A 144,179-nucleotide genomic window follows, 5' to 3' on the forward strand; every position below is an offset into this window, starting at 1 on the left:
TTACTTGGTCTCATCTATTTGCAAAAAAACCAAAAAACAAAACGAAACAAAAAACAAAAACAAAAAACCCCAAAACAAACAACAAAAAAACCCCACAAAATAAGGGTTTTTTTGGTACTTATAAACCTTAATTAAATCTGAGGCTACTGAAAAGGGGACAGATTACTTTTGAAAGTGCTTTTAAATTTATTTTCTCAAAATTGTTGGTATAAAATTGTTTCTATACTATGTCTGACCACAGTCACATACAATTCAAAGGTTTCCTGTTGAAGCGAGATCTGCTCTTCTTGACTTATTTTCACTGAACTTCTTTTATTGTCAATGCAGTTAGATACAAAGTGTAAAGTAATTCAGTTGCCTTATCATTGAGGAGAGCCTGCAAAGCCTAGTGGGAAAAGAGTTTAACAACCACAATACTCATTGATTTTTAAATTGTAAATACTTCTGTGAACCTTAAACATACAATTCTTTAACTTTGGAGAGATATTTTATTAACTAGTACTAAATTCAAAATTAATAATGTTCATCATGGTCCTATTTAATTTGCATCTAAATCATGAAAGAAACTATATGTTGTACTCTCTTGAGAAATGAAGGACAAACAATAACTGGATCTTGGTTCAATGTAGTATCTATTCTAGTCTGCAACTATTCTGTATTCTATAATAATATTCTCAGTACCATTTCAGATCTAAGTTCAGGGTGCTTTTACTGCTGTTCCCATATCTGTTCAGTGAATGTGTAAAGGGATGAAGTCTGCTAGGAAAGCAAGAGGGTGGTGATACAACAGGCTATCACAAGACAAACTGAGTTGCAGATCTACACTGTTTATATTGCTGAAGTGTACGGGCTCACCACAGCTTAGATATGGGATAATATGAAGTTATCTATTCCTCAGTGAAACCTGTATATCATAGAATGGTTTGGGTTGGAAGGGACTTTAAAGATCATCTCGTTTAAAGATCATGCCCAGAGCTCCATCCAACCTGCTCTTGAACACTACCATGGCTGGGGCAACCACAGCTTCTTTGGGAAACCTGTTCCAGTGCCTCACCACCCTCACAGGGGAGTATTTCTTCCTAATATCTCATCTAGACCTACTCTCTTTCAGTTTGTATCCACTCCCCCTTGCCCTATGCAAAAAGTTCACATGCCCTTGAAAAAAGTCCTATCCTTCTTGTAGATTCCCTTCAGTTACTGGAAAGCCTCAATTAAGTCACCCTGAAACTTATTTATACTTCCTTGTGTTTGTGACATCATGACAACACACATGGTTAATAAGTGGAATGGGTGTTGTGCATATCTAATAAGTGATGCATCTAATAAGTGATTCCCATAGCTGTACCTGTACTCTGAAGGCATCCTTACCGTGAGGAATCTACTCCAAAGACCTTCAATGTTTAATTTTGTTTCTAAGACAGCATAACCTCAAAATGTTTCCATCACTTTCCAAATGAATTATGATTTGTAGCATGACCAGTAGCTGTATTTTATAAATTTCCTTCTTAATAATGACTGTCAGTGTGGGAGATGTCTTCAGGAAGAATGCATTTTGCTGACTTTTGTCCCTGAACAAAACGCATTCCCCAAACATGGCTCAATCCGTATGAGAGGGGGCCATCTTGTGGTGTAATTTATACTGTCCTGAGAAACGACGCTGCTTTTGTCCCAATAAAACAAGAAATGGGTGGGGAGGGACAGCTGGTTCGTATATAACGCAATGAAGTATGATTGCAGCTTTTAAAAGCTTCCAATAACCTCCTACTTTAAATATGTTAATCCTAATTCGAGCAACGTGTCGATTTATTCTGATCTCTACATGGGGTTTACTCCTACTTCATACGGAATCACAGAATGGGTCAGGTTGGAGGGTACCACAGCAGCTCATCTAGTCCAATCTCTCTGCTTAAACAGGGTCATCCTAGAGCACAGGATTTTGTCCAGACACTTCTTTAATATCTCCATGAAGGAGACTCCACAACCTGTCTGGAAAATCTGTTACAGTGCACACTCACCCACAAAATAAAGATCTTCGTCATATTCAGGTGGAAAACTACCTGTATCATGTGCTTTTAAAAACAACTGCTTCATGTCTTCTGTACCTACTCAACATGCTTAATGAGAATAACTAAACACATCCAAAGTAACACTGAGAAGTTTTCAAGGCAGGTCAGTATGTTATTTGGCTAGTTAAGAAAGGAAATAAAACATGAGTGGGTTTGAGGCTGAACCCAATACCTCAGTAGAGGTTTTAAATGCAGATTACTCACACAGGGACTAATATTACAAGCAAAGTATTTTCAGCCTTGTGAGGGAAAGTGCAAAGCCCTGCACCTTGGGAGCAACAACCCCCATGTGGCAGTGTGTGCTGGGGGCTCAGCATCTGGAAAGGGGGTGTTCAGAACAGGACCTGGGGGTCCTGTGGGCCTCAGGCTGAACACGAGCCAGAAACAGGCCCTTGTGGCAAGGACGGCTAGTGCTGGGCTTGGCTGCATTAACAGTGTTGCCAGCATGTTGAGGGAGATGATTGCTCCCTTCCACTCTCCACTGGAGTGGGAGTCCAGCCACACCTGGACTACTGTGTCCAGTTTGGGGGATTTCATCAACTTGTGTAAAAATTTGTGTGAAGTATGTAAGGAAGATGGAGTCAGGCTCTTCTAAACAGTGCTCAGTGGCAAGATTGGAGGCAATGGGCACAAACCAAAACACAGGATGTTCCCTTTGAATATCGGGAAACACTTTTTATTCTGAGGGGGACTGAGCACTGGCACAGGTTGCCTACAGAGGCTGTGGAGTCTTCCTCCTTGGAGATACTCAAAAGCCATCTGAACATGGCCCTGGGCAACTGGCTGTAAGTGGCCCTTCTTGAGCAGGGGGTTTGCGCAAGGGGACTACCAGAGTCCCCTTCCAACCTCAGCCACTCTGTGACTTTGTAACTCTGTGAAATGAAATGAACATGGAAATGTTTAAATATTTCATTTTTTTTTAAATGAGAAAATATTCTATATAAAATATATACTTGTTTATTAAATGTTTGGAAGTATTATTAAATTTTTTGAGAAAGCATGATTCATTTCCAAAATGAAAATTGCTCTGTAATTCTAGGTCTGTGACTTTTGAGGATTGTTGTCCTGGATTTTAAATTCACATGCTCGTGTTTTATTCAGAAAAAAAAAAAAAAAGAATGTTCTCAGATCCTGATAGTGTATAGATAGTAAAAAATAAAATCCACTGTATGGGCTATGTGAAATTAAACATTTATAAAATTTTTTAAAATAGCTAGGTATTTTTAAAACTATTAGGTTAAAATTATTATTATTATATGCAGTCATGAAAAAGAGGATATTTGATATCTGATATTTGATACTTGTTTTTCCAGAACTTTGTTTTGAAAGGGTCATGTACTTTATGCCATAAATCCCACATGAATCTCTTTAAGATCTGTTACTTCTTTTCCCTATGATCCTCAGGTCACGTTACCTGGCTGTTACTTTCTTTTTTAGTTGCTTACTGCACACCTGGTACAGTGCATTTGCAGTTGTCGTGCTCTGGGAACTGTGCACCTCATCATGAAAATGTTTGTTACTGCAGTAGTTTCGTGACATGGTTGCTTGTGAATATGTCTGAACAAGGGCAGAGGTACCACCTATGCTTTGCTTTTATTAGGGAAGACAATACAGTATAGATCTGCTGGAGGAACAGCTATCACAAATAGCAAAGATCTGAGAGTTCTGCAGGCTCTGTGAAGGCTCACTCAAGATTTCTGCTAAGGCTTCTCTGGTGCTCTTGTTTCATTTGACTGTTCCTTTGAGAAATTTCCATTTTATAAAGCTCCAAGCTACAGGTTTGCTGAACTGAATTACTTGCAACTGATAATGGAAATACTTCATTTGTGATTATGTCAAAATTGTTGTTTTGGGTCCCATCTATATGATAAGCAAACTGGGAGGAGTGAACTGATGTTGCCTTTTGTCACATGTGGGCAGGGAGTGACAAAGCACTGTGCTGTCTCCTACAGATGTGGCTGTTACTGAGATGTCCATTCTCTGTGCTCTTTATAGGAGCATTAACACTGCTGTAACCAGATTAGAAGAACTCAGACTGTTCTCAAATGTCTTCTTATCTGCCAACTTCAAGCATTTTCTATCAAGGAGTACAAAGGAGATGCTCAGAGATCTACAGAATTTTCATAAGGCTATTTTGCTGCAAGTGAAACTCTTTGCCTTTTTGATAAGATCAGCAGGACTATTTTGGAGTGGCTGATCTTATTTCAATAGGAATTTATCAAGATAACTTTCCCTGAGTTTTCAGAACAAGGGTTTTTTTTGGAGCTGGAACCCATATAACAATCAAAGACACTCTATTCCTTCTCTCTCTTGCTTTCACTCCTGAAATACTTAATAGTAGTGCACAGTAACTACTCTTGGGGTTTCCTTCTTCTTTCCCATGGTGTTGATAGTCCCTTTTTTGACTTTAAATTCATTGCCTTAAATATCATAAAAATAATTCCACAGTTTCTGAAAAAAGATAAGTTTATTTTTCATTGAACAAAATATCTACAATGACATGGTTGACACCATAAATTTCACATTTTTAACACTTCTGACTGCAGAGAATGTCAGTTTAAGTGCAATATGATACTGTAATACAATGAAAAGGAATCTAATCAAATCCATGCACAACACATTTATAGATTTTTACGAAAAAAAGGAAGTACTTTGAGATGAAATTGTTGTCAGAGAGAACTCACAGGAGAATATTTTGAAAACTCACAGACAAATTATTAATACACTACCATATCACTTTTTTTTCTGTTTTTCTTGCTGTAGCCTTTAAAAAGCCAGGATCACTAACACACAAAATACTCTATACTATGTTAAACCTTTATGTCAAAAGCTTATGGCACAATTTCTTCTTATACAGCTCACAATTCCACATTCATGGAAAATCAGTAGCTACTTTAGTCCGTTTCATCTGTTAGTATCACTCTGTCATACATTAAAATACAAACATGAGAAATGTTTCTTGCATATTTCACAAAGATGAAAGTGAAGAAGTGCAGTAATATTCAAGAATGTCAAGAAGACAGGATGAGCCAACACTTTTTCTGGCATTAATCCACTGCTTCTAGCAATCTAACCTGCTTCCACAAGCCTTCCAAACTGATAGTACTTCAGTAATTACTGGAGGTGATTGTTGCCTGAAGACACGTTTTCTGTAACCACTCCAAAACAGAACAACCATTTTATTACTAACAAGTAGTCTGGTTTGAGATTTATATTATTCTTAGTTGTCTCAAAAAGGAAAAAAGCTGTGAAATCTGATATAGTACTCATCTAATCATATGATTGTGCAGTAAGATGTGGATAAAGTTATTTTACTACCTCACAGGGTATGTGTTACTAGCTCATTCAGCAATTTCACATTTTAAAACCAAATTATATTCTGTTGGATTAGATTAATTCCCATTATAGCTCAAACAAGAGCAGAAGTTGCACAAAAAGTGTATCTTTTGCAACCAATCATGTCAGCTTGGGCTGGGAATGGTATAAATAAATTAATTTCCTTCTACTATAAAATTATTGCTGAAAATAATACTTTTTTTTTTTTCTAAGGTTAAGGAAGACTTTTTATCTTTCCCTACTGTTAAAAAATATAAGGTTTTGTACAGTTTATTATATTCTATCTTTATCTACATTATCATTCTACAGTTCTGTAAAGGATTATACACAAAATGGAAGCAATACCTCACTTCTTATATGTAAAGTGCACATTTAATCACCTAGATTATTTCTGTCTAGTGAGTAAACAGAACCATCTCTCACACATCACAAATGATCCTTTATAAAGCAGATTTTGGAATGAACTATAAGAAAAGGAATCTAAAGAAAACTAATGTATGATTGAGCTGAAAAAATAATTAGATTTTAAGTAAATGCTCTGTTCTTCCTGAATTATACTAACCCGTTTAAATAATACTGCTTGCTGTCAAAACTCCTTGAAAGTAAAATGTACTTTATGTGTTAAAATAGCTGAATTCTAAGTAGTAAAATACTAGTATTCCTTATTCCCTTTCATCTTCAAGTCTCCCGTGGTCTATCAGCATTATAGAGAAAAAAACCATCCCTCTAACCCTGGAAGCCTATTGTGTTGATATTTGTATATAGTTTTAAAAATAAAATGCATTTTGCTGTTTGGAATTTAAACAGGAGTTTGGTATGGTAGTAGTTGAGTATTTCTACTGCACCTCTAAGAGGCTTTTCTTCTCTCTCAAGGTACTGAAGTTTTTGCCTTATGAGGGGTGACATGGATTTGGCCACATCTCTCTTTAGTGCAGAATGAAAAGACAGTCATGTGAGAGGTTCCAGGCACTGCTTTGGGGTTTCTCTCTCCCTACAGCCCCTGTTCTGCTATGCCCAGCCCAGACTTTTAACCCTGTATCTTCCTGTTCTGCTTCTCTTTCCATCAAGAAAGAGGATGGTGGGGAAGTCAATCTGCACAGGTAGAAACTACTGTCACAAAACAATATAAACTTTGCAGCAGATGATATAAACTGTTTCCCCCTGTAGCTACTGCTTCCACCTGAACAAGTGCACCTATGGAGACACTGAGGGATTGGGAAAAATACTAAGGGTGCCTCATCCTTTCTTTTCCCCTTTATGGTGACTGTGTCAGCTCCTCAGTAGCTGTTTTACTGGGACGTTCTCCCAGATCCTACTGTGTCTCCCTCTGTTCTCATTGTGTTACAATGTCCTTCTAGTGCCAGTATTTAATTTTTGACGTATAGGGCTGGTCTACAGAAATCACAAAAACATGACCTGAGAAGTACAGGGTCTGCACCTACGGTGAATGATGACTTGGGACAAAGCTGCATTAGCCTGTCACACAGCGTTTGTGCTTATGAGAAGCCTTCTGGTGTGGCTTTGCCAAGGACTTGTCCTCTGCAGAGCCCAGGTCCAGTGACAGTGACGTGAGATAGCTAACTACTTCTGCCTAATGAATGGGGTCTTTTTTATAGGCAAGAGAAACCCTGCTAGATACCGTTTGCCTCAAGCATTATTTCCTTGATTTTTTTCTGCATTTCCACTGCCTCTTTCATGGAAGTGTAGCATAAATACTGCAGTCTGATAAATACTGTGGAGTACCTTTCAATTCTTGTATCTTAACATCATTTCCTGCTGCTTCACTATACAAGTGCAAAAAAATCATCTCTTACACTAATCTTAGCTGGTGTTGGTAACTGTTGATTCCAGCTTTACTGGCAGTTTTGGACTATTCCCACTGTCAGTGGTGAATAGCAGGCATTTTTGCCTTGAAGCTTCTTATCATCTTAAATGACATTTTTCTCTTTCTCTACTATGTGACTTTATATTAAGTAATTTAGGAATAATCTAAATGAACTTAACTTTAAAGTTATGATTTCTTCTGAAAGACACATTATTAGTGGACTACAGAGGCTTCTGTTACCTTGGCAAATGTTATGGTTCCATTAAAAAAGTCCACAAAACCATCAGCTCCAGAGAGATCTTGGTTCCATTGTATCAAAATAGAATCACATGCCAAATGTTATATGCATTTGAAAACAGCCCTTAAACTAAGTACAGTTGATTTTGCTGACAACAGAAACAAGTTAACATCCCTTCCCATACAATAAAACTAACCCTAACTTTGAGAGAGCATACACAGTATCAGAAAAAAAAAAGCCAAAGAGTGAATTGAATCAATTTTAGATACAAATGGAGAAAAACTATAAAAGAATAATAGTTTTAAAAGGATTATACATGATTCTTCTGACGCAGTTTAACAAAATGTGAGAGCTACTATTAGAGAAACTCTCTAACTAATCCTTGGAGGAAAACAATAACAAATGAAACCAAACCCAAGGTTGCTATGTTACAATCCCTAGTGCAAAGTTCCACTGCTTCTGTTACTTCATATGCACCATGCCTTTGGCAGTGCACCAGATGTTTGCCTCCAGCTGATTCTGCTTTTCTACACACATTCTGATCATCAACAAAGCACACATTTTAAATATGTTCAAAATAAAAATATTTTGCAATGAGAATTGGCCTCACCTACTGGGCTTAGAGTATCTAATAATTCTAAATGCTATATTTCCACATCTTATCAAGGTTTTGTTTTGCCAAGAGATTGACAAAATTAATTACTCTTGCCTAGACACTATGCCATAAATGTGATCTATGGTGTTACAATTCAAAGAAGTAACTAATATGACTTACTTAAACCTAAACAGGGAAGATCTTTCTAAGAGTTTTAATAGTTGTTCTGCTATTTATTAATGTAAAATACAGTAAATGTAAAAAACTATCCAGGTATTTTTTAATGTTTTAGAACAGCTGCATGTTTTTCTGAAGTTGTGAAGTGCTTCTTAACCAGTATCTAAGTCACATTAATAAACTTCAAAGAATGAGTCAGAAAATTTGACACATTCATAAATTAAACTTCCTGTAATTATGCAATGTATAGGAGATGAATGTGCATAAACATAACTGTATTCATCCTCCAAATGCTTCAGTGAAGCAGTTGACTCTTTGCTTTCAGTTTTGGTCCAAGATCTCTTTGCATTGAATCAAAATGAAGCATTGCAAAATTTTGATGTAATTTGTCTATTTCACAAGCTATATGAGTTTTATGAATTGAGAAAGAAACCACTTAAAAATATAAAAAAATATTAAAAAATATGTTTAAATTATCAAAGTATAAGTAATTAAAAGAAAAAATCATTTACAGGAATTAATATTTTACAAATTTTAATATGTTTCTCATATGATATGAAGACTGTTAGGCTGTTTACTTTGTGCTGTATGAGGTTATTTCAACATACACCCTCCAGGGAAACAGTAATTTGAAGTACATTGAATAAATTATATGACTAAAATGCGTTAAATATGTTCATTGCAAAACTACCAGTACTGTCCTTAAGACTAGATCAAGTCCTTTACACTGTTGTGTCCAATCAGAAATTTCTCATTATATTGTAAAATTAAAATAAAACTTAAAAACACTAATCTGTTCTGTAATTCTGTGGGATTTACCTAGGGTATCCTGGAAACATTTTTAAAATTAAAAATACACCAGAATTTAAAAAATTTAAGGACCATCAAAGAATACTGTACATTTATACCACTATGTAACAGTATGTATAAATACTTGGCAGTAAAGCTTCAGTAGAGAGTGAATTTCAATGAAAAAGTTATTAATATTTAGTTTGACAAGGAAAGTTTGCAATAGCAGATGTATCTTCTCTGGGTGTCATTCTTCCATCCCACTGTAGCTGGTCATTGCAGACTGTGCAGGATCCTTTTTCTCCCCCTCAGTTTAGCTCTTCTGATCAGTCCCCTGATGTGCATTTCTAACAAGAAGCCTCCTGTTGAGTGTGACAGCCAGATCTTTATGTACTGCAAGCCTTAATCTTGTTATTGGTGAATGTCCTCATGCCTGATGATTTTGTAGATTACCCAATAAAAAATGTTGAAAATCAGAAAGGCTAATGGGAAACAAGCTCTGGATATTGTGTCTATCTTCTTGGCCCGGTCAATGAATACCTTTCTCATCTCATCAGGGCTTTTTGGTACAGCTTGAACAGGATTATTTGGCCCCTTTTGTGTCATTCCGTCTTTTGCTGGCACACATGGGCCCACTCCATATGCTGTAATGCTAAACTGACTATCACGTGTATCATCATCCTGTTGGGGAAAAAAAAAAGAAAAGAAAGAAGAGCAAGAAGTTTTTTATTTAAATTATTATTTACAGAAACCTTACCTGCTTCTAAATAGCAGTTGCACCATTACCTCATCGACTTCTTGAATCCACAGCTTATCTTAACCTGTTGAAATTTCATCCCTATCAGAGTCTGTTAAAAATATTGCTGGATCCTTAACAGGCACAGAATTTTCTATTTGTTTATAGAGTCTGTAATTCATTTAGTGAAATGAGAAAGCTTAGTAAACTAGTGGTAATTGGGCACCCAATTCAGTTTAAGTTTCTCCATTTACAGTAAATATGTGAAGTCTTCAAATGGACAAACTTCACACTGGTCTTTTAGAAAACAGCTATTAAGTCTGTAGATTGCCTTACAACCTGGGATCCTGGCCTCTGGAGATACTCCTCATAAAATCACTAATGATATGCACATTAATTATATTTGTGAGAATTCTGCCTATCTGGCCATTGTATATTTAATCAATCTTATCTACATGCCTAATTTCTGCTGTTCCCTGTGAATACATCAGATAAAGAGAATAGTACATAAAATGTCTTAGTTTAAAATAAAATAAATGGAAGCTAAAGGCCTGATTTTTCTTCTGACTTATTCTTCTGTCAGTTCAGGGCAAAACTAGCAAAGACATTCAGGATTAAGGAACTACAAAAGAAAGTGATTCTTAATCACATGGCACAGAAACAGAAGTGGATGTTCTGAAGATATACATATTTTCATAACATACAAATAAACAATGTTGCTTGTGTCTGGAGACATGTTTTTTACTCCTCTTTACCTGGTTATAGGTATCCTCAAGTAATAAAAAAGGCACCTATGCAGACAAATAAATGATACATAATCTGTGAAGTCAGGACTAAATTTGGTTCCAGCGTACTCCTTCATTAATTAGGTTACCCAAGAATAGTCATGTGATTTTGATGGCATTCACCATTTTTTCAATGCAAATTTTAAATTCAGGAATGTCTATTTTTCATGTCTAATTTAGCTTAGTTGCTTTAGGATTCTACAGTTTTATGAAATATAGAAATTACTATGTTAATTCTTAAGGATTTTGAAAAATAATTTCTGTAAGTATTATAAAAAGAGTTGAGCAGCTGTTAATTTTTTTTTTTTTTGGTAGGAGAATTTTTGATATTTTAAAAGTCTTCCTAGTTTAAATTAAAGTAAAAAAACTAAAAAATATTTATTTGGCAAAGCAAGTCAAATAATTCTGTTTCAATTCAATAGTTTGAAGTATTTTTTTTACTTTATCCTCTTACTTTATATGAATGCAATTTCTCAATAGCACAACTTAAATCCAAAGTTCCAAACTTTTCATTTTGAAAATGTCTGTGACATTTTGAAAATCTGAAAACATTTTTCAGTGAAGAATTAATTTTAAACATATTTAAAGCTTCCATCAAATAACTGCTAATTACTTTGTTTAAAAAAATTCCAACAAGTTTTATTATCAATATTGGTTGAATATGTTATCTACAAAAGAATGCAGATAAATTACTAAGTTTGAAGTGAACTATTTGGCCATCAGCTTGACCATCCAGCAGAGCTGTAGTTATCATCCAGCTGAAATACTTCTTCATATACATAAATTGAATAAACATAGAGACTGATATAGTTTACTGACACTACTATATCTCAACTCTGTATTAGAATTTGCCTTTAAAAACTAAAAAGAAAGAAAAATTAACGTGAAAGAAAAGGAGGAAAAATCACTGACTGACTTTACTATGGAAATGAAAAACAGAAATACAAAATGATAGGATCATTATTTGATGACGTGATAAAACAGAGATTTAATTACTGCAATAGTGTTCCTCTCCTGTCAGATAAGAATGGGAAATAATACCTTTAATGTAGTTGTATTCTAGACTAGTTGTAGTCTTGTGTTCCAGTTAAGAGAAGTATTACGTTATAAATGCATGTACTGTGAGAATTTACCATAAGCTTGCCATTTAAACACCTTCACATGTACATTTCAGGGTTTTGTCTTTTCATGTTTCTTCAGAAAATAATGCTTATGACTGCACAGGCTGAGAAAGATAATAAAATTTTCTTCTGAGTAGATTTCAGCTATGCAGGTTTTCAGGATCAGGTACTATATACTAAGACTTTACTGTCTCTGTTTTAGGTTTACCTGAATGGAATGGTCCCCTAGAATGTTTTAAAAGTCAGGTCTCTCCTTATTTTTGTGCTTGCAGACATCCTGTTTTTCATCTGCAAGCAGACTGCTTGGAAATGCTCTCTGTTGTTGAATTGATGTGAAGCTCCTTGTAGGAATCCAGCATTTCTGCCCAGTGTCTGTTGGATGGTGTCTCCATGAGGGCAGGCAGGATGGCTGGAGCCAGCCAAGCCACACCATGGTGTTAGGGCTGGTGGATATGCAGGAAAGGGCATCTTCTGGAACATACCAAGAGCCTCCATAATTCTTTTCAGTGGCCACAGCTTGAATAATCAAAATGTGGTTCTGCAAGTTTTCCAGCAGTTCATAATGCAGAGAAATCACTAGGTTGGCCTCAGATTCATACCTTGTGCACAGCAAGAAAGACGCAGTTACTGCTATTATCAATACTAGCTTTGAGTGGTTTTTTGAGGGCATTTATGTCAGTGAAACCCCTTTTGTTTTTTTCTATTGATTGACTTGGCTGAAGTCCCTTTTTTTGACTAGAAATACGTCTCAGAATGCATGTGTCTGAGGCTACAGACGTAGAAATCATCTAAAGGACAATACCCTATATGACCCAGTTGACAGTATTTACTGTGGATCTTTCTGAAAAATCCTGCATATTGGCAGAATTAATAGAATTATTTTTTTAAAGTGATAAGCTTTCGTTTCTTTTGTGTACTTTTTAGTGTATCATCACTAAAGAAAAGAAAACTATTTCTTATAGATTTTTCATAAAACATTAAAAATCTTATGATGAATGAACTTTAGTAAGAGTTTGATTTGAATGCACTTTTCACACATTCAGATTTAGAATTAACAGCTTGAAAGCTGTTCTGCATACAGTTACATTTAAATATTTTATAATTTCTATTAAAATTACTATAATTAAGGAATGAAAAAAATGTAGATAAAAGGTTTTATTTGGAAAGTTAGAATTCTTTAATGGTCTGAAGGAAATAATTTCAATTCATTTATTTCTGTATCAGTGTTGTTCTACAAAATACTTAGCTATAAATTAATAGAAAACTGTGAGTTTTGTGGTCTTGTGACAATGGTGTTTTCTGTCCATGTGCCTAGTAATACATTGATCTTGAGAAATAACATGCATAGGGGCTGAAAATAACTCCATAGCCATAGATTGGCTATGGCTTACATAGATTGTAAGGTGTGATAACAACTTGAAAACTTATTTGAAGCCTTGACTTTGGTAATTTGAACACTATCTTTTTTACTGTTCAATTTTGAGAAGGAAAGCAGTAGTGAGTTGTTTTGCACTACAAACAGTGCAAAATTTTAGTACCATGTTTTAATCCAGATTTAAACATATCAAAAGGGATTATAAAATTAACAAGACGGTACCTTTACTAACATTTCACGTCATCACATACAGGTAGCAACGAAGGCATATGAAGTTCACATGGGAAGACATTATTTCAGACAAAAGGACAGGGCCTCTGTTAATGGTTGGATATCACATTATGACAAATGGGACATCTTCTTCATAGTTTACCCTTAAATTTGTACTGTAGATTTGAGGCAAAGTCCCGTCTATACGTCCTGTACATCTCAAGCCATTGCTATGCTGCAATGATTCACTGATTTCATTTCCATCAAGAACTCCCTCAAAATACTTTCATCAAAACGGATGGTTGACCAAAAAGAAAACAAAAGAAAAAAAGGTGTGATTACCATTAAAGACAATCTAGTTTGCATGTCTATTTTCCTCTCTAAAGATATGGTGATCTTTAGATTTTGAAAATAGAACTAAAAGACTGAATATCCCCAAAACCTAAATATATTAACAGCTAACCTAAAACCAAATTGTTGTTATTCAGTATATGTACCCAGTTAATATTATTCCCATGGAATGTAAATGCAACTAAGAAAAAGCGCTGATCATAGGTGTGTTTCAGTATCCCTGTATGACTTCTGCTGTTTTTGTCCTTTTGTCTTTTAAGAAGGAAATGAATCATTAACACTCATTCTGAAGGAATGGTAACATAATATTTCTGAATAGCTCTTTTCCCTGGCCAGGTTTCCTTTTTTGTCAAAGAACTGTGGTTCATATACTAAGTATCAAATGAAGTCTCAAATTGGGAACCAAAATTCCCCTGTTCTCAGGATTCATTATGCCACTTGTGTATTAGACCCTTTCAAAAAAATCTCCTATACCTACTGTGATGCTTATTGGGAAACGGCATTGAGTAGGTTGCACATTATGTTGCAACAACAGCTTTTATTTATAAATGAATTTATAAAACAATCCCAGGCACTTCAAAATTTTTGCTAGTTCTGTACAAACTGGGTTGGGCCTCTGAAAAGAAATTTTCCTTTCAGTAATTTGGAACCACTGGGTGAACTCCATACTTACAATCATAAAAATGGTGGCCAGAGGGTGCAGTTATACTTAAGAATTGCCTTTGATGCTGCTCTGTTTTCTGGGAAATGAGGCTGCAAATGAACTAGATGGTGTGAGAAAGAGGCAGTGACTATAGGTGGAAAAAGCATAAAGAAAATGGCAGGGATAGATGAGGTTTGGATGCCAAAATGTCTTGTTGCAGCTCTGTACATAATTGCAATTTGTATAACCATAGAATTACTGCAGGGGTCTTATTCGAGTTCAAACATATCCTTCTTAAGAGAGATATTCCAGTTCCTCTGTGTTTTCAATCAACATTGAGAAGGTATAACCTCTAGTTTTAATAAATTTAAAAAATACTCCAACCTATGAAAACCTGCAAATTTGTTTGAGGATCTGTTTAGAAATAAAATGGAATTCAATGATTTGAACAAAGCATCTGAAAAATACAGAAGAGTCAGTAAGTATGACATTTAGCCAGAAATAAACAACTTTGCATTAGATGGAAAGCCAATGGCTCTGCAGTAGTTCTGGGAAAAGACCTGGAAGAAATGGAAGATCACAATCTTGATATGGGTCAATAACACGATGTTGTTTAAAAGGAAAATGGTAGACTGGTTTGAATAAACAAGTGTATTACTTGCATCATTTGATCCTTTGGCTGCTTTCAATTGTTACTGTGTAGGTTTCATGTTGTTCATGTTGCAAACACAGTTTTGTGGAATTATATGGACTTATTAGGAGAATTTCCAGGGAAGGTGGATGAGAAAAAAGCAAACCACAACAAAATCCCCAAAACCCAAACCAAACCAAATTCAAAAACTGTATCCACTGGGAATGTTTATAGAAAAGACTGAATGGAAATGTGCAAATGGTGACATGAAGGAACAAAGTAGTCTGGTTTCTGTATCCTTTCTAGACAAGACATGACAGGACAGAAAATGCATTAGTAAAACAACCTTTTTAAACAATTGGAATAGATTTCAGGGGAGCTTGTGGAATTTTCATGACTGGGATGAATTAGGTATGAATGATCTTAAGTCAGGAAAATGGATCCACTTACCTCCCAAAGACACTGAAATTCAATCATAGGACTATTGCTTTGGTTACTTGGTAAAAGTAAATATTTCTTGCAACAGGCATATCTTTCTAATTACAAGGAAAATAGACTTTGGAAATCCTTCACCTGTCCTACTGCAATTACCTATTATTCATAAATGATGTCTCCTTTCAACAGATACCTGAAATGAAACATTTCCAAGCTGACCTATTTTTGTACTTTTGCAACACAGTCAAATCCCTAGAAGTTTTGCTGTACCCTTGTAGATAAAATTCCAGTGGCAAAAAATTTCTGTATTCAACAATTAGAATTCACCTGGTAGAAAAACCTGATCTTAGTAAAACGTCCCAAGATGGTAAGCATACAGAATGAAAAACTCTGATAAGTTATCCTATCTGCCTTATTTCTCTAATAGTTTTGGACATAAATACTGAAAAGAATACTGTTTTTCTCTTTGCCAAAGAAGAAAATGTAATGTTCAAGGAAGCCCCTGAAGTTTATTTTAAATGCAGCCTTTTTACATAACTTATTTTCACCTCTTGACTTTATGGTCAAATGAATATTTCTTAATACATGGTAGTTTGAAAAGTCAGTGCAATCTGCTCCCTGACAGCCAGTGGCTGTTTGACCTAGTCCAAAGGAAAAACAAACATACAAAACTTTATAATCGTGAGCTATAGTAACTGACTTTGAAAAGACAAAAGAAGAAGGAAAACCAAGGTACTCTGAGTTATGATCCTAGGGCCTGCATTTCATGTTATAAATTGTGGTGAATAAGTAATAACATTTGTGGTAAGGAAGGCTAGTTACTAACTGCAGTTTTTAATCTGTAAGACGTCATTTATTATTTGTATAACAGTGGGTTTAGAATGTGATCCAAATTTCTTTCTGAGAGATAAAATCTCCATGCTGTAATGTTTCAAGTCCTGTATACTTGTTGGGCAAGGAAAGGTTTAATAAAACATTGAGAAAGAGAGGAGCAATTGGTTGACCTGTGCCTAGAGCTTGAGGTGTATTCTCAGAGGTTAACTCTGTCCAGGAGCTCTAGCTCTACATGGAATTGGAGTGAGTTTAAAACCATTTATTTAAAATAATCGTTTCTGAAAAACTACTAGTTTTCTAAAATCATAACCTTGCATAGGAACAAAGCATTTTTTGGTAAATTTAGACTGAGAAGCTTGCCTCATGATGAAACATATAGGTACAGGGAAGAAAGGAAAGCATATGCCCCTGAACATATCTAATAGCCTCATCTGAAGTGTGTTATAAAGAAAAACATTGAAATGCATGTCTCCAGAATCAGAGCAGAATAATTGGTACCTTATTGTACACTCTAAAGTCTCTAATTCTAATCCCTTAATTTTATGAGAATTTAGCAGGCAACCTACCTGAAGCTAAGGACTCTCTCATGAAGTGTAGCATTAGAATAAGGACTTTTAAGTGTCATTTCAAAAATACTATGATCCAGAAAAATAATGTCTACGCAGTTAGTTATTCATGCACAAACTTTTTTTTCTTTAAAAGGTCTTCTCTTAGCAGTCCTTTTTATATTGTGGTTCCTTCCTCACATACCTCTAAGCCAAAATTTAATTGATTGTTATTGCTGAATGGGTGTCTGGTGAGTTTGAAGTCTTGCTAACAGGGAGCTGAAAAGAGATTTGGTTTGATTCTGAGGAAGGAAGATACTACCTGCCAGTTCCTAATCCTGTGGTCATAATAATTGACCTGCATTTAAGAAAGATGTCAATTAAATTGAATATGGTAAATTTGCTTGAGATCCAGAAGAAACAATAATACATGGTGAGAAAGATTAATGGACTAAAAGTATAGTGACATAATATATCACTTATCACAGCTGTTTGTATTTGATACATGATTCAGTTTTTGTGACTTACCTCCCCTCTTTCCAGTAATCCATGTCTGCCCCACCCCATTCTTCCCATTCCAAACCTTTAAGCAGCTTTCAGAGAGCTGCCATATTTCAAGAACAAACACCTTGTCACAAAGCTGCTCTTTTTGCTGCTACTGTCAGCAGGAAGAAAGAAGCACATTTTTCACAGGGTCAAATGTTGAACGCAGGTACTTGCAGTCTGAATCATCCTCTAGTCTACAGTACCTGGGATTCTCTGTACAGCTGAAGCTGAAGAAGTCTGGGACTCAACACAGAGGAACAGGCAGATGTATGAAAATGTCATTTTCACCTGACTGTCTGGCCTGCCTTTTAACATGGAGTCTCACCAACAGAGACTGCTTAGGTAGGCTTTACAACAGTGCAGATTTTCAGCATCTTCTAAGCGAGAGGGAAACTTGTAAAATATGTTCTCCTGGTGATGTAAGCAGTAGACTGAGGTAAGTCCTCAATGAAAGATGATTGAACTGAGTCATGTTGCTATGGTCAGACTTTCATCCACTAGTAATATTCTAGATACTGATAGTGACAGGCTCTGCATGACATCAGTGATGTATCATTTAATATCATTTAGTTAGTATCATTTAATAAGTAGGCTGGAAACCTATTTACACTTTGTAAAATCTGAAGTAGGAGTTACATATTGTTGTAAGAAATTTTCCTTATTTGTTGATTTAACTACAGATTTCAGAGTTCAAACTTGTAGCCTTAGCTGTTTGGCTTTGCACGCTGGTAGTGAGTTATTTTACTGGTAGTCTGGATAGCTCCAGCTATAATATAAATGGTAATAACCATGACTATAATTAAGTTTCTTACTAGTAATATGAACAAAATTAACAGGACAGAAGAAAACCCTGCAAACTTACCAGCCTTTTAAAGTAAAATGTTTGTTCTTCTACCAATAGTGTTATTTGAAAAAGTACTTTGTGTATTAAAAAATATTTGCATGAAACACAGCTGTTAAGGCTTTGAATTGAGTATTAGAATGAAATTAGGAAACAAAATTTGTTGAATCTCAATGTAGTAAAAACTGCTGCAAATACCAGTAACATTCATTCACTGAAGTATAATCTAACTCTTGTAACAGAGTGAAATTCATGCTTGTGCAGATGGCTCCCACATGGCCCATGCCTCATTTAAATCCCTCTTAATCCCTCTTTCGAGAATTCAAGTTGGATTTATTCAATTCATAGTCCTTGTAGTGACCCTCTGCCGATAGTGAATTTAGTGCTGCGCTGCCATTTTATTTATATTGCCACTTCAAGGTGTGGTATATTTACCAAATTAACCCTGTATCCCTGCATAATTCAGCCAGACTCTTCCAAAGCTGTGAACACTGTTACTTTTACCTTGCTCTTCTTCCTTTTGCGTCGGAATCTCAGAAGTTCTTTATGCTGCCTTGACACAAAGTTTACAGCTGCATACTCCAAAAGTGCAGAAAATACAAAGAGCAGACACACGGCCATCCAGATGTCAATGGCTTTGACATATGACACCTATGAGAAGAGACAGGAGAAGCCTGAGCATGTTAAAACCACAGATGCAAAGTTTAGTATTTCATGTCAGGAGGAAGTGCATTATTGACACACCCCAACAGTACTTTTATGGAACAAAACTTAGCATGAAAGTTAGGTAATAATAAGAACAACAATTCAACCTATCAATGTTAAGTTTTTGTTTAAAAAATTTGCTCTTTTACAATATGTGTTTAAAGCATTAAGCGTTCCTTATAGTGCACTGTTTATTACATCACAAACCAAATAATCCTCAAAAAACACATGCTCTTCCTTCATTTGTTCCACTGAGATCTGTGAATGACACTAAGGAAGCAAAATATAGCTTGTAGTGGGACCAGTGGGAAGTCCTGTATTAAAATGGATGTGGCCAAAAGTTCCTGGAATAAAAATTAGATAGAAGAAAGGAGATAGGTGTAGAGGTCTGATGTGTTCATTCTCTGCTAATAGAGGCACAGTAAATCAAATGTATAGTTTCAAATTAGTCCTGTATCTTTGACACAGTGAAGGCACTGTTAAGAGCTGTTAACGTTCACATTTCTCTACATTTTAATGTAGGTGTGTTTGTAACTAGTGAGCTAATTAATAATTTAGGCAGCTTTGAGAAAGGAATATAATTGAGAATCTATGGTTAGAATCTATGGCCTTTAGAATTTCAGTCATATCTGCTAGCATGTCATCAGATACTGGGATGTGAAAAAGGATGAGCCAGTCAATTGTTCAGCAGGGTTTATGTAGTACTGAATAACATTGTTTTCACTGCCTGTTAAGGTTTATGGAATTAACTAGATATGGGGCTGGCTAAATAGTTGAGAGAGGGAAGAATTAGAATATATTTGGCTGGAGAATCAAAAATCCTCTCAATATTTCAAAATTATTTATCTGTTTAGAAAATGATTGGACACCAATAATTAAAACACAAGGTTGACTGAAATGGTTTGTCACATAACATTATGATTGATATAGTACAAACAAAGGAAATTTTGCCTACCTTTGGAAGAGATGCTCGTGAACCTGAGCTTTGTGTTGTCATGGTCAGTACAGTTGTTATGCCTAAAGCCACTCTGGCTGGAGCTGCATCCATATTGATCCAAAATGACACCCAGGAGAGAATCACGATCAAGAGGCTCGGTATGTACATCTGGATGAGATAGTAACCCATCTGCCTCTCAAGGTGAAATCGGACTTCGATACACGTAAACTTTCCTTTTTACAACAAAGAAGAAATATTCAAGAGAAATAGAATGTTTTTACTGTCAACATCTAGTGCACAGTCCTAAAGAATGTATGCTATGTCAAATGTATTTGTTCCCAAGAAAAAGATTTATGTTTTGAATTCTCTACAGTGATTTTTAATAAACACAGTCCCCATCATAAAAAGACTATTTATTGGAAAAAAAAAGGGCAGAAAACCTGAAAAATTAAGAATCTGATAAGCTTTGAAATTCTTATTTTCTTACAAAAAACAAACCATAATTCATTATGACAATAGGAAATTTCCTCTGTGAGATCACATTTTTTGCCACTTATGATTTGGAAATGCTTCTGTGTACAAAGAAAATGCTTGCTTCCCCAATGTATAATATTTCCTTTATGTTTTGGTTCAATTTTAAGCTTAATCTTATTTTTATTAAACTAAAAATTGGGAAAATCATAGTGAGATCAGTATGGGCATTAGGTTATCAATAGGAAAGTCTGCTAAATCTCTCCCTGTGTCCCCATTCAAACTGTTCCAGCTCATAAGTGAAATGACCAAGTTCCAAACACAGATTGAAGACTAAAAAAGACCAGAGCTTAGGAAACTTTAGGAAGGTAACTAAATGACCTAGTTTTATCTAGGTACTGAACATAAAGCAACTTCTACTGACTTAATCAAACCAGAACAACAATGAAAAAATCTATTGTTAGCTCATATAAATTCCATAAACCCATAATTTTATATTATTCAGATTGTTGTGGGGTTGGATTTTTTTTCCCACCCTGTAATCTGTAGATTATTTCGCAGATCTTGACCTGGCCTCATTAGATTTTCTAATTCTGCTCAATGGTCATATTAGTCACATAAGAATGGTGCTGAAGGCAATGTTGTTACTGTGTGTGTATATATGAAGCAGTTTCTCACATCAACAAATAAACAGTTTTCTTCCTCATTTTGAGAGAAAATATTTCCTAATTCTAAATTTACCAAGGAAGGTTATACAGTTATTTATTTCTTAAGTGGTATGAAGCTCTTTGGTTATGTTTTCCACTAAGTTTTGATACCTATTTTCCTATTCAAGTTTTACTTGCCAAAATGACATTTTATACAGAATTTTTCCACATTAAAAAAAAAAAAAAAATAGCAACTAATAGCAATTTGATATTTATCAGATTTAAAAAATTATGTAATGGATTTGTGAGTTTATCCTATACTAATATATTGGTTTATGCTGTGACAATAGTGCTAGGCATACAGAAATGAACTTAGATAAAGTCAAACTGAAATATTTTTTTTCTAGGGATATTAAGTGCTTCTGAACTTCATTATTTTCATAACATTTCTTTTTACAGGCCACTAGTTTTTCCATGATATCATAATGAATGTAATTTTATGATATTTTTATTCAGCTGAGGCAGTAAAAAAAATTTAGAAAGATGTTTGTTATGATGTTCAATTTTAATATTACATTCTGCATCGCAGGAGTTTTATATCTGCAAGCTCAATTATTAGTTCCATTCCTAATTGCCAGTGTTTTCTGAATCCTATCTACACTCCCAAAATCCGTGTCCCAGATCGTGGCTCAACCATCTGCTGTCCAAGCTTCAGGACTGATTTCTGCCTCAATCACGGGATGAAATCCTGGTTTAAAAAAGTGAATGGGAATTTTGGTGTTTACTTCAGAAAAGGTCAGGATATTCCCCTACAATTCTCTTCCATGGTCTTCAAAAGGATACCTATGCAATTTAGTTTTTCACTTAGCAATTCAGTACACCCCACATAATCAGAAGTTCTGCACTGACTGGCCTTTGTTGGAATCATATTCTTCAAACTGGTTCTTACCCTGAAGATTTCTATTTTTTTTTTGTGACATTCATTCTGTTAATTCAGCCACCTTGGACAGCAGCAGTCCACAGTAAATCGTGCTGGTAAGGAGTGACAGAAATGCATCAGCCCAATCTAGGTCTAAGCAAAGCCATTTTATTGGGCATCATATAGTAAGAATTGTTCAGCATGCAACATTTTTTTCTTATAGGGTATTATATTCTCCTTTCAAAACAAATTAGGAAGGAAAACTAAGGAGCATCAGTTCGTAATATATGCATACGCATATATGAAGTGTCAATAAACATTAATTATTGTTTGTATGTTGGTTTTTTCATCCAGAGAAATGTGGGATAAAAGATCTGAATTTCTTTCATGAGGACTCCAGTGGACTTGAACTATTACAGACCACTCAGCAAAAAAATTCTGTGGTCCTAAACAGTGAACAGTAAATAATACCGTAGCTCTGATATGGATTATTTTATGTGGTTGCAAATTTGACAGATCTAACTGAACTAAGCAGAAAGAGAAGAATGGTTGTGAGCAACAGAATCCTAACAAAATTCTAAATGAAAGAAGTGCAAATGGAATGTATCATAACCACAGGGAAGGAGAGAAAAAAGCAGAGATAATGAAGAGGCCAGAGCTAGGACTGAATGATGTGTCAGAAGAATTATACAGAACCTTTTTTTTGCTTGGTTCAGAAATTTTGTAAATATCTTTGGTCAAGGAAAAAAGAAAAGCTGAAAACCTATTACACCAGGACCAAACAAAAAATTGGAAAAAAAAAAAAAAAGAAAGTGGAATGTTTCTCAAAGTAGAAAAATGTCTTTGCTTAGCTCCACAACGTGTGCCACTTAGAGTGCTGCCTTTGTCTTAGACCCAGCAAGTTTACAGGCTTGCCAGGTACATATCCAGTGCTTCCTAGACAAGACTACTCTTGTGTTGCTCTCTTGCAGCACAGCACTGAAAAATTAATATACAGCAGCTCCCCCAGGAAGATGGGTGGCTACCCCGTTAGACACTCTTCTCTGCTGCTCCACTACTGAGTATTGGAGAAAGGCAGCAGATGGAGTGAGTCTCAGCACTGCAGTTGCAGCAGTTGCTGGTCTAAGTGTGAAAGAGTTGATGTTAGCTTTTGCCTTTCCTGACTGAAATCAGAACCACCTGCATAAACCTGGCTAATGAAGCTGAGTGGAAAAAGAAAACACTTGCACTAGCAGATGTGCGCTTCAGCTAGGAGGCAGCCAGCAGAAGCTGTGGTGTTGTTTCCCACCTGAAGCAGCATTCAGCTGTGGGCCTCCTTTCTCTTCCTGTATTCCATTTCAAATTCAAAGCCAGGTTAGCTGTGGTTTAATCTATTTGACTGGGAGCTTGAATGGATCAGAAGAGACATACCCATAAAGTCATCTCAGCTGGGGAATGAGATAGACAAGCAACTAAGAGCACTGCTCTAATAATTCATTTGAAGTATGTGAAAGGTAAACTCCAGTTCATTTTGATATGCATTGTGAATGTCACAGAGAGTGCCTAGTAGGAGGATAGGAATCCCTTGAGGTATTGTGGTTTTGCTGAACTGTGCAACAAACTACCTGATGGTAGTTTCAGATTAAAACTAAATATAACTGTGCACACAATCCATAAAATGGATTTTTGTAATGCAAAAGAAAGAAAAACTATTGAGGGCTTCCTAAATGAAATATTTTTTTCCTGAATTGAGGTAGCATTTTTCGTGTTCATAAGTCTAGTCTAACCAGGGATTTAAGTGTGCGAAAGGCGCAAAAGTGCTGACTTGATGAATGCTGTACCTACGTGTGGGAACGCACTGGTGTATAAGCATGAGATGGTGCATTTTTCTCTCTTATCCATATTCTTTGGTAACAACACTGTTAGAGCTGCTGGACTGGCATGATTTCCATGAAATGTCGAAATGTCCATGCTGAAACCATTAGCATAGTGAAAAAAAATGTATTGTAGTCAGTCTATATGATTTTTCTTTTCCCCAGAAAGCATAAATTGCTTTTCTTTGGAGTCAGTATCTAGATTGATTTACCAAAATATGAATATGAATCCAATATCGATATCCAACTGAGACAGACAAAGACTCTCTAACAGTTTAGAGTTAGAAAGCGCATGTTTTATTTGGCGCCAGGCTCTATGTGGGATAGCTCCCTAAGACGCAGGCCCTGATACAAGCAAACATGATACCTTTTATTTCCAAATATTATGAATATTCAAAATACAAATGCATGTTCATAACATTAACACCTCCCATTCTCCGCTTCGTATGGAAATGAGCTTAAATGTCATTAAGCATGCGCAGTGTGTGTCCTGAATTGAGTTGGTGGTCTTGAATTGGGTCAGTGGTCCCAAAAAAGATGAAGTAACTCATCTTCCTCATTTTGACCTTTTTGCTTCTCTGAACTTTAACAATCCTAGTTACTTTAGTGACCTGTAAGTTTCTTCTTGTGTGACTTTTGGATGGGTTCCCACCAAGGGAGGAAATTGGTGATTGTCCTTGTTGCCTACACCAACTCATCAATGTTTCTACTCCTCATTCTAAGCACAGCTAAGCAAACATGCAAATGACAGATCATCAGTTATTTGGTAATCAGTTACTAACATCTTAAAACCCATTTCAGGTCCAGCTCTCCTAACTATCTTAATTAACTCTCACTGGGCCCAAGTTCTTTCCTATTCCAACTAATCTCAACAAAGCTAGCCTATAACTAAAATTTTTATGTTTCTTCTAAATCTATGTTTCAAGATCACGTCCTTTTTTTGCTGTTGTTTCTTCCATGGCCAGCTGTGAGTAACCCAAAAAGAGCATTTTTCTACTTCAGGTCATCTTCACACTACACAGCCTCCTCTGATTGTGGCACGTGCTGTTCAGCAAATGGGCTATGCAGGCAGCAGTATGCTTGTGTCATTAAAAGGTACTGTCAGTAGTGTGGGATGTGCCAGGGAAATCAAGCATAAGTAGTAAATTCAGGCCATAAAGAGTCCTCTTTTATAGTTTCATCTGTCTCAAACTGTCCCAGAGGTAAGAGTTTACTTAAAAATATTTGTCTCCTTTTAGCAGTCCTTAAGATGTCTTTTGGGGAAAGCTTTCCTTACTGTACCCCTACGGCTTCATAAACATGTTACGATTCCCAGCAGGGCTGAGTAGCTGTTTCTGAAGCTATACAGAAAGTTTTAATAAGGGAGAATTACTTCAGGATTCTGAGTCAAGGAAATAGTGTGCCTGAGAAATAATTACAAAGGGAGTGATAATTATTAAACTACTATTAAATTAAAAATTAATAGCATAATAAATAATGAAATGAATAAGTATTAAGAAACAATAAAAGAACTAAGCATGCAGAGTTCAACTGTTAATCCATGCAGAATGAAGGATCTGCTGAAGGATCTTGATACAACTTTAGATAGTAGTAAAATATAGTCTGACCTTGTAAGTCATTGATAATTCTAATAATTGATTTACTGTGAAGGATTTTATGGATGTAGAGAGGACTGTGGCTTAAAAATGATATACCTTAATGAAATTCCAAGAATCTATTTGTTTTACTTAAAATAAGAATCTTATACTTGATGAATAGAGATGATTTAAAGCTTAGCAAAATTGAACTAAGTTAAGAAAATCTGAATAAACCTTTATGGACCTCTGTGGAATATGTGTCTTGGATCAGGGGTGCAGATATTTCATATTCTGATTCCAACACATCTGTCAATATGGATGTAGACTACACAATTCGGATTTTACCAGTGTCTGATAGCCAACAAGCAGTCAGTCTAGCAGCCAAACTATTGCTAGCTATGGAGATTTGCTAACAGAATCCTGGGGCAATTGGACTGTGATGATGTTCCTCTACTACAACACTTCATTTTCCCCCTTGAAAAACAGCTAGAGACAAAGACTTAGCATGAAATTAGGTACTGAGAGACAGCAGGAAAGGAGAAAAGGAGAGTGAGACTACTTCAGTGGCTAGGATATGCTCAACCTAATGGCTGACTTAGATTTAGATCTCTTAATACAATAGAGAGCTTCTCCCACTTGTCTGTGTTCTGGAAAGTAATTTCTTAAGCATCTCAATTCCTCTACTCTCCATATCCCCATAGAGATCCTAAGTTCAAAATGAGTTTGAAGATTGCATTAGACAGAGTATTTACCTCTCTGTGTTATTCTAAATCTCTGCTGTGTTTTACATTTTTAGACTTGTAAAAACCAGAATTTGTCATCTTATATGGAAAAGATAACATATTGCAAAAGCCAGCTGACATGCTTTTTTCTATAGAGCTAAAAGTAATGACAGTTCTTTCTTCTCAAGACAAAAGTTAAAGGCTCTTCTTCCAAAATGAAGCAATAGGTGGACTCAAGAAACAGACTTTGTATGGACTAATGTAAATGGCTATTGCACCTTATACCTTCGACTGTTTTCTAATGTTTAATACCTTGGATTCACTGGTTCTTACTAAGTGGTTGTCACTGCAATGAGTATTCCTATCTACTCTCTGTACAAGGACAAATATTTACTCAAAACAAATGACTGTTGCAGGACAACTCACACTGAGAATAGTTCATGACATGTAATACATATTGTGAATATGATCTTACTGCAGGCCATCACAGACCTTCCCTTTGCTGTACTTTTCCAGCCCTTCTGTAATGCTGGTTCTGGCACTTGTCTCATCCTGAGTTGGGAAACTTCAGTGCACTAGGTAGCAGAAAGCTAGTCCTTTAAATACCTGTGTGTAAAAGCCCCAGACAGATGAAGTTGGATCAGTATTGTCCTGAGACAAAATCACTGATCATGTAATTAATTAAGGCTTTTATTACGGGTCCTGCATACATAAACCCTAATGTTTTATCTAGTACACAGGGTGGGATCGCCCTGGCAAAGGTTATTGCCTCAGTGAGAGTGTGGCCATTGACTCCAAGGATCTTCAGACAAAATAGATTGGTGAAAAAGAAGAAAGCCCCCCCAAAAAAAGACTTTTTATTTTTAGAGTTATTAATGCTTAAAGGAAATCTTCTGAGGACAATTTTATCTTCTAACTGAAAAAACTGCTTAGGTGAAAATAGACAGTCTCAGGAGGAAATAAAACTGTACTGCCATAAGAGGGATCACATAGACCACCAGCACTTTCCTTTTGCCTTTTGTTGTGTGCTTTCTTTTTTCTCTGCATCTGCTAAAATAAGATTGCAATTAACATCTCTTGGCAACAGTGTGTTACGTATAACACTGCAATCAGAGTAGCGGATGATTTTCACAGAGAGGATGAAGGAGGATGAAATATATAAACTGAGTTTTCCATGAGGTAATAATATTCCTTTTACTTTCTCTCCTGTTTGAGTCATTATCAGAATCACCACAAGAAAAGCAGTCTACTTGATTTTACCTTGTTAAGTAAAGACATTTCCTTTTTATTCTTCCAAGAATGTGACATTGTCATCTCTGCTTTACTTATTACTTAAATACTGCTAAATGCTTTTTTTTATTTGCCTTCCAGTGATAAAATTTTTTAAACAAAAAATAAAATTCATAAATTATGTGTATGCAAATTTCATTGTTTAAAGACTGTACCCATAAAACTGATTATATATATATAAATTTATCTGAAATTATTTTCATACCTTTCTAAGAAGAAGTCAAGATAATAAAAAAGCACTTGGTAAGTGCAGTCCCCAGAAACTTTCCAGTTTGCACTTTAGTATAAATTGCAATTTGAATGTATTTTGCTGATAAAAGCTGCTTATAAAACTACTTGTTTTTCCCATCATAAAATAGATGAAACACTGTATCTACACAGCCTGAATAGAAATTATGATTTTCCAGCATCTAGCATATAGAACTAGACAAGTTCTCATGTGTATGGCACTTGTCTATGTATCTAAAGCCAAGATTCACTAAATGACTCTAGGAATGTACTACCATTCAGCTTTTCTTTCAAGTCACATTCTGTGGATATCAGCAGCATATTGGGGGAAATAAAGTGCTGATGCCATCACCTGTCTTTGACTACATAAATTCCTGGACAGGAAGGAAGTGTCTTTATGTAGCTTTTTTTGAAAAAAGTACTGAGGCAGGTGGTAAACTTAACATTAGTGTAAGACTAATAATGACTGTGGTAAAAGACAGTTGAAAATAAATATGGAAAAGAGAAACTATTTCCTCTTCAGCTTGACAGATTTGCACATGCAGTTCCCATGTCCCTCAGAATGGAGAACTGAGCTGCATTGGGCAGGGCCTTTGTAGGCTGGAGAACCCAGCACAACGTCACGGCAAAGAGAAATGCACAGATCCGTGATGAGGATGGAGTAACCCCCTGCACTGATACAGGCTGGGGGTGGACTGGGTAGGCAGCAGCTCTCCCAGGCCAGGGAGCCTGGGAGATCTCAAATTGAACATAAGTCTTGTGATGTGAAAGACTTGTCACGTGCTGTACTGCGTTAGCAGGGGCAGAGAGGGGAGAAGTATAAACTAAAGAGACATCTAGATGTAACATTTCCACTTCCAGGAGAGGTGATGAATTTTTATTCAATGAATCTTTAAGGTAAAATGCTCAAATTTTGATCAGTGCAGGGGTAACAATTCCAGCCTCTTTGTCCTTGAGAAAAATGCCTTGTTGGAGTCAGACAATGCCATTTCATGCATCTAGGAGCGGTCACATCCTCAGCCTGCCATAGACTCTGTTCTCCAAAGTGTTTACAATTTCTGCTTTTTCAGTGAAGGAATGAGCAGCTTCAGAGATTTCACACCCGTAGAGTACCTCCTGGATAAAATGTACAAGCTTCCTTTTTGGAGAAATGCTCAATGAAAAAAACAGAGGTACTTAAAAGGTCACGTCTTAAAAATCGCTTCTATAGTCTCAAAAAGAGTGGTTTAGGTGCTTCTCAACACAAGTAAGGGTTTGTGGTGTTGTTGGCAGAGTAAGGCATCAAAGTTATGTCTCCTTTAATCATTGTCATTATCATGCTGGCAGCAAAATGGCTGAATATAAGGCACTAGGTCAGGTGAAGGTGAGACTTAGAAGGGCCACAATCTACAGGTTGTTAAGCAGCTTTTTTGACTATGGGGGAACAAATGGGAAAAATTGTGTTTGGGATGTGCATATTAGGAAGTCAGATGGGGAGTGTGGAGTTTAGGAAAAATGCTGTTCATCAAGATTGCAATTATCAGAAATGGTCGCATACAGAATCTACCAGTTCTGGTGGTGAGTGTAGCAATCATAGCTCCACTGTTTCCTTCCAGGACCACTACATCCAATTCTTTGGTCCAAAAGGCATTATTAGACCTAAGAGAGTTCTGAGCAGCATCACTCAAGTGCAGGTGTAAAGCATTTTGCATGATGCAGGAATAAAGCCAAGATTCATTTGTGCCTATTAGTTTGCTATTATATATAAATTCATGCTACTGTATATTGGGCTTTTTGCAGCTGTGATTGAAATTATCTGTGATTGAAATAAAATTTAGGTGTTGCACAACGGCCCAGGGAAGCCATTAATGTTACATGGGAATGGGGCAAAGCAAGACCATCCCTGTAACATAAATGGTTCATATGTGATTTTTCTGGTTGTTATGATTCTACTTCACTTCCCAAATTGGTCACTGTGGATATGCCTGTGCATGCAAAACATGAAAATTATCAGAAATGTTGTTGTGTCACTTCAGAACACAAGATTTGATGAGCCATTTTGCTGTACTGTTGCTGAAGCTGTTATGTCTCTATATTTAGACACAGTTTATTTTTTGAGCTCTGGTTACAGTGAACCATTTTCCATTGGGCATGAAACACTGATGACACATGTACTGATGAGTTTCCACACACTGTGCTGAAGCTTCATGTTAATTTGCTTCACGGGGAGAATTTTGAGATTTTTTTTTCTGTTTTACAAGATGTCTCAGAAGAGCTTTCCATCCTGTGTTATAAATAAATTTAATTTGAAAACTCTTCTTTGGTCACTTATTGCATACCAGCTGCAGTTGCTTAGCATTACTTTAAGAATTCATTTTATCTAATCTGTCATAGGCCAGAGAAATAGACTTCACATCAAGTTTTGAAAACTGCTTTTTTAAAATTTTGGTTCTTGTGGAGTGTCCTAAAGGCATATCTGCCTGCAGTATCTCATAGAAACCAAACCCTTCTAATCTGATTAAATTTGCTTCATAATGAAGATTTGAATTAAAAAGATAATAATTTGGAGAAAATACTGTTATCTCGAGGAGGAGAGTATCACAATAAATATACTCCTTAATGGGTAAGACCACCTTTTCTTTCTGATTTGCCCTGACAAAGTTCTAGATCTGTACCTGTAATTTTGGTGCTGTAACTCAGAGCAGGCCACTCAGTTGCTTCCTCTGGTGAGGACATACCCTTCCACCTGCTGCTCAGCATCAGCATCCTATTTTTCCTCTCTGCCCATCACAGGCAAATCCCACAGCTGTGCAATTGCTTTGTCTTTTGCTGACATCTTTTAATGTCCCTACCCCCTACGCCATGCTTCTAAGGTTTCTGTGTTATCAAATGCCTTGACTTTTTTGTGGACAAATTAAATGGTCCAATTACTTTTTTAGTACAGGCATGAGCTTCATCTTTCCAGGGCTGTGGATTGCACTCACATCTTAGAGCATGTTTTGCCACAGAAATGCAGTTTGGCCAAAGCAATACAGAATACGACAGGCTGGTGATTGGCCACACTGTCCTCTGGACTTATTACAGTAATACCCTCCTCTCACCTAAATTCTACAGAATTGCATGGAGACAAGCACACTTGTAGCCACATCTTGAGAACCATGAGGCTTCACATGCAGTTAACAGCATCTGTTTCTCCTGCTTCTCCACTCAGGGCCACAGTGAAAAACCAGTACAGATAAGTTGACCCCATGCAACCTGGTATAGTGTGCCTAGGTGTAGCATATTTTCCTGTTTTTGCTTAGATGAAAATTAATACCAAGGTAAATAGGCTTGAAACATAGGTTGTGAGGAAAAATGTAGTGCCTTTAAAATATTGAAAAAATGAAGTTTAGTCAAAATCACGAGGTTTGAACTCTGACGATTATAATGTAAGTTCTCAGACAAATGAGTAAGAGTGTAACTCAGCTTTGGATGGAGTGCTTGGAAATCACTGGAAATCCTGAAATTTTAAACCAGGTTTCCGTTCAGTATCAGATGAAGCATCACAGTAATGTCTTGATTTCTCAGAGATTTTTGATGCATCATGTTATGTAAATACACTTTAGTAAAATGAGAAGAATGCCCTATGCCATTAGTTCTCATTAGTTAATATCATACATGGGGTATGGAATACAATTACAGACACTCATTAAAATGGCACAAAACCAGGAGAATTGTAAAAAGAAAGGGTAAGTTGCTTGTATATCTCAAAGGAGAAAGTGGAAAATAATGAAAATAAAATTTTCTTATTTGTTATAAGGATTATGGTAGAAAGGAAAAAAAGGAATTTCTACCTTATCATTAAAAAAGAAATGTCTGAGTGAAAAAAAATTACTCTATTATAGGATATTTATCACAAATTTTAGAAGGTTTTTAAGGATTATCCAGATATTAGTATTTGTACAATAAAAGTGCAGGCTAAGTATTTCCAATTTTAGGGAGCACTTTAAAATATCTCTATCAATATCTTCCTACGCTAAATGGAAATTATGAGAGAACCTTCCTGTCTCTTAGGGCACCACTGCAGTTGTGATAAAACTCAGTGTTGAAAAGCACTCCTTAATTTTGATTGTAACAGGACACTCCTTACAAACATCACCTTTTTAATTTTCTCTCCCTGACATTTAAGCAGAATCCAAATTAATCACTCTAATCTGAAATTTTAAGACATGTTTAATCATATTTGAGAGCAAAAATTAAAAAATATATGGATTAGAATGGAAGAGTTTTAGCTTTTTTTTTTCCTCAAGAGAATATATAAACGATGCATTTTTAGGCTTTGCTTTTCAGGATTATTGTGCTTGTGATTGTTCAGTTATTGATGTTGTTTTTCACAATTAAAAATGAAAATATACTTAATTATACTATTAATGTTAATCCCCTCCTTTTTCAAATAGTCCCAGAGATGAGCTAAATATCTCAGTTCAACAAAGGCTTAAATTCAGTATCATAGAACCATAGAATTAGAGAATTATAGCATGGCTTGAGTTGTAAGAGACCCTAAAGATCACCTAGTTCCAGGCGACCAGGTTGTTCAGAGCCCCATCCAACCTGGCCTTGAACACTTCCAGGGATGGGGCATCCACAACTTCTCTGGGCAACCTCTTCCTGTGCCTCACTGCCCTCACAATAAAGAATTTCTTCCTGATATCTACACCTGTGCTCTTTCAGTTTGGATCCATTCCCCCTTGTCCTGTCACTGCATGCTCACATCTAGTTTGCACACCTGGCCATTGGATGCTAAGAATCCTTTCAGCTCGCTCACGTTGCCCCCTTGCTGGATGAACTCAGGCAGGGATAACTTGGCTTGGCAACCCTGGGTCCCTTTTTCCAGACTGAGCCAGGCTATGATTAGTGCACAGCATACAGACCTTTGGATTTCAGTAGTGCTTCAGATTGCACACTGTAAATGTGGTCATGGCACCTGCTGAATTAGTAAAACCCCTGACTGAACAGTTTCTGAATTATTTCAACACTATATTTTCTTAAGGTATCTAAAATTGAAGTTTGTTCAGTCTTTAGGCAGTTTTGGTTTGTTTGCCAGTTATTTAAGACTGCATTATCTTGCACAATGCACTTGTATGTTTTAACCCTCTTCTGAATTCAGTGAGAACATTTAAAAAATACCCCAACTGTGACATTTATTATATCAATAAATGTTAAATGTCTTTTCAGTTGTAATCACTTTCCTACCTGTATTGTAATGCTTGGTGCAGTAACATAAATCCTTTTCTTCTTTCAACAGAAACTGTGGCAGAGTGAGACCTTCTGCAACTTGAACCGCTCCCTTTTCTTGCCACTCAAAAATGAGATCATTCATTGTGTATCCAACTAAAACAAAGAAAAAACCCAAATAAACTCTAAATCAGCTCCAAACTTTGAAAAGCAGTAACGTATCAAATTACAATATTTTAAGTAACTGTTAGAAAAAGGAGGTAATACAGAGGGTCTGCTTGTACCAGTTAATCACAAATTTTTATCTGCCATTATATACCATACTGAATTAGAAGAGAAAAAAGGGCTGTCTTATGAAACTCTTTTTAAATCTTAATACTTAGATGGTCTATTAATGGATTCAACAAAACCATCTAAATTACCTAAACATCCAGATCTCTTGGGTGCTTGGGAACATCTTTCCCTCCCTAACCCATGAAGGATAAAATAGGCCCTTTACACTCAGGCCTCTTCCTCCTTTCACTTGAGGTGAAATGTGGATTGTCAAAGTTATGTTTATGGATTTATGTCAGTTTGAATGGTTAGGTGCAAATTTTTCAAAGACAGCAATGAATTGAAAATTCTGCAGTTCAAAAAACTGCTTTTCTCTGAAACTTGAACAACACATGGGAAAGCAATTGGTTTTAGTCTTCTCATATTAACTGACTGTGACATATAAGGATATTAAAAAGCCCTCAGCTTTAATATTCAGACTCTGCACTTATCCATACCTCATGCATGTGTATAAGATTAGATATAACAGCAAAAGACATACTAATCAAGGCCCAGACTTTGCAAAGGACAAGTACTTTTTCCTTCTATTTCCCTCTCTCACATGAATATTTGCATGGATATCATTGGGGAAAATATCCCAGTTTCTTCTGAATATGTGATCTGTTATCTTTCCCAGGCATTTTATTCTAATTTTCTTTCTGAATAAATTTTATCTGGTTATTACAACTGGAAAAAAAATAAAAGGCTTCATATTCTCATTCAAATTTGAGCCACATATACCACAAGGAACCAGAAGGTAAAAGGAGAAATTTTCATCTAATTTACATAGCTTTCAGCTTCTTTGTAATATTTCTGTTCTGCTTTAGGCTAATGCTAATGAGCTGTTGAAAATAACCTGTTGAGAACCGGAAATTCTTTTAACCTTTCAGTAACACGTTACTGTTTATAGTATATTGATTAGAACCTTCTAAAAGTCTGCTCAAAATTGCTGAAATTTTGAGTTTCAGTGAAAAAACGTAACCTCTTTGCTGGGTGGGCATAAATCTTACCTCTGTTATATTCAGTGACTTCATTACTCTTTTAATACACCTATAAATGGCATTCAGTGATCTGATCTGCTGACCTGAAAACTGAGATAAACTTTATCTTTTCTGATCTACGTTGAATGAACCTAGGAGCTAAGAATTAGTGTTTATGAATGTAAAATTGTTTTTGACACTTCCTCCTTCTAAATTCTTGATGTTTCTTTTTGGGAAAACCTGTATACAAGGTATTCACAGGAACTCAGGCTGATTGTTGGTTTACTTGGTATTTTTTTTAAGGCTGGATGAATATGATAAAAATGAGACCATATGCTTTTAAATGAGTATTTAATTAAGATCAGACATTACCCAAGTCACTACAAGCATATCTAAAATGTGCAAGGAGACACTAGTTTTTCTTATTGATTACATGATATTCCATAAACACAATCTTAAAATTCACTATAAAGTGCCATAAACTGTGAAAAATCAGAGGTATATATCTTATCAAACTTTGCATGAATTCAGACAAAAAGCTGTTTTGTGTAAAGCAGATTGCCATTTGAACCATGTAGACTACGGCCAGAAGTGATATTCCCTGAGCAAAACTCATTGAACTGGCAAGAAACAACTGCTGTGTCAAAATGCATTTCACTAAATCAGATTCATTCATCTCTAATGGATGCTTTTAATTTTGATTATCTACCCTGCCCACTAATTCTTCTATAATGTAATATATTAAAAATAACAGCAGTGTATTCAAAATGTTGGTGTAGTAATTAATTTTTGTCATGTTTACATTTTAAATGTTCAATTATAGCTTTAGCATTCAAAATTGTAACTTCAGTTTTGTAAGTCAAGGTCGTAGTCATAAATTAAAGGTTTCTTAAAATATAGAGAACTTAATGGAGATGTGAGTTTATGTTATACCAAATAAATTTAAAATAGTATAATTTTTCCACTACTATGTTAAATTAAATCAGCTTAAATTAAATCAAAAGAAAATATGATTTTTCAATTAATTTTATGAAGAGTACCTGCTGATTAGCACCGTGCCTAACACTCAGAATGCTTATTGTACTGTGTGCATTGTGCATAAGGGGAAAAAGGCATTTCTACAGAAAATACTCTTAAAACAATCCATGGTTACCATACTGGAGTAAATGTACTATTACAGTTTAGGTGTGTGGTGTTCTACATGCAATGAGCCTAAAATACAGTCCCCTGGCACACTAATTTTGGGACCTCTGCTGATTATTTGCAATAACTGTCCATGTCCTCTTCTAAAAATACAAAACCTGAAGTCCACTCGAGCTTTTGGTTCGTGGCTACTTGCTACCTGATTAACAAATGTGCATTATCTTTAAAGGAACTACAAAAAACTCATTCAGTAAATTCATAAATGTAACTAAAAGTCTAAATGCCTGTTGCTGATATTGGTGTGCTTTTGAAGATTAGAACTGCACTGTCTGTATTTTCCAAATGGTCTATGAGATAAAAGATCTGAGAAGTTGTGTTCCATTACATGGTTCTCACTGTGTGAATGGAGCAGTAAAGTGTGGTTCTGAGATGTGAAGGCTTTATTCTGAATGGATGTGTGGTTACCAGTACAAACTTGTGCTATATGTGTTAGTTACATTGTTAGACATATTCTGTGACTTGTAAGAACTGAACTGCAATATGTAGTAATAAAGAAAAAGACATTTCTCTTTAGGGCCCATAAGGGGTTAGGAAGATAATGGTGTCTTTATTGTGGTGTTAGGTCCATAAATTCTAAACACACAGAAACTATTAAGGAGGAGAATTGGCACAATCTAGGACCCTGAATTTGAGGAAGTAGAGAAACCAGTTTGCAGTAATGACATTGAATGAGGAATCCTATTCCTTGCAGTATTTCAAGTCGAGATTCACACCTACAGAAGCCCTACTTTCGTGATGGTACCTGTTTCTGGATTCTCCTCCTTACATTTGTTATGCCATAGAAGCCCATGACAAAAGTTAATGCAGTGATGAGTTTTGCAGTTTAGTTACATATGTTTAAATTAGCAAAAAATATTAAAGACGATACTTCATTGTTTTCTATGCAGCTAACATTTCCATCAGGAGAACATTTTGTTTTGTTTTTCTATGGAAATAATTCCCATTGCCCTCTACACAACTCTAGTAGTATAGAATGAGATTACCCAAAGCCAGATCAGAGGAGGGCTTTTATCAACTAAACATAACTTTAAATGTGTTATCTCTGCTTATAGATGGATGGAGCTTATTCTGTAGTAAGCATAAGTGCCTAGCTCTTGAATCCTGACTTCTTCTTGGGATAAGACTTGAGTGTAAGGTGTTTTTTCTCTGTGTCTTGCTTTCATTGTGTTCTGCTTTCAACGGGAAATGCGGTGCAAATCCCCGAAGTCTGTGTGTCCAGAAGATAAAACTGAATTTACTTCTAAGAACAAGTGCCTTTCAGGGTAAACTTTTGCTACATGATAGTTAGTCCTATTCTTTGTAAATTCTCACTGTTCAGTCTTACTATGAGCAGCTTACAGAAAGCAGCTCTCTTGCTGCTGCTTTATGAGCAGAACATATATACCTGTTACTTATTTGGATCTGCTGCAACCCAACATGATATTCAGCCTCTCATTAAACCAGAATTTTTTCTTTTTTGACTATGAGGTGGTGTTGGTGAATATTATAAATTGCTACCAGATATTTTTATTACCAGTGGCTGGGAAATAGAGTGTTATGTAGGAAATGCCTAGTGGCTAAATTTTATTGTTGAAAAAAGGTCAGTCACTAGCCTAGGTAGTATATGAGGGTGCAGCTCACTGGTGCAAAAAGAGAATCTTTTATTCTACATGAATAGCTAAAAGCAATGGAGGCTATAATCTAGCGTGGTCTTCAGGACCAGGCCAACCTAAACTAAATCAAGTGGGTTAGTAAAGACTTCTGTCACTGAAATGCAATGTGCTAGGGTTTGGGTTTGCAGGGCATGGGTGAGTGAAGGTTGAGAAAGTTGAGTTGTCAAACTGTGTTTTATGGGACAAACACCAGCTGCTTCAGTGGCTGAAGAAGAGGGAAGTTAGCAATGTATTTCTTTTTGTCTGTCTACTGTGCAGTACTTGTTCTTACTTAATTCTATACCGCTATTACTAATTATACAAAATCTAAGTGGTATGATCATAGAGTTATAAAGAAAGGACAGGAAAAACAACCTTGATATGTTTGAACAGCGGTGCTCAGGAGTTACAGGACTGGCCAGGTTACACTAATACTCTCTGTAATTACTCAAAATCTGAGGTCTTGCACATCTAAAATGCAAAAGCAGGTTGTAAATGGTTGGTAGTTTTATGACAAAGACATCATCCCAGGAGGAGAAGGTTTCCAGGAGTATTTCTCAGGAAAACTCAAGAACTGTGTGAATGCATGTCACTGTAGCCTCTGTGCAAACAGTTCTCTTAAAGAGACAAGTAATTTTTAGGACCCTGAAGTCATTCCAGGTAATTAGCTAATGAAGCATATACTGGCAGACTGAGAACTCTGCCTGAGATGAACATAATGAACTGGCAAACTAAGTAGAATTTAGAATTAGCTAGAAGGGAAGAGGGCCTGAAACAATTGGGAAACTTGGACCTGGCCTGCAGAAATTTTACTTTAGAAAATGATGTGCAACAGAGTTGGTGATAAGTGTGAAAAAATGAAAGTAAAAGTCTATCACACTTACAGAGGGGGAAGGTGGAAGAGATAAGGCGTTGATGAAAAGTGGTTCTCAGGACTTGTGCCTGGAATACTTGATGGAGGGTTTTGAACATCTGGACATCAAACAAAATGACATTGTAGTGATATTTTATTTAGTTGATCTAATCTATACAAAACTCTGGCAGATGGTGGACAACACAGATATAGTAATTTTAGCCTTTAGACAGCACTGAAAATTGTTTAGCTAGAGTGAAAATTTTCAGCATTTTCAAAAATAATTTGATCCTGCTGAAACATTTCTAAGTAGCTAGGGCATCTACACTGTCTCAAAAGAAAATCCAAACTTTTCCCTTAGTCTGACTCATCTTTCCCAGAAAAAAAAATCTTTTCAAAAATGGTGTTGCTACGTTGTTATGAACACTCATATGAAGTCCCTGAAAGAAAGAATTAGATTGTATCTTAGTATTTTTTTTTAACACTACCACTAATACTAAATATCACCTTTTCATTCATCCAGTTTTGAAAGTATAGGACTAAAGCCTGTCTTAAATAAATACAGTTTCATTTGACCCACATCAGTCTGCATTACTCTATAGAACTTCTTGGAACCAAGCTATTTATATCAGTTGCATGCTAAGAGAAGGAATATTTCATTTTAGCTAATTCTATATCAGTGGTAGGCATTAAAAGCCCATTATATCATAGACAAGACAGTGAACATCCAACAATTTTGTTTTGAAGAATTATGGAAGTGTCTAACATCTCTTCTGCTTCTCCAAGGACTACACTATTACAGAAAAAACAAAGTTTGTTACTCAAGGCAAGCAGCTCCCCTGTACCTTTAGAGACTACACCTTGGAACCACCACTGTCTTGGCAATTCCAGCATAACTCCTTTATCACATCTGCTGACACAGTTTTATTTGCTTTGCCCATCCACCTTTAGCGTACCTTTCCAAGCCACGAGCACATTTGCGATCCAGCTGAATATCGATATATCCTGTAAATTTTCTACTCATTCTGTTTTATTACAGGAAGGCTGTTCTTCCCTTGTGTCATTTTAAAATACCTACAGGTATACTAGAACTCAACTCTTTTCCTCATGTTCAATAAACAGACACATGTACAGCATGAAACAACTGAGCAGAGTATCTGGCTTTTTTGTAAAAGAGTTTAGTTCAACTACACAATTTATATTTTAGTTTTTAATCCCAGGGATTTATCTAAATTCCATTCTCATTTATTTAATTTTTAGTAAGGTACAGGTCCAAAAGGAACATTGGATTTAGTCATCAAACCCTTCAGTTCTTTAGGTATCCAGTTGAAGCAAGGAGTACAGTCCTGTTGACTAGGGTTATTCCACTATTCTTCTGTTAGGCATCCCATCAGTTTGCCTCCAGGACAGGCTGCCTGCACATTACTGTTCCTAAGAGCATGACAGACATTTGAATCATGCCCTAAATTCCCAGCAATATAGCAGAGGGAAGATATGACAGAGCTAACGAATCTGGTTTTGGCTTGAGGTTAGAACAAATTCTTCTGCATTACGCACTAAATATATTAGCTTCAAAAATGAGCTGTGATTCATTTCAAGGCTAAATTTATGCCAGAGCTCCAAGAAAGCAGGATTTTATTCAATGTACTTCTGAGCTGCTTTGTGAAGTGTCTACCCCTTGCACTGTCCTCTAATTGTTCTGATGGAATCTCTCCCTAGGGAGTTATAAGTTTGTTCTTCTTAGCCTGAATTTTGGAAAAGAATAACATTTCAGGTCAGCACACAAGCACATCTCTCAAACCTACTTTTATACTAGTTTCTGTATGTCAGCAGCAGTTGTACAGTTACTACTGCCCTTTCATCCTGCATTGGTCAGGAGCTGAAGACTACAAGTATCTTGATCTTTGTAGCTGTGTGTCATGTCTCACTTCAGATAGACACAATAGGTTGAGTCACCCATCTGCAGAATTAAACCACACATGAGCAGTTGATAATTTTTGTGCTACTGAAATGGAAAGGAGAGAAGCAGTACGGTTTCAACTCCTTCTGGCACAGACAGGCCTAGTGTGTCCATAATTTCTGTCATTCAGGTAGAGACTTGAGGACTCCCTGGCAGATAAGAAATACACTCCAGTTATTTTATCTTTCTTATGGAGTCTTTGTGCTGTTTTGTCAAAGGAAAAATGTGCACATACTTTTTCTGTAATGCATTAGCTTGTACTGCTGCAGCCTGCATACACATCTTTCCACTTGTACAGTCTCCAAATTAGAGACTGGGGGGAAAGAAATTGTGCAACTAAGCATCACTAGTACAGAGGGAATTTTCTTTAACAATCCAGAAGACAAGAGCCTGATTTCTTAGAAAAACTAAAAAGCCTCCATAAATCAAAAGGGGGGAAAAAGGGCCATGGTTTAATTTAATAATAAGCATCAAATTAAAATTATGAGGTAAGAAAATGTTTTATACCTTACCTACGTTGCTTTTCATAGTATATTTTTTTCTTTGGTAACTGAGTTATTCTTTTCAGTATTCTTTGGAAATTCAGAAGTATTAAATGTCACATAAATTTATAATTGTAATTTATGAATAAAGGGATGCTGTGAGGTAAAAGTGAAACTTCAAAAAGGAAGACAACAAGCTGTAGCACATGAAAGAAATAAATTTCTTTCCTGGGAGACAGGCCACAGAAATAAATATGTATCTAGCTGACATTTCTTTGTATCTTAGTCAAGCAGAATAAAACTAAAATTATCCCACATGGCTATAGGCTGCCCTGGTGTAAGGCATAGAAATGTAGAAGGGATTATTTCATATGTGCATTTTCATTTGTTCCCTTTCTAAGATAAAAAACCAGCTCATTCTAGTTGCTGAGAAATGATTTGTTAAAATAAATCCTTTAAAAATAGAAGATATTTCCACTTAAATATTTTTCAGACACTTCATGATATAAGTGAAGTACTTTTACCAGGGGCAAATTCAGCTGCTTTTTGACCTTGGAAAAAACATTACATGAGCCAGCTAAAAATAAAGATATCATTTGGGAAGAAAATCTATACACGAATTTTTCTCTTAGACTTTTCTATGATGGAGCAACAGTATCAATATTGAAGGAAAGCATCTAGTACTAAAAGAGTTTACTCTTTAAAGGAGAGACAAAACCTATGATCTGTCTCTTATAACTGTCAATTTTGCAACCCAGTGGTAAAATGAGTAAAAAAAAGATGAGTGATTTATTCTAATTTGCTTAGTGACACATGCAGGAGCAAGGCTTGCAAGATCAGACACAGTTTACAGAAACGATGAGATAAATGGGCCTTGTAAATTCATAATGTACAATGTCCTACACAACTTGGCACTCAGTGGAAAAAACAGCAATGATCACCACTTCAAAAAGAAACATCTGGAAGCATGGCTGCTGCTGTTTTGCTCCTGCAAACACTTTGGTTTTTATAATATAGCCTGGTGGTCAGATAGTTTACTCAGGACATGAGAGGACTGTGTTCTCAGTTTTGAATCCAAATGTCTTCCACTTGCCCAGACAAGGCATTAATCACTAGGGTTAGTGCTTTGATCCCTCTGTTTACATTGTCTCACTGTGCACAAAAAATGCAAGGCAGACAGCCAGAGCAGAGTATGACACTGTGGCCTAGAAATTAAAGATGCTTGGATGCATCCAGGCTCTCAGGGTTATGTCAGTTCTTACCTCGGGAGATTTGATGTGAAGCCTGGGAAAATGCCAAATGCACCCATCCTCCTTTTTTCTTCTAAAATTTAAATAGAACTGGATGCCTTTTCTTAGCCAGAGAGTCTGGAATTTGAATGTTTCTGCTCATCTTTTCCTAAGTTTTGGAAATTGGTCAGAGTTTACTCTCACATAAACTATTTTTCTTTACCTAGTTACTCTTCTTCCCAGCATGCAGATATTTTTTGTAACACTTCTAAGTTGTCTATTTCCTTTCCTGCACTTCCTGTACAGGGAAACTGGCTATGGACAGGTGAATTCCTGCTCCAAAGGTCTAAGATCTTGGAACTTAGGTCACTGGAAATATGTGCTTTGGATCTGTCCCAAAATCATTTCAGGGAACTGCTGCCTTGTTCTTGCAAACCTAACTGGTTATTCTGCTATCAGACATGTAAACATAGCCAGAGCTCCCACATGCTACAAAACTTTCTGCCTCAGTCTCTGTTTTTTGATGTCTGAAGTTACAGGTGAAATAGAATTAGACAAGGCAATATGGGAAAATCTTTATTACTTATAACTTCCTTAGGAAATCAAATTTGATCTTTCTCTGTGAATAAAGAATTTGAAGCACTCATCTGTATTTTCTTCAGCTCCTCTTTTGTGAGAGCTGCCTCTCTTTACCATGTGAATGTGCAGCTGGGAATTTACTCCCACTGAACTCAATGATTGAAAACAAGACTTCAGTGAAAAATGTTCTGCTGAAAAATACAGTAGAACGTCTACAGTGCTATTCAACTAATAAATGTTGGTTCCCTGTGGTGTAGTTTGTGGGAATTGTGGGCTCCTGCAAGGTTTCTATAAAGCAAACCAGATGCCTGTCTGTTCAAGAATGCTCAGCTGTTGTCTGACCTGTTCTCACAACAGCTGAAAGAGAGGAAAAATGCAGCTGAGTTTTATGAAGCTGTTAAAGCCAAACTTTCATAACTTTTTAAAACTTTTTTTTAATTATACCTTTTGTTTGTTCAGTCAAACACTGTGATACTTCCTCTCTGAAGCAAAATTGTATTTCGTGAGTATACCTGCCATCTGCACGTGCTCTGATGCAACTACCTCATGTTACCCTTTTGTTTAGTCACATTAATTAAACAGGTGACATAGGTTATCAGTAGCACTGTCTGCTCAGGTTGGCTGTGGAGTTTCACTTCAATCCTGGATATATAATATTGTCCTAAATTCCTTGACATTTGCAGCAAATAACGAGCTCTCCATTTTAGTCAAGAAAATTTCTGCTGTCAGATTCAGCCGTTGTCCTCCTATTGAAAGGCTGCTTCATGATGCTACCATCTGTCCATCGTAATAAAAGATAGATCTGGCTTTCATACTCACCCTGCAATATTTTATAAAAGCATACCATACAACAAGCAGTTCCGACATACTGACTGATAGATAATTACCTTGCCATTTCCTTAGATGCTGCTTTCTTCCAGTAAAAGAAAAAAAACCCAAAATACTTCAATAAAATTATGTGTGTTGTGTTTCTTATCGATGATATATTTCAAATAATCCAGTATGTTCATTCTATATGCACAATTCTTTTATTTTTGGGATATTTTACTTATTGGCCCTAAAACTGTAAATCTGGATCTTTTAGATGGATACTTCTTAATTTGTCTTGTCCCTGTCATTAATTTTCACAAACTTCAGATTGCTGGAAGTTTTCAAAGAATGTTTTACTCTATTTTATTTTTGTTCTTTGCACCATAAGGAGGATTTTTCTTCTAGAGCTTTCTTTGAAATTTGTCTCATTTTAATGGAAACAGTAATTCTCAAATACTTCATATCACAAGGAAAATGAGAATGTAATGCATCAGACAGAATAGTTGATTTCTCTTTTTGTGAGCATGTTTGCGCCTTGAAATGGTATAGCTGCTTTACATTTTCCACCCTCTTTTAAGTAGCAAGATATCAAGGCAGATGACAAATAAAATATATGATAGGTTAAAATACACTAATTTTATTGCAGATAAAATCCCATAAATCACTTCTTTAAGTTATTCTTATGTTTCCTTTATGCTCTCCCACATTATTCACCTCCTGTATGTGTGAACACAGGAAAGACTTATGGCGAAACCCTATATGCAGAAATTTTGTAAAAATTGTCACTGGGTACTTAAGTTTAATGGTAACTTCAGATTTACACAAAACTCTTGATTTTCAGTGCAAATAGAGATGAAAGAACTTCTTCCTCTTAAAATCATGTATATTTTACAGATTCTTTTGATAAAATAGAAGATTCATTCTGAAAATTTGGTCTTGTACCACTACAAGGGGTTTTCCTACCTCCTGTATAGCTGTTGTAATCCCTGCAAAAGTATGTATAGGATAATACATTACGCAAACTTACAGCTTTCCAGCTGCATTATACATGTTTGCACATCCATTGGAAAATTTTTGAGATCCATCGGACAGGAAAGTATTAAAGTCAATCTGAAAGAACACAAAAAACTCATTAAAAATATACAAAAAAAAATGCCATAGACCTGTGCAGGAAGAATGCAGGAATACAATGGAAGCAATTAAAAATAGAATACATGTTTCAATAGAAAGCTCTCAAAAAGGGTCTATATTAGCTGAACCCATCTAACTCAGACTAGTCTGGTAACATGGAAAAAAAATTTTTACAAGCTTTCAGAAAATCAATTTTTTCACTAGGGTTGCCTAACTTTATGAGAAGTCTAAAGGAATGCAGCAACAGTGTGTCTTTTTGTGCTGCAGCAGAATTATTTTACTGTTCCAGTATTTCAAATCCTTGGCATAAAACCTACCCAAATTTGCAAGAATTTCATAACATATGTCAGCTGGAAATCATGGTGGCAAACTAGCTTTACATGTTATTGTCCTAAAATAAAGTGCTTAAAATGTCAACACAAAGGTTTAAAGAAACATTTTATGATATTGATGGTAGACTGAAATATGCCTGTAATTTTGAACTGTTGGTGTGTATCAGTGTTAGTCTTAATACTTTCTCTGAAATTCTTTGCAAATTATAGGCATATAGGCATTTATTTTAAATCAATACAATAATATATCTTTAGAGAGATACTTCTCAGAGGAATCAGAAAGAAGAATTTATAAGAGATAAAGGCACATGTTCTTGTGCCTTTATCTCTGGTCATTTCTAGGTGTCCATTCATCATTCAGGGCCATGACTCTACCTTCATTAATCAGTTCAGTTGATAGAATGTCCTACAAAAACTTTGGGAGCTTCAGTTCAATTCCTTACAAATAAGGCTTTTCTAGCATAGCAGTGCTCTAATCCCCCTCTCTTGAGCCCATTCTCCTGTTTTTGGCAATGAGGCTAAAGGGAAGTGGGCAGTAAGTGGCAAGTATAGCTGTATATTTCTTTTACCTATTTTTATTTGCTGACCAAACCTCCTTGATTCACTGCTGCTATAATTTCTGTTTAACCAGCCAGTGACAGAGCTGCATGGGAGGAGTCTGAGAAGCGAAGTCAGACCCAGACCCTATTCCCACTCTATTAAAAATAGCTCCAAATGCAAATTCTGGCTAGTAGGCTGGTAACACAGCAACTCATTTCAGAGGCACCTGGGCTTTACTTTGTGCTTCAGTAAATATTTTAGTATTTTATATTAAGTATTCATTGACTCAGGAACTGTAACCTTCCATTATTTTCTTGTCTGAACTGTTCCAATGCAATGAGGGGATGAGGAGACTTTAGGGTATGAAAGAAAGAGGCAAATTTAGAAACTTCTTTTTTTCTTCCTTTTAGTATCAGCACACTAGCAATTAGCATATTTCCCCTTATCAAAAGTTTAACTCACTCAAATGCACATAACAAGTAAACTAGATGCCAATGATATGATTTTAAATCTGTTTCAGAAACTGCAATAGTTCTTCATTAAATCGTGGCAACATAAACTGTCTGGCTTCATGAGAAACAAAGGAGCTATCTGGTATCTGCTTTCAGCACAGTCCATGTTTGCTTTTATAATTTGATATGATAATATTTCTCACATTTGGGGTTTTTCACCCCATTTCATGTGGCCACGAACTTGGTCTGAATTGTATTGAAGTTGCAATCCAAACGTGTTTCAGCAGAGTGGTGGGGTGTATATACTCTGTGCTGTATTTATTTGGAAGGAATAGGGCAAGGTTGGGAATTGACTAGAGTGGAACAACTGCCAGTGCCTCTTGGGGTGATTCAGACAGTCTGTAGATGATTGATTTAGATCTACTTTCTACTTGAATCCAGAGAAGGAATCCTTTTAACCTGCTTTGAATCTGTTTCTAGTGACAGAATATGTGTTGTGATACTGAAGATTGATTCTGTTCCCAGAGTGGCAGACTAACCTCCTTTTGGATATGAAATACTCCCAAGAATTTCAACCCAGCCCTTTCTCCTTGTGTAAATTGAAAAAGTGCTGCCTAATCATACTGGAAAGTGGGAGGGAGGAAGAAGACTCTCTTGCCACTGACAAATCCATGCATGTCATAAAGATTTCTTTTTCTCCAGTATACTAACTGTTTACAGATTCCTGATGTCTCTTCAAAGAGTCTAATAACACATTAATTTGGTGTCATAAAAGCATGCAAAGCAAAACACTGAGTGGACAATAGTATATTTGTTTTGAAAAGAGTACCATTTTGCACAAGTGAGTCACTGCTTCAATACCGAATCTCTACCATGTCTAGTGGGGCATTAGCATACTTATATCCAATGTGTTTCTCATTAGATTGGGTTTTTGAAGACAGTAGTAAAATGCCTACTGATGTCTGTATTAAAAGGAAAGTGGTGGGAAGAGAAGTGGGATAATTAGATTCTGTCAATACTTATGATTGCTGCTTTCAGCTTCTTAAAACCTTTTCAGAAATTTACTTTCCAGTTTTCTCTCCATCTCCAGCAGCAAATGACTAATCTTTAAATGTCATACATCCTCAAACAGGCCATGTATTCATGTTGAAGTGCAACTGCAACATCCAAAATGGGGGAAAAGAAATAACATTTGATTGTCATGAAATTGGAGGGTACAGACTCTGAAACTCATACATAGGCTAACTCACAATACTATAGGACTGTTCTGTGCAGTGTCTTAGTTACTCTAGGCTTAGTACCTGTACTTTAAAATAGGAAAGGTATTTCTCTTATTACTTTTACTATGTGAATGCCTAATGAGGGATCATTTTCAATTTTAGTATTAACAATGAACAGTAACATTGACAAAATTCTGCATTCAAAACTCACACATAATAGTTCTGCATGATTGGAAACTGAATATATGTTTTAGCAATTCCTAGTTATACTTTTGAACTTCTTCTGAAAAAAATCATTAGAGACTCACCTGATGGAATAAAGTACATTTCCATTTTTGAAAATCCGCAACAACTTATTATCTGTTGTAACTTCATGAAAGTTGGCACCTTTTTCATTAGCAAAGAACAAATCAGGTTTCCAAATTGAATCCAGCATGGATGGATCTAAATCTAAAGAGTCATCTGGATATTCACTGTATGCAAGGCGTGGATCATTCCAATTCTGACGGAGAAAGATGTTCACTCGATAATCCTGAATAAAAGAGAAAACAAGCAAAGCTTTATCAAGCATAGGGATTTAGCTTTTATTTCATTCCTTAGCCATGTAATCCCCTGCCCATCTGTGGATGACAAAAGAATTACTTAGCTGAATGCCAGAATGATACCTATTTGTATTAGTGGGCACACAATGGATAAGAACAAAGATGCATTTCAAGGCAATTGAAAAAATCCTAAAGTAAGGAAATCCAACCTCCATGTACATTTCATGTAATTCCATATAACTCTACCCCTATCACAAATTTGTCTTGAAATTGAAATGAGAAGCATAAAAAGAGTTTTATGGTGTTACCTCTTTCTGCCCGACCCCTGGCAGTGGTATTCCCACTTCCCTCTCTCTGTCAGTGAGAATCTGTCCCACTTTAAGGGAAGTTAAATTAATTTTTTTTTCTCTTTCTAATCTTTACATATTTTAGACCCACCACATAGGGTTTCTGTGCCTCAATTCCCTATTGAACATTGTGTGAGCAGTAACTTGCCATACAGCAGACTGAGGAGGGCACATGTTCCTCCTCTCTTCAAATAGGGTAGACAGCATATAAGTCTTTAGGATAAATTAGATTAGTTACAAGTGGGGTCACCTTAATTTCTACTGAAAGCCCTGTCTTAATCAAGAGTGCTTTTATAGAAAAGACGAGTGAGTGCTTCAAACTTATAGAAGTCATTTTGGAGCTGCACATACATTCTGTCAGAGATATATTTATGGCTCCACACTTTCTTGCAACTTTACCACTCTGAAAATATTTGCTTTTAAATAAAGGTGAATATTAGCTTCTCATTATATTGCATTTAGAACTGAGACTGACCATAAGGGCATAGGAACTATAATTTTATTGGTTATAATAAGACTTTCCTCTTTATTTGAACTGCATTCATGAAAAAGATAAAAATAAAATAGAGAGAAAGGTTAGCTGCAGGGGGAAAATGGGAACTGGTTGTCAGACCTTACATCACACTTCTGAATGTAACAAAAGTAAAAAATATCGCTTATTTATGGTTAAAAAAGATGATGAAATTTAACAAGAAAACTTTTTGTGTCAGAATGGGAAATGAAGTGCACAGGGATGAGCAATACCATTTAGCCAAAAACTATGGATACTAGTTATTATAGGTTAGACTAACTAGTTAAAACCCCATTGGTGTAGAAATTGTGGGCACTGTTAAAAATTCAGCATTTTATCAATATTGCTCTTAGGAAACTTGGAACATGGAGCCATGTAGTTGGAATAATCATGCCAACAGACATAATAAAGGACAACAGGAACCTTGATATGCAACACTTACTCATGAGAAACAGTCTTCCATATCTTCAGCATCCTGCTGTTTTGGCCAATTTAATTACTCACCTTGAATAAGGGTAGCCAAATATGCTAAAAACATGCTTACCAAGTATTGCAAATCATATAGAGAAAGTCCCAGTAAAGAGTATTATGTTCATATAAGCTTAAAAATTTTTAAGACAAATAAAGTAAGTGGAAAACTACACCTGAAGAATGAAAATAATTCAGTTTACTCTTTCCAGCAGACAGGAAAAAGGCTTTCTGACCAAATGGAAGCGTGCAGCATTAAATGCATAGGGTTTGTTAATCAACTGCTTTATTTAAAGAAATCAACTGTTAATTAATTTCTTAAACACACACGTACAAGCATACCCCAAACCCTTTCAAAAAAGGGTTGAAAGACATTTTCTTTTTCATTATGGGTAGTGACAGCCTCAGAAGCCATGAAAGTTTCTTAGAAGAACCTGTTGGTATTTTTTATAATTAGCACCTTGATGTGATGAAACCAGAGCCAGGGATTTGTACTTTACTGATGTAGAAACAAACCTGTATTTCTTTGTGTGCTTCTAAAGTAAGACAAAATTTTTAGACAAGCCTGTGCCTCAGTGCTCATAGAACTATATTTTTAGTGTCTTCTAGTAAGAGGGAATAATAACTCCTGAAATATCCTTATTTCATTGCATGACATCCCAAATACCATGTAGTACCTGTTTCCATTCCAGATTGCTGCATAAAATCAAAAGGACAGGAAGAAGAAGGATGTGGGAGCAGTGATGGCTCCACTGCCTTACCCAGCATGGGCAATTCTTGCAGTGAAGGAACATTAGCTCTAAACCTGGGACACTGGGGTGGGAGCACTGCAGCTCTCAGGACTTTGCACTTCAGCATAACCCAAGCTTTCTATTTTAAATTATATAACCTGAGGGATGTCTACTTACTTTACTTTTCTCAGTAGAAAATGAAGAGTTTTTGGATGGAATTAGTTGTAGAGTAAAGGTCTCCTCACATGTGTGAGACAGAATGGGTGAAAAATGAGTAGTAGGAAGACAAAATGGAAAAGGAAAATGGAGGATGACAAATGATGGAATCCTTTCAAGATTGTATTAAGTTATTCTGTATGTCAGTATGAGCAAAGTTTATTGGTTTAAATTTTTTCCAGCTTTTAAGATGAAAAAAGTTCTGGTTAAACTTCTCACTGTAGCAACTGGAGCTATTTTTCATTGTTCTCTCCCTTGAAAAGTCTGACTTAAATTGGCACTCATTATTCACAAAAAAAAATTCTAATTTATCAAAAGGAAAGAGATATATTTGACTGTTATTTTATGAAGGACAAGTATTCATCATCTCAGTTTATAACTACACATCATGAGCACAAGGCTTAACTGCTTTAAACAAGTAGGGTTGTTTGATGCAAACACAAACACCAAAATAAAACTGCCTGAATTGATTTGTTATCCTACAAGAGGCTCTGTATTCTCATGTGCTATTTGCCTGAAAGGATAACTCCTAATTCAAATAACTGTGACAGAAAGGTTCCTTGAGGGGAGGGAGAAATCATCATTTAAGTTGTGGTGACTTTCACAGTCTCATCTGTAACCTCCAGGCTGTCATTTTCTGAACAGCTGCTGTACCCTGGTTCTACAGGACAAGAGTGTGACAGGGGTCTGCACTTGCTTCACCATACTTCAAAACCTTAGCCACACTGTGAACTTTCTTAGATGGTCAGGATACTGTTCATCTGCTTCATAAGGCTCAACAAAATAAAAATTGGGGATCAGGTAATTGCTCTTTGCTGTCCATGCCATGGCTGAGGCCACTATGGAACCCAGTACTTACATTTTGATTAGTAATTTCCAGCACATGGTGAAATCTGAAACACTTATAGAATATTTTGATTTCTACTTCATTATACTTGTACAGATAGAGCTGTATTACCATAACATACAGAATGTAGCTTTATGGAAACTTTTTCACAAATCCTCAAGATACTAATTTCCTAATTCTCACTATTTCTTTAATGCATTTTTCATATGCACTGAATGTGGAATTCTTCTAGATCTGAGAGATTCCAAAATATGCCCCTTATTTCAACATTGAATATCACCTGCTCTCATAATTTTTGTATGCTGTTATTTGAACCAAGTCTTCAGAATTTCATGCATAAATTACAGAACTCTTTCTGTTACCATTCCAAATATTATGATAATTTTGCCTAATATATACTTCTAAGTGAAATCTAGACTTGTCTTTTGGATAATGTAGTCAAATTATTCTTCCTTCACTTGTTTTAACTCACTGTAAAATTTTAACATGGAAATCTTGAAGACTTTGAAGGAACACTGTTAAGAGTAGACATAAGACACTATAACAAATATTGTTCTTGTAGAAAATTTTTTCTTCATCTGTTAACTATGACACTTGTAATGAAAGCTCATTTTCACCGCTGTACAAGAAAAGCTGGTATGTTGCAGAACACATTAATAGTTTTAATTTTTACTGCTGAGATTTTCTAAACTCAGTCTCTGAAAAAAATGCAACTTGATATACTTTTTCTTGCTGCCTTGACTGGTATAATTAGACAGGATGGCCTGTGGCATAGTAGTACTTTGTGGTAATAACATATCTTTCCATTTTAAATTTATTCACTGTTCTTAAGCACTGTGGCTGCACTTTAGGTGACTAATTACTTTGTGTAAATTCGTGGTATTTTCTGGTTTCTCTTTATGTAGCTGAAAATTTCAGAGTGGACCAAAAGCTATTCAGCTGATGATTTCAATATGCCCTTGATGAAACCTCTCTGGTATAGAAACTCAAATATTTAAACCTTAATTAGCCACTCAAATTGTCAAGTCATTTTCCATGCAGGTTACCAATGGCATTGCAAAATAAAGTAGGAGAAGAATCTTGAAATTCACACTCACATTTGAGAAATGCAAATATAGTTTTTGTATTTTCATGGATTCCCTTGTATTTCACAATGCTTAATAGTTGGAATTCCATCATTACTGAGATTACTTATGGTGCAGCCTTAACTGCTCAAAAGAATATGTAAAAGAAGGTGCAGGGAAGGATGATAGAGGACTGGACAGGGTAGTCAGTTCTGTGAGAGTAGCCATGAAATGTTGCATTTCTTTAAATTGATAATGCAAAGGACTTGTGTTATGACTTAATTTATGACTTGATTTCCCTCAATAAGTATATCATAAGGGAGGGAGAAAACATTTTAAATCTAAAGGCAAAAATATCCTTCCTTAACTATCAATGAATTTAGGCTGAACTGAAATGTTTCATCTTTTTTCTTATGCTAACACACCCTGGTGATACTTTCATTGGTCTTATGTATTATAGCAAATAAGGGGATTATTTATTTTTTATTACCTCTTTGCACTACTACTGGAGTACTGTGTACAGTTCTGTTTTTTTCCAGCATAAAAAGGACATGGAACTGTTTGAGCAAGTCCAGAGGAGGGCCACAAAATTGATAAGAGGACTGGAACACCTCTGCTGCAAAGACAGGATGATGAGAAAGCTGGGGCTGTTCGGCCTGGAGAAGAAAAGGTTGAATGAAGAAAATTTTTGCTGTGAGAGGGATGATACACTGGAACAGGGAGGTTCTGGGTGCTGCAGCCATGACAGTGTTCAAGGGCAGGTTGGATAAGGCCTTGAGCAACCTGGTCTAGTGGGAGGTGTCCCTGCCCACAGCGGGGGGGGGGGGTTGGGACTGGATGATCTTTAAGATCCGTTCCAACCCCTTAAAATTCTATGATTCTATGATTACAGGTCTGAACTGCAGCAAGGATAATGCATATATCTATGCTGTTTGGCAGTCAATTAATGAGTGAAAACCAACTGCAACAAGCCCCATGCTCCACCAATAACTGTAACTCATTAATCTGTCAAAGATATACCATAGCAGCTAAAGAGAAAATAACTGTGATTTAAATCAACTGCTTATTACTTAGCTTTAATTGACACATTAAATCTGTGTCTGAGTACCAAGATTTGACTAATGCCAGATGAGAACATGCTTTTTTGTACTGAAGAGCTGTAGGGCATTCATTACCAGAAGCAATGTAGATGCGCTGTTGATTATGATAAAGAGTTTGTCTATGGCACAGAGAATCCTTCTTGGTGATCTGTTGCTGGATATTTCCATAGGTGGAATCTCTCTTTCCAAACCTGATTTTGGTAGTGGGTAAAACTAAGGATGTCCTTATTGTTCTGACTCAGGAATTACAGAATCCATGGAGAGACTGAGAGCAGCTGCAGTACTGTACCTCTCCCTCAGTAAGAAGTAACTTTGTGAATTTTCTAGAACCACCTGATCCCTTCCTCAGACAGCAATGTCTTCATGGATGTGCCTCAGGTGAAAGTCTTCTTCTTGTAATTTTTGTTTCTAATTGTGTTTCCAATTCTTGCAATTTTGGTATATGAGGAAAATAATTCAGTTCCATGCACAAACAGATGGAGAACTATGGAGAACTTTCCTGTCTGTTTCTGCCCGAAGTTAGTTGGCTAAACACTTTGTGGGGTTTAGGATCTCTAGATTTCAGCCCTTGAAGGCTGAGGATGAGCAGTAAGGCCTGTTCAGTTCTTGGATAAAAGCTCTAATCCTAGTCTAGTTTGAAAATTGTAGGTGCTCCTGCTCCCTCCACTAAGTAGGACAGCCCAGATGCTTGAAGTTTAGGTGAGGACTAACTTGCCTCTGATCTCAGGAAGATTTAAGAAATTATTTGAGTTATTCAGAACAGACTGTTGATGGATTTGGATGAACAGCTCCTCTGAGCAGTAGATTTTAAGGTGTGCATTAATGTTTTTAACATTTCTTCGTGGTTTTTTTTTTTCTTTTTTTTTTCCTAAGTTAAATTTTTGGGATTTTAGTTTGGTTTTGTTTGTTTCTCATACATTTCAGAACTACTAGATATCCCAGTGGATGTCCTGTGAATAGTTTGGTTAAAGCTTTATTTCAGTTTTGCCTAATTCCTTTCAGAGTTTGACTCCAATATCTATCCATCAGTACTCATATTGAAGTCAATAGAACTAGAACTCACTTGGCAAAGAGCTGGCTAAAACTATTACTTCAGCACTGCTACCTGTAACGTCAGACCTCTCAGACTTCCTCACAAAATTAAAATTCAGAGTTCAGCAAATAAATTTACACACTACTTCTGCACCAAGCGCTCTTCCTGGGTGTGCCACCTGCTTTCAGAACCTTGGATTCTGAAGTGGTACAGCTTCTGTTAGCGTTCTGGCTGGCACAGATGCTTCTTGCTTTATTTTCTTCTGGGATGAGTAATACCTCATTTTCCATCACTACAAATAATGGAGGATGAGAGCCGTTCTGCAACTACTACAGTTCTGTCTTTGCCTCAGAGAAAGTATTGGGTCATTTACAGGATGCATATTAGCACAGAGCTATCAGTCTTTGTCATTCAACCCACAGCTAAAAGAAGAATATAGACAGTAGTTTCTGAGAGAACTCCTTGGTTTTTGCCTTGTTTACTCCCTTGTCTTTTTTACAAGACATTCTAAATCAATTGAATTCAACAATGTGCTACAATATCTACTTATTTTCCATATGTTTTAGGACTAAAACATTGCAAATGGACAGGTTTAGTTTATTTTAGTGTTCAGTTATTTTGTTGAGTTTATTATCAGTAGCAATACTGGATTTTAGTTTCTGTGCTCACATATAATGATCAAAAGTCAAAGGTAGCTAATATCTAGGATGCTTATTCTTAAAAAGATTAATTATAGTACTGACACTGTATAATAATGTTTGTCATAGTGCCTACTGCATGTCATAGAATATTTGTTAATTAAAGATTGAATATACTACTTCCATATTTAATGGAAACTGTGCGTTTCCAACTCCTAATGCATTACACTAAAATCACATTTTGCAACTCGTTCAGCGTAATTGCTTTTTTTAAGCTTTAGCTCAGGGGCTTTTAAAATGTTTGCACTTTCAAGCAGTAGTATAAGGGATTAGATGAAAAAGGACATGACAATTACATGAACAAATAACATACACTAAGCCTCTGTTTTCATTTGGTCCTTGCCATGTTCTTGGCTGACAAAAGATTCTGGGTTTTTTTCTGCAAACAAATTATGTGTCCCTAAAGAAGTTTCTGCTCTAACAGCAGAGGGAACTTCTTCCTAAGTGAAAAGTTAGATTTTTCTGAGATTATTCATTTGTTCACATGAATTTTTGGTGCTAGATGTTCCATTTTGTTATTAATGAATTTTATGTTAGCACTTATATGACTGGTTTCAATATGTGACTGAATGGGCTAATTTTATAAATCTTTACTGAAGACATGTATTCGAAATCATCCTCTGTTTCATCTCCTCAGGCAAATATAACCAAATTAGATCAAGTACAGTTTTGGGAATTCCATATTAAATTACCCTGCTGCCTTCCTTGTGTTGGTAGATAATATGACATTGTCTAGAATAGGGTAAATAAGGTAAAATATAAGGTAAAATATAAGGTAAAATATAAGGTAAAGCTAAACCAGGTCAAGTCCAGAAGCAGAGCCTGCTAACTCCCATAGTCCAAACACTTGCTAAAGTGGGCTCTGAGAAGGCATACATTTCTAACTTTAGACAAACTTGATCAGATATGAGTTGACCTTAAATTTATTGATATGCATGAAATGCACCAAGAGGTCTATCAGGAAAATCAAGTTGTTTTGGTGGTTTTACAATGATGCCATCATAACACATTACATTTTATGTGTCCTTGAACAGTATTTGTAATGACGAGAAAGGGGACAATTTGTTTGTCTACCCAAAAACATCCTCTAGTGTCATTTGAAAAGCCCTAAAATATTCTTCCTTTTGGCTGCTGGTTTAGAAAGATGCACATCTCCTGCAATCCTGTGATATGTCTACCTTCCTAGATAACTCAGGGACTCTTAGGGATTATTTAAGGCCACACTAAATGAACTCAGGCAATTAAATAAACCTTTAACAGACACAGACTCCATTCAGTATTGATTTACTAACCTGTTCCTTTCATGAAGAAGTTAACTTTGTGAACAAGTACACGTGGGTCTAGATGAGTAGTAAGGGAGAAGGAAGAAATGTCAAGTTTATGGGCTTCCATTAGGTCCGTGATGAAAGAGGTAGAAGTAAAGGTTACTCATTGAAAAGCCAATCCTAACCTTATTTTAAAATACCTCAAATACTGTAGTTTGTAGTACTACAGTAATACCAGAACAGTAGTCACAGGCACAAATCATAAACATTTTCCCTACATTTTGCTAATCTGGGAAACAGTCTTGTTACCTTGTAAGGTCTAGTATAAATATTTAAAAATTGAAGTAAAGCTATCCAAAATTAATAATTAACCAGTGTAAATATAAATATATACACTGAAAACTGTTGTTTTTATTTGTATATAGTATTTATTTTATATATATAATATACATTAAAAAGACATGCAAATTTTGTATTTAATATATTCAGTTTTCTGAAACTTTAGAGCAGCCACATTCACAAAAATAAGGAAAAATATATTGCAATCAAGGGAACTAATAATGGCTGACTAGAAACCTCAAATTTTCAGTGTTCTATCCCTTCAATCTTACCAGGAGTTAAGCAGCTAAACTCTCATTCAATATAAATCTTTTAAAAGAAGATAGAGGAACGAAAAAGAAGATTGTAAGAGATCCCACATATTGTAGCTTACAATGTTTGTAGATGGAAAGCAGACTAGAAATCTTCTTTAACTAATCCTGTTATGCCAATAAATTAGCTTGCATATGTTCCTATACATTTATGTTTTGAAAACCCATTAAGTGAAAAAGAAATCTAGTGACTGAAAGATCAGGCAATGTAAAGACTGCTTATTTTTTAAAGCAAGGGAATAAATTCAGATTCCCCAGGAGTGCTTTTGAAGATTATTGTTTTGCCATCAAAAACAGGAAAAGAAGAAATAGTGAATACCTACTTTTTCTCAGTTATGTGTGTGCAATACATTTGATTTTTATTCACCTTCAATATCGTCATGGCTGCGACAAAGTTTTAGGTCAGTATCTATTCACACTGCCTCAGTTTCCAATGAGAAATGACTTGAGGAGGTGGCTGCCTGTATCTTTTTTTGGGGGGGGAAAGAAAGATATAGGATTAAATTTGCTCCTAGGCAAAATTAAATTTTAAGCCTAGAGGCCTGCAAGTTGGGACATTTCTGAACTGTGGAGAAGGCTTGTTTGAGCTGAGGTAAAGTTAATTTACTTCACAGTGGCTGGTATATGGTGATGTTTCGGTTTGTGCTGAACACAGGGTTGGTAACATAGAGGTGTTTTGCTGCTATTGCTGAGCAATGCTTTAACAGAGCCAAAGAGGTACTTGCTTTTCCAACTGTTGTGCAGGTGAAGAGACTGGGGGTGCATGGGAAATTGGGAAGAGACAGAGCTGGGACAGCTAATGCCCACTGACTAAGGGGATATGCCATACCATATGGCATCATGCTCAGTATCTATATGGGGGGGGAGGAAGGGGGAGGAGGGCAAGAAGGAGGAGGGGATGTTTGAGTTATGCCATTTGTCCTCCCTAGTAACTGTAACGTGTGATGGAGCCCTGCTTTCCTGGGAATGCCTGAACACCTGCCTGCCCATGGGTAGCAGTGAATTAATTCCTTGTTTAGCTTTGCTTCTGTGCACAGTTTTTGCTTTCCCTATTAAACTGTCTTTATCTCAGCCCATGAGTTTTCTTCCTTTTACCCTTCCAATTCTCTCCCCAGTCCCACTGGTGGGGGAATGAGCGAGCGGCTGTGGGGTACTTGTTTGCCAGCTGGCAACTCATGACAGGAGGGATTTTTGTTGGCTTTGCAGTGCTTTTCAGCCCTGGATGAAATTGTAGAGAAATTCAAAGCCTCTGCAAGCTGAAGCACTAGAGGCAGAGGAGTAGAGAAACCTGTGAATTGGGATTACCTGCAATTTGGAGAGAGGGAGGAAGGTGTCAATCTGTAGATCTCTGTCTAAAGACATCTGTCTGATGAATCTAAACAGCAGATTAGCACTTCGTAAAATGGTTAACTAGGTGAAGAGACAAATGGAACTGCTTAGGAGCGAGAGAAGACAGAACCCAATTTCTGTGCTGAAGGAGATGGCTGCTGCTGCTGAGGTCTGCATAATAAATCTAAGATTCTGAAGTCATAAGGGTTATTTTGTGCAGTTGAAGAAATCAAACTATCTGAAAGATGCTGAGTTTTATTATTGTGTAAATTGGTATTAGCATCTAGAAGGATTTAGAGGGGAAAAAAAAAGAGGTCTGACACTTGATATAATGGCAGTAATGACACAGGGAGTGGCATGTCAGTATAAAACGCATATCAGACCACTCCTTGCTGTGATCATACTGACTTTTAAAGAAAATTAACGCCTGATTCACAGACTCATAATACTTCTTGTTCTGCTAGCTGTTAATGGCCATAATTGATAGCATGCTGTGTATTGTCTAAGGAAAAGATAAAAATACTATGTAAAAAACAGATCTTTACAAGCTCTTTTGATAAATTGTGTCATTTTAGTGTTTAATTTTAAAGTACTATAAGATGGTTTCAACTTTTTTTTCAAATATATGATTTAAGATATATCTTTGCACTACAGGTATGATGTATAAAAAGTCTGAGTGTACAGCTCTTTCACGATGACTGATTACTTTGGCTACTGTAATTAAAAATGCACACCCAGAGTATGCACATCCAGAGTGCATGAAGTACCAAGTATTCAGAATAGCATGAAGACATGAGAGGAGAACAGTTTTTAAATTATGCTAAAATAACTGAAACTTACCCAGGGCAAGAATATCAAGGTTATATAGAATGTTTGTACTGGAAACTTTTCCAGTGCACATTTACTAGACTCAAGAACAGAAATTAGGAACAAAGGTGACAGTCTGAAAATCTTTTATTTTCTTAATTCAGGTTTATTCAACAACTGTTCTGAAGTCCACCGTAGCTTTTGTTTCTGTAAACAGAGTTAGTGAATTGCAGGTTCATGCAAAACCCAGGGAGACAGGCTATAGTCTTTCAGTGATAAATGGGGATTTAGGGACTTAACTCCTATTAGCATTAATGGGAGTTAAGGACAAAATCCACATATATAATGATGAGATTAATTTCCATTGCTTAAATATACATCATGAGGCAGCTACACTAAAGATATTTTTTAAAGTATTGCTTTTGACCTAGTCCTTTAACTATTTTTTATAACGTTTTTACACTGGTAGCTGTGTTCTTATAATTTTAGGAAACATCACAAGTATTACATAATCATAACCTCAAGGGACTTCATCTTGCATGATTGCAACAAAATAAGAAACTTCATAAACAGCATACCTTATATGATGTGAACAGAGTTATTTAGTGATGCCACAATCTTATTTTCACAGATACTGAGATTTTCCTACTATAGTGACTGAGTGGAACTCAGCTTGCAAATTAGTTACTTTCACAGTTTTTTCTGGATAATGCTGGAATTGTTACACCAGGACATAGATTTTTAGGAACAGCCTACCTGATAACAGCCTTCAAATAGATTGAAAAGACTATTACAATAATATGGAAGTAATAGGAAGACTATTATAATAATGTGGAAGTAATGTGGAAGGGATGGAAAAAATGCCACATTATTTCATAGTGCAGTGCTGTACAAGTAATGGTTTTCCCTTTAAGTGAGAAAGAGCGATCAGAGGAAGAGGAGTCAATGTAAGCAGACATAGATAAGGGGAAATAAGAGGTGTGAACTGTTCCCCAGCTTTGCTAGAAGATTAGATGACTGTAGGTAAACAAAGGATGTAAAAATTTAACTAAAGGCTAAGTCTCCCTTGGAATGAGAAGATAAAGATTCTGCAAGAACCTTTGCTAAAGTTGTAAAGAAACCATTTGGGTTTTAGGAAGCATTAGAACAGGTGATGAGTAGCATTTAAAGCAGTATTGTTTGCAGTAGCAAGGGCTTGAGCTGATGATATAGGAGGTCATTTCAGGTCTTCTGTAGCTAATAATTGCAGTAAGTGGCTATGGGGAAGTAGAAAGCTTTGTATCAATAAAATGAGCTGTTTGGCTTTCTGTATTGTACAAAGTGTTTTGCAAATTCTTTAAGAATGCTTGTTAAAATGGACCAGAAAGAAGGATACATTTGTATGTCTGGATGAGCTGACTATAACACCTGTCCTGGAAAATATTTATCTAGTTTAGATAAACCAGAACAATTACTTCTAGCTACTTAGTACCTTCAGTACTAAGGCAACTGTAGGTCTGGATTCAGCCTTTTCTTCAAATTAGGTAAAAAATATTTGGAGCTAGGTTTCCCTTAATATAAACAAGATTTAAGAAAATGTCACCCAGCACACAAACCTTAAGGCTACTACTGCTACCATTTCCCTAGACCTAAGAAACAATCTCTGACTAATGGTTTAAAAAATGTTTTCAGAACTTTTTTATACCTGAAGTTGGTACAAATAGTTGTATACCTTATTTGACATTTCTTCCAGGACCAGGAAGTCAAAGCATAAAATACTGTATGCATTTGACAGTAGTATAGAGAGATTTTTTGGATGCCCAGCTCGAATGAGTAGCTACAGTCACTCAGCTTTCACAGGGCCTGAGGTACTGGAATATTTTCCATGTTTTGTGTGACAGCGGGGACAATAAACTGTTGGTTGTGTTTCAGGAAGAATTTTGGAGATTTTACTTAACATTTAACATTTTGTTGTTGCTGTTTTTTATGAATAGAAAACGTTTGTGGATTTATATATTGGCAAAGAGTACCAAAGTGTTTAAGCTTCATCTCTCAGCCTTTTGTGAAGCTGAATGACAAAAACCTGCTAAAACTCAGCAAGTGAAAGCTATCATTGTTGGCTTGTAACTGCAATTTTCTTCAACTAATTTGACTGGTAGGTATGAAACTGCACCTTCAGGCACCACAGCAATATGGTCAGCATAGAGCTTTGTGCTTAAAATGAGAAAATGTGTTGTCATCTCCACCTGCAGCTTTTCTACATGAGCTCAGAGTGCCTATCTTCTTCATGTGCCATAGTCTAGAAACACTGTTCTTTCATGTGAGAAAACTTGAGAGATTACCTTTTGTCTTCTGGCAATAAGTAATAAAAGTTACATCTGGAAATCTTGACAGCACCACAAAGGTCTGAAATAAGTCATAAGTTACCCATATAGGTGGGTATTTAGATCCAGATGACATGTTTATATCACTAGGGAATGTTAAATGGAACCTGTTAAATGGTCATTATTTTTGCTTTATTCTCCATATTACATTAAGATATCATTGAATTCCAGCTCCAAGTTCTAGAAAACATTAGAGAATTTTACTGTGACTCAGAAAAACCAAGCCTTACAGAGGTAAAAACACAAAATATTCTGATTCATCTTCCAAAAAATCTGGAAACAAATTATAGGTCACAACCACACAAATGAATCCAGATTACAAATCAAAACAAATGAAATGGGAATTTTAGTACTTCATTGTGGAAACTTTCTGGTATATTATGTTTCTAAACCCTGCATTAAAGGCAGTTTCACAAAATGACCACACCTTTATTCTGTTTATGCCCATTACATGGCCACTGTCAGTGAAAACTGTCAGTTTGAGCTTCTGCTTTACTGTAGACACATTATATTTTCAGGACTATGACTCGTTCCTGCACAGAATATAGTCCTTTTAAATTCTTGGTTCATTTTTAAATTTCCATTTATACTGCAAATGCACACTAACAACTGAGTCAGATCCTCTGCCACAGTTCTTTCACCTAAAGCTATTGAAAATGTCCAAAACTTTTTAAAGGAGTTTTTCATTATTACAGTATCACTTATTCTAAACTTCACAATTAGTTCTGAGATGCTGACTGCATGAAATAATTTATAACTTCCCTTTATAAAGGAAGTTTCAATTCTTCATAAATCATTGAAAAAATATCTAGAAAGGTCTAGAAACCAAAACCTTGGTATTTTTTCTTTTTTTCTTTTCTTCTTTTCCTCAGACACATGCACTCTGTTATAAGGTAAATTTGACTCTAGAGCTTTCAGAAGAATTTGGTCTTAGGATGCTATCAAAAATAAACTTGAGACTTAGTCTTGATTTGGTTTGTTGGTGTTTTACAGCTACAAACAAGAAAGGTTAACCTGAGTAAGACAAGATTGCTTGTTCATTTTTTTTATGGATGTGTCTATTCATAGTTTATATTTCTGTTTTTTTGGTATATCGATGTTGAATGAACTGGCTTTTAAACAGGAAATATATGGAAATCACCCTTGTAACTGAGCCTTTTATTAAAATAGCATAAACACACTCAATTAACCAAGGAATGAACACTACTGCTCCCTAATCACTCAGTGGAGAGTTGCTTCTGAAAACAGTTTAAAACCCACTGGCTTGAGGGGCCAGGAAAAGAAGTCTGCTACCAGCTTCTGTAAAGGCCATCAACTCCAGCAAAGGCAAAGCTTCTGGTGAGTTTTAAAAATCATTTTAAGCAGCCATTTTTGCTAGTCCAGACCAAACATAAGAGTCTGAACTCTTCAGTGCAGAGCTCATTTGCTGCCCAGACTCTGGAAATTTGGTTCTGGAATTTTCCAATCCAAACAGTCTATTTTTTTCCTTTCTGAATAATTTAAAAATCATCAGAGAAATCCAAAAGGAAAAATTTATATTTCCTTTACTTTTTCAGTGTCATAAAAGGAGCCAAAAAGGCTGGAGTTATTTCCTGAGAAAAAAATTAAGTAGAGATGCCAGGGAAGAATAAAGGAATATTCACATTTTATAACACAGAAAGAGGTTAGGAAAAGGTACAGAATAGTACAATCATTCTCAGAAGCTTCAGAGAGGCCAGTAGATAAATAGAGTGATGTCATTTGTTCTCACTTCTGACTTGTGTAAGGATGATTTTCAGTGTTAATAGGAAAAGAGATTTCCCTAGAATTGGAAATTCAGCTACTGGCACTTGATAACCATGGTGTGTTTTCACCTGTACCAGCCTCTTCCATGCATAGCATCACTCAGCCTATCCATCTGCTGCACTGTCACAGTTTATCAGCAAATCAGGCCCTTGGCTCTCATGTTTCTGTGCACAGCTTCAAATTGATCTTATTCTTAACAGGCACCTCCTCAACACCTGTAAGTGATGTGCAATACAAAACATCACCCTTGATCCTCTGTGTCATGCAGTTGGTGTCATGTCACACTTTGCAACTTGGTGAGACATCTGGGACATGGCTGCACTGCCTTTATTGTATTTTCTTGTTCTCTCTACTTCATTATGCTGTTGTAAAACTAGCCAGAATTTTACCTGGTATCTTCCACCACACAGTATCTGAATTCCAAGATTCCCTTCTGAAAAGCTATCCTAGACTAAAAGTTTCAGAGCAGAAGTGTACAAAAAAAAAATGTTTTCTATTGCTGCTTGGAAAATGTGTATAGGAATTACTTTTTAAATTAAAAAAAAAAAGGATGCTATTTGTTTGCTAATTCATATCTTGTGTATATAGTAATGTGTTTTTCCAAACATACTTTGGTTGCATCCTATAGACTTTCTTTATAATATGGAATGGATGCTGTATCTCATAAGGGTGATATGATCTCTCTGCTTAGAATGCAGGTTCAGCAGCAGGATTTGCCTGGATTAGTCTGGACATGTATCAAACTGGACAGTTGTAGACCCACTATAATTTGTAAAACCTCTGTCTACTCCTGACTCTGTGACCCAGGATCAGGGTGCCTGAGGCCAGTGTATGAAAAATAAAGGACATTATATAATCTGCCTTCCAAACTTGCACACGAACAATCAATTTTTCTGTGTCTTGATAGATGGGAGCTGATTGTCAAACAGGGGAAAAAAATTGATTTTTTTTCAATTTTGAAACTGTAAAGTGGCCATTATTGAGAGGCCTCACTTTCACTCATCTGAGACACAAAGTATAGGTGTTTCTTCCTGACACTTCAGTATTAACACATTTCTATGTAGTGAACAGATTTTTTCAGTGTATTTTCAGTAAAGAAAGGCATATATTTCCTTGTATTTGAGAAAATAGACTAATTGATTAATTTGAGGAAAAATATTTGGTGAAACTCTTCAGCATTAAGGTTTGTAATGTGTACAAGGGAACATTTCTTCCAAGCACTCTATTGAAAGACAACCTAGAATAGGTACAATAGAACAAAATCAGAAATGCTTATTGAAGAAAGATGAAGCTAAAGAAATTAAAGAGCTGTGGCTCATGAAAGGACAGTAATTATGGTGACTTAAAAATGGGTTAGTGTGGTTTAAAAGCACATTTTATTCGTAAATGCAAGATAATCTCATTAGTGGGGGGATGTACAGAAAGATCAATATCATGCCTCCTATCAACATTCAGTTCTTTTCAGACTGAATCAAGAAATACTCCTGAGCAAAAACAATGTAAGGCTGAATAAGAGACATATGATTTTCAATGTGTTAGTTGTCTGCACTGCTGTTATTTGCCATCACGTCTCTCTGTGAGCATCCTTTTCAATGCTCTTTGAGCACATGAATTATGCTAAATGTATTAACTTACACTGAGTAAAAATTGCTGTAAATCTGTGTTAAGGTCAGTGTTGTACCTGACCTTTAAAACTCAGAAAGCCTTGACAAGTTTATCAGTCACATTTCCTAGAATAAAAGCAGATATTTTGGTATGGCCTACTATGTACTCAATAGCCTAATTGTTTTGTGTGTTCAGTATTCTGACTTTGAACATTTGCTGCTGAAAATGTTGGCACTGAGATTATTCTGACCCTGTATGACTGAATAATCTTTCTTTTTGTTGGTAATTGCCAACAATATATATAAAACTGCTCTTAGTGATCACAAAATCTTTTAGCCTTAGGAGATACAGTGCGAATACAAGCCAAGCACAGTTTGAGCTACAAAAAAACTCTCTAAGGAACATTTCGGGGTATTGTGATAAAAGCTGAAGTTTAAGTTCTACTGAAATTAAGCTCCACTGAAATTTAAGTTCCACACAGCAAGAAAAGTATTTGCTCCTGTAGGATATGGTTCCCATATTGCCAACATGTATTTAACTTACATGACCAAGCAATCCAACTGATTTGTCAGATTTTTAAGGTTCTGTGTGCTGAGGTACATTACTATTTATCTCAAATGAAAAACTTCACATGTTAATTTGTGTTAATTATGTTATGTTAATTTCATATAGTAAAATAATAATTTTATTTTGGGCTTTCCCAATTTTTTAATCTTTTATTCTTCCATATTTCTAAATCCTTGTGTGTAAAAGCCAAGAATAATAGCAACATGTAAAATATGAAAGACTGGTCCTAGGTTTTCCATTATATATGTGAAGCAAAAAGAGTTTCACTTGTCTAGAAGATGAGTGTGAAGTCCTTACTTTGTGAATATCATTGAGACATGCACAGATGTAGTGCTACCATTCAGTTTGATAACAGAAAAATTGGTGAGGCAATTGCACCAATGATGCCACTGATAAAAGTTTACTTAAGGGAGTTTTCAATTATGTAGTTTACTTTTTTTCCTGCCTTCTCAGAGCATACATGACATAAATTAAATTGCTCATATGATCACTTAACATTACCTAGGTTCAACTAGAATCACAGCTTCCTAGCAAGAGGTGGCATTTTTTTTCCTTGCTGTGAGCCACCTGATTTCTATTTTGAGAAAACGAAAGAGGATATGAAATAACTGGAAGAAGGAAGGAAGGAAGGAAGGAAGGAAGGAAGGAAGGAAGGAAGGAAGGAAGGAAGGAAGGAAGGAAGGAAGGAAGGAAGGAAGGAAGGAAGGAAGGAAGGAAGGAAGGGAAAAACAGTCTACAGGGTTGACAAGCTGTAAGCCAAATTATGCTACTTTTTTGGTTTGCTGCCTCTCCTGAGCAGTTAGACCAGCGTAGATGAGTTTAAGAGAATGTGCTTGCCCAAGAGACACACGCTGTGGTTCCCATCGCACGCTGCCACACTCCTCATCCTTACTGAGAGCCAGTCAGCCCAGCAGTGTGAAGTTGGCCGCCGGGTTACTTTGCAAGCTACGCGGGTTTTTTTAACCCCTTCTTTTTCCGCCTGTTTACTCTGTTATGCACAGCCGAGGCAGCAGAGGGAGCTCAAAGATTTTGGTCATCGGCGAGAGACCCGGGGAGGCCCGGACAGAGGCGGGCACTGCCAAGGGCAATTGCAGCGACAGCGAAGGACAGGGCTCGATGTATTCGGACTTCTTTAAAGCTCATAGGTTAGATGTATATCCCATTAGCAGCTGGTACTTTTAAATACAGGGTACCAGTGGCCAGGTTTTATTTTGAACTTGTTGCTAACTTAACCTGTTCCATTTACAGTGTGGAAAAAGAGGTATTTATTAAGAATATAAAAATCCTTTTTGAGTCTAAAAATTTGTTCTAATGAGTTGTTCTATGCTTAAAGATATAAAACATATATTAAGACATAGGTAACTGAATTTTAAGGACTAAAGTAAATTCAATTGATAAAATAGTGATAATTGAAGAAATACTGAACTGCAGTGAACTGACTTTTGTTAAACCATGCAGAAATTCAGTTTGTGAAATAATGCAAGATGGTTTTCATTTTCATTTAAAGGTAGAAAGATTTTCATGTGTTTTAGAAGTTCACCGTCAGTGTTGTGGAGAAGTAAAGCTAATAAATCACACAACTGAAAGTCCTATCTAGACAAAAGCATTTGTACTTCTGCAAAGACTTGAGTCTCTGAGAGGTGGTCAGCTGCTGACAATAAGTAGAAGTCTGTTGTGAACTATATCAGTGAACAAATACATCATTAGCAAAACACAAGCATCATGAAGGTCAAGGTTGTGCATAAGTGTCCAGTTTTTGTATGCATAAAAACAAGAGAATTAAAAACCTTGTGGTTCTGACTAGGTTTAGTATTTTCTGTAACATACTACACTACCTGGAGCTGTTTGTTACAGACCAGGTCATTGCCTATCTTGACTGTTTCAATTTGCTTTTGAGATAACACACAGCAGAATGCATTTTCATTATAAAATAGAAATATTGTACCAACTTACTAAGTTGCACTGAAAGGAAATGTTTATAACTCTCTGGTTTTAGAGAGAAAATACACTTGAGATGTGAACTCGGTCATCCTCTTCCCAAACTCAGGACAATTTTTGTAAGTGTTAACAACTCCAGTTTTGTATATATCCTTTATATAGCAATTCAGTGGCTGGGTCTTTGCACTTTACTGACCTTGTGGTCTGTCTCTTTTGGACCAGATTCATTCACCCAGACATTAGAAAGTAGCTGTGGAACACTATTCTAATCATGTGGGTATTGCTTAATCCTCCGATTGAACCTGAATAAATCTCTGTGGATGCCATGTCAATCTGTTTGGGATTTGCAATCTGGAAAGGCCCCCAAATACAAATTAAAGTCATTTTCTATCTGGAAAAAAAAAAATCATCTACCCCTCTCAGTAACATCTACTACTATGTTCCAAGGGAGGTAAAGAACAGGCAATTGCTAATACCACTTGGAGATAGGGGGCTATAAATACTTGACTATAAGAATTTTTCTTATTGTTTTGCTAACTACAGGTCCTTGGTTATGTTCTGGTTTATTAGTAAGTTTTTTGCTTGTTTGTGTTGTTGGTTTTTTTAAATATATCAATTATCTTTAGTCTGTGTTCGGTCATTCCAAGTACATATCCTGACCCCTGAAATTGTTGGGATTTCAGAGTATTTACCATATTTGGATCTTACCAACTCCTGCAGTTGTTCTGTCATCTCTGTATTTTAACCCTTTCTGCCCCAAAATTGCTATGTAACTGTTTTCAAAGAGGTATTTTTCCCTTTCTTCAAAAAATGTGAAGCACTTGTAGAGAGAGAAAGAATGCCAATATCTCCCCTCACTAAATTTTAATGATTATATCTGTGCTCCAAGTTACTAGCACGTCTCACCTTTCAATGTGGTTATCCTGGGTGTTTTTGTCAATTCACAGTTCAATATCTAGTTTTGCTATCTTTAGACTGATCTCTTTTCCTTATTTTGTTAAAATCTCATATTTTTGTACTGCATCATCTGCCCTTCTTTACTAGACAAATTTTAAGTGTATGTTCAAAAACGTGCAATACACTTCTATTTACTCCAAATTTTATATATCAGTTCAAGTTTTAGTCATTCTATTATTTCAATGCAATAACTCTATGGAAGAAGGACTTTTAAAATAAAGTATACATCTCTGTATGCACTGTATAGGACGAAATTATAAAATATTATTAACAAAGCAACTTAATGAATTTCCATTTTTGAGGTTAGAAAGGTGGAACATTATAGAAACTAATATCTATCTAATAATTATTTCATTGCAACTGTCAAATAAAACTTACGGAGAAATAAAAAAAAAAACCTCTTCAAACCTTGGCTTTACTTTTCCTTGTCTGTGGTGGTATAATGATGTAATTTTTTTTAGAAAAAAATCAATTGCTAAATTAGACATTCTCACTTTCTATTCTTAGAAGTGGATTTCCTTCTTTGTTTAGTTCCAAGTGAAGAGAAGCCTTAGCTAGCTTTAGAACTCATAGAACATATTTAATTTGAACTTCAAACATTGACTAAGTTAAAATATCTTACCATGGTTGTCTCTGCAATGGATCCAAAGCTGTTTATAAATATGTTGCATGTGACATTAACTGGAGGACCTGCAAAAGAGAAAAAAAACACCAGTCCCTGTTCCAGAATTATTGCTTATTGGTTGATTATTCAATATAAACCATTCAGAAACAATATTTACTGACTTTGGAAGAAATAATGCTACATTCAAACTTATTTAATGCACGGTTAAATTGAATAGTTTCTAATAATTTTCCTTTTGATTTTTCTCAAAAATCAAAATTTTTTTATCTGGCCAGGTTAGCAATTAAAAAAAACCACAGGAACAAAGTTCAGTGTAAACCTGCACACATGCTTCCGTATAAAAAAGAAAAAATCAACATCTCATTTGAAACAGATAGTAAAAGTACTGTATGTGTATTTCAGTGAGAATGCATGTCACTTCTCACAACAATTAGAGGGAAAGTGACTTTCTTCACTGAAGGCAGCTTCTACCTTCAATGTTATCTGTCATCAGTGGGAAAAGAAATGCATTATTGCTCCTCTTATCTCTGCTGCTTAGAGGAAAATAATTTAGATTCCATTCCCATTTCTCTTAAATTCACAAAATGTTTAAGAGTCCATTCATAACTGAATTCTTTGTTACCACGGGTCCTCAGTCAACTGTTGTTTCGTCTTATCTTGCATTGTGAAGTATCAGTAGTGGCAGAGCAGGCGTTATGATAACTGAACAATGAATTGCCTCTTCATGGAAAAGGGTTTAAATGATTTTCTAGAAGTCGCTTTAAAAATGTCATTGTGGAAAAGCATGCTAATTTTTTCTATTATTCCTTATCAATTTCAGTCTGTGTCCAATAGAAACAAGGTTTTTCCATCACAAGGTTTTTTTGTTAGCTTCCTACAACTCAATATTCTTATATCAATAAACCAGTTCAGCATTGGAGAACCTGGATTCTTTTTGCAGCTGTAAGCAGTCCAACAATGAGAGATCTGTATCTAGAATCCGAGGACTGGTCTTACAAACCTTTATGTAATATCTCTTTTTTAGCATCACTGAAAAAAGAAACTGCTCTCCCACTACTGGTGGTTTGCAAATAGCAAAATCTAACATGATCAATAAATTTCACGTTAAATACTTGAAGAATCAGAAAGTCCATTAAAAATTCCGCCAATATGACAGAACTTGGAAAATCCAGCTTGCTTTCCTGACAGCAAAAATTGTTTTGAAGTGCTGTACAGCAATTGCAACAAAACACTTCTACATGTACTTCAGCCTTTGCAATACACAAGACTACACCTATGGAACAGAATTCTCAGGTAAGGAGGTAACACTTGCAGCCACTTTGGTACTCAGTTAATTATTTAGAGTTGTTGAGTATATCCAGTACTTCTGAGAATTCAGCAAGAGTTTTACATGCTCAACTCCTGAAAAGGATCAAGGGAAAAAGGAAAAGCAGGGAAGATAAATGAAGGCAGAGTCACTAAACACTGTCAGGGACAAAATTGTTCTTCTTGCCCATGTTAGTTAATTTGTTTGCAAGGCAGTTTTTCCTTCAAACGCTTCCATGTTGTAGTACTTGCCATAATTTCAAATTTGATGTGATATTATCTTGTTTAAAATGCTTTAAAGTACAAGTTTGCTACATCAACATAGTTGCTTTTATTAAGAAAAAGCTCTGAATCACTACAGTACCGATGCCTAATTTCAAATTACAATAAAACAGTTAACAGCTAGTTAAAAGGAGCACAAAAGTAGAAGCTAAAAGTAGCTTGCAAATTTTTTAGAGTTAACTCAAAGACACTGTGCTGAGAGTAAAAATGAACTTCCCAAAACATGGTCAAAAAGAATCACGAATGAGAAGCTGTAAAAGCTGGAAGTCATATTCAAACACAGGAATTCAGGCAAGTTGAACATAGATTAAAGAGAGGCAGAAAAGAAATAGAGCTAAAACTCACTACAGACAGAAAAGCTAACAATGATCCCTATCTACAAGGTGTTAAAAATAGAATCCTGCCAAGATCTGAAAGCTGAAAGAAGATGATTAAGCTATAAAAGTATCCATGAAAGTGAAGAAGGTCAGAGCAGAAAAACCAAATGAAGTCTTTATAGCAGCATTTGTCTCCAATTGCTGGCTGTGTCAAATACTAAAGCCATTCTGCTGGAATTTTGTATGAGGACTGCAGAAGACATTTCAGACTAACTGAACGATAACAAACTGACAGGCTGAGGTGATATAAATCCAGAAATTATAAAATAATTGCAAAATGGTAGAAATACAATTCACTGTGAGTCAGCTATGACCTGTGTCAGTTTTGTAATCAGTGGAAACGTGTGCTATGTACAGCAAGTATAGCTTGAATTAACAAAACCCCCAGACTTCAGGTATGATGGTGGATGACATGAACATGAACTTTGTCCCTGTAAACCTTACCCCTGTACCAGCCAAACTGGTAGAAATAATGAGAACTTTTATAATGAAGAGATATAGATTAATATTATATATAGATACATCAGTGAGATTACTATATTTTTTATGTTAGGGAGAAAGATGTCAAAAAGTCAAAAAGGATCAAAAATTCTATGACAAGCTTCCACAAAAAACCAGCTTAAGTAGAACACGACCCTTCACACTGGAAAAGGTATATAGCAGGGTGCAATCTGTAAGTATACAAATTTGTAAAGATCAAAAGGAAGTAATGCTTCTCCATTTCTCAGTATGTCAAGTGATAATAAAATCAATAAAATAATCACCAAATTTAAAGCAAACAAAAAAATTATACTTTTTAATATTCCAAAATACAAAGGTTTTATTGCCAGAAAATAATGAAAAGGCCAAAAGTATAAACAGCTTCCAGAAGGGATCAGGAGAACATATGTAACTAAATTATTTTTTAATCCTGGCTTTCAAAGTTTCTAAACCGATGATTGTTGAATAATGTTTGCCAATAGCAGGGCAAGTACCACTTTGCATTTTCCTATGTAAATGCCCAAATTTTTTACCTTAATTTTTAAATTTTTTAAACCTAGGTTATGTAATTGTGTTCAAATTTGAAAGGCAATGAAGTATTTTCGTATTTGCAGGGTCTGCAATGTGGACATTGAGTAAGAGAAGCCCCTTGCTATAGGTTTGATCTAACATGAAAAAAAAATACTGCAAAGCTTTTACAATAATTCTCGATTTCCTGTTGTATTCCATAGCTGCATAAGTCTTCTCTATAGTCTTCTCTATTATATTTGTTGAACAATAACTGATATACAGATATAGCAGAGCACATAGACAAAAATACATAATTTTGTCTTCTTGACCAAGATTAATTATGACTAAAATTAGTAGTTAAAATTCTTGTCTGCATAAGAATTTTACTGGAACAAAAAATATTTTAAAATGAATGTCTGAGACATCTTATTAGGGCTTATCCTCTTTCTTTGAAACTATCACCAGTTTAAAACCTCAAAAAGGCATTAAGCCCTAGCACTTGTTCTAGGAGTAATAAAACTAACCAAAAAGTGGCAAAGTCACTTAAGGAGATACTTAGTGGTAGGTCTGAGTCATTCTGGGAAGATCTGTTCAAACCTCATAGTTGTCCAGAAGATTTAGAATGTGCACTTTTTGAAAATGAATAACATCAAATTAGGTTTTATCTCTTTAAGTTTCGATGGTTACAAAACAAGGCTCTAAATCCTTTGAATGATACTTTCAAGAAGTACTGCATTGAATTTCGTAATCTCTAAACCATGTGCCTATTCTTCACTGTAGCCTCATGAGAAGATTGTGATTGGATGCTGTCCATGACAAACTATAAAATTAAATCCCCAAATCATATAGAGATGTGTTTGAAATTCCAGTGCACGTTTATAATTTCCTGAGAAATATCAGCGCCACTAACTTAAAAAAAAACCCAAACCATTTCCAGCTGCAGTAAATCCTGGGTAATAAGTTTATATATACACAACCAACTGTTTATGGCTTGCTGATGAGGAAGTAATCTGACAAATCTCTTACATGGTCCCTATGAATCAGACCGGGCAAACTCTGGTAAAACCAGCACATAGCAGTGGCTTTAGAGTCAAAACCACTTAAGTTTCTGGAACCTGGAGATGTCAAAAACCTATAACATTTCTTGCTGAATAAGAATTAAGATGGAAAGGCAGTGACAGATGACTTAGACGAGAAAGCACTGCCAGCTTGAAGGAATATTTTTGTAGTAAACATGGAGTAAAGCCTTATAGTGAAATGTTAGAGCTAAGAGAATCTCTTACACTCAAGAAGATAGGTGTAGGAGAAAACCATTAAGCCAAAATAAGAATAATATAATTTTTAATCATAATAGATTTATTCTTTAAAAATATTTTTTGTATTCTGGGTAATTTATAGACTGATACCTTGTTTAAAGATTCAGTAACAGAGGTAAATATGGTTCCACTATAATATTGCATCTCCTTGTTTTCAAAAAAAGAATAGCCAAATTTACCTAAACTTCCCAGATTGCAAAAGTTACAATGGATGGCATTTGTCTGTATGATAGTTTGCATACTCATATAAAAATACGGTTTATGTAATCCTTCATTAAATACTCTAACATCCTGAGTCTGGATAATATTTTTCGTACTAAGACCCTCAGAAGATGTAATCATTCCATTTGCAAACTTTGCTGTTTCAGTCTTCTTTGAATCTGCTTTGTCTTGACTGAATCTCCTTTGTGATAAGTGCATAAAAGGCACATGCCAAGCGACAATTCCAGGTATTGAGAATTTGCAATTTCAGTGCAGAACTGGGCACAGGGAAAAGAATAAGAGGAAAGATGGTCCTTTTGGTGTTTCAGGGAACAAATGTGAGGAATATAATTTGGTGTTAGAATTGGTAACTAAGATAAGCTGTTTTGAGTTTGGTGGTCATGTCATTAACACACTCTTTAGAATCAGACAGATATGAAGATTCAGCTGATCTTTCACAGAACTTGCTTTCCAGAGCATTTCACACTATGACAACCCAAGGTGGGAATCTGAATCCATCAGTAAGCTTTTCAGGAAAGAAAAGAAACCAACAAATGGTATTAGACAACCCAAATCTAATGACAAGCTATGTTTATGAAAGGCCTGCAACTGAGCAGCTGTGAAAGTGGCAGGGGTAGAATATATTGCTACAGAAATGAACAGCCATACACACAAAAGAATGGTAAGAGAAGGCACTTTTTTTTCAGTGAATGTACTTCTTAATTTTCATATTTGTTTCAGAAATTGCATTTGTTGATCAGTAATACTAACATACTGAACACCTGAAAGTTTAGTTTTGAAATTACCTTTGAAATTTGGTCTGATCCTCGCATCATAGCCTGACATCCTACCCATCAGCTTATCCAGGAAATCGGATGGCGACATTGGCATGCTACGAGATCTTGCACTGTCTGTTTCCTTTGTGGCTACCAAGCTAACAGCCAGAAAAACAAACAAAGAAACAAACAAACAAAAATTTGTTACAAGTTTTGTTAGCGAAACTTTGATTTTATTTAGTCAATCGCAGTTCATTTTTGTAGGGACAGGAAAATAGGAAGGCTAAGACAGTCTTTCAAGCTAGTTAATGCTTCAAAAATAGTAGTAGCAAAGAAATTGAAAGAGTAAGTTCTTTCTATATCTGTCATTTAATATGTAAATTTTATTCTGCTGTGCTGCACAGTTATATGTTACTTCTTCCATAGATTTTCTGAAGATTAATAACACTTTCAGTCAACAGTAATCAATATCATTATCACAGAGTTAAATGTAATCTACAGAAATAGCTGTGTACATGGAAGGTCATATTTTGGAGTCTGTTCTGAGACTGATCTATTTGATCTGGGTGTGATGTGATAGAAGCCTGGACCAGAAAAAAGAATACTAAGGGTCTTGATTAGAATAGCACTACTATCACCAATTTTGGGTTTGATATGTAACCATAATAAAACAGATCACTCTCTTGGCAGGTGGTATTCTTTAACATTGTCTTACAGTTTCATTTTCTGTTAAAACAGAAGTGACTGCTACAGTGGGGAAAAAAAAAATAAGAACCTTAACAACTTACTGAAGAAACTATATTAGGACAATCTTTTCTTCTCAGGGCCACATGACAAATGCCAACTCCTATAGCTTCCTCTTCACACGCATACAAAACTCCCACTGACATTCTAAAGTGTGTTCTGCACATGCTAAGAGAGCAGAGTAGTGGCATTGTGATCAGCCTTGGGACCCAAAGAACAAGTCTTGTTGTGGAACAACTCTCACTTGAGTGCTATCTAACACACTGGACAAAACAATACAGTCAGAAAATATATAAATTTTGAGTAACTTTGCAATACACAGTACAACTGAAATATTTTGTGGCTTTTAGAGTCTCAAAAAAGACAGAGCTTAGCACAGCACGTTTGTGCTAAATTCAAGTCAAAAATCTGCTATAGAAGGACTTAAATCTCTTTTACTTACCCAATTCATTGTCTCCATGTCAATTCACTCTTTTAGAAGTGCTTAAATATACTTTTGTTTAGATGTAAACACAGGGAATAATGTAAAGCCTTTAGGAATTTTCTGACTCAAAAAAAACCTATGCTAAATTTTGCTCCTTAACAATGGATGGCACACCAAAATGGAAAAATTCCACACAGGTATATATGTATGCAGAGGCCATGTGGAGTGCAGACTGAGAAAATGTAATTTCTTTCTTTTCAAGACTCTGTTACTCTGCTCATTAAAAGTTACACTTTTATAGAAACTTCCATTTAGAAGTTGTGTTAAAATTTTTGTCTTCAAGTTTGAAATTTGGATTTATTATCTTAAATAAAAAAATATTTCATATTAGTCCTTGAGAGTTACAAATTTGGACACACAGAATATGAACATAGAAGCCTCTAGAAGGTTATGGTTTGCTCACATTTAAATTAAAAATGGAAATGAAGTCTTTTAATTGTAATATTGAATCAGAAAGTTAAATTTGATCTTTGAGTTTATTTGCTTAGCTAGTGTTTATTCTATCTGTAAGTTGATCTGTATATTCTTAAATTGTTCATAAATTGTTAAATTGTTGGACATTTCCAAATTGTTTTGAATATTTTGGTATCTCTTTCAGTAAAGATGTTTCTTTACTCTCCTTCAATAGCTAACCTAGTTCTTTATTTCTTCCCGTAGCTGCAGAATGTATTTTCCTTTCTGAGAAAGTAAGTATTCAACATATTCTTTTTATAGTTCAGTTTGAAATTATCCTATTGCTATAATTTTCATTATCAATCATTCTGAATGGATCTGATTCATCACATTATTACAACTTGTAGCAATTCATGTTTCTGTAAAACATTGCAAATGTTTATAAAGCAAATAAAATACAAAAAATCCAATTACCCTTTGCTGGGTATTATCTACTTGGAAAGCAGGAGAATCAAGTTACACTTAGTATACACACCTTAAACACTTAGATTTCTTTCTAGTAGTATTCTATCAGGAATTTATATTTCTATTCTGTAGGTATATAAAATTTCTGTACTACAGGATATACAATCCTATATTTTTATTCTTAATATACATAAATTATTCAGAACACAAATATAGAAAGGCCCATTGTTAGCTTGAATATCATTTTCTGGGAAGGAAAAATTTGTTTGTTTGCCTTTTTTTCACTTCACTGAACTTTTTGTAAATCTTTCCTTGTTGTACTTGTAGTTCTTGCTTTCCCATAGAAGAGAGTATTTTGAAATTAAAGTAACTAATGCTGACTGGGAGAAATAGTAATTGCTGTGACTATGGATTTTCTCAAAGTGACATTTACCTTTTCATATGATGGCATCATTAATATTTGCTTTCATTAGTCAATTATAAGTCTCAAAATATCTTGAATAATTTAATGCCTGCTTATGAAAAGAATACATTCAGCATAATGAATACCTTTTTTATAAATAAGTTTTATCTCAAAAGTCAGCTATAATTTGTAATTAAATATTTCTTCAAGGAATGTTTTCCCTTTTACTAAGCTTAGGGTGTTATGAGTAAAAGCTAGTTGAGTTCTGCAGAATTCTGCCCATTTGATTTAACTTTAACTGAAAAGATATATTTCAAGAATACTGTTGTACAAATAAAACTTTCATCAATCAGAGCTGACATGTGGAACACTTGTCAAGTTAAAAATGAGCAAAACTTGGTAATGTAATAAAACCTGAGTAAAGCAGTGGATTTTAGGAAGGGATTTTCTGTTTCCAGACTAACATAAAAATTTACTCTGTGTGGTAAGGGCTCTTCAGTTTTATTGCATGCTGCCTCTGAAAGCTAGGCCTCTGGCTAAGGGGTTAGAGAAAGCTATACCCCTTTCCTGATCCAAGAACTGAGCTTCTTTCAGTGTTAATCATGCACATAGTTTCATCCCTGATACACAACTATTGCATAAGTCCAGGAATGGCTTTGTGTGCCTCCAGAGGGAATTCATTCTGACCTGTCACAGTTCTTTAAAGAATTTGTACATGCATTCTCTAACAGGCAGAATTATAAGAATTTAATATCAGCAAGAATTTTAATATAAGCAAGGTACAATGGACTTGTGATTAGCATAAAGTCACTATCTGATTTTAAATTACTGAGAAAGAAAGCTGTACACTTTTTTCACAGGTAGAAGCTTCCCATTGCTGAAGTCTTTTATTGAAGAGAGATTATAACCTCACAGTCTTCTGGTCTGTTCATATATTATGAGGAAAAGTTACCAACAAGAATGCTCTCCCTGATAGTGATTCTGAGTTATGCCTGTGAGATATTGGCACATATTATTAACACTTATAAGGATTTATACCATTTTCCAATTTCAGACTTAAAACAGTACTTGACTTCAATTTCCTGTATATATCCCGAATATCTTTAAAATGTAAATTAAGCCTTCAAAAACAATTGAAAAGAAATTTGTTAACTGAAGTTGTGGACAAGAATCAAGAAAAAAATTGAAAATGTCAAAAGATGCATTCAAATATTATTTGTGACCAGATAAATTTACATCAAAAGTTAGCTTAAGAATTTTTTGTTTCAAATAAGCTGTCACACAAAACCAGACAAGAAGAGAAAATTAGAATCACAGGGACTGTAAGTACTCATGTCTTTGGTCTATTCTGTCTATTAAATTATTTTTTCACCTAAAATCTGAGGACAGATGAGTATTTCAGCTGGTGGGGGGGTCCGTGGCTCTGACCCAGGAAGAGGTGACTGGTCCGGAGAGATGGTCCCGGAAGGGATCGCCTTCCCGAGGCCCAGTGTCTTCCTCTCAGCTGCTGGCAAAGGAGGGCCCTTGCAGAGGCTATCAGCTCTTTAGTGATTATCAGCTCGTGATTCCAGCTCAGCTCTGCAGGGCACCCCCAGGCCAAACCAGACCAGAGAGAGACGAGAGGCCCGTGTGGCTGGTTCCGCACAGAGGTAGCTTTATTGTTGGTTCCCTCCGGCGAAGGGAAAATCCAAGGACGAGCTCTCCCCCCCACCGGCGAAGGGGCTTTCTTTTATAGGGATACAGGGGATCAGCAGGGGACCAATGGGTTACAGAGGGTCTGGGACAGACCAATGGGTTACAGAGGGTCTGGGACAGACCAATGGGTTACAGAAAGATCTGCATAGTGTCTCTCAAAGGATTGTGGGTCCACTTTTCTCGCCATGACCCAAGAAGCGGCTGCCCCTTTCAGGGAGTCCTGCTGGGCGATTGCAAAATCTCTTGTCTCAGCAGAGATCCCTCCAGGGCAAGGGCTGGGCATATCCCACAGATGAGCTTTCCATCAATGCCTTGAGGACTGTCAAGTTGGAATTTCATGCACTGAGATGGGAAAACTTCCTAAATCAAAGGTCTGTGAAAGTGCATTACCAACCAAAAGTCATATTTTAGTCAGAAACTGTTAGGTCGAGCTGAAGATATTTCAAGTGGGATATAAATGTTAGAGAGCAAGAAGCAGCCTGACACAGACAAGATGCAGCTTCTTTAGATCAGCACCCACATCCGAAATTTCAGAGAAAAAGCTACACATAAGAATGGTGTTCAGCAAAGCCATCTATATTCTAAAAAGAAAATGCAAAGCAATTGATGGTTTAAACCTGAGAAATACAAAAAGAATTGACAGAGACATAAATTCTGAGGATGTGAAGAAAATAACCTAGTTCTTAAATTCCGCCCATTTAGGTAGAAGAGTTTAAAACAATTAGAGGAAGGATATTAAGAGGTGTATGAACTGGGAATGTAGTGTCATAGGTTAGCAAGCATAGTCCCGGAAGGGATATCCTTGCTAAGGGGTGCTTACAGCTTCCTCTGGGACCTGATAGAACCTATCAGCTGGCCAGTTTGAATATGGACAATTCTTTAAGCCACTTAAAGTTGTGACCGCCTCTGTGATCCACACTTAAGAATAGACAAACTCCCCCCCAAGCTCTCTCTCGTTTCCGGCCCTGGCACAGGTGGCTGCAGGCCCCGTGCAGGGGCCAGCAGGCCCGGCCAGGCCCTGCTTGGGCCAGGCCGGGCCGGGCCACGGCCAGCCTGGAGCCATGGGCCTGTTCCAGCCATGGAACCCCCCCACTGCCTTGCCGTGGGCAGCCGGAGCGGCTCGGAACCCCCCCCCTCCACTGCGGCCGAGATTCAGCAAAGCGGCACCGCTGTCCGGCAGAGGTCAGGGGACCAACAGCGATAAGCCACATTCCAGCTGCAAGGCCGAGGTGAGATTAACCCTTTTATTGCTGTGAAGAGCTGAAAACCTGAGGGAAGAGAGAGAGGAGATGCTTAAAGCTGAAAGTCTGTTGTGAAGCTATGATATATCAGAGTATCCCGTTGTAACTTCATGAAGATATGGGGGGTGGAGTGTTCAACTCATAAGCAGAAGCACCTGCGCTGAGATAGGCAGATGCTGCCGCAGCTGTAATTTCATGAGAAGTTTGGACAGAGAGAGATGAACCAGATGAACCAGATGAGGACTTTTGCTCCAAAGAGGAAAGGAGAAAAACCTCAATTCCTAGAGATGCTTCCAGAGATAGTCTTAAAGATGAAGATGACCCTTTGCTCCCAGGGAAGGAGAAGGGCCTCTGTTTTTTTTGTTTCTGAACAGCTCAACCTTAAAATTGTACCCCAGAAAACTTTCAAGAGTGGACCCTCGAAAGCAGTTGCGGGAAAAGCTGCAAGTCGGGGGAAGGGACTCACATGCGAGCAGAGAGACTCCTCTTCCTAAATGGACTGAACAATATTTGGAAGTGGGTGGCTGTCTCGGTGTGATACTGTTTTCATAGCATGAGCAAAAAGAGACTTCTCTTTCTAAATGGACTGAACCAGGTTATTATGGAAGTGGTAAACAGACTGAACATCTTAAGGGTTGTCTTTACATTGTCAGTGGGAGACGGGAGGAAGGTGGGGGGAGGAGGAGAGTTCTAAAGGTGGTATAATTTTTTTCTTTTCTTCTTTTAGGTCTGTTAATAAACTTCTTTATATTCATTCAAGTTGGTGCCTGCTTTGCATTTCTCCTAATTCTTATCTCACAGAAGATAAACAGTAATGAGTATTTTAGACCAAACCACTACACTAAATTGGTGTTTCCGCCCGGTTACAAACCCAACCTGCGACATGTAGGCAGAGCTGAAGAAAGCAGTGAAGAAGGATTCAGAATTCATCAAACGACTCAGCACTGTTGTGGTAAAGTTCTCACTGCACTACTGTGTTATCCAGTGGTGCGGAAAGATTGAAAGAGTGAGCAGAAGCATGAAGGTCACTTATTATTTTATACGATATTAATGAGACCAGTTCTGGGATGTTGCATCAAATTCCATGTCCAAGTTTTAAAAGGACATTAAAGCATTTGGAAAGGTACTGAACAAAGCCACTAAGCCATGACCTGAGAGTTAGGGAAATTTGCTTCAAGTAACAGACTTTAAGAGCTTAATCTGCTTAGTTTATCAAAAAAGAAGAGTGAAAAAAAAAAAATAGCATGATTGAAGCATATAAATATCTCAAGGGGGCAGAAAATGCTGGAAATTTATCTAAAGAAGAAAGGCAGAATAAAAACCAATGAGAGACGGAGAAATTCAAATGGGAATTTGGACACACAGTTTAATAATAACAGAAGATCAAACTGTACCAACCAAGAAAATATAGCTTTGTGGAAGAAACAATTTAGCAAAATATGTGGCTAGCTTGGTGAAAAGGAATGAGCTCTGATATGTAGAAAAGCAGCTAAATTCAAATTAAACATTACATAACTCATGTAGAAATCTTCGGACTGTCAAAAGGCACTTGACTGATTTGAGGAGCTTAAGGAAGGGAAGCAATGGGCATAGTTCCAAGTGTGAAGTGATGTTTTCTCAGGGTCCTTCTACACACAGGCTGGATTGCAGACTTGCAGTTGCTGTAATCAGGTTTGCAAGCTACAGCTGTAACGTTGGCTCATCTTGTTCAATTCCTTTCACAGCTGAGTGTTTGTCTTACTAAGCAGTTGTATGAGCATCAGCTCCTTGCACAGTAGGGACTTAAGCTCCAGAATGGAAACAGCACTTGAGCTGCCCATAAACCAGAAGCAGCTTAAAAAATTAGAGGTTGACCACTATGAGGAAAAAGGGAGGTAAATGTTCTTTCTATGACACACACCTGCAAAGAGTAAAGAATTGAAAGCTAAATTATAACATTGCCATGAAAGCAAATGGATATGAAGTAACCAGGGATAAATTTAGATCAAAATTAAAACTTTCAGCCACTGAAACATTTCAGTTCACGAATAGTTTAATACTTTGAGCTGAGATAGAAAAGCTCTGTGTGTTTCAAGATGGAGCTAGGCCTTAGGATGCTGTGCCATGTATGACTGTGATTGCAAGTGATAAGAACTCAGCTTATTTTAACCCTCTGCTGAGACTGTGTTTGCATTATTACTGATTCTTTTGGGTTTTTAAAATAATTGCTACTACAGAAATCTGAAAAAAAAAAAAATAGTTAACACAACTATACAGCCAGAGCATCAATATCTACAGAATTTAAATGGAGATCTCATCTAGCAGCTGGCAATTCAGTTACCAAGATAAAGCACGGATCAGGAATCTGTGCTCCTGAAATGTCTATTTAAAGTAGGCATGTTTGTGAGACAACATCTTTATCTTCCCTTCCTCTAAAAGAATATTATTGAAGAAAACTCTTCAAAGGGAATTTACAATCGCTACAAACATTTCCTTCTCTAAAACATTTACAGCTGCAAAAATCAGATTGCTTTCCTGTTTTTTTTTTTAAGAACTACTGTGTTCTACCTGTAAGTTGTTTCTATCTATCCCAAACTTCTGCACATTTTTACCAAAGCACAAACAAAGGAAAGAAACTTTACATATGAATGTGCTTTATACAACCTTTATTTTTAAAGGTATATTTTCAAAGGTAATTTCAGTCCTGCTACCTTTGAGACTTATCATTTTTGTACTGCAGAAAGTGCTGTTTTTCACTGATTTCCCTCATTTAAACATTCATCTTCAAGGTGGGTTATTAAAAAATTGCTTTCAGTGGGTGGTTTCAGCCCTAAAAGATATATATTTGTTTGAAAATATTGAAGAAAGAAGTAATGGATTACTGTCAGCGTTTCCATAAGAAAGATTGTATCACTCCAGAAGGGCTTAGTGAGAACAGTATAGACAAGAGTGAAGGATGAAATTACATCTTACACCATTTGCTGAGTCTTCTCATTTTGTTGCTGCTACAGGTAGGTGACAGAGATAAAGAAAGAATATGATGTGTTCTAATCATACCTTCCACTGGAAACTTCCTGGAGAGATGTTTCCAAGTCCAACTTAGGACAGTCTGCTAATTTATCCAAATTAGTCCGAGAGTAGTCTCCAGAGTCTCACAGACTTACTTCTGATCTTTGAATTATACCATAAATTCATTTTCTCCCTCCCATAGGTAAACTACTAACGCATTTTTTCTTGAAAATCTTACATGAACACCAGGTTACTGTCACATTTGTCTTGGGGATTTTTTTCATCTGATCATAAATTGCTAATTTTCTTTCAAACCCAATCCATTTTAGTCATTCAGAGAGGTAGAAGGTTTGCATTTCATCTTATAATGCATACTACAGTGCTGCTACATGCACTGTGATGGTCCAGTAGGTCTTTCATTTCATTATTTAACTTATTCTATCAGACAGCAAGTGTGGCCAAACCCCCGGAGCAATTGGATGTTGTGTTTGTGGTCCATTCTCTCCAGCTGATATTTGAATGTTTTTAATGCACTTCATATTAAAATGCTTCTCAGAGAAGCTCAAAGGAATTAATTACACCCTTAGAAGGAAAGAAAAAACTGCAGCCAATATGCATTTAATTACATCTCACATACAAAAGCATTCCTGTAAATTAGTCTAGAGGTACTCATTCACTGGTTCACCAGCAATGGTTAGGTGAATTAATCTCATGACTAGTCTCCTCGATTCCATAGCTGAAAAAATGGTGATAGAATTCATCAGCTTTTAAAACAAAAATTATTCAGTATGACCATGTAATTAATGAGGTATGCTAGGAAGGAAATGATCCTCTAATTGGTGATGTTGGATCATCTGATGGTGTTTTGCTTTTTGAAAATTTTAGCAATAAGATTTTATGATATGAAGAAAGCCTTCAAACCCTCTTCTGAGGGTTCATATTCTATATAAATATACACCTTCATAAAATACATCTGGCAGAATTAAGGGGGAAAGGAAGCTCTTAATTTGATGAGGTCAGAAGCATAGGATGGCTTTTTATGTAACGGTAATGTCTCTAATGAACTGATCTACCAATTAACTAGGTAAAGGACTAACAAGATCAGAGTTTATAGTAAGCGTAATTTGCACACATTGTTCAAGACATGTATATAAACCTGACAAAAATTGAGAGTAGAATGTTCCAGCATGTGACAGCTTAAAATAAAAAACAAGAAATATTGCAGGAATGGTTACTGAAGGCCTCAAGCCCATCCAAATTAAAGTGTTTTCCTTGTTTTGACAAAAATAAATCCTCTTCTTTTTAGAAACAAAAAAATTGCCTTCCATTTTACACCAAAAAATATAATACATTAATGTAAAGCATAATCAATACTAATTTGTGTGGGTTTTGGGGATAACACTAAGGTTTTTTTCCAAATTTGGGCACAGTTGATCATTGAAATGCATTTGTTCAGTTAAGTAGTGTGACACAGATATTCTTTTGAGGTGTGATGTGTTTAAACTGGCTAACTAAGATAGCTGTCAGAAGAGAAATACAAGTCTCTGTTTTACTGCAATAAAGAATTTTAAATTTGGAAACCTTGAAGATTAGCAAATACTGTGGAGTGGGAGTTCAGAAGTCAGGATAAATATTTTTTAAGCAAATATTTTTAAAAATTTTGATACAATTTAAAAGCAATCTCTTTACTGAAAATTAAAATGCTTCATAGAAAATAAAAGACAAATAGACTTTTCTGATTGGAGGCCGTTCATCAGCAATATTTATTAATGAAAATCCAGGGCCATTCTGGAAAGCCAAAAGCTATGTCAGGGGGTCACAGCTGCATGGATCCACTACTGAAAGTGACTTATAAAATCAGCTGTCACTGCTGTTCCATTCTAGCTCACACAGGGATAGTTTCTTCTGAGAAACAAAACAAAACACAAAATTCATCTCCTTCTCTGCATTATTCTTGGAAGACAAGCTCTTCACATGTGCATCATGAAGTCAGGGTAACTGAACTCCTAGTTTAGATGCCTGAATTAGACAATGCTACCTTCTACCATTCAAGGTTAATACAAGGAGAGAATTTCCTTCCAACTCCTTTGCATTCCAGCATGAAAATAACTCTATTTGAATAATGAGTTACTGGTGAATAAATGAATTTCATTTTGAGGGACCAAAAAAACCCCATTTCCAAGGGTGAAAGAATAGTGGAAGAGGGTGGCATGTAATAAAGCCAAAGATAGTAAACGAAGGAGAAAGAATTAAGTTTGCAATGTGTTAACAAAGACTGAAGTGCTAGCAAAGTGCTTTTCATTTTATTTCTGCTAGAACTGACAATAATGTGTTTCTTGCTAATTAAAGATGAAATCTCTTTTACTTGTTGTAGGTCAAAAAGTTGGCAGTTACTAGTGCAAGGAAAATGCAGATTTTCATATTCTGCAATGTTTTAGATAATAATAATTTTATCAGAACAGAGAAAACATAGAATTCTTAACTCATGTTGGCCAGAGAAAAGACTGTCATATCAACTAAGAGGAGCAGAAGCATTCTATTACCAAGATTTTAAATAGGTATTTTCTAAGAAAAGCTCTCAAGAAAATTTTAAATATTTTGTGTAAAATTTAGATTTTCTACTGACTTTTCACAGTTTTAGATTTTTCTACTTGCCCTCTTATTGTCTGGAGTGCAAATAGTCAGATTATTTTTTTTATATAATGTTCCAGAGATAAGTAGCGTTGCATTGGGACATATTTTCAGCCAAAGTAACAATTTTTATGTGCATCAAACAAAAACTTTCAATTTTAAGTTCACTAATTATCCATTATTATTACTTTAGTGATTATAAATTAAAGCTACATGAGATATATAGGGGATTGCATTTCAATGCAACTATTAGAAAAATACTTTCTTTCAGATTTGAATAAAAATCATTTTTGTGCTTCAGCTACAGAATTAACATTAAATTTTAGTGCTCCTGTAGCTTAGGCAATAGTTAAAAGCATACTTTTATGATTTTCCTTATACCTTTATGGTGTCATATTTTTTTTTGCTATTATTAATACAGTTGAGAATTCCTCCAGCCCTCCAGTCTTTCTCTAGTCATGTTTGTCATGGAAGTAAAACAGCTTCTTAAATTAAACAAATATTTAACACATGTTAACATAAAGTATATAAAGTGTGGACTATAGTTTCAAAAAACTTTGGATTGCTGTGGAATGCTTCAGCTTTTCTTAACAGAGAGAAAAAAAGAGAGAATAATGTGATTTTAAGTCTTCTGATTAAGTCACTCTGACATGATCATCATTTTAGTATATTATAGTCTAGATAATGTTAAATTTATATAATTTTTTTTTTTGTTTGTGACCTGGTGCATATATATAAGCACAATGCTTTACCCCTTTCTTAGGAAAAAAAATCTCTTAGGGTAAAGGAAGAAAATTAATTTGTCAGCATTCTTCCTAATCCTATGGGCAAGGCTTTCTATCTTAAATAAGATATGGATTCAACAAACTACAGGTTGTCTCTGTAATTTTGCTTTGTTTTATAAGACAAGTTCATCGTTGCCAGCTTTAGCCATGCAGCATGTGAATTATTATATTTTATGAATTAGGACTCTGTTCTGAACATTTTTCATTGTTTTCCTTGAAGCACCCTCTAAATAGTCTTTTAACCTGTTGTAGAGACTATTTTTATAAATGTTCTAAACTCAGGTCTTAGTTTTTTACCATTTTTAAATTTATTCAGCCCATTTTTGGGGGAGGAAAAAGCCAACTCAAAGAGGAGCAGAGAATATTTCAAATATTCAAATTCTGACAAATCTTTCACTCTCCCAAGGACCTACTGAATGGGTTTAGGTTTTGAAAACTTTATATTTTAATTAAAAATAATTAGATCTTCTCCAAATTTAATTAACTTTTGGTTTGGTTTGGTTTGGTTTGGGTTTTTTGATAGTACTTGGCTAAAAGCAATAGAATATTTTTTAAAATATTACAGAATCTGTAAACCACTTATTTATAGTAGTCTGAACTTGCATTCTTCTCTCACTATAAAGAATAATTTGTGTATTCTTAGATAATGGAGAAAAGTTATTGGCATAATGGATAGATTGCAAAATGACCAAGTAAAATAATTTCTTGAATATCTTACGTTATTACACCAGGTATTCTTCTCTAAAGCTGTCAGAGTTGAATAATTACATTTATTGTCATGGTTAATGCATGATTCCCCCAATCAGCTGAACTTGCACAGGAACTGACTGGCGCCTTTCACCACCATAATGAAGGGTAATGCCCCTGATGACAATGAGGCAACACGAGATTGAAAGGCAGATTAATGCAAATGAGACTTTTGACAGCAAACTCTTGTTTCTCAAGGCAATTCTTCCTAGATCTAGGAAGAACCTGTGAATTCTGCAAACGGAATCCTACAGATTATAGCTGCTTTCTGTATTTTGAATACATTTCAAGATGCCCTTTAAGTTGTAGAGATGTGTATCACCGACTTTTCTAGCTCTAATGGATTTTCTACTGTTGTGGCAGTGCCCCATCAGCTTTGCATTTATTAGGTTGCTGTATTCTCAACAGTATAAACAGAAACAATGTCCACTAAAGTGTACATCTGTAGAAGAGATATCTTTCTTGTAATCATAATTAATGGCCAATTATAATGTCATATGTATTCTGTTCCTTCTTTTTCTTGTTTTGCTTTAAAAATCCACTTTTATGAGTTGAAAACCGTAACCAAAACTGAAAATGGGGTTTTTTTCTGTGCTTCTTCTCAATTTTTACTATGCATAAAAATCTTCTCAGAAAGTCTTACATTAGAATAAAATGATTGAGGTTTATCATAACTAGATAAAAAATTAATTTGGAATTAAAAACCCAGATTTGTGAAGCTTGAATCACAATTCAATTAAACAATTTTTTTTTGCCTTAGGGAAACACTGCTTGTATCAATGTATCTTGAGTGAGAATGCCAGATGGCTGTTTAGAAGATTTGACTTTTTTCTAAAATAAGTTTGATAAAAGTTCTGTTAGAGAAAAGCTGAATATAGCCTGAAAAGGCACTGGAAAAAGTTTTTTCCCAAAACGCTTCACATGAAATTGTTTATTTTGATTAGCCAACTAATTATAGTGCAGATCTGTGTTATTACCATTAATTTAGAATTTTCAATTAAGACAAAATATTTCTAGTTGAAAAAATACTGTTTTCATTAAATGGTGTTTTACGGAAACATATATGTTTCAATGTTGTTTTATGAAATGCTGGCAGGCTTGGGTGGAATACTGTTCAGTGTCCTTTCTATTTTGTCAGTCCCAATCAGTTTTCCAATGTCAATGGGAACTGGAGTCTCAGTTTCTAATTTTCAAAGACTCTGAACATCTTCCCCACAGAATTAGCAGAGTTTTTTCCTGCTTTCTGCAACTTAAACTTCTTTTTATGCATTGAAAAAGTGAGAAAATCTTCCAGTGCTCATTCCTGTGAGACAGGAATGGTGATGTTCAACCAGCCATGTTAATTTACATGAGATATGTGGATATTTTTTTCCTTTTCATTAATTCTATCCAGGATCAACACTGTAATAAATCAGTATAAGACTTTCTTTAACAAAAACAGAGTTGAGCTTCAGGGTGATGATGAGAGTGACAGAATTCATGCCACATAATGACAGAACCCAGTATTCCTAATGCATGCACTGAAGCATATTCCTTACGGAATAAGTCAGAGAAAATAATGTGAAGGTTAAAAAAACAGTGCTGCTAGCCTTTCATGCTTCCACCAAAATGATCCTGGTCCACTACACACATTCTCTTTCACACGTAGAAAGTGGTGTTTAAACTTCCCCTCAGATACATATATAGTCTTTGCTATTCCAGTCTTCATTATGCCAGCATCCCCTTAATTATCATCCCAGTATCCTGAGCTTTGTGTGAAGAACTAGAAATAAGCTGAGGGAAGGAAGGGCCATGACCTGTGCTGATCTCCCACTGCCCTCACAAATCCTTCACCAGCTGAGTGAGGGACTTCATGGGCTCCAGGTAGAGCCCCTTGCCTGGATCATCATGAAGGCATTGAGGACGCTGCCCCCTTCCCAAACAGTGTTACAGGCTTTATTATGTGCAAGACACGTTTTCTCCTGAAGGAGTCATCCCTGTTGAAAAGCATGAAAAAGAGCATTCTGCTAACCATTATTTTTAGGGAATTTGAACAAGTGCCTTTGTGCTCACATTTTAATTACAGATGAAAATTTGAGCGCTCTTAAATCCAAAGATACGTGTAGAGAAACAACAGAAATATAGAGATAGAGATACTTTGAGATATTTTGAGAGATCATTTGCAGAGTGATAGAATTTTGGGATAAGCTATGGAGATAAAATAGGTAAAAATTTTAACAGAAATGTGGAGAAATTGGAAAATAGCATTTTTAATTCCAGTTCCCCACTCTATTGTACTTTTTGTAATCATAGATTACTGTCTCAAGTGGGGACATTTCATATTCATTTTGTGTGGTAAAAGCTTGCAATATTATGTTCAAAACAATTGACTACCAATTTTTAATGCACAAGAACTGAGGGAAACTGCAAGATATTTTATTCTACTTTAACTCTTGCAAATTAAGAGTTTCAGAAAAAGAAAAAGAAAAGAAAAGAAAAAAAGAAAAGAGAAGAGAGAAGAGAGAAGAGAAGAGAAGAGAAGAGAAGAGAAGAGAAGAGAAGAGAAGAGAAGAGAAGAGAAGAGAAAAGAAAAGAAAAGAAAAGAAAAGAAAAGAAAAGAAAAGAAAAGAAAAGAAAAGAAAAGAAAAGAAAAGAAAAGAAAAGAAAAGAAAAGAAAAGAAAAGAAAAGAAAAGAAAAGAAAAGAAAAAAACTTTCCAGAAAGAATTCTTTCTACTGGAATAAAGCAATGAGAAAATACACTATGGATTTTAAAAAATGTCTTTTAGGGGATTTACTCCAGATAAGATGTTGAAATCTGCCCACTTTGAGTTTAGTTCTAATACTGATGAGTCAGAGGTAATGGATCTGACCCAATAACATCAGGGAAAAGATCCCACAGACACACATCCCTTCACAGAAGTGCTACAGAGGTTCTTGGGCACAGAATTGACTCATACTCTAGAACACAGGAGCTAGCCACAACTTGGCTGTGTGAAGTCAGTGCTTTAGTCATGATTGATTTCAAGGTGTTTCTTTTTGCTGGCAATTTACCACTTTGTGACATTTATTTAATCTAGTAGGGCACTCTTAGGATATATACTGCTCAAATACCTGGAAGTTTAGTTGGTCCCTGAGGATGGAGATGTCTAAGCCTACACATGCCCAGGGAATGGACTCTCCTGTGCATTAGTGAATAATAAAGGACAGTGCAGTTTTGAACACTTTATGAAATTAAAAGACATAGCAGGACAAAAACTCAGGATATTTTTAGTAATTGAGTCCCACTGTATCCCAGAACATTATAAACCAACTTTTCCCAAAATAGTCTCTAAGCTCTGTAGTCCCCCCTAAGATGTCAAGTCACCACAGCTTCAAAAAAAAAGAAAAGAAAATCAACCTTTGGGAACCATGCTGGAGTAACTGTATTAACTAGCTATTTCTGCTGTGTGGTTACCTTTGAAATTAAAATTAATTAATGTTAATTGTTGGTAAAAATCATACAAAATTGTGAACAGCCAATTTTGTAGAAAGTGATCTGTGAAATTACATATTCTGGTACTTGTGGATCCTCAGAGATGCTGTTTAGGATTGCATTAGGTTTGTATCTTACTTTTCAAAATTGAGAAAGGGAGAATGTATTCAGCTTGTGTTTCATAAGGAACTGGAGATAAACTCTAGACATAGTGGAGTCTTAACATAAACAGTACATAGTGTATGAAGCCTTGAGCAATGGCGTGATGGGTAGCATAATCCAACTCTTTTTTTAGATTAAATGTGTTTATATATCTATCTTATATCAAAGAGGGAATGAAACTAAGACAGTAGGTTATATAGTTATAACTACAACTTGAATTTTAATTATAAAGAGGAAAATGAGTTTGCTTTTTTAAATTTCATAGCTGTTTTGATTTTGCTTATGATACTCTTCCTGAATTAGTTTTAATTGTAAGAATCCCATGCAGGTTAACAGCAATTAGCTCAACCTAAGGAACAGTCTGAGAAAATTTAGTACTCCTGTGTTCTGCTCTATTGTTTCACTAAAAGAGCCTCAAGATAATTGGCTGCTTTGCTTTTTCCTATGACCATTGATTTGTATTAGTCAGTAGCCCCACTACTTGTGCAGCTCCACTATTTCAAAAGCCCCATCACTGACCATGAGTACGTAGGACCAGAGTGTTCTTGAAATTTTCTACCTTTTCTGTAGTGTCAAAATGTTTCTCTTGGAAGCTGCATTTTGCTAATGTCACCAGAAGGAGACTTCAGTAATAACAATATCAAAGAGGACTGATCTTCCTTGGGGAAGTTCCTACCTAGAAATAGCCCTGACTTTCCCTGCAGTCCCCACTCATTTTGTACATCAGTGTCAGCCCAGAGAAATAACAGGGTGGTATGTGGTATAGAAAAATTGTATAAAACATGATGGAGTGTGGAGTCATTGTCCCTGCAGGTGTTTAATAAAAGACTGGACATGGAACATAGGGCCATGGCCTAGTTGATATGGGGGTGTTCATTCATAGGTTGGACTTGATGATCTTAGAGGTCTTTTCCAACACAATTGATTCTGTTATTCTGTTCATTAGGTAGAACGTCCAGTTAAATGTAGATCGAGTATTATTACCCTGTTTGCTGTTGTATTCAATAATGTGTATTGGAGCAATTAATTAGACATATAACTGGAAAAGTAATAATGAAATGCATTTTTTTATATCTGTATAAACACACACCATCTATTTTTTTTACTTTTTTTTTTTCATTCTTTCTTTTTATTCTCACTACTTGCACTTCCATTGCCACACCATCTAAGGACATCAGCCAGGTAGGATAATATTGCCTCAGAAGCCATAAAAAATAATGGATTGAGCTAGAAAAAAAGTACAGGCTTTAAGATTCTCACCCTTTTCTCTTGACTTTACTGTGGAAAATATTCTGCTTCCCAATGTTCTTCTCATTCTTCTGTTTTGCTCCTGCATTCTTGTTAAACATAGTTTTTTGCTGTGTATTTTCCTGCTCTCTGAGATGTTTCCTTTTTGCTGGTAGTTGGTCTCCTCAAAAAGGTGCCTTTTACTTGACCTATTCATGATGCCTATGTATCAGTGAAAGTGATATCTTCTATTTCCTATGTCCCTTTACTGATTATTTCACTAAACATCACAAAAATTAGTAGGAAAAGCAGTAAAGAGGACAAGAAGCAACACCACACACAAGGGCTCTTCATCATCCATTACTTGAGAAAAGCTGATTTGCAGGAATAATTCCCTATAGGTACTATTATGTAATAGTCGGTAAGGTCATTTGAAGCCTATATTCTGAATCTGTTAAAATAAGAAGCTCTAATCTTGTAAAAAATTTCATTTTCTCTGATTGTCAGGATTCCTAGGATGCCTGAACAAAACTAATCTGGTAGAGGAACTACTACATTTATCATCATACAGAAGTACAGCACTTATCTCACAATATTACTTGCTTTCAGTTGTTGTTATCATCAATTGGCTAGGAAGGAATTAGGAGAGGTTGAAAAGTAAGAAAATGTCACTAGCACTGTAAGAATTGAAAGATTTGTGGGTTTGATTGAAATTTCTATGTTTATTTATTTTTTTTACAGTTTACAGTACTGTAAACACAAACATATATACCTAATCCTTTCCCAAAATTATAAAGATGGTAATCACTTAGAAAAATAGCCAAGTTTTTATAGAAATAAAGAATGGATATCTAAAGCCATAATCAAATTTGTACTCATGGAGAAACTCCTATTTGGTACAAAGGGATTTCAGTGTCTACAGAGGTATAGAAATACATGAAAAATTGGTAGAGCTGAAATACAAGAGAATTTGAGTTACATATTCTTGGTCACAAAACGTCCTTTTGTCACTTTTTTCTGAGTTTTGGAAAGTACAGTACTTCCCTAAAGGTACTGATGCTCTACTCCTAGACTTTTAGAAGGATGCTTCATCACAGGAGTTTTACTTACTGGGCTCAGTGTGAGCTCTGGTAACCAAGCCTTGAAACAGAGCTGTTTGTATTTGTTCTGTAGAACCCTCAGCAGGAGTTCACTGTCTTCTCTCAGGACTTGTTTTTTTTCTTTTATCTGTGTTTGTTTATCTTTTTTTTCACCCTCAGAAGTGCCGGGGAGATTCTTGTGGTCTCTGCATGAGAGTGTGCAAGCATTCTTTCACCCAGTCTTGTACCTTCATAATTTTGATCATGAGCCTGACCTGCTGACCTGACCCTTTGGCTTTGACCTTGGATATACCTCTTCATTACCAACTTTGCTCATCAATTTGGACTGTTTGAACTGCTCTTCTCTCATACAAGTGCTGTGGGACTGACAACATTTATGGCAGAATCCTGCTCCTTCCTGCTGGGAATCCGAACTCCCAGCTTGCCTACCCTTCCTTTGCTACTTCCTGAGATGTGCTAAGTGCTTTTCATTAGACCTGGAGTCTGTCAACTGATTTATTCCACAGAAACTATCTTTCAAATTGAGTCTGGGCTGCTGAGGAATGGTACTGTGCCTCAGTGCTGTCATCTTGAATTAATAGATTTTCTTCTATGTACTTTTATTCGTATCTTGATTTTAACAGACATTTTCATTTCTTGAGTAGTATTGTAGGCCTAATTCTTAACATATTAATAAGCTACTGAAGCTGCATTAGAACACCTGAAAATCTTTATTTTCAAAGATGTCTGTGATGCTATGTCAGATTTAATAGTTTTAAGCTGTTGGATTTTTTCTCTTTCATTATTTGAAGGAACTAATACTGGCTTAAAGGATAATGACTTCTGCTTCTTATAGGTATTCACCTGAAATCAATTTGCAAAGAAATGCAGGAACAATTTCAAAATCAGTTAACTGTGAACTCAGATATGTCCCAAAGTTAGGTTGCATGGAGCTTTTTTCCACAAGAATCCGTTTTTTAATAGCAATTATCTGTGTCTGTGATACTGTTTCCTCCAGTGTAAGTCCGATGGAGTAGCAAAAAGAAGAAGGAAAGAGGCAATAATCTAATTGTAGCATGATTCTTGGTCTATGCTAATATGGATAAATAAAGAAATACCACATAGGGAGAATCTATTTTGCATTTCCACAGTGCCCCCTACCTTTTTACCCTGTTCTTTCCCCACATGCAGGTCTGCATATAAAATAGATACACTGCACCCCTTAAGGGAAAAGCAAATCCATGGCAAGTCCCTGACGGGGTAGTTCTAATAGATCAGTGCTGCTGTCCATGAAAGTTCCTGAGCTCTTATAAAACTGTTTGACTCACAAATCTAATCTTCGTGTTGACTCTACAAATATGATCTTGCTTTCATCATGACTTCTTGGAATTCAGGCAAATCCAGAGGATTTTTTTAACACTACTACTTTATTGAAAACTCAGAAGAATACTCAGTCTTAGACATTATTATAACTTCAAACCATATCTCAGAATTTTTTTCTTTCTTTGGTAGTAAATTAAAGTTATTTTTAGGATAAATTATATTCCTTTTCCTAGATTTTACCCTCTTTTTTACATCTGCACCCTCTTAGTATCACATTCGGGTTCGGACTGGCAGTAATATTAATAAGTAATATTTTTTTTACTTTGGGTCTGATAATAGCTTTTCTCTCCATCCTCAAAAATATTGCATAAACCAGAGTGTTATGTGCTTTAACCATTGTTTTTCATGTGTATGGTCTATTAACATACTATTAATATGTATGCTAATCTATGACATAGCAGCACAAACATGCGTAATATTATGAAAGACTACAGACAATCACAGAATCATTAAGGCTGGAAAAGATCAGCCTTCAAGATCATGAAGTCCAGCCTTTGACTGAACACCACCTTCTCAACCTGACCACAGCCCTAAGTGCAATGTCTAGTCATTTCTTGAACACCTCCAGGGATTGTGACTCCACCACCCCCCTGGGCAGCCCATTCCAATGCTATACCAACCTTTCCATGAAGAAATTCTTCCTGATATCCAATCTGAATCTTCCCTGGCACAGCTTGAGGCCATTTCCCCTTGTGCTGTCACTGGTTACCTGGGAGAACAATCCCTGCCTGTCTACATCCTCCTCTCAGGGAGTTGTGAAGAGCAATAAGGTGCCCACTGAACCTCCTTTTCTCCAGATTAAACAACCCCAGCTCCCTCAGCTGCTCCTCACAAGATTTACTCTCTAGACCCTTTGCCAGCTTCATTGCTCTTCTAATGTTTTTTTTTTTTTTTTTTCCTGCTATGTCTTTCAGAGATCAAATTAATTATTAGATCCTATCATGACCAATATACATCTTGTTTCAGTCATTGCAATTTGAAGGGTCTTCTGATGTGGAATGAAAAATTAAAAATTAAAAAAAATATATCAGGTGAAGTTTCTTCTTGTGAAGCATGCATCTCGAGACTTTGCTCATTAAAGTAGCAAGTCTAAATTTATACTGAAAAACATCCCTTTTCTATCTTCACAGGCATATAATTTAAACATTAATTTTAAATATCCTCAGGGCTGTTGGACAAGTAATGAAGGTTTTTCCTGTTAGTTTCATTCAGTTTTCTCGCACAGCCTTCAGTTCATTAAAAAAGACTGGAAAAGTTTCAAAGTTGCACAATGTAAGAGAAGATAACATTATTTCCTCCAAAATGTGCAAGCAAGTAAACCACTTAAGGTTCGACTGTTCCTAGAAATTCAAGCACATCCATCTTCTCATCAAGTGTTATATAGGTGCTAAGGCTCAAGTCTGTGTCTACTATTCCCTGTTCCCTTTGCTCCAATGGAAATCATTTCACAAGGCTTAAGATGGAAAAGAAATAAAATTAATGGCTCCAGGAGAGTTGAGAATTTTACAGGTTTTAATTTTTTTTTCTTTTTTTTTCTTTTTTTTTTTCTTTTTTTCCGTTTTAAAGCATGTGGAGAAGACTCCAATGTGTTTTGCACTGACTCAGGTTTCTCATGTATTTTTGCTAGACCTAAAGTCACCAGCTGTCTCTATCTTGAGATTGATATGGAAGATATACACAGACCATGAGCAGCTTTCTGAACTCTTTCTCCAACCATATAGTCTTTGTGCACAGTAACCATGTTCATTATCATAAAATGACTATTTATGAGCAGAAGGCGGAAAATACCACAGTTATCTGGACATTGAAGAGAATAGTTTGAATTTATGCTAAATAAGATCTCTGTATACATTTGGAAACAATTAAATATTAGTTCAGGTGTACGTGATGCAAAATACCTGGATGCTTTTCATAACTGACTTTATAGATTTTTTCCCCCTTGGAACAAATGTTTTTATATCATTAAAATAAAGGATGAACAATTCAACAATAGGATGGAAAAAATATGCAGAGGAAAAATAAGTTCTATAATAAACACAATGAAATAGAATAATAATAGCATAGTACTGCTTGTATTGCCTACACTACACAAGGATTTGGTCACCTACACTGAACATCAAACACACTGAAAAATTTAAAGTGTAATATACATGCATTGACTTTCCTCCCAGTGTCAATCTCATACCATGTGACCAAGTTTCTTAAAATCTCTTTCTTGAGGCACAATTACAATAAAATCACATTATAAACTATTTATATTGCATATGTTGATGGAAAGCACGTAGTTAAATTAACTTCAAAAAGGAAAGACTTGCTATAAACCTGTGAGCACTTGTGAAGTGTGCCATCATTCTGGGCACTACACGCTGCTGATTTAACTTCATGGTTATAAATCCCTTACATGTATAATCCCCAAACTTTCTTTTCAAATGTAAGTTTCCTTTTTTTCTTTGTTAAGTAACGATGTGATTCTTAAAATAGTTTGGCACTGTCATATTATATGCCATAGTTTGTTTATTGTGATACGGAGCTAGAATGTTTGTTGATAACAAGCATAGCTAACTGCATTAGCAGTGAATATATGATGACACTGAAGTCTCTTTCTTTACATGTGTGATTTTTCTTTTAAAGTTTTCCCTCACAGAGGACTCAAGTTCATTTTAGCCTGGTATCACCACACTTGCAGTGTTTGCCTTGATATAATAACATTACTTCACCTAGAAAGTGTGCTGGGCAGAAAGTAGAGAAAGCCGTATGAACCTCAATCTTCCACTCAGGTCATAATTTATGGGTATGTTGCCATCTTTCATCATACAAATCCTAGACTGTCGGTAGTACAGCAAATGCTTTCCCTCTTAGGGGAACTTCTATAGACCATATCCTCTCTTCACTCAGCTAGTGTTTTTCTGTTTCTATACAAGACTTCTGACCTAACGCAATCTTTGATTTTCCTTTTGCTGAAAAGAACTGACAATAATAATGAAGTCTATATATTCCCAACTCAGATCACCTTCTATAACTTTTACAGGTAGACACTTTGCACCTTAAGAATTTTCAATATCATTAATGTTACAATTCCTGCTAAAAACAGTGATAAAATTCACAGATCTTATAGGGAAACTCTGTCTGCGAGCAGGTGAAGGAAGTACGCAACCTCCTGCTTGTAAAATGCAAAATCAAATTCGGGACAGGGCAATGTTACGAAGCCGATCAGGAAGCATGGAGCTCACGCATTTAGCTCCTGTGCCCACAGCCTGGCTGCCGCAGGTAGCCGGGCGTTCGTGGTGAGGAAAGGCAGTGACCGCGGCGGCTGTCCGCACCTGTCCCAGGCATTTCAGCTGCCCGAAACCCGGGAAGGGGGACACCTCTAGTTTTCCAAAGAAAACAACTCACCTGAGCAGTACAGCAGCTTCCCACAGATAAAACCCCGAGACAGCGGCGCGGAGGTACCTAATCCGGGCCATGCTGCTCGGAGACGCGGCGGAGCCCGGGAGCGGCGGTGTCGGAGGCATCGGAGGGGCTCCGCGGCGCGGCTCGGCGGGCTCGGGCGGCGCGGCTCCCCGCGGGCGGGCGGGCAGCTCCCAGCACCCTGGAGAGCTCCGGGGCTCCGCGCCCGCCGCCCGCCTCAGCGCCTGGCGGTCCCCCGCGCCCTCCCGCTGGGCCCCGCCGCGCCCGCCCCGCCGCTCCGCATCGCAGCCCACTGGGAGCCTAATCCCAGCCGCGGCGGCGGCGCCGAGCCGCGGCGGCGGCGGGAGCCCCCCTGCCCGCCCGCCTGCCCCCGGCTCCTGCCAGCAGCCGGCACTCCGCCGCCGGACGCATCCCGGGCACGGGGAGCGCCGAGGCCGGCGGCGGGGCGGGCGGGAGGCTGGGCGGGGGCCGGCTACGGCCGCCCCCCGGAGAGCGCGGCCGCCGCGGAGGGCGCGGGGCGGGACCGGGAGCGGCGGCTGCGGCGAGGGGGCGCCCTGGAGGGGCTGCCCCGGGGGGAGATGGCCCGCCGGGGAGCGGGGAGGGCTCCACGGGGCTGGCAGGCGATGGCTGTGCTCAGAACGGCCCCTGCCCGAGCGCCTTCCCTCCCGCGGGGAGAGGGGCGGCGGAGTCGATGCCTACACGGGGTAGCGACCGTCAGAGAGATCGGGTGAACTCACTGAACCTGGGGTCTCGGAAAGGATTGGGGAAAGAGGGTCTCTTCTGCTTAGCCTGTAGGTCTGGTGGTATGCTTTTTCTTACGAAATGGGTGAGCGGGAGTGAGAAACCCGTCTCTGTGTTTCAGTCCCGTCTTTGAAAGTACAGCGCAGATTGACACAGAAAAAGTATATCCTGTTCTAATTGAGTTTTTCAGAAAAGAAAGATGATCTAATGCCAGGTGGACTAAGAGGGAAACCCAAAGAGCTGGAAGTTTGACTGGGAAGGAGAGTGGAGGGGATTATGGGATGAACAAAGGAAAGGACATCTGGAGAGGGAAAACCGGAAAGTTACTCATAAGAACAGGGAGGGAGCGAGAATAAGGTTGCTAGTACACAGGTGGCAGTAGGAAAGTGACATGATTACATTTATTGTCAGAGAAACCAAACAACATTTCATGCAAACCAGGTGCTAAGGCTTTATGAGTTGATACTGAGAAATGCTGCCTGAGAAATTCTTGTGGGAATATGTATGGTTTGTGCAAAAATTAAAATGAAGGATTTGTAGGAAGGGCTGCACCTGCAGAAGGGCAGAAGGGGAAAATATGTATGAGATTGTAAAGTAGGGGTACTCTGTGGGCCTGAAAGACAACGGCCTTTGAATACCCACATCGTGTCTGGGAGAGCCACTGGAAAGAGAAATCTGGGGGGACCAGTTCAGGACTCTGTATTTGCGAACATCATCTGACTGGGCCTATCCCTCTCTTCTTGACTGCCTCAGTATGATCTGACAGCTTTTTTTTCCCATAGCCACTAACTTGTGTTAGATGGCAGCCCCATTACTTGTGCAGCTCCAATGGTTGCACAGCCCACATGGTTATCTCATGCTAGACTCTTATTAAAACTATTAAAAAGCCATAGAAAACTTAAATGCCAAAGACAGAAGCAGATGTGGAAAAAGGCTAAGGTTCAGCAAGATAAGGCACATGAAACAAAGTAAAAGAACCTGAAATTTTAGGGAAGTATAATAAACTCATTACGGAAAAAGGAAGATGGAAGGAGAGAGACTGAAATATAGAACAACTTTTAAAACAAAATAGAAAAAGAAAAGTTTAAAAGGTCGTCAAGTAGAGGAGATGCAGGAAAGAAATAAGGAACAGGGATTTCAAGCATTCCATATAACCAAAGAGGTGTGAGTAAGAAATAGGGTATTTAATTAGAAACCTCAAAAGCATTGACATTCCACCTCCAGGTATCTTGTCTTTCCTCTGTTCCCTGAACTTTTTAGATTCATAGTAGTTCGTTAGTAGAGTAGGGAGGCTCTGAGTTTCTAGGTCCACTTTGCAAAAGTTGATCCTTTTGTTTTCGTTCTTTCTGTAGCCCTGGATGTCAATAATGATCATGAAATAAACTTGTTGAAAGAAACCCTCAACTGAAAACACAATAACAAACAAACTAAAGAATCCCTCTGTTTGCTCAGGGACAGTCTGTCAATGCATGTTCTCCACAGAATCAGTGGAGTACTTTGTATATTTAGAACAGTTGGTTCTTATCTTCCCCCTTAAAATAGTATGCAGTGAGGCTGCTTCTCCAGGCACTATTTAACTTTGTGCATTATGTACTTCAGCAATGAATTGGTCTAACATTTAATTTATTTTCACTGAGGTAAATGCATTTTTCTTATGGTGCTATTAGTTAAAACTACCACTGTGAACTCTCCATGTCTCCAGTAGGAACCATTCTATTAATTATAAGTGCAGGCTATACTTTAGATATGCAGAGTTCAAGCTTCTCAAAACCCTTGTGGGAAACATATACACTTGCTTGTGCTTTAAGTAACCAGTTTACTGTTGCATTATTTTATTCTGCTAAATAAGAATGTTTTTTTCAAGCTTTTGAAAATTTTCTGTGGGTAGCATTGAATATTAAAATATTCTCTTCTGAGTGAATTCAAACAACTCGCCTTGATTTATAAAAGGTTCCAGTTCAACAAAACACTCAAGTACACTGTTGACTTCAAACTTTGATAAAATTTCCCCTAATTGTTATAAATTTTTTAATTCACTATTGTTTTAATTATCATCTTTTTAGTCTTTCCATATCATTACAGGTCGACTTACCTGCTTATTATACCAAGCTAAACAAATGGCTATGTCCCATCTTTAGAAGATCATTATGGTATCTCTTGATACTTCTGGAAGTTACAGTAGATCGAAAGGTGAGACATGTTTGAACATCCATTTTAAAAACAGAACCCACAGAGCTTCTGTCTCAAATATTAATGTCTTTATTTATATATGTCTCATATACCTGGATAAAACCATCAAATAACATTGCTCATCATTCAAAACATGATAGCTGGTATGTGTGTACCATATGCACACAAAACTGAGCTGCATCATTTACTTTCAGTAGAATTGGAGGTTAATTGAAGTACATTCTTCACAAACGGAAAACATTAATATGTTGAAACAAAGTTTTCACCAAAATATTCTAATGTCAATTTCTAATTCTCCTTATAACCAGCAGGCTGGATAGCTACTGTATCTCTGGTCCAACCATGATTTAAGTACGAAAGTAAACCACTTGTATTTATGAACTTGAGAGATGTTCACCAGGAGTAGCCTGTGAAGCAAAAATGCTTTAAGGTTACTGGAAGAAGATGTTCCTAATGCAGATCATAACAGTGTTATATTATATTAATTTTGTTGTATATTATATTTTTTTGTTGTTCTTCCAAAAATGGGGATAATTGAAAAACTGTGTATATTTGGACCGCAAAAAATAAGATAGGTCAATATGATAGACTACCTCATTTTATTAACACACTGTTTATACAATTGAATGCAGGACAATGCAGCTACTCCAAATTATTCACACAGAAGAACAAAAATGCACATATGGATGGAAGGATTAATTAAGGTGCTTTTTGGTGTGATACTGTTATTCTGGAATATTAAGATAAACTAATCATAGTTGTAGTCACGAGAAGTTATTATTATCATTTTGGTATGCCCAGGCATAAACACACTATGGTTCAGTATGTTTAATCATTCTGTAAAAAGGCAGCTGATAAATTTGAAGGGTTTCTGAAAAGAACTACAAGAATGTTAGTTTGGAATACTTTTTTTAATATAAGCTTAAAATTCACTTTATAAAAAACTGAAGGGTCTTTAAACACCTGCGTGAAGTAAAAGCAATTTTGAAGTCAAGATAAAAAAAAAAAATTTAAAATAAGTAGAGGTAGTAAATTAGCAGGATTGGAACCTGATAAAAGATGAATTCAGAATAGAAGAGAAATAATCCTACTTTGAAGCAATTAAATGATTGCAATATCTAAAGAGGGACCAGAACTGATCCCTTTTAAAGCCTTTAGATCTAGGTCTGTTGTATGTTCTGGATTTGGTCCAAAAGCCACTGGGTAAAATCTGATGATTCTTGAGATTCAGTTCAAGTCAATGATGGCTCCAAAGTTCAAACATGGGCATCTATAAACCCAAAAAGTTTTATAATGATATATTCAGCTACAAAGTAAGAGTTATTAATTTTCTTACAAGCACTAGATTGCCTTCCAAACTGACAGTTGAAAACCACATGCATCATAATGGTAGGGAATAAAGACCTCATGTATGTAGCCCTTACCACACTTGTATTGCCAGTTCGAACATTCCATCATTTTAAGAGGGTGTTGTGATGGGATATGACATCACTGTAGTTTTAGATACTGGTTTTACTGAGACATGTTTGATTATGTTAATTAGTCTGGCTTTCTCAGTACACAGGATTCCCCAGGATGTAATTCATTCAAGTGTGAAACCCCAGAGGCTTTGACCTATTACTAAACACAAAACTACAAATGGAATAAATGTTTTGCGCTAAACACAGTCCTAAAATAGAAAGGCCAATTTTAAAATATGAGAGTAACTTCACTGAAAAGAAAAATGTAGTTGTTCAGTACACCTCAACAAGCAAGAAAAGGCTTAGAAATGTATTTCAGTCTCTGAAAACAAAGTGGAGTCTGTATGAAATAATTTGCCGGGCAGTTTTCTCTGTAAAAAATATAGGTGCTCACCACAAGGCTGAAACATAACATTCTGAAAATGTATTATCTCAAAAGCAAGTCTTTGGATAACTAAAATAAATAAACTTTTTCATTTGGTTTGCTGAACTGCTGGCCATTGCATTTAATTTTGGGATGCATGCAAAGGAATTGTTTCTAATTCATGGTTAATTAAATTTTCTGTCTTTCAACAAACAGTGAAGTACCAGATTGCATGTATTTTTCTTCAGATATTTTTTCTTCTCAAACACATTCTATTTTAAGCCTTGATTCTCATAAGTCAGATGGAGTTCCTGAGTTCCAGTGTCAGCTGTTTTATCTATCATGATCTTTAGATCTGTGCTAATCTGTATGAGACACCAATCTCTGGGAGGTATGTTATAGTAGTAATAGAAATTAAAATTCAGATAAATTGTCTATATTTTACTCTTAGCGTAAGATCTCATTCAATGTTAAGAAGAGTTAGTGTAATATGTAAATGTTACTTCAGAGTAATAATATATCACATGAAAATCCCCATAGTCTTGTAAATAACAGGTATATACATAAAAATACCACCAAGTTGTCTAATATCTAAATATAAAATTATTGTTAAATATTAGCCCTTATGGTTACAAAAAGTGTCTGTATGTACACACTTTATAGGAAGACAACTAAGCAAGGCTATAAATACGGTATAAATTTGTACTCCAAAAGTAGTCATCACTGCAAAGAAGTTCTGAGGTATACCTGATCTGTTCACTGTGGTGTCTTGACTGCCTTGGAGCAAGATCTGATCTTTTCTCTATGTGCTTATAATTTGTTAGAAAATAAGAGTCTATGGGAACTTCGTATTTTCTCTATGTTTTGCAAAGAAAGATCAGAGCAAACAGTAGTCTATAAAGAGGGTAGAAATGCCCATGAACCATTGTGTGCACAGTTCAATCAAAAGCAGAAAAGTTTGCAAATTAATTTCATACTTTATTATTAGCTCCATTTATTAATCAAGGGTTCAATCCATTTAACTCTGCTTAGCTCAAAGCAAGTGAGCTGTTCTGCTGGAGTCAGCGTCCCTGTGAGTGTTTTGCTGGCTCAAGCCTCAACGGAGACCATTCCTGCTAGTTAGTGAGTGTTCATTTTTTTTTAAATTTAATTACTCCATGTAATCATATCAGAACAATTCTTAAATATCCAGCCTGCCATTTTCTCAGTGTGAAACTTTCAGTTTCTTCTGTTTGCTTGAGTAATTTTTTTTTTAATTCACCCATGGGATGATTTTGCATGCAAAAAAATAACAGAGAAGCATATTGTACCCGTGCAAATTAACTCCCATGGATTTTGATGCTAGAAATACTATTGCTTGCATGTGTAAAACATAGTATGAGTTAAGACCATTTTTTAATATAGCTGAAAATATGTGGGTCTAGTGATGAGCAGAATTGTTATGAGGACACCTCAATGCTTTACATTTTAGGCTGTGGGCTTTTTTGTGCTTAAAGAAGTTGTTTAGATATGATATTTCTGAAATCTTTTGGGGCTGGACTTCCTTTGTTTCTACTGGAGTATTTTACATTAAAATGTAAAAAAACCACCAAAACCCCAACCAAACTACTTTCTAAAAACTTCTCAGTGGCTGTGAACAGATGCAGCAAAGTCATAGTGGCAGCAGGTGGCTGTAAAAAGAAGGGAATTAAAGCTGGAGACCCAGATTTTCTTTTCCTTCCATACTTTGCAGCATTTTTCTTTTTCATCTTGAGAGTATAAAGATTTTGCAGCATGTCCTTGAAGCTAAGAAATACAAGTATGAATTTAGGGAGAGAGTAAATACTAAAGACGTAGAACAGTGAAAATCTCCCACTGATTGTTCTCTCTGTCTTGCTGTGGGTTGTGCTCAGATCCATTTCTACTGACTGAACACAACACATGTATCACAAGGATAAAAAAAGGAGATAAATCTACTAAGGGTATTATGAGCTGTATAAATGTTCAATAACCCTTTGAATTCCAGTATGACTTAAATAGGTTGTAGGGGATCCTTTATAATGATCTGGAAAGTGATTCCAAAACATAAGACCTGGGCTAGCTTAGTTTGGTAGCTGGCTGTTTCTTTATAAACATTGTTACTCAAAACTGATTCTCAGAGTTGTGACTGAAAACCAAACCATTTTTGCCCACATTTCCCTCAGTAACTTTTCTTTACACATTTTTACATCTATTGACCTGTTTCAGCTAATTAATTTACAGCAAAATGTATTATTTTTGTGATAATCAATTACATTACATTGGCTTTATGGGCATTACTTTTTATATGGAATGAGTGCTTGATAACATATTTTGACTAGTTTATAAGGGCTTGGATGACTGGATCATTTGCATTGAGGTGTAATAATGACTACTAGCAGGAAAAAGGCAGAGATGGTTATTGGACTTCAATTTCATAATTGAAATTCAACTGTACAACTGAAACTGTGGAGTGTGTATAGATGTAGTGTAATTTTTTGCCTAACAGTAGCTTGACAGTGGAAGAAGATGGTTTCAATAATTGGCCACTGGGGTTTTTTTTGAAGGTGTGCTACTCTCTACTCACTGTTCATCTTCTATTTGTGTGTGGCAAATTGCTTTTTATTGGGGAGGGAGTGTAGAAAAGCTTTGAGAAATGTAGTTCTAAACAGTTACTCCCGCTTTGTTGATTCAATGAATGCAACTCTTTGGCCATCCTTTAAATGAGTTTTTTCTTATCCCTGGAGGTATTTAAAAGTTGTGTAGATGTGACACTTGGGGATGTGGTTTAGTGGTGTTCAGTACTGGCCTGAGGACAGATTCTTAAGGGTGATGATGCTATGACTCTGAATGATGCTATGAAATAAGAGTTTCAACTTGGTTGAGCATGTATTTTATAATAACTTATTAAAAATGTGGTATTTAAGTTAAATTTGGTGCCCAAGTGATCACTCGCATGTACTTATTGAATTCAATATCCTCTTATCTACTGACAAGAAACTGTATAGCTGGATATGATTCTAAGTCAACAGCTGTCTTTGTAGAGCTGTGAAGATGATTGTCCTGACCTGATCTGTGAATCTGATATCTGCGCAATTCTCCCTTCAAGTACCCATATCCAATAATTCAGCTCTGGCTTCATCAGATATACACTTCATTGTAATCCTTTAAGAGGAAGGGCAGAGGGAAACTATTGGACCAGTGTGTTTAGCACATTACTGTTCAGTCTTGCAGAGAACAGCTTACATTTTCGGAAGGTGGATTTTTGTTTTAAAGATGGAATATGGTAGTGTCACAGTGAAGAAATTATTTCAGCAGTAGCTCTCTATCAGATATTGACTGCAAAGTAGCTCTTACTAAATATGTGTTGTTTCATCCCTTAGGACGTGACTTCATACATATTCTTTCTGGTAGGAGTTTTAGCTGTTATAGGTTAGGCTGGTAACAAATAAGCCTATTAAGGATATTTTTTTGCTTTTTATTTGTCTCAAAAAAATCACAGATTTAAAGGTTAACTGCTGATTTCTATAACTTGTACATGCTAGAATATAAAGTGTTTTTCCTCTCCAGATGATCTGTAATCGAAGCCTTTTTCCTCAAAGCTACTAATTAAATTTCCAGTGTATTCTTCATTGTTACAAAATAGATGTTAATCTATGTTTAGTAAATTTTGTTTTAAAATCTCTGTTACCAGTCAGTATTTCCTACATATGCTGATCGTGCACGTGATGCATCTCACCTTTAAAGCATCTATAACAAACTGAATCTCATTGAACTGACTTTTAGCATTATTTAAGTGAATAATAAAAGTCTGAAATAGCAAGCCTGCTTTCATTTTGCCTTATCTTTGCCAGCTTTCTGGTCCAGTATAGCAATAACTTTGCTCCTGGATGATCCAATTACAGAAATTCTGAACTCTGTGCTTCTAGATGCTTCAACAGCAAGAGGTTAGAGTAACAGCCAGACACTTCAATGTGGCTGGAGTGACTATCCTGCTCCGGATATTGTCACATTGTAGGTGGGGGACAGATGTGACAGACAGCTTGTACCACTCAGCTGTAGATATTGTTTTGTTTCTTTTCTGTTTCATTAACTGTTACAGGGCCTGAATCAGATGTGTATTTGTGATTTGAGTGCATGTGCATAAATACACTACAACATACACTTAAATACGACACAGCAGTAAGTTCTGTTGGAAATATGGTTCAAAAGAAATATTAAAGCCTCATCTTGAATTAATCATTAAAAATATATACCTTAACTATACCTTAATTTCACCTTAATTTCAAGTAGTTATTTTTTATTATCTCTGTTATGTTATCATTGAGTGGATACTCTTAAAATTTTTAAGTCCCTTTTTGACTTAACTACGCATAAATTGAAAGACTCTTCAGAAGTATAAAGTGATAATAAATCATAAAAATGTTCTATTTTAGCTATGTATATGTTTCACATATTAAATGCAACATCCTTGGCTGCATTTTTATTTCAATAGAACATGAATTTTACTTCAGTTGTAGATATAAAGCCGATATGGAACTTAAGGATTTATTTCATTTATTAATAAAGAAAGAATATGAACTAAGATAAAGATTTTAGAAAAGAGCAGGCACTGCATGCAAAATTTATAGAAGTGCACTTCTTTCTTCACTTGTAGTAAACTCATTAAACAATATACAATCTCAGCAGAATTGAGATTTTTATTTCAAGACTTTTATTTCAAGACTATTTTCCTAATGTGAAGAAAGACAGTGCCCTCATACAGGTTTTATATTAGTAGATAAAACTATTTTGGGGACTTAATGTAACCATTTGAAGAGGACAGCTGCTGGGCAATAGAAGAGATACTATACTCAGAAACTCCCATTCACTTAGGTCATGCATGTGTTTGTGTACTCAGAAAATAACTCCTTTGCCCTTAAGTAGGTGCTTGCAAAGCACAGGCACATGAAGAACCCTGTGGTCCTGCCCCATGGAGAAGAAAATGTGTCCTGCTCTATAAGCAATCAGATGTTTGCTCTTTCAGAGTGGTATTTCAGAGGATATTTTTGCATGGCACAGTTACAACAGTGAGACTCCATAGGCCACATTTTGCTGTCACTTTAATGATTTAGCTAATGAATTGGAAACTAACAGTTTCTAAAAGTTTCTAATTTTTGTAAACTTGTGTATGACAATATCCTTGAGGATGCTTTGAGACATGAAGATTAGGGGGTCAAAGGAAATGGAAATCTGTAGCTTTACATGCTCATGTTGCAGTACTTGTATTTTCAAAAAGCCTAGTTACTTCAGAGGGAAAAAACTTTCTACATCTACAAAACAGAAGAAGTGAAGGAGAGTTCTGTGTGTGTTGGTGCAATGGCAAGTTCCCATGCATTTCATAGTTTTGGCCTTATTGAATACTGGCAATCACAGAATTGTAGAATATTCTGTGTTGGAAGGGACCCATCAGGATCATCATGTCCAACTCCTGTCCCTGCACAGGACACCCCAAGAGTCACACCATTGTGTGACATCTCTTGTGCCTGAGAGCATTGACCAAACACTTCTTGAACTCTGTCAGGCTTGGTGCTGTGACCACTTCTGTGGGGAGCCTGTTCCAGTGGTCATGGGAGTGAAGAGACCAGTGCCTGCCCTTTTGTTTTCCCTGCTAAAGACCGCAATGAGGTCTCCCCTCAGTCTCCTCCTCTCCCGGCTGAAAAGACCAAGTGACCTCAGCTGCTTCTCATATGGCTTCTTCTCAAGACCCTTCACCACCCTTGCTGCCCTTCTTTGGATGCTCTCTAATAGTTTAATATCTTTCTTAGAATCGTGGTGGCCAAAACTGCCCCCAGCACTCGAGGTGAGGCTGCCCCAGTGCAGAGCAGAGCAGGAGGACAATCCCCTCCCTTACCCAGCTGGCAATGCTATGCCTGATGCATCCCAGGACACACTTGGCCCTCCGGGCTGCCAGGGCATTGCTGACTCAGGTTCAACTTTCTGTCAGCCAAGACCCCCAGGTCCCTTTCTGTGGCACTGCTTTCCAGCATCTCATTCCCCAGTCCATCTGTACATCCAGGGCTGTCCCATCCCAGGTGCACAATCCAGCACTTGCCTGTGTTAAACTTCATATGGTTGGTGTTTCCCAGCTCTCTAATTTGTTGAGATCTCTCTGCAGGGTTTCTCTGCCTTCAAAGGAGTTGACAACTCCTCTCAACTTAGTACCATCAGCAAACTTCCTTAGTGTTCCTTTGAGTTCTGCATCCAAGTCATAATGAAAAATGGGTTTTGCTGAATTAAGAAGCTTCTTTCATTGGCAAATGTCTTGGTTCTGCTTATATGTTAACTGAAATCTCACCTGGAGTATCAAGTTTCTTCATTCAGAATGATGTTTCTTGTGTATTTTTGCACCTTTGTTTTTTCCTGAGGAGATGCAGCACTTGAAGCGAGTCTATTTCAGTCATAGATGTAGACAAGAAAATTCAGATTCAACTGAAATCATAAAACTGTGGTCAAAGTGGCATGTACTATCAGTTTGTATTTAATACTGATCCAGAGATACTGGAAGAATCAATGAGATCAATTTATCATCACTGTTTCAATTGTATATAAATGGTGTTTTTTCATTCTTAATACTCAGTAAGGGTGCTTCTTTTTGAAATTGTCATCAAACTATGTTTAGGGTTCTTTTTAAAGAAATGGTCTTGTATGTCAGCTAAGGAGATGAGAGACACAGATGAAAAATATGCCAGTTGTATTGACTGTGGGGTTTTGAAACAGATGAGGCCCTGGAGGATCAAATTCAAATTCATTCACATTTCCTGATAGGGAGCTGTGGTCTATATGCAGAAATGATGTTGGAGAGTGATTCATCCTTTCAATCTGGAGACATAAATGTGCAGAACTCAAATAGTCTCTGGCTGATGAGTAATCCTATAGTGGATTTTTGTGACCTCTTCCTTGGAATAAAAGAAGTTGGATGAAAAAGTGCAGTACAAATGTAAATAGCCTTGCATTACAAATGCAGTGTGTCAGTTCAGCAATTAGGATATCTAGCAATATGAAGCCCATTACCAAGAGAGCAGGAGTGCAGTAATTGCAAAAAGCAAATTAGGCTGCTGTGCATTTTATGGGCCTCAGTAGGGCTAGGATGCAGCCTTCAGGAGTACAGAGAGAAACTGATGCTGTCAACAGTTCTGTTCTTGTCTCTGTGGCACTGCTTCATATCACTTTTAGGAAAACAGAGCTGTGTTTTTAATTCTCTGGCAAAATGAATAGTCTCCAAGTGTTTGGAGATTGTAATGTTGTCTAATCTTGAGAATGTGTATAGTTATTTTCAAAATCTGTTCTATAGTATTGCTATTTCTTTTTCCTTTACAAACTCTAAAATGGGAGTAAAAATTCTTTCTTATCTGCTTCTTGGCATAGCTGAATGTTGATGTGAGATCTATCCAGCTTGTTGAGTACCACACCAATGATGTACATAAAGAAGAAATCCCATGTGTGAGACATTACTAATATATAGGATTTTAAAGCAGACCTTATCTGCTGGAAATGTTATTAATTTTTTCATGAATATCGAGATAGTTCTGCCAGAGGAAGGTCCTAAAATATTTTTGCTGTATAAAAACCTCTTCACAAAAACATCTCATTCATTCAAAGCTTTTAAGACATCCTTGTTATCAGATAAGGCAACCAAACAAAACACATTTAGAACAAAGATGACTGCTACTCCCACTTAGTTTGAATGGGATTCAGCAGCAATAGAAACAGACAAATTTTGACATAGTTCAGAAGCTCTGCTTGCACTGAAAAAACAAAGCTATGTCCTGCATTCATAAAAAAGTGGTAATAAAAAAATCTGTATATAACAAATCCAATCTAATTCATATTGATTCTTAAAAGTATCTCAATTCTCTACTTCCTGAGGCAATAGTAATTGTTTACTCATTTTACAATCTGTTTCAGTATCTCACAAAGATTAGCAGTGACTGAAGTAAACTCTGATGTCAGTGAAAAATAAGATAAAGCACTGTATTTCAAATATCTGAGCTGTGTTTATCAAGAATCCAGACTTCAACTATGGTGTTTATTTTTCTATTAAAAGGAGACAGACTATTTTTATTACAATGATGTAGTCCATGCAGAGTGAGGAGGACGGCTTTAGAATTGTATTTAGACTTATCTTGGCAGTTAAGATTTACTGTAATGTTTCATTTAAATGATTGTATTTAAAACTGGGATTAAGGAGTGTGCTTTGAAAAACCTTCAAATCAATATAACCAGCATGATCCTTCTTTCACAGTGCTCTTTCTTAAAGGTAGTATATTATGGACTATTATTTCAGAAAAATGTTTTCTCATTATTATGCATGCCTTGATACCTGTGGGAATCTGCTTTAAATAAGTGAAGACCATTAGGTGAAACAATTGGAAAATGGAAAAATTATTGAGTTACCAGAGTTAATAACTAAGCTACTTTATGCCTATTGGCAGTAGTGAGATGTAATATCTTTTATTGTAAGGTTGCACATATAAAAAAATTCTGAAGTTAAATACAGTACAGGCATCTTGCAAAGCCAGTGGGCAGGAAACAAATTTCCCTGGGCAACCATGAGACATTTGGAGCCTGGCATTACAGTGAACCAGAATTTCTTTCCAGCTACAAGAAAGGAATAATTCAGTTCTTTAAACATTTTCTCTGAAAACGAGATATATGCAAGGAGCTTATCTCAACAGATATTAGAATGCAGTAAGGAAGATAGTTTAGTGTACTTCAGTTTTCCTTTTTCAGCATAGCATTCAGAAAAGTTTTTAAGATACAACTATTTTGTGTAAATGTGTCACAAACTGTGAATGTCCTTTTAAAATCTATTGTTTACTGACTGAAGACAAATGGGAGGAATTTCAGAATGCTTTAAATGTCTTATAAAATACTAGGATACTGAGAGCAGCCTCCCCAGGGATGTGATCATCATCTGTCCTCATAAGTGAAGATTTTCAAGATGTAATTGGACATTGCTAAATAATTTCATCTAGGTTCCCTTTCCCAGAGAAGGCTGGAGCAGATGATCTGTCAAGGTCCCTTCCAACCTGGGCTGTTCTTATTCCTATGGAATAGGCATGTTTTACGAGATTTGTGTTGGACTAGGTCTCATTCTGACCGTTTTCAGGTGTAGATGCTTGTCTGAGACTTCTGAAGGGTTTGTGTTTACTGCTGGGGCTAAAGGAATTTTTCCTTGACTTAAGATAACAATTTTGAAATACGACTTTTTCATTTTTCACTGACAACTTGTCAAAGTCAACAGTAATTTATGACCAGTAGCGATTGATATGCCTTATCTGAGATCATTTGCTTTCCAAGTAGTGAAACAAACAACAAACTGTCCATTGTGAGTTGGATCCATTTGATTATGGAAAAGCTTGTACTGTAACCCTTAACTGATTAGCTCTAAGACATGGCCATTCTGCCAAGATGATGTTGTCTAGACCTTGCCAGGTCATAAAAATAACTGAGATTTAAAAAAAACTTTTCTTGATTTGAAGTGCATACAGATAAAGCCTGAAAGTGGCATCCAAAAAAGCCTGTGAAATTTAAGAAAACACTCAAGCATGGACTCAGTTTAGCCTTCAGTGCCAGATTATTTTCCAGATATTTTTGTATCTTTTACTTTATGAAAATTAATTTATGCTGTGTATTTCTTTCACCAAACTCTGAAGGACACTAAAGAGATGTGAAATAATTGTCCCTGCATTTGCTAAGGTGAACTGACCAGGAAAATATCTTGCTTTTTCTGTGTTTTTTCTCATCTAAGGTGTTTTTCTCCAGTGGAAAACAGAAGTTGAATATGTAATGACTTCTTTTCAGCTTCCTGTTTTAGGGGTGAGTGTGTGTGTGTGTGTATACACCTATATGTATATTTCTGTTAAACATGAAGATAGTACCACCTAATCTGTTGAAGAAGCATAACTATTTGTATATGTTTCTAATTAAATGTTCAGAGAGAAGAGTTATGAATGGGCTTTGCATAAATATAGGCCAGGTCCCTTTTTAGTTCTACCTAGCATCCACTTAAACAATAGAAAAAAGTCTAATGGAAAAGCTGAAGAGCAACTGAAAGATGCTGAATGTGCTTTATTTAATCTGGGAAAACTTCTCTTTAGCAGACTAAAGTTATTTTCTTTGTTGATGCTCTCTCACTGCTGAGATTTGTCAAAGTAACCAAAAATCTACCAGATTCACAAAACTTTCTTACCCAAGGAGGAAAGAGTGCTGCAATTTTTCATGGCTTATAAGAATTTATGACAAGAGTTCCCAGTTACATTGGGCTTTCAGGGGAGGGATAGAAGGAGGGAAATGCAAGCAACCCTAAATGCCCTTACTTTTTTTTCTCATGGATACTATAAATGAGTTTTAATGTATTATTTCACCAAGGCCTTGTAGAGTCTTCTTCACAGCCTGTAAAAATTCATTTGTACTGACCCCGTGTGCTCAGGAGCTTGTGCATATTGGAGATTGTAAGTGTTTCTCTGTTATTGCTAATTCTAACAGATCTGACATATGGTGTTGCACTTGAGATTACTGACACTGTGTTGCCTAACTGCCAATTTCCAAGTAGTATGTAAAAGGGAAAGCTGTTAATGTGCTATGAATCTGTAAAATCCTTCTAAAAGGATAGAGTGTTAAGTGACTTCTCCCATGTGTTTAGCAGGATGCCTGGTCAAGGGTGTTGGTTGAGCAGCATCTAAGCTGTCTGAGTAGAAACAGAAGCTTTGTAGCACTACTACATCTGGATGAAGTCATAGCTTATCACTGACAAAAAAATGGTGTCAGACTTCCAAAATGACCAAGACTGGCAGATCTTCACCCGCTGCAGGTGGTACTGCAGCTCCCAGTTCTGAAACTGTAACAGTGATAAAACAAATTCTCACCTGGGTGGCTGAAATCTCTACCTTCCTGCTTCCACAGTAGGAGAGATTCACTGCAGCCTTAGCAAACACAACTAATTCCCAGGGCTGTGAAGCCTATTGAAAATAAGTTGATGGTCTACAGCATTATTGGATCCAATTCTAACAGTTAAATGTGCAGTGAAATATTGGGGTGATTTTTAGCACCATCCTTTGATTTCCTGTGTTTATGCTTCCCATAAGAAAAAATTTCTTTGCACTTTTTAATATAATACACAAAGGTTGGTTTTAATTTGGCTGAACAGGCCAAATAGAAGCTGGCTGACCACTATTTCAAGAATTAATACTATCATGTTGGTCAGAGAGTCATAGAAAGGACCTTAAAGATCATCTGGTTCCAACAGACTTGCCCGTGGGCAGGGACACTTTCCACTAAACCAGGTTGCTCAAATTCCCATCCAACATGACCTTGAACACTTCCAGAAGTGGGGCATCCACAACTTCTTAGGGAAACCTGTTCCAGTGCCTCACCACCCTAGTGAAGATTTCCTTACAAGCTGAGTGGCTTGAATGGGTCCCCTACCAAACAAAAGCTGAATAGGTGTACCTTGGGGGGTCGTGGTGGGGATGAAAGACACTTATTAGGCTGAAGGAGGTTGAGGGGATCTTTTGGTAGTGTGGAGGGGTTGGTTTGTTTGCATTGTTTTGTTTATTTTTTTGCTGTTGGTTGTTTCTTTTTCCTCAGGAAAATATAAGTAATTTCATGAAGATTGTTTTCTTTCTAAAATTGGTATAATTGATTTTATGTGATTAAGATTTCTTTGCTCATGTTTTGAGGTATGTGCTTTAAGCAGTTAAAATCAGGGTAATCTTGTAGAGATAAATATATATAATTTAAAAAGTATGGGATCATCATCAAGCTAGAAACAGTAAAAACCTGTTTCCCAGTGATTTATTTCAATAGAGAAGAAAATCAGAAATCTAGGAATCTAAGGAATTATTTGATCATATTAAAGACTTGTCATTGAACCTTAGAATCCCAGGAAGGTCCTCTGCAAGTTGTCAGGTCCATCTTCCCTGCTCAAGCAGTGTCATGTAGAGTGGGACCATATCCAGCTGGCTTTTGAGTATATCCAAGGATGCACCCCTTCTCAGGTCAGTGTAGCAAACAATGCCTTTTAGGTACTCCTTGGCAGAACTGGTGCTGAAAAGCACACGGCTCTATGTGGAGATGACATCTGTGAGTTGCACAGAAAAATATTTTATTAAGGGTTCTAGTTGCCCAGTAACAACTTTGCTTAGACCTGAGAGAAGTCAGGATTTTTTGTGTTTCCAATGCTATTTCCTTAACATGGATCTGATTTACAGTGTATTTTAGAAGAATTGCCTGTGAGAGCACATCCTTTATAGCATATCTGAGCAATGAAACAAAAGAGGGGAAGCTGGGTCTCCAAGATGTAAACTGTAAAACATGTAAAAAATTTATCTTTCAATACACAAAAAAAAATTAGTTTGATGTGCAAGATATTATTTAAAAATTTTTAAAAATCATTATTTGGTGATTTCATGTACTGAATCTTAATGTAATCCACTTATACATGATAAAATGGTTGCTGAAAAGATCAGACTTCTCTTAAAGTCTATTCTGCCCCCTTCTCCAGTGAATACTGAAAAATACATGTTGAAAACAGACATATCTAAAAATAATAAAAAAAAATTGAACATCAAACAGTACGAAGGACCAAAATATTTACTTAGAAGACTGTCCAAAGAGGAGAACTGTCTCCAAGAGATAATTAAAAAACCTTTTTTTTCTGAAATTAACAAGTGAACGTTTTCTTTAAATTCATGAAGTTTTCCTTTGTAATGAGCAGATTTCCAAACAGACATATTTAGCAAAAAAGTTACTTGCTAATCTTTAAACTTTATTCTATTCCTGCAGCCCTTTTTTGTTTTAAATTTCTTTTTTCTTTTAAAGAATCCTGCTGGAAAACTGGTTTTATATATACAATAACTAAGATACACATGCAGATATTTTCTTTAGATTTATGTTTGTTTAATATACACTGCAAATTTTGGTGTATATGTATTTTAAACTGTCTTGCACCTTCAGTAAAGTAACAGACTTGCATAGTGTGGTATGAATCTTACACATGTGATACTAAGATTTTCCTATGATTCCTCATTCTGGTTGAAATTCATTTGTGGTACAGATGGCTTTTTCGACATTTGTAGCTTCACAGCTAGGAGAATGCCATTGGAGGGAAAGTTTAAACAAAAAATGAGAGGTATGTAGTGATTCCTTTTAGACACAGGAGGTCTGAAATAAAGCCACAATCATTTTTGAGCTTACTCTGCAAGTGTTATTCAGTATCTCAATAGCACTGCACTTTATACTGGTCTGGGAACAATTCAATTAGGAAAAGTGAATGTGAATTATCTGTCTTCAAATATTTGCTTATATTATTCTATTAACAGTAAAGCAAATACAAAAAAGCAGCATGGCAGAATACCTGTGAAAGCTTCTGTCTGAGGAACATTTGAGGAGGAAGAATGACTCGACTACTTTTTCAGTAAACAATCAGGTTCTCTGTGTGGCAGTAAGGTGACGTCTGCCAGGCTCTGCAGGTTCTGGGTATAATTTACTGCATGGGTTGACTTAGTGATCACAACATTGAATATCACTATAGGAGCATGTCAGCCCCCTTGTGAGTACCCATGTATTGAACTCGGAGGTAGATTGCTTTCTTGGGGTTGGTATAACCCGGGAGTTTTAGGAAATATAAATGTGCTTGATCCATTTAGTTTGTAAGAGTTAGTGAATCCTTAAAGTAGTGTGAAATATGCCACTGTTTCTTTAGGTTTTGGACTGTGATTGGTTATATTACCACCTAAATATCACCAAATGTGAGGAGAAGGGAGATGGACTGGATGATGTTTATGGGTCCCTCTCAACTTGAGATATTCCATAAATTTATGAACTGATACTGTTCCTGATCAGGCAATGAGAAGTCTTGTATGTGGTCTACTTTTGAACTGTAAGATTAAAATTTTCATTATATTTGTTCTTAACAAGAGAGGTGCTTTGGTACATTCAAATTGAGAGAGGATTCAATAGATTTAAGATAGAAATTGAAATATCCAACAGTTTCTTGAAGATAAATGTATTTCAGAAACTTGTACTCTTGGGTTTCAAAAGTAAGCTATAGATATTTGTCTTTGACCAGTTAGTTTTGTAAAATCTTTTTAATAAAATGTTCCAGTATCACAGAGTATGCTTTTGCACCTCTATCTATCATCTATGCTAATTTTACAATAATCAGGCTTAGCTTCTGGTTCAATTGACATGCAAGACATATGAGAAGTAAGAGAATAATGAAGGTCTCTATTCCCAAATTTAGCAGAGTTCTGAAAGAAAGTCCATCTGATGTAATAGCTGTTTGGTTTTTTCTTTCCCCAGGCATAAATGGGATAGCTTCTTTAGTGTTTTTAATATCTTAAGAAAATATTAAATCCTTGAGTATTCCTATATTGCTTTATTTTATGCTTTGTTCTTGCCTATTTTTCTTTAGTCTCTTTAGTGTGCTGGCATTTTCCTTAAAACCTTCTGTCTACCCTACAGCACTTCTAGCAGCAGATCTGTTTTCATAAATCACTTTGAGAGAAGCCAACACTCATAAAGAAAATATATGTTGATTTTTGCACAGTCCTGACATCTAACGGAAAGTTAAAATAAAGGCCACAATAAAATTCCACTGCAATTCATACAGTGCTTGGTTTGTGTTCTGTGGGTATGCAGTTTTTCCTTTAGATTAGAATATCATTCTGATTTTAATGAGGTTTTTGTTTGTGAAATAAGATGGTAATGAAATGAAACACAACTAGGTTCCAGTCCTGAAATCCGTTCTTGCTTTTTCATAAAGGCAAAGCTTTCACTGATGTCAATGACAGTTTTGCCTGAATCAGAATTGCAGGATTGGGCTGATAGTGTCTGACTTAATGAATTTCAAAGAGGAAATTTCATTTCATGACCAGACAGATCATTTTAGAGTGTCTTTCACAGCCAGTGAAAATGCATCTTGTGACTATGTTTTTGTTTTCTTTTTGTTTTCATGCTTCTTTAAAGCTTTTTTTCCCTGAGAGATTTTAGTCTAACAAACAAGCAGAGTGTTTTACTTGCAAGGATAGTAATGAGATTAATGGTAGAGCATTTTAGAATCTTACTGAAAGATGCATGGATTTTTTTTTAGTTTGTTCTCTTTGGTAGTAGGACTGAAAAAGTTTTTGCTGCAACATTCTTTTTTTTTTTTTTTTTTTTCTGTAGAAGTTTACTTTGCTGCTTGGTAACTGCAAGACTTATTTAATTAAAAAAGACTAACTCCCACACACATTTGAGTCATCTTAAGATTTGTTAACAATCACAGATATTTATCAAGGAGAAGGCTCAGAAGAAAGAAGAGGGAGTTTGAGTCCACAGTAAACAAAGGAACAAGTGTGTATGGGAGAGGGTGTTGATGCTGAGTTTTTTCTTCCCCATTTGCTTTGACAACAGAACTTGCTACCTGTTCAGCCTAATAAGCACTACCTTGCAACTGATGGCATTTTTGGGAGTAATAAACGAAACCAGTTCTAATCCAAAACTAGGCCTGTGGGGGTTCATAAAGGGAAAGTACTTATTTTTAGTAGATCTTGCTATGTAGTGTAGGAACCCAAGTGCCGAGAATATTTCTCTGCCTGTTTTTAAGGGTTTTTACCCCCCTGGACAACACTAGTATAGCTTCAAACCTTGGAAAAAATTACCAACAGTCAGACAACAACTAGAAAATACAGTGGTGTGAATTAGGTTATAGATTACTATGTAATATTGTCACAGGGTGAAAAATTTAGAGGTTTTAGGCTTCTCTTTATAGTAAATAGATAAGAGTAAAAAATATCAGAATGGAGGATTGTTGTTGTCCTCTAGACCTTCTTCTCCTTCTTCTACTACTCCATATTCTGCAGTAAAAGTAGTTTGGATTGATTGGATAGAAAATTCCACAGTTCCTAGTCGTGTTACTGAATAATTGGTAAGAAAGTAAAAATAATGTACGTTTTTAGTAACTATTGGTTAAAATATCTTTAAAAGGCTGTGTAAATCTTGATAAGGGTCTCTTTCGGTCTCTCTTGCTCTCACTCCTGGTTTTCCTCCCTCCATGCTGTACCTGGGTCACGCTAGTGGCTCAGTTCCTCTGATAAGACTTAATAAACAACTATCTGGAAGCATTGAAACTACAGAAGACGTCTCGCTTTATCTTTTAAACTCCTTGCAAGGACTTTCAGAAAATTCTCTCCCATCAGGAGAGACTCAATTTACGGCACAATAAAGTGTCAATGTAGAACTGATGATACTACATATGGTTTAGGGACTTGTTTGTTTGGGTGTTTTAAGACACAGACAGTCTTTGTATACAAAGCTCTCTACCAAGCTTTGCAAGTGACCTTACACTGAGGTTGCCTATTGCTGAAGTGAGGTAACTCAGCCACAGGCTGTTTCATAGGTGATACTGACTACTAGTATGTAATCTATGTCTGATTTTAGGCTTGAACCGTAATGACCAGCACTCCCTCTTGGCCACACACAAAATTATCTGAGCAGCACACTGGAAAACAGGTTTTTATTCTTTATTTAAACAGATGTAAATACTAATCCCCCCCCCCCCCCCCCCCCGCCTCACACACTGGCTTAATGTGTAAATATTTTAAATGATGCTGGATCAGAACTATGGCATCTTGCATGCTGGACCTGGCCTTGTAAATAGCAATTATTAGAAAACATGCATTAATAGTAATTTCTCAGAAGTATGTTGTGAGGTGTTTAAATTGCTCTGTTTTACAAACCATGTAAAGGGAGAGGTTTATAGCAGCAAACATACTGAACTGTATTTTCTCTTCATGTCAGACTTATTTTCTCACTTTTTCCCTGCTATTTGAACCTTGTGAGGAAAAGGCAGGGCACTAAGAAGCTGAAACTACAATTTCAAAAAGGCTGAAAAATAGGTGATATAGGAGAGGTAGATCAGGATTATGGAAAATATGCTTCAAAAGGGTCTGATCTGTATTAAGGAAAATAGTCTAAGTATATGCAAGTTTTAACTATGGGATGGATCTTTTTTTCCAAGAGTCAGTGCATTAATGTTACTTCTTCTGCCTTTTTGCCATGAAGGGGAATTATATTTGACATGCTGTCATAATTTTAGCAGTGCTTTTCTCTGTTGTAGCTGCAGTACTGGAAGAGGACCATGAGATGTTCTTCTCCTCACCATAGCCTACTCTAAGGCTAAGTGGTGGTGACGTGTCCCTTTGGTCTGGAAAGGGGAGCAGGGAGAGAATAGTAGCTACACCATCTGCATTAGATCAAACTTTGGGAAGATTTACTCCTCTTTATGGAGATTGTCTTGAATACTGACCTAACTATTTAAAAATTAAAATTAAAACTGAACCCCTTCTGTGGTGGCAGCAGTGAAATATGTCATTAGTGGTTTTGCTTTGCAACCCTTATTTCTAGGAAGCTGAAATCTTTTGTACTTCTGCTGTTAAACTATTCCAGGCTCTTGAGAATCATTAAGTACACAGTGACAAATAACTTACCAAATTCAAGTATATTAAGAACTTAATATATGAGTTCTTGAGTTAAGGTTTTATTCAGCTGTCTGTTTGGAATATGTTTTCATTACTCTGTAAGGGGTCTATAGAAATCCTTTTTTATTGAATGTTACTCAATGTTCCTCAGCAAATATTCACCTTATTCTGAGTGTTTTACACTGGAGAAATTTTTCATTTGCAAGTTAATTTGCACACACATAGGTGGTCTTTGATACCCTAATTTGTCAATGTTGTAGGTATTTCTACTGCTATTATACTGGTATACTACTAAATACTGGTATTTCTAGGTATGAACATTTGCTTTTGGTAAGAGAGGCTACAAAATCAACAAGTGGATAATGAAAAATAATATTCCAACTAAGGATTTTAATATCTACCTTGGCTGCAGGAGTTCACACACAAAAAAAGTAGACAGTGTTAATTTTTGAATCAAAACCTTGTTTATATAATTTGGTACGGGTATAGACAGCGAGAAGATTTAGATGATCCTACAAGCCTGTTACTGTTTTGGCATACTAATATTATGTTGGTATCCAACAGAGTTAGAGCAGCAAGTGGACCTACAAGTGACACAACGTGGAACATTCTTGGACTTTATTTGAAATACTGATTTTTAGAATCTTCCAAATTGTTGTTTCTACAAATAAACATCCAGGCTGTTATAAATGATGAGTGTCTTTGGATTTGTGAAGAGCTAAGTTGTCATGTCATAGTGAATACATTTCTGCAGTTTGTTCTTATATTGATGACAATTCTTGTTGCAAACAAAAGTGCTAGAAATAGTTGGAATGAGTACAATGACAAGGAGAAAATCTTTCTTTTCTTCTCCCCCTTTTATGTTGCTAGAGGAAAGGCAACTTCATTGTCACTGTCTTTTTATGGCCTTAGGTTGTCTTGCTAAAATATAAATACTTTAAAAGAAGCTTTGAAATAGGAGAAGGTGTATGTACTGATTTCCTTAAACTGCTCCTCCTGCCAGACTTCACATAGATTCTGTTCTATTTGTGCTTTTATATAAATTTGAACTTAGTTTACTGAGTACTTCTCTATGTCATCTTTTCCCAAGATAATCCTGGTTAAATGTAGTTCTGCCATATAGTGATTTGCCAAGACAAATTTCCAAAAATGAATCCAGACTTTACAAAATAAATGTATCAGTATTGCTGAATGAAATAGAAATATTTCAACTTTCAGAATAATTTGAATACATGATTTGGGAAGAAGTTAATTTTTTTTTAATTAAAGGAGGACAGGTTATTGTGACCCGGTAGCTTGGATACTGGTGGGATTGGTGCTTATGCAGAAGGGAGCATGCATGAGTATATGCAATCAGACACTTTTGTTTTTAGACAAAAACCCCCACAACAACTGAATATATGAGATCAATATCTTAGTGAAAATTAGATGGTTTTTTTATACCACTAACTCAATATGGAATTCTGCCAGCCCTACAACGAAATGCTTGTTGCCAAGACACCAGTAATTAACTTCCACTTAGAATAAAATGCCTTTACTTTCAAATTTTTTTTAATAAAATATCATTTAAACACTTCTTGCTTTTTTTAAATCATGTTAAGCTTAAATAGAGATTTTACTTGTGATTTCATGGCTTTGTGAGGTGATAATGTGTGCTGTCCCCATGGGATCTAGATCTAGACAAGGGTGGCATTGCAGCTGAGTCAATGACATGTCCCAAGGAGAGCCAAAGCATAAGGTATTGTGGAAGCAGCCAAGAAGTGAATCATAAAATGATCCCACAGATAGAAAATTTCATATAACATTTAAACCTTCATGATGTTTTAACATAATGAATGGAACTAAAAAGAGTTGAAAAGAGAATAATATCTGTTTTTTAATCTGGATATAAGACCTATTACTTTGAATTAAACAGAATATATTTCTAAGCAAGTCAATGAGGAAGTTCAGGGATATTTGTTCCTGAAACCTAAGTTTGCTCTGCCAGTGGATATGTACAGGCACCTCTATTCATGCTGAAGCCCTTCAGGCTGTCATTGCTTGCAGCCATGATCATGCAAGACTAACTCTTGTGGCTACCATATCCAATATTAGTGAGGTTGAGAGAACTTTGTCTTGCCAACTGCAATCTGACCTTTTGATAAGCACTTTTTGGTTTTGTTTGTTTGTTCTGGGTGTTATGTTTGGGTTTTTTTCTCCCAGGTAAATGGTATTTATTGCAATGCAATCGTAGGTCTTTGTTGAACTTTTGATGGGATACTCTTCCTTCTTGGACCAGGGCAAGAGAGCAGAGGAGGCTACTGTTCTGCAAAATTATTTATTTCATAGTCTCATAGCTTTCTTGAAGGCAGAGTTCAAGGGGGCTGCATGATAAAGCCAAGAAGCAACAGAAAACAGCAGGCAGAAAACAGCTTTTTCTTCAAATTCTAGTTTCTTCTATAATCTAAACCTTTTCTTATAGAAGTGTGGATTATATTTGTTAACTGACCAATAAGATTAACCCACAATTCTAGTTTTTCTTTTCTTAACCTATCTTGGTCTAAGTCTAACAGTTGTAAGCCTTACACAAGTGTTACACAGGTATCACACAGATTTGTGTGTACAGTTTCTATCAGCTCTTATTGTTTATGTGAACACTCTATCTAAAAAATATGAACAGTATAGTTCTATCTATATTTTGTCTAAAGTTAAAGAATTCTGTGAAAAGGTAACTCTGCAGCAGTAAAAACTGTGTTTAAGGTCTCTGCTGCAGCTTTTCAATGTTTAAGGCACTTAGCATATATATCTACTAAAAGTTATAAATCTATATTTCCATTTTCACTTTGGTGTGACTTTATGTATCTCAGCTTATCCAAAGGTTTTTAATTCAACCCCTGTGCTTTGGCTTCCCTCTGGGCCTGAGTCCAGAGAAACTTTCACTCCAACAGGTCTTGAACTTCTTCAGGAAAATAAAATACAGAAATACAGTTAATCACATATTTTCTCCTATTAAATATTAATAGAGCAATCAAAATATTCATTAATAAGTGTTTCTCTCAACAAAACCTTCAAGTATACTCTTTAAGAACTGCAAATAGTATAAAAAAACCTGGAAGATTTTTTTCCTAACAGTTACATAGTTTCAGGGTAACTCCTTGTGGGAACAATTTTCTGTCTAGAAATCTCATCACCCATTGCAAATTACTGACCCTGAAGATATTTATAAAATAAGGAAGTTATACCTTACAGTAAAGAGGAAAACTATTAATTTATTTGTAGTTAATTTTATCCATATTTGTCAAAATAACCTAAAGTGGCTAACAATAGCCCAGTGAACTTCTGTAGTATGGATTATTAAATGTAATGTGTATGCCAGTCTGACATTATCATGTTCTGTGCTGTCTCTGTCTTGATTTGTTACCAGGCTAGGCTAGAGCTCTTACTAAGAGATAAACTTCTACTAAATCACTCATGTTTTACAAAAAAAGACAAAAGATTTTTTTTTTCATACTCTATTATACTTCAGGAAACTACATGTGGTCTCTAAACTACACTTTCTGAAGAGGAGTACTCGAGCTTGATATTGTTCCTGACAAAGTTTTAGTATGATTCAATTTTAAGACAAATATATTGCACCAAGGTATTTCTGGGCTTGAGGCCTGAATATTAACATTATGTAGGCAGTCCTACAGCACTGTAAAGCTCTGTGCTGAGCAGCAGTGTCCTGCAAGGTAGTAGGCTTTTAAACTTCTGTTTCCAAAAGGCATTTTTGTGCAGAATTTTTGAAGTGTTTTATATGCAAGGAAGAATTAAACATTCTGGCTAATAGTTGGGCTTATATTTTCTTTTATTGAATTTCATGTATCATCTAATACATTTTGGAATTAATGCTGCATTAGGTGAAATTTTATTTAGACAGTTTTGGTCCTGTGTCCTGGATGTTGCAGTACAGCTTTACACAAGATGCTGAAAACAATTTATTGCTTTTCAGCTTTCTGCGTTCAGTACAGTCCACTAGTCTAAAAGCTAGACTCAACAATAAATACATGCATGGATCAGACACTTTTATTGTTATAGGCAGTCATGGCTTAATCACATCTTAATAGCTGATGTTAAATCTGCTGACACTTAGTGCTCTCAAATTTCAAAACTTTATTATGAAAAATAATACAACATCTATAGTAAAACGAGGTTTTAATGAACTTTTATGCTTACACAATCAATCCTTTCTCAGTCTTCTCAATGTTCAGTGACTAGTGAAGCATTTGAGAAGCTATCAGTGGGAAGTGTGAGCCTTTCAAGGCAGACGACTCATGAGTGGCTTAATAATAGACAGGACAAACAACTTCTGTGTACAGACTTTATGAACAGGGAGGAAATAGTTTCCAGGCTAATATTTCTACCAATGCTGTTATCTAGCAATTATAGCTCATTAAAAATGGCTAAAATTAAGCTTGGAAATGAAAAAGAAAAGACTTTTTTTCCCCAAGCAGTCAAACTAAAAGGACTTACATTGCTGCTTAATGCTGGATACAATGGTAAGGATTTGTGATAACATGGACAGATAACATTTGGCTTTCTAGGCACCACTGGGTGTTGAAGACAGGAAAGTATATGACAGCAGTCAACCATATACTTTGACTTACATACCTGATTCACAAATATTCTCTGTCCCCTTCCTTAAGTGAGACTCCTCTTTCTTCCCACTGCAAGATTCTGACCCTAAACCTTAAGGAACTGATAAGAAAGGAAGAACAGAGAATTTCTGGAAATATTTTTCCAGATTATTCTTAGGATCCAGGTAACCTGTTATAAAAATTTGTAGGTTCAAATGTATAAAGTTTCATTTAATTCATTATAGTCTGCCTTTGTTCTTAGCATATAGTTGATAATAAATTCTTTCACTGTTTTCCAGTTAATCTCACCTAGCATTGTAAACACTGATAAATCATTAGCCACACTTTTTTGTTACTAAAATTCACAAACTGAAATTTTCACTTTCAGATATTTGCAAAATGTATGTAGTTTCTATTGAGATATAAAAATCTTGAATTTACCTGTGCTTGAAAGATTTTAGTGCAATCACTTCAGAGCTTTGACTTGCAGTATTACATAAAATATAGCAGCCTTTTACAATGCAGTTGCAGAATCTGTCATATTTATTGCTACTTGTGCTACAATAATTCAGAATGATTCAGGTTTATTCACTGTTCTCTTGAGTGGTATTAGATGTAATTGAAATGAATATGATACTCTGTATTTGTGAATCCATCACTGTGTTTCTAAATGACAACACTGAAACTCTTTATAAGCCTTTTACTGTTTTTCACCAAACACAATAAGCTTAATTGGAGAGTTTAATATTAAACACTCCAATACTCTGTTGGGGCTGGGGAAGGATGTCTGCTTTCAGCATGTTGGTAGTATGAGATGAGGTCCAGGAAGAATTTAGTGTCTGAAGTTCCTCTTCAAGTCAAGTTTTGACTTGAAAAATTCACCTGGTAATGTTGGCATCTATCAATAAAACTATCCTACAGTTTTCTAAAAATACCCAGAAAAACTTAATCTCTGCCAAGATGAGCAGAGTGTTGTGGGCTTTTTGGAATAGTTGTGGGGTTTTTTTGGGGGGGGTTTCTGGGTTTTTAGTGATTGGAGTTTCCTCCACCTGAGTCTTAGTCTGGTGATTACAAACATCACTTGGGATATAGGAAATTAGTTCTGCCTTACTTCTGTTTGTGTCAACATTTATTTGATGTCAGTCACTTAATTTTGCATGAGACTAGCAGAAGCAAGTATGACAGCAGTAAGGGAAACATTAGGTTTTCAGGTGAACATGAGGAAGCCAGGATTTCTGCCTACTGACATGCTGGTTGCAGACACAGGTGACAGCTAGAAACTGGAATATTACTACTGTGGGATGTAGAGGAGACTTCTGACACTTCTGTCTCTCCCAACTGCATGACTTACTATTTATTGTGTGAAATAAAGCTACTCTGAAAATGATAGACATTTTGGATATTGGGCAATGAAGGGACAATACAAACAGAAATTTTTGATGGGCTTGCATTGGCAATGGGAAACAAACAACACTAGAACACAAGAATTTGTGTGTGACATAAATGGATGTGTTTCTAGGTCTTTTAAAAAAAAATCTGTGTTACCTTCCAGGAGAGAAAAATATTTTAGAATACAAAGCTGCCAACAAAGTCTTTTAAAAGTATATTTTTCAACAGTAAAGATATAAGTATTAAGTAAACTTCATATTTCTAGCATCAATTTACCTAATGCATTCGCATCTAGTAGAAACTTGCATTGCAAGCCATTGTGTTAGTTGTAAAAGTCTTTCAAGGAAAAATTGAAATTTAAAAATGTAATGTGTTATTAGTTATGGAATAATGCAGCAGTGTGACATCTTAGGTCAAAAAAAGAAGAATTCAAAACTAGTGTGTTTTCTGTTAAGTGTAACTATGATTGAATTGAGTAATAGTGTTGACATGATGAAACTTGAAGGAAATATAAAGTTTACACATACTACCTGAGTTTTATTCTGTTATTTCAGTAGGTAATAAGGGGAAAGAGAAGCATATAAAAATTTGATTGACTTTATACTAGTTTTTTATGCTGACAAGGTAATTATTTGGAAAATGCATAGTCTAATATAGTAACTAAAGAGCTAAAAATTTGTGTGAAGAACTAATACACCTTTTTTCATACTACAGTCAATTGATTTTTACATTCCTTTTTTGCAAGACAGCCACAATTAGATAATTCCATGGAACTTGGTCTTTGGTTAATGAAAACTACAATGCAACAAAAATAAAGTATATTGTTTCTGTTCTGGCTTGTGGAGTAGGTTTCAGCATGAACATTTTGACCCTTCAAAATGACTTCTTTTTAATCTTGCTCTTGGGACTGGGGTTTGAAAGAAATTAGGTCTAATTTCCTAGCATAAAATGCATTAAAAAATATCTCCAAGAAAAATCTTACAATGCAGAATAAATATGTATTTAATATCTGATGAAAAGTATGCATGTGTATATCATATCTAAAAGTCAATATACACGTGAAATAGGAGAGGGAAAGGAATCTATATGGGTAAATATGAGGTGTATTTTTGCTCTTGCCAATCCTTTTACCTGGCAAAAATTCCTTGTAAGCGTTTCTGAAATTTCCTCTCACTGATAGTTTGGGACTTCCATGGGTGGCTGTTGTGCATCATCTTGGGTATAGGTTTATGGTGTTTCTTTTTACCATGTCTTTTCTCAACCCACCTGTTCTGTTTCTACTATTGAGTATATCCTTTTTTGCTTGTACGCTCTGGAGGGATTATTTTAGGAATGGAATGAGTATATGTGACAGTGGTTTTAGTAACCTGAAATAACACTTATGAGAGGTTCTGTGTCCTGGCAGTATGTGAAGGCTGGGTGCTCCAATGCTTGCAGAAAGTGTTAGAGAGTTAAAGCTTGAACCTTTGCTCACAGCTAAACCCCAAAATTTGACTCTAGCTTAACTGAATTCCCTGGATTTTTGTTGTTGTTATTGTTGTTACTTTCAAATACCTCTATGTGTGTACTTGGAAACTCGATCTGATTTCCAGTTACTCAAGCTCGGAATCTTCTGAACTGAGGGTGAGATCACAAGATTATTGTGAATGTGCATTGCCTAATATTCTTCTAGAAGGCTTTGAATGATCTGACCTCTTAAGATTAATGTTTCCACTCTCCTATTTCTGTGGAGATTTGATTTTTTTTCTCCAGACCCTCTTGGATGATGATCTTCAGGTCTACAAATTTGTAAATAGAAGAATGTCTTAAATTGATTTTTTTAACCTTCCATCTTTAAATGCCTGTGCTGGATGTGATACCATAACTGAAGAAATAACTGAATAGACCTCAGAAATAGATTATGAACTTTGCAACTATATATATTGTTGGACTGTTCAGGAAGAGAAGAGTTTGCTTCCTGCCCCATCTTGGGCTTTTATCTTGCTCACTCTGGACTTTTAGTTGCCTCACTTCAGCTATAGTATTCTCGGGATGGTCACACTTGTTCTTTGTTTTTCCTTCCCACTGGTTTGAAGCTTCAGTTGGCATAGTCTCTCTCAGTAAAACATGAGAGAAAATAGTCTGAAGTATAAGTAAAAGCAGAGTAAAAGTTTTAAAGACTTCAGTTATACATGTGGTACAGTGAAAATCCATGGTCTGTATTAAAAAACGTGATCAGTACTCTTTGACTTTTGGATGTTTTACTTCTAAACTGACCTTCTGTTTCATAAGTCCTGTCTACACAAATCTTAAATGAAAATTAAAACATCATTTAAGGGCAAGGATTTGAGTCTCTCTCTTCCTAGTCTAACTTATTTTTGTGGTTTTAAAGGCAAAGGAACAGTATAGTTTGTGCAAGCAACATTGCCTCCTTGCCTTATCTGGGACACGCCTAGAGCAAAGATGGCCCAGCATTCCTGCCTTGCTGTTAGCTACCCTGGCTGTGAGATGGGGCTCCCCAGTGCAAAGCTAAAAGCAAAGCCTTTTTCTCCTTGTCTCTGTGGAGTATTTGAGAACATAAATTCTGCTGAATTTTGTTGACACAGATATTATTGAAGATATTATTATACTACATTGTGTTCGTAACAGGTCGTCAAATCCTACTATGCATTTGTAGCTAGATTTTCTTCAGTATACTTTCAGAAATTTTGAATATAAAATATGTATTGTAGAAAATGGACAAGAATTCTATCACATTATTTTCTAACAGAAAAAAACCTCCATGCTGGTATGACTGTTTACAAAGACGTGAAATTAAACAATGACTTTTTGTTTTCTGCAACACTTTGATGATAAGGCACTGAAATACCAACATAAATGCAAAATGTGCTCAGAAATATTGAGTAGAAAGGTGTGTGTACCCTCATCATACATCCACCTCATAAAGCCAAATCACTGGCTCTTGTACTCTTAAAGATGAGTTTCAATCCAAGCTCACTCAAATATGCACCTTTTGCCAAAGTTAAATGCTGTCTTCATATAGTTGCAACATCCAAGACACATGCAGACAGATCTCTTCCTCCTTTTCTCCTAAGTTATTTTAGTTTGTCTTTATTTCATACCTATTTTTTTTTAGTGTCAGTGTTTTTGTAAAAAAAATCTGGAAGAGAATGTTTGAATATAAAAATTCCTTTTGTTACCACACATGCATAAATGAGACTTTGCCTAAGGTGTTTCTCTTTCATTGTCAGTAGCAGGATAGATACTTCATAAACTTCATTGCCTAGTATAATCTTACATTCAGCAAAGTAAATGTGTAATTATTCTTAATTCCTGGGGTATTCAGACATGAATTTTAATGCCACCAAACTGCAGATTTCATGTGCAAATATTGTTATAGTTAAATATGAGACTGGTTTTGTCCTTTTATTGCACATTATTTTAGTAGAAGTGCCACACTTCATTGCTAGTTCACAATTCTGCCTTAGTCATTTCAATATAATTGAAAAATTATATTCTATGGGGAAAGAGAACTAATTTACATCTCAGGTTGTTTAGCCACAGTCATCTAAATCTCAAAATTCAAACCTGAATAGCTGTCACTTGATTTTTAAATTTTTTAAATTTTTTAGACAAAAGAAAATCAAGGAGTGATGAACATATTTCAGAAATGGAAATTTAATGGAAATTTAATGGAAATCAATAATCTCTAATTCTGGAACCCTTTCAAATGGAAAAACCCCACAAAACTCAGCTAAAAAATGTCAAGTAATAATTATTATGTTTGTCTAACTATACAGCAATCACATAACATGGTCTAGGTAACATCTGATATTTTATTGAGGAGAAAAATCATTCATGTTAACTTACAGACTTTCACAAACAGGGAGTTTCTTGTCCTTAGAAATGTCCTACACTTTTTTTCCAGAGTTTTCCTGTTCAGCCACATTTCATGAGCCTAGAAAGTATTATACGGACAAGTCTTGGGCCCTGTGGTGGAAGACAGATGGACATAATGCAAGTTCTCAGTCACAGAGGAAAGAAAAGGCATAACACGTGTGTGGAGGGAACTTTTTCTCTTGCCATAGTTTAGAGTAATAAAACATTGTATAGACTCTTACAAATTAACTATGGAATGTAGTTTTGCTTTCAAGTCTCTCTTGTGGTGGAAAATACGTTCCAGGTTGACAGGTAGGTCAGACAGGAAATCACTAATGAAGACCTTCTGCTGGCTAAGGTCAGACCCATCAGCAATGGTGGTGACATCTCTGGGATAAGAGATAGGAGAAGAGGAGAAATAAAAACCCAAACCAGCCTGTGCAATTGCAGCCAGAGAGGGGAGTGAGAATGTGAGAGCAACAACTTTGTAGACACCAAGGTCAATGAAGAAAGAGAGGGAGGAGATTCCAGGTGCCCCAGGTACTGGAGCAGAGACTCCCCTTCACCTGAAGACCATGGCAAGGCAACTCTCCCCCTGTAGCCCGTGGAGGTCCACAGTGGAGCAAAGATCCAGCCACAGCCCCTGGAGCACTCCGTGCTGTAGCAGGTGGATACCCAAAGGAGGTTTGTGACCTTGTGGGAAGCTGGTACTGGAGAAGGCTCTTTGCAGGACCAGTGGACATATGAAGAGAATAAAGCCTATGCTGCAGCAGCTTTGCTGGCAGGACTTGTGACCTCACAGGGGACCCACACTGGAGTAGTTTGTGAAGAACTCCAGCCAGAGGGAGGGACTCTTCACTTAAGAGTCTTCTTCTCATTAACCTTAAAGAAAAGAAGACTCTCATTTAGAGCATTAGTGGAGGACTGTCTCCCAAGAGAGGGACCCCACACATCAGCAGAGGAGGAGTGTGAGGAGATTTTTGCCTGAGAAGGAAGAAACAGCAGAAAAGATGCATGATGAACTGAGAGCAACCCTCATTCCCTGCCCCCATGTACTGCTGGGATGATGGTACAGAAAATTGGGAGTGAAGCTGAGCCTGGGAGGAAGGGAGAAGTAGAGGGAAGGTGCTTTTAAGATTTGGGTTTTATTTCTCATTATCCTATTTTGATTTGATTTGTAATAAATTGATTTTCCCAAAGTTGAGTCTGTTTTGTCTGCAACAAAACTGGTGAGTAACTCTTAACTCAAGAGCCTTTCATTATATTTTCTTTCCCCTGTTCATGCAAGGAGGGGAGTGACAGAGTGGTTTTACTGGGCACCTGGTGTCCATCCAGGGTCAGCCCATTACAAGATCTCAAAACCACCTTGTATTTTAAGTCTTAGAGGATTTTCTTTTAGGAAGTAGAAATGTTCTTTTTTTCTTATTGTATGTTTGTGACATTTAAATGGAAGAACAGAGACCCTGCTAAGATCATATGAAATACAGATTGAGAATGGCTGCTATTGGTTATAAAAGAAAAATCTGCAGTTGACTATGCATATTTTACTGTGACTTTTTTGTTGGTATTTCTACTTTTTTAATAAATTAGTATTCAAATTGGAACGACTGCTTTATTTCACTTCAAATGGTTTTAGTCCTCTTTTGTAAGTACTTTAGAAGTGAATTTATATTGGTAGGTCAATTTAAATATTTTATTTTGCCCTCTGATAATCTATTTATTTTTTATCAGAATTCCTATAGGTTTTGTCTGACCTGCATTCAAATACAGTCTTAAATTGGATGCATGGTATATGCAAATAAATATGACTTGAGCAGGATGATAGCTGTTACCCCAGCCTCCATTTCCAATGTCTTGATGCTTGTGCCCAAGAAAGAATTTCCTTCCTTCCAACAGTGTTGGGGTAGCCATTTGAAGTGCTAAATTGACATATTTGAATTTTAGGTGTAAACAATGTAATATGTTTAATGTATTTTTTGGTTCTGCTTTGGCTAATTGAAGGTTTCTGCAACTAATAGCATATATTCTCTGTGGAAGTCCTATGCTTGCATGTTCTCATCTCTATTATTCATTTTAAAATTAACTACATGATCTGGAAGACATTCCTGCTTTCCGCCAGTGGGCAGTGGTGAACCTCTGTTGCTTTGATTTTCTGGTGTTTTCCTGAGTTCTTGGACAGGAAACCATTAGGCTTCTTATAATGGAAACCTGTCTGTCTAATCAAAAGTTTGTTAAAATCAAACCTTCTTACTTCAGTAAGCTGATATTTTATTGAATTCTTGGGTAAGAACTTTCCAATTGACTTTTACTCTACTATTTAAACTAATGTACATTGCCAAAACAAAATTTCAGTTTATATAAATAACAAGACAAAATGCTACTGGACAGAATATAAGATTTTTTTCATTTATTAAAGACATGTGATTTGTTTGCAGTCACAAAAGAAGAGACTGCACCCAAAAACACACAACTGAAATTGGTTCTCCTGCAGAACAGGAATTCTAGAAATTTATCTGATCTGTAAACCAAATCAAAAGCAGAAAAATTTATGGATAACCTTAAAAAAAAGAAATTCTCTATGTCCATCAATGATTTGGTTGTATTACTAGCATTTTTGGCATGGAGTGAAAATTGCTGACATTTGTATTGGGAATGAAATAATTCCGTATTTTCTGAGGAATTTTAATTTATTTAATGTATGTTGAAAGTCACATTACAGAGATGTACATGGATTAAAAAGTCTAGAATGGAGGATCTGTTACAGCAGTACAAAATGACTCAAGTACATGTTAGAATCAAGATGACTACTTGCATTATTTTCTTCAAGAATGCATTTCTTAGGGGCTGGAGGGTAAGTGAGACACTGATATAAATATTCTTCTGTTTGCTATGTCTTGTTTTTTTTATTTTACAGTTTTTTAAAGATAAGTAGCTGTGTTTTAGCATCTTTCACTGAATGTTTTAAGTTTTGGAAAGCAGAGAGTGTCGTAGATTGGATAGTTCTTTTCCATGATGCATCTCTTTTAACTAAAATTACAGTCAATTAATTCAGGAAAGTGTAGGCCAGTGTAAGGCCGCAGTCAGGGCCCCATTCAGGGTGCAGTAGTCTTCTCTGCAGCTTTTGTAATACAGTTTTAAAAGTCCTTCAAGAAAATTTTTAAGTCATAAACACCTGCTCTAAAGAACTTACTATTTGTACACCTTTCTTCCCTCTGCCCTCCTGAGTCCTTCCCCCTCAAACCCAATACATTTAGCCCTTTTCTTGGACTTTCCACACACTATTTCTCCTAGACTGCAGCAGCTCCTGGGATTTTGGAAGAAATTAGCTCACAGCACTTGTTCATATGGTCTGGTTGCAAAGAAGTATTGCTCTGAAGTGTCATACATTTATCTTCATATTACTGTAAGAGAATACATTTGTATTACCTTAGGCTAGTATAGTCTTTTTCTACAGCATTTCAAGTGGAAATAATGCCTTAAAATAGGTGGATGTGATAAAAGGAGCATTTCCTATCCTATGACAGCAGCTATTAAAAGAACATACTGTTACCTAACACATATGCCACTGAGACTTTTGATGAAATAGGCCAGCCAAGCACCAACAAGGTATTGCTCTGACAATCACACAAAGACCTTTGTCAAGGTGAGGTGACCGTGACGTTGATAGTCCTAACTTGATGTGTGATAATGGGATATCTCATTTGTATTTAGAAGAGGTCAGATTAAAAGCTCTGTCTCATCTAGGTTGCCCTTTTCAACGTAAGAACTGCTAATTTTTACTGCCCATTACAATAAAAAGTTTAAGGTTTTAAGCATTAACAAAGAGAGCTCTATTGCAGTAACAGAAGGAATTCAGTTTGGCTTCTGCTTTAATAACCTGTAAAATGAAAAAGAAGAGCTTTCTTGCATTGTGGTTAGGAGCACTGGAAAGGAGTTAAATAAAAATGCTAATGATGGATTGTAGATATAAACAGGACAATCACAGGCTAATAAATAGTCAAGGCAAGCTCTAGTGTGTTTTGAATCATGTGTTTGTAATTCCTAGTGCAGCTGGATAAATGATACCTTGCACACACAAGATTCCAATAAATATCACAGTGTTTGAAGGACAGAATCACTTTTTTTTTTCCCCTGCAGTTCCTGGAGCATAGGGCCCCATTCCCAGAAAGGCATGTGACTCATGTGGGAATGGAGTTATGCAGTGGGTTTTTGTATGGTGCAAAATTGGTAAGGCTGCAGTGTACAAAGAAACTGAGATTTTTATCTGGTGATGTTGGTGCCTTGCTGGTCAATTTTCAGTTGCCACCTCCTGTGTGGGTAGATTAGATTTTGACTTTTTTTTCTAACCAGGTACAAAAGCAATCTCTGTATTTGGGCAAAGATTAAAATCATAGCTTTAGTTATATTGAAATTTACATTTGAAGAGATTTGTGGTAGTAAAAAGGTTTGTAATTTGTCACTAGAGGATGAGAATAGCTTTGACAGATAAGAGCTGTGGCATTGAATTTGGTGTGTGGGGGGAAGTTGTGTTTTGTTTTGTTTTGTTTTGTTTTGTTTTTTTAATGAAAGTCTGCTGGCTGTGATCATGCTTACCATCATACTAAAAAGATTGATCCCCTAATCAAAATAGGTGTGTAGTGCACTTAGCAACACTAATCAGTTTACCCTTTCTTAAAAACCTGCAAAAGAATGCTGTTAATAAATGTTTTTTTCACTCTTGTATCTCTCCTTTATGTAGCCCATAAATTCACAGTAATTATTTTTTAAGGGTTATTAGCAGAAGGGTTAATATCACTAGAAAGGCTTTTTTTACAAAAAAAATTGTGCTCAGCTATTCTACAGAATCCAATTGCTGCTAGATTAAATGAAATCTAACATAATTTATTTTCCTTGGTACTCTTTACTTTTGAATGTTGTCACAGGAACTTTGGTTTCCTATGACACTCAGTTACTTTGGATTGTCCTACTGATAAAGCTTTATAAAAAAATTATTCTTGAAACTAAGAAGATAAAAAGTCCAATTTATTACTTCAATTGTTAATTTCACAGCTCAGTGATTATTTCAAAATGTACCCTGGTTGACTGAGTTACAGCTGTGGCCAAATATTGATTTTTTGGAGCAAGTTTTGTTTTTTTCATGCAAAGAATTACTTCACCTAATTCTCTATGATTTTTTTTTATAATTAATAAAGCAGTAAAATTTTCTACTCAGTCAGAAAGGTGACATGGAAGTCTGAGTTAAAGTATTTTTATTGTTACTAAGGAGATAGCGAAAGCAATTTTCCTTTTATAAAATATCTACATTTAGTCCCTGATTGCAATAACTCCTTCCTGGAACTAAGACATCAAAAGTTCCTTCTGTATTTCCATTTAACTCAAGGGAGATGTTCAGTTTAAAAAGATTGTTGTTGTTACCGTTAGTTAACAACAGCTTGTTGCTGCTGTCTTGAGCATCCAGTTACTGCCTCGATTCAACAAAGCCTGCTGGCAGCACCCTGTCTTTTAAACACAACACAGAATATTTCTGACCTCAGCAGGAGTGATGTACAATGTGGACATTCTGATGTGTGCCCAATGTGTTGTGCTAGTGGAAACATTTTGTAGAAACCAAGAAGTTTGAAGAGTTGAAAACACAGATTGAGTCTGTGGTAAAATACCTTGTCAGTCCATTGATGTTTCAAAATCTATATAAAGTAGTAATCATACATGGCAATGCAGCTTAAGTGGCTTTTTCACATTGTATGGATAAACCAAAAGAGCTACTTCAAATACAGAAGATGCTTTCCAACCCATCATTGAACAACAAGTGGATTTCAAGATCAGGTTGTGCTCCTGTAGCAATTTCTGCTGACGAAGTTTAACCACTGAAGTTTTCTGGAGCTTAATGGCTTCAGTGAAAGAATGCGGACTGTTCTATGTGTCCTCCTTTAGATGAGGTTGATAAACAATATTTTATTTGTAAAATATATATCCCTTCCCTGAGACCATAGGTTAATGTAATCAGTGAAAGTAAACCCATTGATATTTATAGGACTGCTTAAACACATCTGTCATCTATTTTTCTAGCTGCAACAAATTCCATTAGATTGAGTACTGCTTAAAGGACAGAAAACAATTACTCCAGCTGTGAAGATGTTTGTAGCAGTTAATTATGTAGATTTCAGCTCCAAATTATAATGGCCCCAAGAGACAAAAAGGGTTAAAGGGATGAAAACATAGATCTACAAGTTAACACTATTCATAATAGTTCTTAGAACAATTTAATGCCTTCTATATTGCTATCAGATGAAAATATCTCACTACTTGCTCTCAAAGACTGATTTGAATCTACTTAATAATTTTAAAGTATTGTAATCTATTGCAATCTTTTCTTTGGTCAGGTGTAAGAATAAATCTGAAGATTATTAATTAAATAGCATTAATATAAACTTGGTAACATAAAGTCAATTTTTCACTGCAGTATTAAAATGAATTTAACCTAGCAGTTTTCTCTTTTTTAAAAGTTCCACTGTGAAATTTTAGACATCAATGACTTTTCAAACCAATTTTTAATTTAACGGATGTTTCTCTCAATTCACAAGCAGTCTCTTTTTTGTTCATTTCAGTTAGTTCACTCCTGTCTCTGTCATCACTCCTAGTGCTGAAATCTCTGAAACAAAGTCTGGGAAACAACCTGATAGTTCCTTCTAGACCTAGTGACTCCAACAATGATAAATGAGGCTCTGGGACTTTTGGTTCCAGGCTTTAAAGAAGTGTCAACTTCACAGTCTCATGTTTGCAAATCTGACTACCATGAAAAATCTGAATCTCATAAAAGGCCTCTGGAGGTGTCACTTGAAGAATAAAGTCATCTTGTTTTTCAAAGCCAATTTTTTAATTAAGCAATGTGTGTGGGGGGTGTGGGTGTATATATTTAAATATAAAATTTTACTTTTTTTAAAGATGTTTTTCTCAGAAAGCAAACTGTAATGCTTTTGGGGAAAAAGTTCAAATTTCTGAATCCAGAAACGAAGGGTTTTTTTTACTAGTGGGCTCTTCATTATTTTTCTGTAAAAATACACATTTACTGTATGTCTGAATATCAAAGAGATTGGAAGCAATGTCAGATATCCTGTCCACGGTTCAGAAAAATTCTGAATGGCATGGAGTTGTCTTTTCATTTTTTTTCTTCACAGATGGAGATGATAAGCAAAAAAACAGTGCTGAGATTCATTACTGACAAGGAATGAAATTTGGACAGAAAGAAATCAATTTGTGTTTTAAAGAGTAGTTATTTGGAATAGTGAGAGCCCTCTATTCTCATCTTCTTAAAGCTCCTAAGATCTTGTAGTAACAAAATAACCTCTGCAGAAAAGTAGAATCAGCTCCAGATTCTTGAAATGCTATTTCAAGTCGAATAATTTTTATCTTCAGTTATAGTACTTCCCAATATAAGGGATAAAATTAGTAAATCAGTAAATTGAAGTCCTGTAAAGACTTCTTATAAAAATTAATAAAATTACTTTATCATTATTTTTAAATTGTCAATTACAAGAAATATGAAAATACTTCCTATCTGCTATTCTATAGAACAATTTATGTACATTGTCCTTGTAGAAAATAACTCACATAATTTTAATACCTGTTAGAAAAATATTTAAAATGTATATTGCTCTGTCCTGCAGTATCCTCTAAATTTGTAAAACCTTGTTTCCATGTTAATTTTGTTCAAGTTTCAAAGGGCTAGATTAGAATATATGGTTGGAGCTTAACATGGTTTAAGTCACTTTGTTGAGTACTACTAATACATATTATGTATTTTTTGATATCTAATCTACTTTCTTCCTTTGTCTATTTGTAAACAAAAAGAAACTGATCAGAGCCCAAAACTGTATTTTTTGCTTAATCTCTATTAGGAAGCACATGTAATATACACATAATCAGGAAATACACAGGAGATGGAAGCAGACTCAGGCCAGTTGGAATAAATATAGGGAGGTTGTCAGAGGAAGTAGGAATGAGACAAGGAGAAGGCTAAGGCCCATCCAAAAATATAACTGGCCAAGGATGTCAAGGACAACAAGAAGGGCTTCTTCAAATAAATCGATAACACAAGCCCAACAAAGGCAAATGCAGGGTCCTGCACCTAGGGAGTAGTAATCCCATGCTCCCCCATAGGCTGGGGGCTGAGCTGCCAGAAAGGACCTGGGGATCCTGGTGGACTACAAGCTGTCCGTGAGCCAGCAGTGTCCTTGTGGCCAAGAAGGCCAAAGATGACCTGGGGTGCATTAGGAAGAGCATTCCAGCAGGTCAAGGGAGGTGATCCTACATCTCTACTCAGCCCTGGTGAGGCCACATCTGGTGTGCTGTGTCCAGTTCTGGGCTCCTCAGGACAAGAGAGGCATGGAGCTCCTGGAGAGGGTCCAGTGGAGGGCAATAAAGACAGTTAAGGGATTGGAGCATCTGTCTCATGAGGAAAGGCTGAGGGAGCTGGGCCTGTTCAGCATCGAGAAGGGACAACTGAGAGGTGACCTCATCAATGTCTGTTGGTATCTGAAGGGAGGGTGTCAGAGGATGGAGCCAGGCTCTGCTCAGTGGTGCTGAGCAATAGGGTAAGAGGCAACAGGCAGAAGCACAGGAAGTTCCACCTGAATATGAGGAAGGACTTTGCTGTGCAGATGATAAAGCACATTCAAACAGATTGTCCACAGAGGTTGTGGAGCCTCCCTCACTGGAGATATTCAAGAACATCTGAATGCAATCCTGTGCCCTGTGCTCTAGAATGACTGTGTTTTTTGAGCAGGGAAGTCAGATCAGATGACCCACTGTGGCCTCTTCTAACCTTATCCATTCTGTGATTTGGACCAAATTCTATGTCAGAAGGTAGGATAATATTTTGCTTTTGATTAAGCATTTTATAAAATAGAAGTGCCATGTAGAATCTATTTTCATAAGCATCAGTGCTATTTAAAAAGAAAAAAGGAACCCCTCTCTGATGTCCATTCTCTGATCTTGCTTTTGGCAAAGTCAGCTTACTTCACCAAATAAGCCTCCCTCTATTTGACAAGTCAAGTCAACAATGACAACTGAACCTATTTGGTTAAATATCCTATGGTTCAGTTGTAGATAACATGACATGGGGAACTTTCCAGAATTTGACTTTGCTCATCTGGTGTCACAGAAGAGCTGCAATTGAGGAGCTGCAAGGGTTGTGTGTGCAAAAGCACATCCTGGAAAGAAGTCTGTTATTCACTGTATTTCCCACACATTATATGTAGGCTGTCTCTTATGGAAAATTACTTTTACAGATCTGGGTGCGAAAATAAATCATCTGTATTTCTTCACCTTGCTTGGAAAATGAAAGTTAATTTGTGCCATCTGCTCTGTTATTTTATTATGGTGACAAAACATTTTGAATTATGTTTTAACTAGTTCTTTGAACTCATAAAAAATGAAGTTTTTATCATAATCAAAATAAAAATTATCATATTTATTTTGCAAGAAAAAGATACTTATTTTGTATTACTTTAAAATATTTATTATAGAAATTGGAAAGTAAATTTTACATTAAAAAGTAAAACTGAAGTATAATTAAGTCCAGTTTGGGGAAATATACAAATATTAATTCTCCCTGTGTTTATATAACTTGAATCTTCCACTAGATTGGAAGAATATTTGTTAGAGGAATAAAATTTCTCAGTTAAATTGTGTTGCTTTTGTTCTGTAACTGAGATGCCAAAAGCTTCTAAAGAAATATGTATTATTATTACGTTTAAAATATTATTAAAATTGATAGAAATTTAAGAGTATTGCTGTAAAAAATCCACCTCCATTTGAGAGTTAGGAAACAAGATTTCAAGTTCTTAAATGAAAAAAACTGTATTAATTAGATGAGAGTTGATAAATTTTTTAAAATTATGTAAGATACCAAATGTGAGTTATTAATACTCTGTATCATTCTAGGCTAGCTGCATCCTAAAGACTTTTACAAAAACCTTCTCTGTTGATTTTAGGCTGTCTTTTGCATAGACAGAACTCATATTTTTACTAATAAGAATAGTAAGAAATGGAAGATAATCTAAAATAATCATAAGAAGAGTCAAGGTCCTCCTGAAAGGAGGTTGTAGTCAGGTGGGGGTCAGTCTCTTCTCCCAGGCAACCAGTGACAGGACAAGAGAACACAGTCTTAAGCTGAGCCAGGGGAAGTTTAGGCTGGGCATTAGAAAAAAAATTCTTCACTGAAGGAGTGATTGAGCATTGGAATGGGCTGCCCAGGGAGCTGATGGGGTCACCGACCCTGGAGGTATTTAAAAAAGACTGGATGTGGCACTCAGTGCCATGCTTCAGTTGATAAGGTGGTGTTAAGTCATAGTTTGGACTTAATGGTCTCAAAGGTCTTTTCCAATCTAGATAATTCTGTCATTCTGTGATTCTACGATATTCTTTGTAAAAATTACTGTATTAATAAGATGTCTTCATCCTTGTTCATCCTTAGTTATGTTCATAAAAAGTTTGATTATTAGACCAGCTAAAAGACCATGAGAATCACAAGGAAGACCAAGGGGGAAAAAATCCCTAAACCCAAAGTTCTCTAAATTTACACAAAACCAATGTCCAGAATATAAATAGTACAATGAGGAACAGACTACAGGAAACATAATAAGAATAATTTCTTGTAGTATCAGAGAGACTGCTCTTCTGGTTTTGAGGGTTTTTTTATCATCTGAGATAACGCAATTCTGTAATCAGAATAACTTTTTATAGGAAAAATTTCCTTTCCAGTAACTCAATTTCCCTATGACTTCTCAGGCTTAAAAAGATTTTATAGTTTACTTGGCAGTTTTTATATTTTCCAATTTATTTTTTACACGCTAATAGACTACAAGTGGTTGAGATGATACAGAGGGATTAATGAGTCTTCTGTTCTTAGGGAAGAAGATATTTATAAGAGAGATTTATAATTAACTGATAGTAAATAAGGAACTGTGCATGGCCTGCTTTCAACTGCTGCTTTCTCTGAAGCTAACAAGTGAACATAATGGTTATTATTTCCGAAGACTTTAGTTCATTTCAGGTGATTTCAGTGGATATCAGGAAATGTATAAATTAAAATTAATGTGCTGTTGGTTTGTTTTTTGGCATGAAGAAATTGATCTTCAGGAAGAAAATTTACTGAAGGTCACAAGTGGATTCAAGGTAGCAATATAAATAAAGATCTGTTAGCATTTATTTTCATTTCTTACCCCCTGGGTGAGAAAGCCTTCCTAGTGTAAAGATGGTTTTTTTTTTCTTTAAAATAATGTATTAAAAAGTAGGGCATGATAGGTGCAGGGTCACTCTGACAGTGGAACAGTTGCTTTGCCTTTGCCAGCCAGCCCCAGCACAGCAATGACAACTCGTGGTTTATAGGTTAGAGTTTCATAGAAATTCAGGTAGAAGATAGAACATTTAAGTTTTCTTTCCCCAGATATTTGTCACAAATGACCTATTCAATAAAATAAATACTCAATTTCAAAAATGGGATTTTTTTAGGTAGCTAAAAGGGAACACTTATTTTGCTATTTAAAATTTTGCAACTGGGACTTGAATAGGGAATCTTCAGTCAACTAGAAACGTAAAAACTGCTTTAGGCAAGTATTAAATTTCTATGATGTTACATATAAATTGTGAAATTTCTGTATCCCTCATGTTCAGATATACGGATTTCTTGGAGAAACATCCATTTTTTACTAATGTTATTGACCAACGTGAATAACTTGATCCAGATTGGGTTGAGTAGGCTGTATAAATGCCTAAAAGTATTCCTTTGCAGTTACTATAGCTAGTAATTACGTGAATATCACTGAATAAGTTTATCAGATTTGCTCAACGCTAAAACCATAGCAGCTACCAAACTCTAAAAAAGACTTTGTTGATGTGTAAAAATCAAAAAAAGTAAGTTAACTCTACACATAAGGTTCATAAGTTCAAAAGCATTTCAAGAAGTTGAAAATAAACAGTAGGATCTAAACCATCTTGCTCCTCAAACTTGTATTTTATTAAGTAATTAGGAGTCAAAACAGGGTCAAGAAACCATGATGTAATGCTAAATTACTATTTTCTTTCAAATTTATACTAATTTCCAATTTAGAGGAGGGAAACCAGAGGAGTACTGTATGTTTAAATGATAAGATTTAAATTTCCTTTCACACTAAAAAAAGAAGAAAAAAAATTGGGGGGGGGAAACCTATAGCATCTTAAGACAACTAGCTGCCTTTTGAAAATCTGTGTTTCTTTCAGAAACACAGATCTCTGAATCAAGAGACCAAATTTATTTATTGCCTGTAATGTCTCATTTCTTCATTGTGGGTGTAGGTGATCCTTCTGTCTTTCAAGGTAGTATGATTTAGTTACTCTATTTCTCTTCTCACTCTCTGGCTTATAAACAGGTGTCCTGATTAGGCTCTCATTTGGTATGCCTTGGGTGGTTTTTTGATTAAATTTTCTTATAAGGAGGAAAAGAATAATAATGGTGCAATGGGTGTGAAGAGAGAAAAGTGAGAGTGACCAAAGAAAAAAATAACATTTTTGTTCCCTTGAGACTGGAAGGAGCTACATTTGGAAAAAAAATACAACAGAGAGCTTAAACACTTCTGATATAAGACTATAGTTCACGAGTTTTGAAGCTTGGCAGTTGTGGTTGGGCAATGCCAACACTGAGTAATTGCTTAGAACATGATAGATCTGAAAAAGACCATAATTAAAATATAATTTAATTTTCATAAAGTTAGGATAATAATTTATTTTATAGTTTAAAACTTGGCACATTTTATTTCCTACAAATTTTTTTTTTAATACTTGAGAACTGATTTTCATCTAGCAAAGAATGTAAATGTAAATATCACAACCAGGTATGCCTGAAGCCATTTCCTAAAAAACAGGTGAGAAGTTGATTTATAAAAATGGGCTAGATAACCATATTAAGAGCAGACAGTAGCCTGAAAATCAGAGCACTCTTGGGAGATGTGACAGTGCTCATAGAAGTTCCACCCTGCTTATGCCAAGCCAGAATCCTGAAACATGTGCCAGGCTAGTACTATTTTTGATGTAGGGACCATATAGGATTGTTTAGAAAAAAAAAAATCAACTAAATTAATGATGCCTAGCTGAATTTTTTTCCTTTTTTTTTTTGGCGGGGGGGGGGAGGTAGGTCTTGCAAAAGACCTTTTTTTTTCCAAAGACTGAAAATACCTCTTGGAAACTCTTAGATTTAGTCTAAGAGCAATAATTTTAAAATCTTTTGAGAAAGTCCATTATTTGAATTTATTTTATTTGAGAAAAAGAAGTCAGTTAATATTAACAGCACCAGGTGACTACAAGCCCATATTAATATCTGATTAGTGAGAGATGATTCCACCCAAATTAAAGTGCAAATGAGACTGCATGCCAAAGTTAATAATTCGGATTTTATTTAACAATTAATTTGAAGTAGAGACAAAGAAATAGAAAAGAGAGAGAGATCAAGTAGAAGATAGTTAACATCCATGGATCCAGTAGCATCCCTTTGGTCCTTCTTGACCCTGGGCTTTTCAGTAGTGGGGAGCCTGATGTTGTTCAAAACTTCTCACTATTTCTACATTTTAGCAAACAAAGGAATTAATGTTCATTGGCTGCACAGTTCTCTAATGCTAATTAGTCTGCATGCTCAGTCTTTCTCTTGGAGTCAGTGAGTTTCTTGGGTTGGTAGGCTGTGAGTTGGTGCTGGCAATCTCCCCCTGCAGGAATTATTTTTACTGTATATTTTTTTGGGCTCCAGACACACAGGAAAAATGGTTTTCGCTTCATCTGCTATGGGAATCACTCATTTGTTATCCATATGTAATATGCTTTGGCAGTTAAAATGGTTTGCTATTTATAAATACTAAATTGAATGTAAACAAATTTATCTCCCTCTTGCTTATGACTAATTTTTCACAATTAGTTATTGTGTTTCTTTACCATACCCACAAATGCTATTGTTTCAAAAACTCTGTTGGAAAATGTAATTATCATCTCAGGTACAGAAAAATGTTTACCCATTTATCTTGTTGCATTACAATAAGTAAAGACTTAATATTTTTTTATTTCTGTCTTTGCTCTTAGTTGTTCTCAATAGATTTGTTAGCATAGCCTTCCTCCCCTCCTCAACAATCAGAGAGTTGAACCTATCCTGAATCTTCAGCTTTCCTCTTGGGCTCCAAATTGAGAAACATTTAATTTATCATGCTAAAAGTCCCTTCCTGGTCTGGTATGAGTCATGAGGAATTCAACAGTTGACTTTACCCTCTGTTAGAGCACATGAGTAATCTGGCCAGGAATAGCACAGGACTGTGGACACAAATACTCTCTTGCTTCAGGGATGTGTGGGACTTCATTTGCCAGGTAGAATAAGGGAAGCATCCTATGGGGAGCTGTGAATGGCTCATGATATAAAAAGACTGGTTTTACACCTCCCGTGAGATGAATTTGGCCAGTTCAAGTCTTGTGCCTCAGTGGTTGACTTGCCCTTTTCCCTGTCATGTCATGAAAAATGTACCAACTTGCAAATAGTACAGAATAGCCAATCATTTCACTTTTGAGGATAGGTATGATTGTGCACTTCAAGTAGGACCTAAAAACAGCTAATGGCCTGAGATAATGAAGACTCTTAACAAAAAGAAAAAATTACTGAGCTTATTCATTTTAAAAAATCTAATTTATTTATGGTAACTACTATGGTAATACAGTGAGAGCTGATTAATCTTATTGAAATGTTTTATATTAAAAGGAAAAAAAAATGTGTGTAGGTCTGCATAGCAAATCAGTTGCTCAAATCACTTGGAAAACATATTGTGATATTTGAAACAAGCCACAGGTAGTGGAGTTTCTGAGATGTAAACCTTATGAAGTGGGAGTTAATTGCACGTTTTGGTCATGCGGGCACATCCTGCTGTTGCTAGGTTATTGCAGCATGAGAAAGGATGCTGGGTCTGCTGATTGCACCAGGGAACAAAATGTTTTCATGTCGCATCAGATATGCTGAGACCATGACCTCATCCCACACAGTCTTATTAGCAGTGTTGATCAGGAGTTAGGTCTATTCACCCAACAAGTAACTCCTGTGAAATATTCTGTCTCTGCCTAGCATTGAAATGATGAGCCCAGTATTACTGACAAAGCCTTATATATAATATAATACATATATCTATATCTATATATATATCTATATATATTTCCCGTAGAAAGGCAGGCTACATCTTTTAAAGGGAAACAGAACACTAAGACAAGCTGCACTGTAAACTTTAAATATGTTGCTAGGATTGTCTCCAGTTTTCCAACTATTTTTTATCTGCCATGCCAGAAATTTACAATCTCCAGTCACAACAGCCATTACTTATTTAGAAATATCTCTTCATTTCAGGTGTAAGAGACAGGTGCAAGTGGAATGGACGGACAATTGTTATAAAAGAAATAGAGAGATATCCCTGAAACCCATAGGTGTCACCAGAACTGTAGTCAACACTGCAGTTCTGTTGCTGCTTGTTCTGAGCTTCCCCTCCCCCTCCCAAGGACAATTGCTCCTGCCATGTGCTCCGAGCTCCTTTGTTCCAAGCGCGGGCAAAACCAAATGTAACTCAGACTCTTCAGCAGTGTCTGATTGGCCGCTCACCCCGGGTCCGCCCCAGTCCGCCCCTTTCCCCTTCTCCCAATAAAAGAGATCGTGGAGGGCGGCCCCGCCCTCTCTTGCCTCAACTACCTTCCTGTGAACATCTTTTGTTGTCTGTCTC

The 144,179-nt window shown here is 36.1% G+C and overlaps 1 protein-coding gene across 2 annotated transcripts; it reads right to left on the minus strand.

Annotated features, from left to right (window-relative positions):
• Positions 1–9,410: 9,410 nt before the first annotated feature.
• On the minus strand, positions 9,411–96,421 carry GLRA3 (glycine receptor alpha 3). 2 transcript variants are annotated; one of them, XM_069012150.1, is made up of 11 exons: positions 96,303–96,421; positions 73,061–73,188; positions 67,781–67,848; positions 46,644–46,867; positions 43,688–43,770; positions 32,640–32,777; positions 19,740–19,954; positions 18,584–18,730; positions 13,417–13,536; positions 9,784–9,786; positions 9,411–9,707 (listed from the first exon to the last, which is right to left on the minus strand). In XM_069012150.1, exons 1-11 carry the CDS (start codon positions 96,419–96,421, stop codon positions 9,438–9,440), a joined length of 1,515 nt encoding a protein of 504 aa, XP_068868251.1. In that variant the 3' UTR covers positions 9,411–9,437. The 2 variants fall into 2 exon arrangements, with proteins under 2 accessions (XP_068868251.1, XP_068868250.1); XM_069012149.1 differs by lacking the exon at positions 9,784–9,786.
• Between the last annotated feature and the right edge of the window lie 47,758 nt (positions 96,422–144,179).

This window comes from Aphelocoma coerulescens, chromosome 4 (genome assembly GCF_041296385.1).
Source record: "Aphelocoma coerulescens isolate FSJ_1873_10779 chromosome 4, UR_Acoe_1.0, whole genome shotgun sequence".
Classification (NCBI taxonomy): domain Eukaryota; kingdom Metazoa; phylum Chordata; class Aves; order Passeriformes; family Corvidae; genus Aphelocoma; species Aphelocoma coerulescens.

Excerpts from the sequence above, each read along its gene's own strand:
- GLRA3 (XM_069012150.1), bottom strand. The coding sequence starts at position 96,421 with ATGCCTCCGACACCGCCGCTCCCGGGCTCCGCCGCGTCTCCGAGCAGC. Across the intron at positions 67,849-73,060 it reads GATCAGACCAAATTTCAAAG|GTCCTCCAGTTAATGTCACA; the intron begins GTAATTTCAAAA and ends TCTCTTTTGCAG. Across the intron at positions 46,868-67,780 it reads CCATTGCAGAGACAACCATG|GATTATCGAGTGAACATCTT; the intron begins GTAAGATATTTT and ends TCTTTTATTCAG.